Here is a 144,179-nt window from a genome sequence, read left to right as displayed (position 1 = left end):
CCAGCTGGACAGTGTACACACCCAAACTGCCAGAATGGACGGTACCACAGGTCGTAGGCACCTTAATCTTAGTGGCTGGAGAGAGCCTGCACCACCCAGAGCTTCAGGATCTGATGTCTCCTCCACTACCAGCGCCGCCCGCAGACTGAATAAGCAGATATCATAGGAGCAGATCCCAGAGAAGATGGGACACAGCATTTGTAGAAGCCCTAATATGTCAAAATGTCAGAAAAAACAAGCAGTAGAAATACCCATAAAGTGACTCCTTTTTGGACAGCATAACCCTCAGTGAATTAATCTATAGAAATAGTCACAATTTTGACTCCACAGCCAATTTCCAGTAATTAGCGCACAGTCGATGTTGGAGAGTAAAAATTGAAAATATACCATTTATTACCCAACACAGTGCCCAGATTGTGCTCCAGGAGACACACATCGTAAATTAAGAGTGTTCTTCTTTCTATAGTATTGCCAAATACATGGATGCCAAATGTGGTTTGGGCGCACTGCAAGACTCAGCAGCGAGGGGGAAATTTGACTTTGGGAGAGCGGATATTGCTGAATTGGTTTAAGGAAGCCATGTTGCTTTTCAAGAACCTTTGAGCCACTAATAGTGTGGTAACCTCTGTTTTTCCAATGACTGATGATGGATCTGAGTGGGGACTTGTTTTTTGTAAGATGAGTAGAACTTTTTATTGATATTTTTGTCTATATAACATTGATTGGTTTCTTTTTATTCCATATTTGGAAGGCAGAATGAACAAACAGTTGAACACTACGCTCCACTAGTTCATACTATGAGGCTTTCTATTAGCCTGTGAACTGTCATTTTCTTGGTGAATAATTCAAATTCTTTACATAACTTGCAATTTTTAATGACAGTTTAAGTAAAAATGTTCAAAAATATTAAGTTTGAGGATATTTAATTGAAAAATAATAATTGGTTTTATTCTTAGCAGATGACTGTACCAGAAGATCAGAGGGACAGCTGACATCTTCAATTTTTAAATCAGATGATCTTGACATCACACAAGATACAATTGAAGTGATTGCTATTACTCCAGATATACCATCATCCATTCACAGCAAAGATCTGTCATCTGATCCCTTGAAACAGGTCCCAACTTCTGATTCATTACCGACTACTAAGGAAAATCAAAGTCACAAAAGAGGCAATAAAAACCAAACTACTCCTAAAGCAAAGAAGTCATTTTCATGTTCAGAATATGGAAATAGCTTTCCCCTTGAAAAGTCTTTTCTTAAGCATCAAACAATTCACACAGCGGAGAACAGATTTTCTTGTTCCAAGTGTTGGAAATGTTTTAACCAGAAATCAGATTTTGTTATACACCAGAGAACTCACACAGGGGAGAAGCCTTTTTCATGTTCAGAATGTGGGAAATGTTTTGCAGTGAAAAAAAATGTTGTTACCCACCAGAGAACTCACACAGGAGAGAAGCCTTTCACCTGTTCAGAATGTGGGAAACGTTTTGCATACAAATCACATTTTGTTACTCACCAGAGAACTCACACAGGGGAGAAACATTTTTCATGTTCAGAATGTGGGAAATGTTTTACCCGGAAAGCTCATTTTGATCACCACCAGAGAACTCACACAGGGGAGAAGCCTTTTTCCTGTTCAGAATGTGGAAAATGTTTTAACTGGAAAAGGAATCTTGTTATACACCACAGAAATCACACAGGGGAGAAGCCTTTTTGTTGTTCAGAATGTGGAAGTTTTTTTTAACTGGAAGCAGGATCTTGAAAGACACCAGAAAACCCACACAGGGGAGAAGCCTTTTTCATGTTCAGAATGTGGAAAATGTTTTAACTGGAAAAGGAATCTTGTTATACACCACAGAAATCACACAGGGGAGAAGCCTTTTTGTTGTTCAGAATGTGGAAGTTTTTTTTAACTGGAAGCAGGATCTTGAAAGACACCAGAGAACTCACACAGGGGAGAAGCCTTTTTCCTGTTCAGAATGTGGAAAATGTTTTAACTGGAAAAGGAATCTTGTTATACACCACAGAACTCACACAGGGGAGAAGCCTTTTTGTTGTTCAGAATGTGGAAAAATTTTTAACTGGAAGCAGGATCTTGATATACACCAGAAAACCCACACAAGGGAGAAGCCTTTTTCCTTTTCAGAATGTGGAAAATGTTTTAACTGGAAAAGGAATCTTATTATACACCACAGAACTCACACAGGGGAGAAGCCTTTTTCAAGTTCAGAATGTAGCAAATGTTTTTCCCTGAAAGCACATCTTGATCGCCATCAGCGAACCCACACAGGGGAGAAGCCTTTTTCCTGTTCAGAATGTGGAAAATGTTTTAACTGGAAAAGGAATCTTGTTATACACCACAGAACTCACACAGGGGAGAAGCCTTTTTGTTGTTCAGAATGTGGAAAAATTTTTAACTGGAAGCAGGATCTTGATATACACCAGAAAACCCACACAAGGGAGAAGCCTTTTTCCTTTTCAGAATGTGGAAAATGTTTTAACTGGAAAAGGAATCTTATTATACACCACAGAACTCACACAGGGGAGAAGCCTTTTTCAAGTTCAGAATGTAGCAAATGTTTTTCCCTGAAAGCACATCTTGATCGCCATCAGCGAACCCACACAGGGGAGAAGCGTTTTTCATGTTCTTAATGTGGCAAATATTTTAAATGGAAATGGTATTTTCTTAACCCCTTTCTGACATCTGACGTACTATCCCATCCATGTGACCCGGGACCGTATGACCGTGGACGGGATAGTATGTCATCGCAATCAGCTGCGCTCACGGGGGGAGCGCAGCTGATCTCGGCCGGGTGTCGGCTGATTACCACAGCTGACACCCGGCACTATGTGCCAGGAGCGGTCATGGACTGCCCCCGGCACATTAACCCCTGGCACACTGCGATTAAACATGATCACAGTGTACCGGGGCATAGGGAAGAATTGCGCAGGGAAGGGGCTCCTTGCGTGCTTCCCTGAGCCCCTCGGAACAACGCGATGTGCTCGCGTTGTTCCGAGGGCCTCCTTCCTGCAGGCCCATGGATCCAGTATGGCTGCGGGGTCTTCTCGGTCTGCAGGAAGACGGCTGAGAAAGCCTCCTGCAGTGCCTGTCAGTTCGCTGATCCGACACAGTGCCCTGCAAGGTGTCAGATCAGCGATCTGACACTATACAGTGATGTCCCACACTGGGACAACATAATAAAGTAAAAAAAAAAGTAAAAATTTTTTTTAAAAATCCTAAATAAGTAAAAGAAAGAAAAAATATTGCCTAATAAATTCATTTTTTTGTAAATAAAAAAAAGCAATAAAAGTACACATATTTAGTATCGTTGCATCCGGCCCTATAAAATTGTCCCACTAGATAACTCCTTTAGCGAACCCCTTAAAAGCAAAGCTTTATCATTATACTGTCAAATACAAAGTGCAATAAAATGTGATAAAAAAGACAGATATAAATAACCATGGTACCGCTGAAAACGTCATCTTGTCCTGCGAAAAATGAGCTGCCACACAGCGTCATCAGCAAAAAAAGCAAAAAAATAAAAAAGTTATAGCTTGCAGAATAAAGCGATGCAAAAATAATTATTTTTTATATAAAATTGTTTTTATTGTATTAAAGCACCAAAACATAAAAAAATACATAAATGAGGTAACGCGGTAATCATACTGACCCGAAGAATAAAACCGCTTTATCAATTTTGCCCCACGCGGAATGGAGTAAACGCCCCGCAAAGGAAATTCATGAAATGCTGTTTTTGGTTAATTCTGCATACAAAAATCGGAATAAAAAGCGATCAAAAAAGTCACGTGCCCGAAAATGATACCAATAAAAATGTCAACTCGTCCCACAAAAAATAAGACCTCACATGGCTCAGGGGGGTCAAAATATGGAAAAATTATAGCTCTGAAAATGTGGTGATTCAAAAACTATTTTTACAATAAAAAGCGTCTTTTAGCGTGTGACAGCTGCCAAACATAAAAACCCGCTATAAATAGTAAATTAAACCCCCCGTTATCACCCCCTTAGTTAGGGAAAAATAGTAACATAAAAAAATGTATTTTTTTTCCTTTTTCCCATTAGGGTTGTGGCTAGTGTTAGGGTTGAGATTAGGGTTAGGGGTGTGTTGGGGTTAGGGTTCGAGTTATAATTGGGGGTTTCCACTGTTTGTGCACATCAGGGGTTCTCCAAACGCAACATGACGTCTGATCTCAATTCCAGCCAATTCTGCGTTGAAAGAGTCAAACAGTGCTCTTTCCCTTCCAAGCTCTGCCATGCGCCCAAACAGTAGTTTTCTCCCACATATGGGGAATCAGCCGACTCAGCACAAATTGCCAAACAACTTTTGGGGTCCAATTTCTCCTGTTACCCTTGGGAAAATAAAAAATTGGGGACAAAAATATCATTTTTGCGGAAAAAATTTATTTTTTTATTTTCATGCTCGGGCGTTATAAGCTTCTGTGAAGCACTTGGGGATTCAAAGTGTTCACCACACATCTAGATAAGTTCCTTGGGGGTCTAGTTTCCATAATGGGGTCACTTTTGAAGGGTTTCCACTGTTTAGACACATCAGGGGCTCTCAGGTGCCCAATCTCAATTCCAACCAATTTTGCGTTGAAAGAGTCAAATGACGCTCCTTCCCTTCCGAGCTCTGCCGTGTGCCCAAACAGTGGTTTACCCCATATATGGGGTATCAGCATACTCAGGACAAATTGCACAATAACTTTTGCAGTCCAATTTCTCCTCTTACCCTTGGTAAAATAAAAAAATTGGACCTGAAATAATTTTCTTGTCTAAAAAAGTTAAATGTTCATTTTTTTCTAAACATTCAGATAATTCCTGTGAAGCACCTGAAGGGTTAATAAAGTTCTTGAATGTGGTTTTCAGCACCGTCAGGTGTTCAGTTTTTAGAATGGTGTCACTTTTGGGTGTTTTCTGTCATATAGACCCCTCAAAATGACTTCAAATGTGATGTGGTCCCTAAAAAAAAAAAGATGTTTTAATGAGAAATCGCTGGTCAACTTTTAACTTATAACTTCCTAACAAAAAAAAAAAATTTAGGTTCCAAAATTGTGCTGATGTAAAGTAAACATATGGGAAATGTTATGTTTTTTGTGTGCCGTATCTCTGTGATTTAAGGGCAGAAAAATTCAAAGTTGCAAAATTTTCAAAACACAAGTTATATGAATGAAATTTTACCACTAACATGAAGTACGTCACGAGGAAACAATGTCAGAATCACCGGGATCCATGGAAGCGTTCCAGAGTTATTACCTCATAAAGGGACAGTGGTCAGAATTGTAAAAATGTGCCCGTCATTAACATGCAAACCACCCTTGGGGGTAAAGGGGTTGTCATTATGTTGGGCCTTGTTAAAATAAAAAAATCATATTCTCCTTCCATGCCAGTGCTGTTCCAGCGGTATCAGCACTCGCGTTCCTGGGACTCGTATGAGATTGGGCACAGGGCCCGTGTGATATAGCAGTCAGCTTCACTGTCCCGCCCTCAGACATATTGAACATCGACAGGAAGACAGGGTTGTGACTTCTCTTTGACTTCCTCTTATTGTTCAATATGTTAGCGCTATATAAAAATAAAGATTATTATTGTTCGATTTGTCTGAAGATGAGAACAGTGAAGCCAGCGCTAATTAGACGCAGGGACTACATGACAATGCAAGTGCTGACACCGCTGGAACCGCGGCAGCATGGGAGGCATGTAGAAGTGGTTTTTTTAACAGGACCAAACATGAGGAATGAGAAGTCAAAATCCCACACAGAGGAGTAGACATTATCATATCTCGAGTGTGAAAAATGAATTACTGGAAAATAGTATTTTGTTTAACATCAAAAATAACTCCGAGAACCTATATACGTTATTGACAAATTGTACAAAAACATACAACAGATCGACGTATAATTGAAGGAGAAAGGGAAATTACTTTAGAACTTACCATATTTCTTGGACTATAAGACACACTTTTTTAAATAGATCATTTTAAGAATATTACACAATAAAGTTTTTACAAAGAGACAGTAGAACAAAGATTTTCAATATTACATGGTATCATTATATGTTATTGTTATACATAAAATGCAATAAAGTTGTCATCTTCCAAGGATTCGTTTTTTTTCATTCAGACTAATACAATCCCCCGCCCCTATAACACTCCAGAGAAATCTGTATTCATATTATTATTATTATTATCATGATGTGTATACAATAGAATATCTGCCAATCAGTTATCATAATTCGTTTTCATGTGTCCTGGCCCTACTTGTATCATTTATCCTAGACTGATGATACTACAAGTGTTCCTGAAGCCTGAAATTGCCATCTGTTATCTCTCTGGATTTCTCCGGATGGTAGGCCTGGACAGACAATCCGGATCCCCAGATGTTGTCAAATTTCCAACCAAATATTGTTTTGCTTATTTATTATCTGTCGGTGGTTGAGCATCTAGCCAATGTTGTGCAATAAGTTTGCGAGCTTGATACAATATTCGTGAAATAGATATCTCAATTGGGGATTCAAAACTTCCGTAATCAGCCTCACATCTGCTTCCTATTAATGTAGCAGTCAGGGGATGGTCTCCCATGTGAGAGTGTAAGAGTTGCTGATAGATGTTTAAAATTAAGCCGGTCATGTATTTTGCCGCCACTATTGAGTCCAGTAAATATTTTTTTCCGTATATCCGGTGCCGCAGTGCTAAGCTGAGTTAGATATGCATGCCTAAGTTGTAGGTATCGAAAGAAGAGGCCATGAGGCAATCCAAACTCTTGTAGTAGTTTGTTAAAGCTTTTAAGCATTCCATTTTCTACTAACCGATCTAAAGTCTGAATTCCCCTTGATTCCCAACCTCCGAAACCAGTCAACTTGTCAACTCCACCAGTCACTGATTTTGCCATAATGGGGTAACATGAGAGTATTCCCTTATCCCCAACAGTCTCTTCCCCTGTCTCACACCTTGTACATAACTGCTAAGGTCGGTCTTTATATCTGTGTACTTAGTGCCCACCTACAGCACATATATGAGTGACACCCATTTTTGTTCTTGAAGGACATGACTACCATTCTTGCCCATATTCTTTTTTTTTCCCCACCCATGAAAATGTTCCATCTGTAAAGCTATAAAATAGATCCATGGATCTGGAATCTCCATACCTCCCCCAGTTTTGTTCCTTTCAAGTGATGCCAGTTTTATCCTTGCATTTCGCTTGCACCATATTGGTTCTCTGAACAATGACAGCACCTTTTGCAATATGGGAGGAGAGATTCAACATGGAGAATTGGGAAGCAAATACAACAATTGTGGCCTCAAAATCACTTTAATGAGATTCCCCCCGACCTATTACAGACAGGCAATTTACACCTCACATTTATTTTGGATCTAAGTCTCTCAAGTAAGAGGTTAATTTTTAATGCTGTATAGTCTGTAAAGTTAGACCCGACCACCACACCGAGACATTTAATCTGTTCCACCACTTGTGTCCGAGCTGGTGCAATTGTTACCATATGTGGGAGAGGGTCAGTCTTACTATAGATGACTTATCCCAATTGATGTTTATTCCTGAAATCAGACGAAACTCTTTTATATGTCATTATTGGGCCAACAGATGACTCTATATCGCCCACATACAGCCGCGTCCTCGGCAAACAGACTCACCTTGTCTATGATGTTATTACACATAAAACCAATGAAGTCCTTGGAATCTCTCAGATTACATGTCAGAGGCTCATTGCTAATGCAAATAGGGGAGATGAGAGCAGGCGCCCCTGTCGTGTACCCCTGCCCAACTCACATGGCCCCGACAATCAGCCATTTACTCTCAATCTAGCGGACGCTGACCCATAGAGAACATTGATCCAATTTATAAACTTATGGCCAAATCCCATTTTGCCCATTACTTTCCATAAATAATTCCACTTGACGCGCTCAGAAGCTTTCATAGCATCAGGGAAGTTATTAGTCCATTTCCAGTCTCATTATTACTCATCTGTATAGTAAGATATCACCGTGTAATGCTGATGCCGTAGATCTGTTTGGCATAAATCCTGTTTGTCATCATGGATCACTTCCACTATCATTTTATTTAAGTAGTAGTTTGGCTAATATTGTATTATCTGCAGGGAGTCTGGAGATTCAGGGTTTTCTCCCGGACAATAATTGCTTCATTCATAGATGTGGGCAATATTCCTACTGATGCGGCTCCTCAAAACCCCCAATAATTCTGATAACAACATCCCCCCCATATTCTCATTAGAAGTGTACTCAAAAGCTTTGCAGAGTCAAAAGGAGGAAATCTGCACCGATGCCCAAAATTTTAGCTTGGATCCGGAGCAGGATGAAGTAGGGTCCAAACAGCATCCTGACCCTCATCATCTGACGTTAACCCCGGGGAGAGGTGATCCTGATGAGGTTTACGTGGACTATACTGCGCTGTCAGGGCAAAAAGAGGAGGGTGACTCCAATGGCAAGGAATGAGATAACACAGAGGATGATGATGATGAGGTGTTACATCCCAGTTGGCATGAACATAGGGGCACACAGCTGAGTAGGTCATCTGAGGATGAAGACGACGAGGTTATGTTGCTCTGCACGTTGCAGACACATAGTGAGTGTTACAGATCTGCAACACAGGACTAGGGTAGAAGGGGGAAAACTGACCCTGCACTATGACTAGGCAGAAACCTGGAGTGGACAACCCATTCCTTGCGAATAGACCCACCAATGATCCTAGGTTAATCTCAAAGACCTATAGATAGGGGGAGTTGGGTCCCTGAAATATCTAAGGACTGGGTACAAAAACAGGTCACATCCTAATAGAAAACACAGAGAAGGCTGCAGAATCCAACAGGATACAGAAATAAAGACTAGCAGAACCCGAGGTCCCAGCACCTCATAAATTACACACACAGTAGGCAAAGTAAAGCACCAAGCCAGAACTCAAGTGGATTAACACTTGTCCAGCAAGGACTGGGAGGCAGGTGCTGGTTAATAAAGAGTGATACAAAAACCTGACCCAAGACAAACCCAGCACCAGAGAAAAAGACCAGCAGCCAGAACACCACAAGAAAATGGTGGATAGTCACAAACTAACCAGATTCTAACAGTACCTCCCCTTTAACGAGGATCCCCCGGATCATCTAGGCCGGGCCTTATTTGGAAATCTCCTGTGAAAAGCCCTAATTAACCTTGAGGCTGAGATGCCCACAGCTTTCACCCAGGAATTGTCCTCGGGACTAAAAGCCTTCCAGGACACAAGATACTGTAACCCTCCTCTGTGCCACCTGGAATCAAGAATGTGTGAAATCTCAAACTCGCAGTATTCATCAATTGGAGGAGCAGACGGCACCGCCACCTTATCAGGTGTGTCAACTTTCTTCAGCAAAGATACATGAAAAACTGAATTAATTTTCCAGGACAAAGGAATGTCCAATCTCTCCGCTGCCGAGTTGACAATCTGAATCACTTTGAAGGGTCCTACAAACTTAGGCCCCAACTTTTTAGAAGGGATCTTCAAGTTCCTAGAGGACAACCAAACCATGTCCCCAACAATAAACCTCGCCTCCCTTCTTCTCTTTTCAAAATATTTCCTAGACCTCCTATTAGCCTGTTTCAAATTATGGCGTACACTGTTCCAAACCCTTTCCAAATTTCCAGAAAAACTCTCCTCCTCAGGCACCGCTGCCCCAATCCTAGAAAAAGGACTGAAATATGGATGCTTCCCAGTACAACAAAAAAAAACACCCAGCCGAAGAAGACGTATGATTATTGAGAGCAAACTCAGCTAATGGTAGATATTCCGAACATATCTCCTGATTGTCTGCTATAAAACATCTCAAAAACTGCTCAACGTCCTGGTTCTTCCTCTCGGTCTGTCCATTGGACTCCGGATGGTAACCCAACAAAAATGACAAATGAACCTTAAGTCTGTCACAAAAGGCACGCCAAAATCAAGCCACAAACTGAGGTTGCCTATCGGAGACATTGTCCGTGGGAACACAATGGAGGTCTGACAATCTCTTTCACAAATGCCCCGGCAAGTGTCTTAGCACAGGGTAATTTATTGAATGGGACCAGATGACACATCTTACTAAACCAATCACTACAATTCAGATGACAGAAAAACCCTTGGAGACCGGTAGGTCGGTGATAAAATCCATTAAAAGATGCATCCATGGAGAACTAGGAACCTCTAACGGGCAAAGCAACCCTGCCGCCGGAGCATGAGAAGCCTTAGGCCTAGCGCACATGGTACAGTGACACACCCACTTGACAATTTCTCTTAGCCACCCCGGCCACCAGAAACTCCGACCGATTGACTTTCTAGTCTCGGCAATCCCTAGATGACCCGCCAAACGAGACTCATGACATTCCGTAAACAAAGCTCTCCTCAGGGCTTTAGGCACAAATAATTTCCCATACTGAGTGTTAGTTGGTGCAGCATCCTGGGCTTTAAGAATGCTATTTTCCAACTCAGAACCTAATGCTGCCACCACCACCCCTCTCTGCAGAATAGATTCCTCCTTTTCAGTATTAACCGCTGGGGAGAAACTTTGAGACAAGGCATCAGCTTTAACATTCTTTGTCCCAGGGATACGTCACAGAGAAATGGAACCGGGCAAAAAAAAATGCCCACCTAGCTTGACGAGCATTCAAATGTTTAGCAGCATCCAGATCAGATTCTTATGATTAGTAAAGACTTGTATAGAATGTCTAGTGCCCTCCAAAAAATGTCCAAACACAAGCTTAATAGCCAGCAATTCTCAATTCCCAACATCGCAGTTGAGCTCCGCCTCTGAAAATTAGAATCATAGAATCGTAGAGTTGGAAGGGACCTCCTGGGCCATTTTGTCCAACACCCTGCTCAAAGCAGGATTTGCTAAATCATCCCAGACAGATGTCTGTCCAGCCTCTTAGAAAAGAACGCACAGGGATACAACCCATCCTCTCCTTCCTGTGACAGAACAGCCCCCACTCCTACTGATGAGGCATCCACCTCTACCAGAAAGGGCTTAGTCTCATCTGTCTGGATCGAAACAGGAGCAGAGCTAAACCTCTCCTTGAAATTCTCAAAATCTTTAACAGCCTCAGGGGACCATTGGACAGTACTGGAACCCTTCTTAGTAAGATCAGTAATGAGTTTTGCGATAAGAGAAAAATTCTTTATGAATTTTCTATAATAATTAGTAAACCCCAAGAATCTCTGAATTGACTTCAAGCATTCAGGTCTAGGCCACTCCAATACCGCCTGAACCTTCACCAGGTCTATCTCTAACCCATCACTGAAAACAAAGTACACCAAAAAACTAATTTTCTGTGCTGCAAACTCACATTTCTCCAGCTTAGCAAACAGTGTGTTTTCTCTCAGAATCTGCAGAAACTCGCAGACTCTCTGCCAATGCGACTCCAGATCAGGAGAGTAGATCAAAATATCATCCAAATAAACAATAACACTCCTACCGATCAACGGCCTCAGAGTCGTTAATTAAATTTTGAAAGAAAGCTGGAGCACTTGTAAGGCCGAAATTCATTACTAGACACTCAAAATGACCTTCCAGGGTATTAAAGGCTGTCTTCCATTCATCGCCTTCTTTTACCCACAGCAAATTATATGCCCCACAGAGATCGATCTTAGAGAACCACTTGGCTCCAACTAATTGTTTAAACAAATCCAGAATTAGCAGCAAGGGGTAAGGATTGCGTACAGTGATCTTATTAATCTCCCTGAAATCCAGAGACGGCCTAAGACCCCCATCCTTTTTTTTTTTTTACAAAAAAGAATCCCACGGCCACAGGGGACTTAGAGGGTCTTATATGACCTGCAGCAAGACTAGTCTGCAGGTATTCCTTTAAGGCCTCCATCTCGGGAATCGTCAGATTAAAAAACGACTCTTAGGGAGAGTAGCACCTGGGTCGAACTCAATAGCGCAATCATAATCTCTATGGGGTGGTAGAGCTTGTGACTCCACTTCTGAAAATACTTTCCAGTATTCCTGAATGGCTTCAGGTAGCTCACTTTTCTATAGTTACCTTCCACGACAGTATACGGAGGTTGCCTCTTTTCCCTGATGGAGGACAGGAAACACAGAGAGGTTAAAAGGCCCTCCCACCTCCCACTTGCCAGTGTCTTTCCTGTTTCCCATGGAGCAGAGAGAGGTCCGTACACTGTGGTGGCCCGCGACTGCAGTAGCGTGGACACAGGCTTGTTACCTGTATAATAAATGCTGGGCAGCTGGTGGTCGCGTTCCGCCTCCTCCTTTAGGCTGCTCCCGTCGTCCCTTCTGGGTGACCTCGGGACCCCTCTGGCCTTCCCACGTCCTCAAGAAGTCAAAGCAGGCCAAGGATCCCGGACATTCTCGTCCTCCACAGGCGATGTCCTGGAAGTGACATCAATGGAACTCACGAGTCACTTCTTGTATCGGCTTCCAGATGGAGAGCACTAACTTCCAGCTAATGGCCGTGCCCAACAGCGCATGGTGCCCGCTACTGATGCTGCTACACGGACCCAGGAGGGGGAGGGGGAAACCAAAACGTTGGGGGCAGGTGCTGGCTCTATTGAGCATAAAAAGCATGCTGAAGTCGCACATGAGGTAAGACTGGAATCCCTCAACATTGATAGCACTTCATGCCCTGCGTCTGCAGAGCCCAGCGCTGCCCCTCCCACAGTGAGTGTATGCAGGGAGAGGGTCCGGAGGGTGGTTATAACTAGGGGGCCCCTTTTTCTCCTGACGTATCTCTCCCTCTTGTTTTAGGGAGACAAGCCGGAAATAGTAAAAAGTGCCCAATTTGTAACATAAAATTGCCCTCATTATGGGATAAAAAACTCTGCCAGTCTTGCACCGACAAAGTGGTTAGAGCAGAGCAGCCATCCCTTTTAGAGAAAATTTGCTCGCTGGTCAGACAAGAGGTGCAGTCTTCCCTAGCAGCTTTTACTCCACCACCACCATCACCCCACTATCCAGGGAAGAAAAGAAAGATACAGGTCGAGGACTCTGATTCCAAGTCTGACCTGTCTCATACATTGTCCTCTGGTAGATGGGAGGAACCTGTATCGCCCAGGGCCTCTGAAATCCAAAAATACCTCTTCTCCTCTGACTATATTGAGGAGCTGGTATCTGCAATACGCAGCACCATGGGGTTAGAAGAGGAATCAGAGCCGCAGTCCATTCAGGATCAAATGTTTGGTGGGCTAAAAATGGAAAAACGTCTAGGGTTCCCGGTGCATGCCAACATACTGGACATGATTTCGCAGGAGAGGGAACTGCCAGGAAAGAGCCTCAGGACCCCTTCAGAGATGAAACAAAGATTCCCCCTGGAAGGTGATTCTGTGAAATGGGACATTCCCAAATTTAACGTTCAGGTGGCAAGAGTCGCGAAAAGAACAGTGCTCCCATTTGAGGATTCTTCTCAATTGAAGGACCCTATGGACAGAAAAATAGAGAGTCTCCTAAAGAAATCTTGGGAGACATCTACGTCCACTTTAAAAGATAACATCGCCTCCACCTGTGTAGCTAGAGCTTTGTTCCCTTGGCTTGAGTATTTAGAAACCCATTTATTCCAGGGTACCTCCAGGGGTGAGTTATTAGACTCTCTACCCATCCTTCATAAAGCTACTGGGTTCTTAGCGGATGCCTCCATGGAATCTATTAGAGTTGCCGCTAGGTCTCTGGTGCAATCCAACTCCGCTAGGAGAGCGCTCTGGCTCAAAATGCGGAGTGGTGACATCACCTCCAAGGCCAGATTATGTTCCATACCCTTTAAGGGGGAGTATGTCTTCGGACCGGCCCTAGATGAGATCTTAGAAAAGGCCACCGACAAGAGAAAAGCCTTCCCGGAACAAAAGCCTTTTAAAAAACTGCTTTTTCATGTCCCACAGTCTCAAACCTCCCAAGCGAGAGGTAAAGGCAAGACAGGGACATGGAGCTATGCAAAAGGTAGAGGAAAGAATATTCTCGTTCCACAGCAGCAGCAGGCCCAACCGGAGAAACAATGACTCCCACCCGGTGGGGGGGAGACTCTCAAGATATGCACATCAGTGTGAAAACATCACCAGTTCCCATTGGGTCCTCAATGTCATCAAGGAGGGCCTATTGATAGAGTTCATCTCCTCCCCTCCACAGGGTCTAAAAGTCACTTCCCTTCCGACTCCAAAAGATCAGACAATGCTGCGGTTAGGTCTCAGAGACCTTGTGGGATCAAATGTGATCTCCCCAGTTCTGGAATCGGAGTGGGGTCGGGGCCATTATTCTCGGTTATTTCTGGTAACCAAACCATCAGGCGAGGCCCATATTATAAATTTGAAGGGACTGAACGGCACATAAAATATCGCAAGTTCAAGATGGAATCCGTAAGATCAGCCATCCCTCTGATCAGGCCACAATTCCTTGTGTCGACCATCTACTTAAAGGATGCCTATTTTCATATCCCAATCCTCCCGAGACACAGAAAATACCTCAGGTTTGCGGTACAGGGGAGTCATCAGGTGGAGCACTATCAGTTCAACATCCTTCCGTTTGGCATCTCCTCAGGGCCAAGAGTTTTCTCCAAGGTAATGGCAGAAGCAGTGTCATTCATCCGGAGTCAGGGCGCCTGCATAGTGCCTTACCTGGAAGACCTACTGAGAGTAGCTTCCACCGAGACAATCATGAAAGCCCTGGTGTCAAAGACTCTAGATACATTAAGATCTCTGGGATGGATCCCGAATTTGAAAAAGTCTCAGCTGTGGCCCTCCAAGACCAGAAAATTTCTGGGAGTACTTTTGGACTCTGCAAAGCAAATGTCCTTCCTTCCAGACAACCGCCGTCTTACCCTAGTATCAAAGGTCAGGAGGTTCAGGGACATGAGGTCCCCTACACTCCGGGAAGGCATGTCAATCTTGGGCTTTATGACAGCGTCTATACAATCGGTAGCCTGGGCTCAAGCCCACTCCAGAATCCTTCAGACTCACATCTTAGAGAACTGGAACAGTCATCCCAGTACTCTGAACAAGAAAGTGCACACGCCGGGTCGAGTAAGAGCCTCCTTGGCATGGTGGATGAACTCCAGAAACCTCCGCAGAGGCGTAAGTTGGACCCAGGTCCCGCTGACTACAGTCACGTCGGATGCCAGCAGGAGGGGCTGGGGAGCCATGATAAATCATATTCTGCTCCAGGGTCTCTGGGACCAGACAAGTGGAAAATTGTCCAATTTCAGGGAACTGAAGGCTGTTGAAGAAGCCCTTCTGGTGACCGGTCACCAGATTGCTGGACAGCACATCTGAATATATTCAGACATGACCACAGTTGCTCACATCAAGCACCAGGGCATTACAAAGTTCAGCAACCTAAAAAAGATTTCCGCTCGAATATTCTGTTGGGCCGAAAAACACCTACTGTCCCTGACAGTGGTCCATCTAAAGGGCACTTCCAACATACAGGCAGACAATCTAAATCGCCAGGACATCCACCCGGGGGAATGGAGTCTAAACAACCGAAGCATCAAAATACTGGTAGACAGGTGGGGCCTACCGGAAATCGATCTTTATGCTTCTCACCAAAACACACAGGTTGAAGCCTTCTTCTCCTTAAACCCCAGGGACAATCCAGAGGAGTGGATGCTCTAGCCCAGAGTTGGGATTTCCACCTGTCCTATGCCTTCCCACCAATTCCAATTCTGGCGAAAGTTTTGAGGAAGATCCGAGAACACCGGACCCCAACTATCTTGGTAGCCCCATTTTGGACAAAAAGAATTGGTTCAACTTGATCACTGAAATGCAAGTAGATGGCCCGGTTCTCTTACCAGTAGAAGACGACCAGCTCTCACAGGGACCCATTCTTCACTCAAATCCCCAGAAGTGGAATCTAGCGGCGTGGTTACTGAGGCCCAAGTACTGAAAGCCAAAGGGTTATCAGACCCAGTAATTGCTACCCTGCAAAAATCCAGGAAGCCAGTAACCAACACTATCTATAATAAAATTTGGAAAAAAATTTAATCCTTCTGTCTATCCTACTTACCGGATCCGCTTAGTCCGAATTTGTCACAAATTCTGGATTTTTTACAAAAAGGTTTAGAGATCGGCCTTAGGCCTAGCACCCTGAAGGTCCAGGTCTCAGCTCTGTTTTTGACCAGGATCTAGCAGGTCATTGTTGGATCAAGAGGTTCATGACTTCGGCCATCAGAGTGAACCCTAAGAAACAGTTGATAGTCCCTCCGTGGGATCTGAAATTGGTAATCCAGGGGCTCACAGGTTCACCCATTGAACTTTTGTCTTCCTGTTCTCCTCAAATCCCGGCATACAAAGCAGTCTTCTTGATAGCCATAACCACAGCTAGGAGAGTAGGAGAATTACAAGCCCTATCAATAAAAGGAACCTTATTTGCTTGTTAGAGATGACTCAATAGTCCTTCACCTCGATCCTTCCTTCCAAAAGTAGTCTCTGAATTCCACCGCTACCAAAAAATCGTCCTACCATTATTTTGCCAAAATGCAGCAAACTCTAAGGAGGAAAAATTCCATATTCTTAATGTCCGACTCATTGTCCTGCATTACTTGGAGCAAACCTGTCCTTGCAGAGTTTATCAGAACCTGTTTGTCCATCCCTCAGGTCAAAACAAGGGGTAAAAGGTGGTAAAGAGCACTATCGCCAATTGGATAAAAAAAGGTATCCCCTTAGTGGGGGTAAAGGCCCATTTAACCAGGTCCACATCAGTCTCCTGAGCAGAAAAAGAAGGTGCATCTGCAGGGCAGCAATGTGATCCTCACTGCATACTTTCTCAAAACATTACGAGGACTGGACATATCATCCAGTAGGGATTTAACCTTCGGCTGTTAAGTTCTCCAGGCCGTTGTCCCTCTCTAGTGCCAAATTAGTTGGTATTCCTCCGTATACTGTCGTGGAAGGTGACTAGAGAAAATAGAATTAGACTTACCGGTAATTCGGTTTCTAGGAACCTTCCACGACGGCACTAATTTCCCCCCTATACTCCTAGATAAAATCTGGGAATCGGAAGGTAAACTGGTGCTATGGTCTCAGTTATAAGTCACTGGCAAGTGGGAGGTGGGAGGGCTTTTTAACCTCTCTGTGTTTCGGGTCCCCCATCAGGGCAAAGAGGCAACCTACGTATACCGTCGTGGAAGGTTCCTAGAAACCAAATTACCGGTAAGTCTAATTTTATTTTCACAACCGCAGCAATGGGTACATCACAACATTTCCCATAAGACCCCAGGATCTTATCATACTTGATGACAAGTCCAGTAGAGGATTGTGCATTTTTTACTAGGGTAACCCCAGGACAACTGGAAAAGGAAATTTATCAAGTACATGCAAATCTAAAGATTCCTGGTGTTCCATATTCACAGTGAGTGCAAACCCGGTGACCTTTTGAGAAAAGCACCCATGCTGTAGAGGAGTGTTATCAATCACCACAACAGGAAAAGGGCATGATAAAGGTATAGAATCAATATTATACTTGTCTAGAAATTGTTGATCAATCAAATTAAGTGCAGAACCACAGTCCACCATCACTTGAAAATCAATAGAATGACCACGACAGGTAGAACTACCAGAAAAAGTAACTCCTGTGGACCGTAAAAATGCAATACGAACAGGAGAGTTACTGTGAGTGAACTTTTTTTCTCTTTTCCTTGCTTATGTGTCCTTCACATTGCTTAATAAAATGGTCAGCCTTACCACAATAAAGGCATAGCCCCTCAGAGAAACTTCTCTCCCTTTCCTGGGAACGAGAGGACATCGCCCCAATCTGCATCGTTTCCCCACAGTCAACGGGGCTCTCCTGAGAGACTGGATCCAGCAAAATTGAAACCTTCTCCTCATTCTGTCTGTCTCTCAATCTTCTATCCACCCGGATAGCTAACTGCATAGCAGCTTCCAGCATAGCAGGTACAGGATATGCAATGAATAAATCTTTAACCCTGTAATTCAAACCTGCTAAAAACTGACTCTTGAGTGCTGGATCATTCCAGCTGACTTCTGCAGACCATCGTCTGAACTGGGTACAATATCTCTCAGCGTCGCTAGAACCCTGTTTCAGCCGTCTGAGTTCTGCCTCAGCTGTAGTGACCCGATCAGGATCGTCATATAATACCCCCATAGCAGAAAAACGCTTCTACTGACATCAAACAAGGGTCATCCGGACCCAATGAAAATGGCCAAACTTGCGGCTCACCTCGCAGTAACGACATAATAATCCCCACACGCTGTAATTCAGCCCCTGAAGACCTGGGTCTAATCCGAAAATAAAGTAAACATGCATTTTTAAACAAAAAAAATTCCTGCCGTTTAACAGATTCAGGCAAACCCACCTTAGGTTCTTCAGAGCGGATTCCAGGGCAATTACTCACGAGCTGTTGTAAGCTGGCAACTTCCAACGTTAACTCTTGCAGGCGTCGAGCAAGATCTTGAACGCTGTTCATATTGCAGAAATCCAGGAGGGTTTTTTTTCCTTTTTTATACTCTTTTGGGCTGGACAAACTGTTACAGATCTTCAACACAGGACTAGGGTAGAAGGGGGAAAACTGACCCTGCACTATGAATAGACTGAAACCTTACGATGGAGTGGGTGACTCATTCTTTGCGAATAGACCCACCGATGAGCCTAGGTTAATCTCAAGCAAAGACCTATAGATAGGGGAAGGGGGTCCCTGAACGATCTAAGGACTGGGTACAAAAACGGGTCACCTGCTAATAGAAAACACAGAGAAGGCTGCAGAAACCAACTGAATACAGAAACTAAGACTAGCAGAACCAGAGGTCCCAGCACTGCACATATTACACACACAGAAGGAAAAGCAAAGCACCAAGCCAGAACTCAAGCGGATTAACAGCAAGGACTGGGAGGCAGGTGCTGGTTAATAAAGAGTGATACAAACACCTGACCTAAGACAGACACAGCACCAGAGGAAAAAGACCAGCAGCCAGAACACCAAAAGAAAATGGAGGATAGTCACAAACTAAACAGATTCTAACAGTGAGGCAGCCACAATGAGCGATGCATCACCCACAACTGTGCTTCTGACCAGCAGCATCCATGGGTCTGCAGTTCGCAGGGGTGGCAAAGGTTGCCTAGCCTGGGCCTTTTTTGACACTGCAATTTATAAGCCAACTCACACAATCTGCCAACCGGTCAGTTCATCCTCTGATGGCATGATGCTGCATGCAATCAGCGTACCTTACATTTAGCCTTGGGTAAGCTGACAGTGCGCTGGTCATGCGCTGGTATGATTTAGCTGGCGCTGCGCTCAGCACACAGAAATGCAGCACAGCGCATTTGTGTGTGCTGGGAGCAGCACCAAAAGGGCACAGTGCCAGCAAACTCATACCAGCGCACGACCAGCGCACGGTCAGCGTATCCAACGCTAAACATAGGGTACGCTGATCGTATGCAGCGTCATGTGATCAGAGGAGGAACAGACCGCAGGGGGTGAGGCTGGGGGCAGGGCTTAACGGCGGCCGAGCTCTGCACCCTGTAACGCTAGTGTGAAACTAGCCTAAGCTATAGACTGGACCAAGGTGAGTCATTGGACGTGGTAGATCTTGATTTTTCCAAAGTGTTTGATACTGTGCCACACGAGAGGTTGGCACACAAAATGAGAATGCTGGGACTGGGGGAAAATGTGTGTAAATGGGTAAGTAACTGGCTGAGTGATAGAAAGCAGAGGGTGGTTATAAATGGTATATTCTCTAACTGGGTCGCTGTGACCAATGGGGTACCGCAGAGATTCGTGTTGGGACCTACTCTCTTCAACATACGGTCTGTGGAAACACACTGACATGTGCAGAGACCCATTCACTTGAATAGACAAAAGGCGCTATGTCCCTCCCAAGTCTCTCTGCATGGCTAAGTAGCACTGTACAGTCACATAAGGGGTATTGCCACATTCAGTAGAAATTGTGGGACAAGTTTTATTTCCAATTTTACCCACTTTTTGTGAGAAAATGTAAAATCTTTGACTAAAACAAAATTTTGGTGGTAAAAATGTAGATATTTTGTCCTCACTAGCCAATGGTATAAATTTCTGTGACACACCCGTCGTGTCAGTATGATCACTGCACCCTAGATGAATTCAATGAGATGTAGTTCGTAAAATGGGGTCACTTATGGGGTTCTGCTGTTTGGCACCTCGTGGCCCGTCCCAGTGGGTCATTGCACCTGCAAACCATAACAGTAAAATCTGGCACTCCTTCCCTTCTGATCTCTCCCATGCGCCCAAACAGTGGTTTACCCCCACATATGGGGTATCAGCGTACTCAGAACAAATTGTGAGATTCTCCTGCAACCCTTGGAAAAATAAAAAATTGGGATAAAAAATATCATATTTGTGGAAAAAATACTGTGGGGTGCTCACACACATCTAGATAAGTCCCTAAGGGGGTCTAGTTTCCAAAATGGTGTCACTTGTGAGGGCTTTCCACTGTTCAGGCACATCAAGGGCTCTCCAAACGCGACATGGCATCCGATCTTAATTCCAGCAAATTTTGCATTGAAAAAGTAAAACCGCGCTCCTTCCCTTCCGAGCTCTGCCATGCGCCAAAACAGTGATTTACCTGCACATATCAGGTATAAGCGTACTCAGAACAAATTGCGCAACAACTTTTGGGGTCCAATTTCTGTTACCCATGGGAAAAGTTAAATGTTCATTTTTTTGTTTTGCAAAAATTCCTGTGAAGCACCTGAAGGATTAATAAACATCTAGAATGTGGTTTTGAGCACCTTGAGGGGTGCAGTTTTTAGAATGGTGTCACTTTTGGGTATTTTTCTTTTTATCACATAGACCCCTTAAAGTGACTTCAAACGTGATGTGGTCACTAAAAAAAATGATGTTGAAAAATGAGAAATCTCTTTTTAATTTTTAAACCTTATAACTTCCTAACAAAAAAAAATTTTGGCTCCAAAATTGTGCTGATGTAAAGTAGACATGTGGGAAATGTTAATTATTAAGTATTTTGTGTGACATATCTCTGTGATTTAAGGGCATAAAAATTCAAAGTTGGCAAATTCCGATATTTTCAACATTTTTCAACATTTCCTTTTTTTTTCACAATAAACACAAGTCATATCAAAGAAATGTTACCACTATAATGAAGTACAATATATCATGAAAAAAACAATCTCACAAGAATCGCTGGGATCCATGGAAGCGTTCCAGAGTTGGCCAGTCATTATCGTGCAAACCACCCTCGGTTTAAAGGGTTTAAAACAGGTCTGGATGCACATGATGAGAGCATTATACTGCCTCTGTACAAATCCCTGGTAACACCACACATAGAAGTACTGTATACCGTTTTGGGCACCGGTGCCCAAGAAGAATATAATGGAGCTAGAGCGAGTACAAAGGAGGGCAACAAAATTAATAAAGGGGATGGGGGAACTACAATACCCAGAGAGATTAGCAAAATTAGGATTATTTAGTCTAGAAAAAAGACGATTGAGGGGCGATCTAATAACCATGTTGTAACGGGGTCTACCAAGCTGGGGTACCTCTTTCAGTACCACCCCGTGTTTTCGGAGGTATGCTCTGCGTTGGCTGGAGTCTGAATGAATGACGCTGGCTGGAATTCCTTGGTTAGATGGGCGCATATAAAAGATCACTGCTTCTCCACGTATTTCCAGTCTAACAAACGTTTTACTCACAGGACACAGAATATATCACACAGATACAGAGGGCAGGCCAATAGAAAAGCGGCAGGCCGGACATACATTACAAAAGCCGCAGGTGGCCGGAGCCTGCCGATGTTTACTGTGGGAATTACAAAGGTGGGGGGAGGGCGGACAAAAGGAGAATATCGTGTCCCCTCTGCCCAGGGGCGCAGCCTGTGGGCTGATGCATTAGGGACATGCATCTCACATGGAACCTATTATACATACATATAACTGCACAACATATTCTGGGTGCTGAGTGGTTCTGTAACATGTAACACGGCTCCCCTTTTCAGCAACGCGGTCGGCATACACAGTCTGATCCTCAACGGATCAATTTGGAGATGACCGAAGTTTATGGGGTTGGTACAAGTTCCGTTTGTCGACTTAGGCCGGTTTCACATTAGCGCATTTTCAGCGCGCGCACGGCCGGGGGTAGCTCCGCCCCCGATCCGGCTCTCTGCCCGGCATGCCCGCCCCTTGCTTGTAGCGCCGCCTACTAGCGGACAGCGGCGCCTGCGATCGGCGCACCCTATCTTTAGCATAGGGTGCGCAGATCGTGCGCAGGCCGTGCGCTAGTTGCGCTTTGACCTGTGCTGCGCACTTTTGACGGTGCGCCGTGCGCGCCAAAATCCGAAAAGTTTGATTTTGGCGCGCACGGCGCACCGTCAAAAGTGCGCAGCGCAGGTCAAAGCGCAACTAGCGCACGGCCTGCGCACGATCTGCGCACCCTATGCTAAAGATAGGGTGCGCCGATCGCAGGCGCCGCTGTCCGCTAGTAGGCGGCGCTACAAGCAAGGGGCGGGCACGCCAGGCAGAGAGCCGGCTCGGGGGCGGAGCTACCCCCGGCCGTGCGCGCGCTGAAAATGCACTAATGTGAAACCAGCCTTAGTCCATCGGCGTTACCGTTTTGTTTGCCGGGTCTGTGGTGGATGGTGAAGTCCAGAGGTTGTAGGGCTAAACTCCACCGCAGCAATCTGGCGTTGTCTCCGGAGACCCGATTAAGCCAGACTAGGGGATTATGGTCTGTTAGGAGGGAAAACTGTCGTCCATACAAATATGGTTGCAACTTCTTGAGTGCCCATACTACCGCCACGCACTCCTTCTCGATGGCCACATAGCTTACTTTCCGACTCAGGTAAGCTACCGGGTGTTCTTGGCCGTCTGGCCCGACTTGGCTCAGTACTGCCCCCAATCCAAACATAGAAGCGTCTGTGTGAACAAGGAAACGTTTAGTTGGATCGGGTGCAGCAAATACAGGGGTATTGGTGAGGGCGTCCTTTAGTTGGCGGAAGGCTTCCTCACACTCTGAGGTTCAGATTACCTGGCGGGGTTGGTTCTTATGGGTCAGATCAGTGAGGGGCTTGGCTACGCTGCTGTAATTGGGAACGAAATTCCTGTAATAACCCGCTGTCCCTAGAAATGCCATGACCTGGGTTTTAGTGTGTGGGATGGGCCATTTGGCTATGGCCTCAATCTTGGCTGGTTCTGGTCACTGTTTCCCACTTTCCACCCAATGCCCTAAATACTGAACCTCTGCTTTGCCCACGTGACACTTGTTTGGGTTCAGGTTGATTCCGGCCTGGTGGATACTGTCCAATACTGTCTGTAGGTGATTTAGATGCTCTTCCCATGTCGCACAGTAGATGGCGATGTCGTCCAGGTAGGCACAAGCATAGTCCTGGAGACCATCCAGAAGCCGGTCAGCCAGCCTTTGGAAGGTCGCCGGGGCATTCTTCATCCCGAATGGCATAACTCGAAACTGGAATAAGCCGAACGGGGTGACAAATGCCGACTTGGGAATAGCGTCAGGACTAAGGGGAATCTGCCAGTAGCCTTTGCATAGATCGATAGTGGTCAAATACTTTGCCCCCACCAGCCGGTCTAACAACTCATCCACATGCGGCATGGGGTATGCATCCGTGACTGTTTTCTCATTGAGCTTACGATAGTCTACACAAAACCGTGTAGTCCCATCCTTCTTGGGCACTAACACTACGGGGGATGCCCAGGGACTGACTCTTCAATGACCCTAAACGCAACATCTCTTGTATCTCTTGTCGCATCCCCTCTCGTACAGACTCAGGGAAGCGGAAGGGGTTTTGTCGCAGGGGGGTCTGATCCTGGGTCTCAACCTTGTGTTGTGCCAGGCGAGTGTACCCTGGTCTCCCCGAAAACATCCTCTGTCGCTGCCTCAACAACTCCTCCGCCTTCTGTCTCTCACGGGGGCCTAGGTCTTCACCCAAGTGTACCTGGTCCCATGTTTTAGACTGAGTCCTTTCCCCTAAGACATCCGGCAAGGGAAGTCTGGCTAAATCCTCGGCTTCAGGTGCACAGATGGCCACTACCTCTTTAGGGCGCTCCCGGTAGGGCTTCAGCATATTCACGTGGAACATGCGGATAACCCTGGGGTCGTCACCATCGGCAACATTATAGGTTGCGTCAGCTATTTTCCCCACTACCTGGTAGGGCCCCTGCCATGCAGCTTGAAACTTATTCTGCTTAGTGGGCTCTAACACCAGGACCTTCTGTCCTATTTCCAAAGTGCGCTCTCTGGCCCTCCAATCGTACCATACGCTCTGGCGCCGCTGGGTCGCCTGCATGTTCTCACGTACAGCCTGGGTCAGCTCCTGTAGGCGGTCCCGGAATTCCAGCACATAGGGTACAATAGGCACCCCTTCTATGAGGCCCTCCCCTTCCCAGAGTTCTAGCACTAAGTCTAGGGGTCCCCTTACCCGTCTCCCATAAACCAGCTCGAACGGGGAGAACCCCGTGGATTCTTGGGGCACCTCCCGATAGGCAAACAGGTATGGCAAGAATTTCTCCCAGTCCTTGTAGGTCCTGGTAAAAGTCCCAATGAGCTGTTTTAATGTCCCGTTAAAGCGTTCACACAACCCATTGGTTTGCGGGTGGTACGGGGCGCTTCTAATGGACTTTATGCCGCACAGCTTCCACAGTTGGTTGGTCACCTCTGCTGTAAACTGGGCACCCTGGTCCGAGATAATCTCCCGGGGAAATCCAACCCGTGAGAAAATCTGGAGCAGGGCGGCCGCCACCGTCTCTGCCAGTATGTTATGTAACGCAACCGCCTCTGGATACCGTGTGGCATAATCTACCACTGTCAATATATACCTTTTCTCTGACGGACTGGGTTTGGCTAACAGCCCTATCAGATCGACCGCTACTCGGCTAAATGGTTCCTCCACAATGGGGAGGGGGCGTAATTTGGCCTTGCATCGATCCCCCCTCTTGCCAATGCGCTCGCAACTGTCACAGGTCTGGCAGTACTGACGAACATCATAGGTTACCCCCGGCCAAAAGAAGTTTTGTGTCAGACGATGCCTGGTGCGACTGACGCCGAAGTGCCCGGCCAAGGGTAGAGGAGTCCCTGCTTCCATACAAGCTGTTCCCCTTCCAGTACCCCTCTCCCCTCCTGTGCCTTCCCACGATATCCCTCTAATGAAGGATCCTCAAGTAACTCCCTCTTAAATTCATCTGGGGTGGCCCAAGAAATGTGTCTGGCTATGGGAATACGTGTAGGGCTGGGATATCTTACCTGGGCCTCCTCTGAGTGTGATTCCGCCTCCGCAGCTCGAGCTTGTCTCCGGGTGGTCACAGGATAGGTCTCAGCCAGAGGGGCCACCGAGAATGCAGACAACATGGGCCCCAAGTCATTTCCCAGCAAGACGTCTGCAGGCAAATCCTCCATCAAGCCGACCTCAACAAGGCCATCCCCAACTCCCCAGTTCAGGTGAATCCTGGCAGTGGGCAGTCGATGTATAGCTCCCCCTGCTACACGGACTGCCACTGTCCGGTCCGTCTTCTCTTGGTCCCGGATGAGATGAGGCTTCACAAGGGTCAAAGTTGCTCTGGAATCTCTTAGTCCCTGCATACGTTTCCCATTAACCCACACGACCTGTCGATGCTGTTGTCGATTATCTGCCCATGCTGCCTGCACGGGGTCTACTTCATGCAGCACTAGCTCCATCTCTTCCACCCCTTGGTTAGTCGTAGCCCCCAATGCCGGGTCAGCTTCGCCTTGGTAGCAGTGTACAGCAGCCCGGCTGAAGGTAGCTGTTCCCGCCTTTGGCCACTGGGTATGCTGAGTCTGGTTGGGACATTGTCTTTGCAGGTGGCCCAGCTGACGGCAAGTGTGGCAGGCCGGGTTTCTAGCTGGTCCCTCTACAATCTTCGGTGGTTTGGGGCCCTCCAGGTCCATGGGCGGGCCCCTAGTGACCATCTTTGATCCGGACAACTGTGGCCTCCTGGCATCATGATGTTCATCGGCCAGACGAGCGGCTTCCTCAAGAGTCGTTGGCCGCCTGTCCCGAAGTCATTCCTGTGTCTCGGGGGTTAGTCCATTAAAGAATCGTTCTAACAAGAAGAGCTGGAGGACGTCCTCCTTAGTGGTTGCTTGGCTCCCTTGTACCTACTGTAGCAGTGACCGCCATAATTTACAGGCCCATTCAGCGTGGGTATCGGTTACGCGTTTTATAAGACCGCGGAACTTTTGGCGGTATGCCTCTGGTGTCAGCGCATACCGGACCAAGATCACTTCTTTGATCCACTCATAGTCCATACAGTCCTCATCAGGTACCGTGCGATAGGCGTCCGCTGCCCGGCCTGTCAGCTTGCTGGCCAGAATCTGAACCCGTTCCTCCGGCTTCACTTGATGAAGGGCACACTGCCGCTCAAAGTCCTGCAGAAAGCCATTAATGTCTTCCTCTACCTCCCCCAACTGTTGGAAGGCATTATACTGGATCTTTTTGTGGCTTACTGTTGAAGGTACCTAGTCGATGGCCAGAGCTCCCCCTGCTCGCTGACTCTCCTCTCTCCGCTCTGCCACCTCCATCTTGGCCAGCTCCACTTTGGTCCGCTCTGCCATCTCCATCTTGGCTAGCTCTATCCTGGTCCGCTTGGCCATCTTTTCCTTCAGATCAGTACGCACATCAGCCATCACCTATCGTATGACCTCTACTGCAGGGTTCGGGCCATAGAACGCCAGTCTGCTCTTTACCTCCCTCTGGAATTCGGTCTCCTCCACGTTCACATTGGGGGGCGCTGCACTGTTGTGTTCCATGATGGCTGCTATCAAATCCGCTTTTGTTTTGTTGCTGGCGACCAACCCTTGGGCTTCCACCAGATCTTTTAATGTAGTCCTCTTTAACGTCTGGTAGTTGTTTTCCATTCTTTCCTCCTGTAGAAGGGGTATCATATCCTGCTGTCTACCACCAGTGTAACGGGGTCCACCAAGCTGGGGTACCTCTTTCAGTACCACCCCGTGTTTTTGGAGGTCCGCTCTGTGTTGGCTGGAGTCTGAATGAATGACGCTGGCTGGAATTCCTTGGTTACATGGGCGCATATAAAAGATCACTGCTTCTCCACGTATTTCCAGTCTAACAAACGTTTTACTCACAGGACACAGAATATATCACACAGATACAGAGGGCAGGCCAATAGAAAAGCGGCAGGCTAAACATACATTACAAAAGCCACAGGTTGCTGGAGCCTGCCGATGTTTACTGTGGGAATTACAAAGGTGGAGGGAGGGCGGACAAAAGGAGAATGTCGTGTCCCCTCTGCCCAGGGGTGCAGCCTATGGGCTGATGCATTAGGGACATGCATCTCACATGGAACCTATTATACATACATATAACTGCACAACATATTCTGGGTGCCGAGTGGTTCTGTAACACATAACACATGTATAAGTATATAAGGGGACAATTCAAATATCTCTCCGAGGATCTGTTTATACCAAAGAAGGTGACGGTCACAAGAGGGCATTCTCTGCGTATGGAGGAGAGAAGGTTTTTCCACCAACATAGAAAAGCATTCTTTACTGTTAGGGCAGTGAGAATCTGGAATTCCCTGCCTGAGGAGGTGGTAAAGCCGAACTCAGTCGAGGGGTTCAAGAGAGGCCTGGATGTCTTCCTGGAGCATAACAATATTGTATCTTACAGTTATTAGGTTTCTTTAGAAGGACGTAGATCTGGGGATTTATTATGATGGAATATAGGCTGAACTGAATGGACACATGGCTTTTTTTAACTATGTTAACATGTTTTGCTGTGGGAATTCCACTGCGCAAAAATGCAGACCAGCAGATATCAACTATCAGCCATCGAATCTGCTGCTTCTTCCTCCTCTCTGTTACCGTGCCAACTATTGAGACGCAGGTCTTCAACCGCAAAATCTCGGATTCTTTACCCACTCCAGTCACGCTGACCGACAAGCCTGCTTTTTTTGACCGATCAGAGAGAATGATCACACCACAACTTTCTCAATCCACAGTAACATCTCCACCTGCAACTCTCTCACGGTCCAGCAGTTTGTCCGGTTCATCGTACTCTGACATTTCTCAGCACTGCAGCCAGCCCATGGTTCCGCAGTTGTGGTCACGTAAAAGATTGCTTTGTCATGCATAGGAGGAAACAAAGAGGTTGAACTCCACCATCTCCAATTTGTTGGCCATGGAAATGCTGCCTTTCTGCCTGATACAGACAGTTTCTGAAAGCTGATAGCCGTTGCAGTCCCCCAGTACCAATTACCCAGTTGCCATTACTTTTCTAAGAAAGCTGTGCCTGTGCTACACCAGCATGTATATCAAAGAAAAAAGCCAAGAAGACATACAGCATAGAAAAATTATCAATTTTATTGCATAGGATACACAAAAACACCACAATATTAAAAACATTTAAAAGAACAACGGTTATTATGACATAACCTGTAAACCTGGGAGCAGTGACAAGTCCTACATAACATCACAGTTATACATATGTAATGTGTGCAGCAAGTCCACATAGTAAATATTATGTGTACAATAGACTCAGCCCTGAAACACAATCTAGATGTATGCTACCACTAGGCACAATAATTTCAATGTGTCCACAATTGTGTCCTAAGAGCCTAAATATACAGGTCCATATGGACGGAGCAAAGATGTAAAAGACACAAATTGTGTATAATAGATTCAGCCCAATACAGCTCAAACTATTGCTAAATGCATCACTTGCATAAAGGATGAACAAAGTGCATAGTGGGATTATAATACAACACATACAAAGTATTGTGGCATCAAATATTAGCCTGGCATAATAGCCTGTGGTAAAAACCACTATATTAATAGAGTACAATAGAGAAGCAGGCGACATAGGGTTAAGGAAAGCTAAAGCACTTGTTGATTGAGTCATGCAAAAAACTCCCTGCCCCCCTTGGTATACTTTACCACCCAGAATCACAGGCTGCTGAGATAATGACGGACATGCTCACTAAATGCAGATGGCCATTAAGACACAGATAAGTGCAGGAGGACCCGGCAGAGCTCCCATAACCCCGACGCGTGTCCTCACAGGTGTGACTTCATCAGGGGCAGAGTGAAGTGCTGGCTATTGTGAATCCACTGGGTTTAAATACACACAGAAAATGACATTAAATCCAAACAGCTGCGGGAACTCACCGCATAGAGGACGCTCCAGGTGCTGGCGGCTACTCCCTGAAGCAGAGGCCACAAGGGCGCCTGAGCTGGACCGGTGTCATGGAAGCCACACACGCTGTATAGCGATAGTACGGGGCAGAGGAAGGAGTGATTTTCATTACTGCGCCTGCGCAGTAGCATTGGAAGGTCCTGTCTCACTCCTTTAGAAGGTAATCATGTGACCTATTCTGGCAGGTCCTACAGCTAAAGTATAGCCCTACTTAACTCATTATAGCCAGAAAGAGAAGCCACAGCACTTTGATAGCGGCAGTCTCATGTAACCCAATATGAAACAATTAGATTATTATTCGTTATAGCACTGCTTTAATAACCAACGACAACCTAGTAGGGAAAAAAAATAAAAAAAATATATATTAGATTACTGATAGTTATAAATAGTGGCAATCTAGTGTGCATCGACATACAGCAATTGATTTACTGGTAATTACAGCGCAGATAAATCTATCCAATATTATCATATAACAGTGACCAAGGAGTGGACAGGCTACAATTTACAACAGCCTAGTGGAATTATTCACCAGCTGAAGCAAAAGTTCATATAGGTATAAATGGTTACGTTTACCACCTGAAGATGCCACGTGTCCTAAAGGGCATATCAGGGAGGCGGACTGTCACTCATTCACCAAAATCAGAGACTCATGTCAAGAATGGGTTTTCTGAGAAACCACCACATTTGTGCAGTATTAATGTGAACTGGAGCAGTTGGTTTTAGTTCCAAAAAAGATGTTTATTTAGCACAAGTGAATAAGTATCATAGTCAATGACTATCAATTTAAAACTGTTTATAGAAGTGAAAGAATTTCAATCCACATTAAAACCAATAGAGGCATATGCCCATAGGCCAATAGCTCCATCTATTATGACCCCGTCAAAGTAGGTCAAATAGGTAAATTGAGATGCCTGCGGTCCAATAGCCGGCATAGAGGACGCTCCAGGTGCTGGCGTCTACTCCCTGAAGCAGAGGCCACAAGGGCGCCTGAGCTGGACCGGTGTCACGGAAGCCACACACGCTGTATAGCGATAGTACGGAGCAGAGGAAGGAGTGATTTTCATTACTGCGCCTGTGCAGTAGCATTGGAAGGTCCTGTCTCACTCCTTTAGAAGGTGATCATACGACCTATTCTGGCAGGTCCTACAGCTGCAATCTAGCGCTGCTTACACCATTATAGCCATAAAAAGAAGCCACAGCGCTTTGATAGTAGTAATCTCATACTGTATATCCCAATATGGAACAATTACATTATTTATTAGTTATAGCACTGCTTTCACAACCAACAATAACCTAATAAGTATAAAGAAAATAGATTACTGATAGTTATAAATGGCGGAGAGTATACACTCACTGGCCACTTTATTAGGTACACCATGCTAGTAAGGGGTTGGACCCCCTTTTGCCTTCAGAACTGCCTCAATTCTTCGTGGCAGAGATTCAACAAGGTGCTGGAAGCATTCCTCAGAGATTTTGGACCATATTGACATGATGGCATCACACAGTTGGCGCAGATTTGTCGGCTGCACATCCCTGATGCGAATCTCCCGTTCCACCACATCCCAAAGATGCTCTATTGGATTGAGATCTGGTGACTGAGGAGGCCATTTGAGTACAGTGAACTCATTGTCATGTTCAAGAAACCAATCTGAGATGATTCGAGCTTTATGACATGGCGCATTATCCTGCTGAAAGTAGCCATCAGATGTTGGGTACATTGTGGTCATAAAGGGATGGACATGGTCAGCAACAATACTCAGGTAGGCTGTGGCGTTGCAACGATGCTCAATTGGTACCAAGGGGCCCAAAGAGTGCCCAGAAAAAATTCCCCACACCATGACACCACCACCACCAGCCTGAACCGTTGATACAAGGCAGGATGGATCCATGCTTTCATGTTGTTTACGCCAAATTCTGACCCTACCATCCGAATGTCGCAGCAGAAATCGAGACTCATCAGACCAGGCAACGTTTTTCCAATCTTCTACTGTCCAATTTCGATGAGCTTGTGCAAATTGTAGCCTCAGTTTCCTGTTCTTAGCTGAGAGGAGTGGTACCCAGTGTGGTCTTCTGCTGCTGTAGCCCATCTGCCTCAAAGTTCGACGCACTGTGCGTTCAGAGATGCTCTTCTGCCTACCTTGGTTGTAACGGGTGGCAATTTGAGTCACTGTTGCCTTTCTATCAGCTCGAACCAGTCTGCCCATTCTCCTCTGACCTCTGGCATCAACAAGGCATTTCCGGCCACAGAACTGCCGCTCACTGGATTTTTTTTCTTTTTCGGACCATTCTCTGTAAACCCTAGAGATGGTTGTGCGTGAAAATCCCAGTAGATCAGCAGTTTCTGAAATACTCAGACCAGCCCTTCTGGCACCAACAATCATGCCACGTTCAAAGGCACTCAAATCACCTTTCTTCCCCATACTGATGCTCGGTTTGAACTGCAGGAGATTGTCTTGACCATGTCTACATGCCTAAATGCACTGAGTTGCCGCCATGTGATTGGCTGATTAGAAATTAAGTCTTAACACACAGTTGGACAGGTGTACCTAATAAAGTGGCCAGTGAGTGTACATCAACATACAACAATTGATTCGCTGGTACTTAAAGCGCAGATAGGTCTATCCAATATTATCATATAACAATAACCAAGGAGTGGACAAGCTCAAGTTTATAACAGCCTAGTGGATTTATTCACCAAGAATCATATCGGTAGAGCTGGTTACCACATGAAGATACAGCGCTGAAAAGAATTTGTCCAAAAGGGGCATATCAGGGAGGCGGAATGTCGCTCATTCACCAAAATCAAAGACCTATGTGAAGAATGGGATTTCTGAGAAACCACCACATTTGTGCAGTATTGATGTGAACTGAAACAGTTGTTTATGGTACCAAAAAGGATGTTATTTAGTACATATGAATAAATACCCTAGTCAATGATTATCAATTCAAAACTGTTTATAGAAATGAAGTAATTTTAATCCACATTAAAACCAATAAAGGCATATGCCCATAGGCCAATAACTCCATCTATTATGACCCAACCAAGGTTGGTCAAACAGGTAAATTGAGGTGTCTGCGGTCCAGTAACCCTAGGAAAAAAGAGAATACATTTAGATTGGCATTCATGATGGAATTTAGAGCTACAGATGCCACATTGAGTTATCAAGATAAATACATCCAGAGAAGGCATGGGAACACCAGCTAATAAGTCCATCTCTTGTAACCAAGTATCATTGGTCAAATAGGTAAATGACAGTGACCAAATATACATCCAGAAAGTAGGCTGTAATTATGTTCATGCACATAGTGAAATTTGACGCATATGGATGCTACAACAAAGAAGATTCATCCAAAGAATGATGCATTCCCTGGTCACCAAAGGACCCGCTGCACCCATTTCAACAAGTAATTTCCACGTTTACGACATGTCAACAAAATGTAAGACGTTTATTAACAGTGCACAACTAGAAACTGGTAATATATTCGGATATCCAACAGGAGACCCACCACAAAGTTGGTGTGCTCTTCATTCACACCTAGTTTGTTATAGACATGTGTTCACCAAATCCATGAAGGAATAATATTAGTCTATGAGTCCTGTACAGGAATCCAAACAAAAAAGATTGCAGTTTAAATTTTTTTTTATTTTTTATTACTTAGAGTGCAAGACATCATCATACTAACGCACAAAGGTGGTTTTAGGGCGTGTAGATGTACCATTGGGGCATCATAAGGAGAGAGTAATTTAAGGTGGAATAATTGCTATTCATTAAAGGCATATAGTCATCACATCCAAGGGTAGGGTCTAACAGTCTATAAATTCCATTAAAAAGACCTGATAACAGATATCCATTAAGACATAATGGAGAAAGCAATCCTAGTAGGCTGTCATTATAAATATCAAATAGCCTCAAAGGGGGAGGTAACTATCCACTTGTAGAAATGCATTGTATATAAACTGCATATGTAAGGTTCTTCAATCTTAAGATACTTATGGATAGTAAGAGGATACCATCTTCTGACCATCCCAACAGGAAGATACAAATGTATTAGAATGACCTATCAACCAATATCAAAATAAAGATAGTGGCTTGATGCCTTCACGCGTTATTCAAAAATGATAAATCTATAGCCCAGCCCAAATGGTCTAGACCACATAGAGTTTGGTTATATTCCACATCTTCAACCGGTGGAAGAGTTGTATCGCGAAAGAGCATTTATTATGGAATTGGAAGTGAGAGAAGACGTATCAAATCAAACCACCAATATTCGATATGTAAGATGCCCAAAAGAGCCATATTTGATGCCAACAATACAGGGAAAAATAGGTGCAAGAAAGGTAAACCAACTATCATCCAGAGAGCCTAACCTATATTTGATGCCAGCAATACCAAAATGCAAAAAAGGATTCGGGGACGATATAAATAGATCTAAAAATAAAGTCATCTTATGCCTTTCTGATGGTAATAATAGGAAACAAAAGAGAAAGCTAGGAATTTAAGATGGAACACAAGTCCAGATGGTCGTACTGACTCAAATAATCATAATTGCTTGTAGAAGCCGGAGAATAATAATTCCTCATTAATTCCCAGCGGGGCAAGGCTATGTAGATCAAAAATCCATTTAGATTCGCATCTTAGGAGTTTGGGGATAATATTTCCCCCTCTGATGTTGGTGTGGACTATTCAAGGCCCATAACTTTTATTCCCTTTGTGCTGCTCCCATGTGAATCCAAGAAGTGGGCTGCAACAGACGAGATTGCTTTATTTTTTTCACGATCCCTTCTGGCGGTGGAGATGTTAGATAGGTGTTGCTGGACACGTCTTCTTAACTCCTGGGTTGTTTGGCCCACATATGGTTTTGGACAGCCAAAGATCAAAAGGTATACCAGATTTCTGTACCTACAATTAAAAAAGAGTTTAGGTCTAATTGGAGCATCTACCGTGGGGATGGAATAGCCGTCTTGTGAGATCATATACTGGCAAACATTGCACCCCCCACATGCATAAGTACAATATACTCTCGTACCCCTCCCAATATGGGTTTTGGTCTCTGATAGTGGCTATGGCACCGCTGATCTTTTAAGTTTTGTGCACGTCTAGCCACCATTCTCGGGGTTGGTGAGATATAATTTGAGAGTCTAGGCTCACTTAGCAGAATGTTCCAGTTGTTGAAAAGAATTTTGTGGACATCAGTCCACTGATTGTTGTATGTCGTGATTATAGCAAGATCCCTCCTAGTGTCACGTACCCGTTTCTGTAGTAGAGCTGATCTCTCCACACTACTGGCATGTTGATAGGCTTTCGATACTACTTTTTTTGGGTAGTTCCTATTTGTAAAACGGAAGGAGAGATCCTTAGCATGATGACGAAAGTCTTCCAGAGAACTACAGTTCCTACGGAGTCTCAGAAACTGACCTTTTGGAATTCCATCTCTAAGATGTCTTGGGTGAAAACTGTCATAATGTAGAAGACTGTTGGTCGCAGTTGCCTTACGATAGAGTCAAGACTTGATCTTCTTCCCTTGGACAGTGAGCTTGATGTCGAGGAAGTCTATTGAGGTCTCTGAGAACGTAGAAGTCAATTTAATGTTGAGAGAATTGCTGTTTAAATCCCCAACAAACTGTTTACACTCATCCAAAGTACCAGTCCAGATTAAAAGGACGTCATCGATATAACGTCTCCAAGAAAAAACCTTCTCGGAGAAAAATGGATGCTTAAAGACTACTAACTCCTCCCACCAGCCCAAAAATAGGTTTGCATAAGAGGGTGCACATCTTGCCCCCATAGCTGTACCTGAGATCAGTCTATAGAACTTTCTATTGAAGATAAAATAATTTTTGTCTAAGACAAAATATAACAATTCTAAGAGAAATTTGTTATGCTTACCCTCAGCCATAGGTTGTTTTTCGAGAAAAAAGGAAACAGCTTCTATTCCATGGTCATGTGCGATGTTTGTATATAAAGACTCCACATCTAGACCAACCAAAATGGTATTCTCCGGAATAGTAAGCTCCTCCAAATAAAACATAAGATGTGCCGAGTCCCTAATGAAAGAATTCAAGGAAGAGGCCAATGGTTGGAGAAAATGATTAATGTATATGCAGGGCCGCTCCATCAAGCCCCCAATACCTGACACTATTGGCCTACCTGGAGGATTCGTAGGCGACTTGTGCACCTTGGGTAGAATGTAGAATGTAGGAGTCACCGGATGGAGAGTGGTCAAAAACTTTGTTTGTATGTGTTGTATTATAATCCCACTATGCACTTTGTTCATCCTTTATGCGAGTGATGCATTTAACAATAGTTTGAGCTGTATTGGGCTGAATCTATTATACACAATTTGTGCCTTTTACATCTTTGCTCCGTCCATATGGACCTGTATATTTAGGCTCTTAGGACACAATTGTGGACACATTGAAATTATTGTGCCTAGTGGTAGCATACATCTAGATTGTTTTTCAGGGCTGAGTCTATTGTACACATAATATTTACTATGTGGACTTGCTGCACACATTACATATGTATAACTGTGTGATGTTATGTAGGACTTGTCACTGCTCCCAGGTTTACAGGTTATGTCATAATAACCGTTGTTCCTTTTAAATGTTTTTAATATTGTGGTGTTTTTGTGTATCCTATGCAATAAAACTGATAATTTTTCTATGGTGATCCCTGCTTTTGCTGTATGTCTTCTTGGCTTTTTTCTTTGATATACATGTAGTTTGGACATACTGTGGTCGGATGCCTATTAACTAGTTCTATTTATTTGATGGTGCCCTCTGCATTTTTTGTAAAATGTGCTACACCAGCATGTCGCAGACATCACCTGTTCCTTGACAAAATCGCTGTCTGCCAGAATGCAATTCACCACAGACACTTGGACGAGTAAGCATGGCCAAGGGCGTTACATCTCGCTGACTGGGCACTGGGTGACTCTGCTGGGTGTGGGGACAGGTGCTGCTCCACAAGTCTTGGATCCCCAAGGCTTGCAGGACAAACCTCTACATTTAACACTTCCTCCACTGCTGCCTCCTCTATCGCCTCTCGGGCCTCCACCTGTGCCCTCAACCTCTGCCTTAACGAGACACGCGTTCCAAGTGTGAAGCAGACCCCCACCACCTCTGTACTGCACAGCCAGGGCTCTCTGCAATCAGGCAGTCATAAAATTGATATGTCTTGGAGATCGCAGTCATACAGCTGAAGAGTTGCAGACAGTTCTCCAGGCTCAGTTTGATCAATGGCTGTCTCTGCTGACTCTACATGCAGGGAAGGCAATAATGGTGCAAACCTGGTGGTGGCCCTATGGCAAGGCAAGCCCACACACGTGCCTTGCATGGCTCATGTCCTCAGCCTGGTGGTACAGCATTTTCTCAGCCACTATCCTAGCCTGGTGATCTGCTCCAGAGAGCACGTAAGTTGTGTGCTCATTTCCACGATTGGCACCCCTCTCCTCATCGACTTACATTGACACATGGTGGAATTCCACTCTGTACATGTTACAGTGACTGTGTCAGCAGCAACAAGCCCTGATGCAGTATGTCTTGTCGTATAGCCTGGGCTAACGCAGTATGGATATGGTACATGTCACATTTACAGAGTGCGCAAAAGATTAAAGACCTCTGCACCCTTCTGCACAGTTTCAAAATGGCTACTGAGATGGTTATCACTGATGCCGCCATCATCAGCATCACTATTCTGGTCATCTATATGCTGGAGAAGACTTTGAATAGCCAGCGGGAAGAGATGGTGGTCCCAGAAGAAGAGGAGGAAGCAGAGGAGGACGCAGAAGGGATAATATTGTCTCAAAGTTCAAGACTGTCGCCACACAGGTGGGTGCCAAGGGAGGGTGGATTACTGTGATCGAGGGGGGTGGTGATAGACAAGCTGTTATCGAAGGAGCAAGATCCGAGCAACAAATGGAGGAGGAAGAAGTGATGGGTGAGCAACTGTCAGATGAAGAGGATAATACCCCACGCTCTGTTGTTCGTGGTTGGCGGATGGGACAGAGGAAACGAGCCTCATTGTTACCCAGCCACCAACACAGCATGGGCTTGAACCTCATGGTAGAGCCCTACATACGAGTGCCTTCTTGCTGCACTATCTACAACATGATCCCTGTATAGTCATGATTAGGAATAATGCTGACTGCTGGGTTGCCACTTTATTAGAGCCACTTTATAAAACTAAATTTTGCAGATGATCCCCGCCCTAGAAAGGGAACAGCGAATGCTGGAGTATTGAAACACGCTTTTACACAACCTTAAGAGAGCTTTTCCCCAAGACACCAGTGAAGCACACCGTTCACATCGCAGCTGTAGACTTCCAACCTCTGGACAGTCAATTCTTCAACGCCAATACATTAGCAGCAGCAGCAGTGGTGGAAGTAGAAGAAGCAATTTCTGTAAGTCCTTTGACACTTTTTTAGGCCAACGCATGACGTGGGTTACTTGCTTATGTATTTTGGCCAAAATATTAACTAATACCTCTCATATTTTCTATATGTGTTTTTTGCACTTTATTTTTCAGGGTGCAGTTGGGCCCATTCAGTCTTGTAAACTGTGGTGTCTGTTCACATGGGATGCATTTGGATGGCACTAGGCAGCCCGCCTGATCTAATAGTATGGGTGTAACTAATAGGCTGTTGGCCTGGATGCTGTGCATTACCATTGTGTGAGCAGCGCCGCATACAAGTCTTCATTGTGCATTAATATACCAAGTAACCGCCCCTCCATACATTGGTAGGTTGTGAGCGTTGTCTCATCGGTATTCTTGTACCTGTGTTGCCGCCCATATTAACTATATGGGCTCACTCACCCTGATAGTGCATTTGTTTGGAGGTCTGGGCAGGTCGGCATCTCTGCTTTTTGCTTTGTTTTTGAACATTTGACATTTGCCTGAATTTTTATATCTACACGTGATTTACACAAATTATATTTTCTTGTCTTAACTCTTTACTATTTAACACTAGAAGCTGTGTATTTTTGTAATTATTTGTATGTATACATGATTGATTACCACTTCTGTCTCTGTAAAAACAATCCCCTTTAACCCCTTTCTGACATCGGGTGTAAATGTACGCTGATGTCGGACTCCCTCCTTTTGATGTGGGCCCCGGCGCTGAGCCCACATCTTTTCTCGCACATGATGGGCCAGAAACCCCGCACTTCAGTGACCCTGTCACATGATCGCGGGTCACTGATGGGTTGGCATGACAACCAGAGGTCTCCAGCAGACCCGTATGGCTGTCACTGCCGGATCCTATGAGCGCTGCCCAGTGGTTGGCGCTCATAGCAAGTGAGCAACTCTGCTACATGCAGGTGATCTGATCATTGCTTGTATGTAGCAGAGCTAATCGGGTTATAGCAGCTTCTAGCCTCCTATTGAGACTATTGAAGCATGCCTGTGGAGACATGGGGTGGTCAACGGGTGCCGCGGTCCGCTGGCTGAAACCACATGGATCAGTCATCGTCCCATTGAATGCTCTCCCTTTAACATGGGCATAACGCTACTCAGACAACACACAGTGAGGGTAAAACAGTGTGGCAATGCTTTATTGTACCACAAAACAGGCAGATAACACATAGAACAGTCCCAGCAAAACACCCAACAGAGTGCACATTACAGAGTCTCACCCTTCCGCTGATTCGCTCCCAGGGTCACTACCCCACCTGTGGCACGCACAGAGAGGAGGTAACGACAAGCGTAGGAAGATGACAATCCATTCAGTCCATACAAGGTAAAAGGCCAGTTGATCCGAGGATCACAACCTGGCTTATCCAATCGTATCCATGGTTCAGTGATGGTGAATGGAGCAGATCTGTATTCTTCCAACCAAGGCTGAAAACCCCTAGGTTGTTTCCTGTAGAATGATAGATCCGTGTCCCTCGTGATGTAAAAACTATATGAAGTATATAGTTTGAGGTCTGGGATCTGCCTATATGTGGCTAGCTTTCTGTTTCGGATAACATGATACATGATTTTAATTTTTTTTGTCTAGTCTTGCTTGAATATAGATCAATATTAAATAGTCACCTGATGACGTCTTTCGTGAGGACGATGAAACCCATAGAAATAAGAGGCTTGGAGAGTGAGTGTGTATACATCACCTCACCCTATATACTGAAATGTGAGGTACATGTTTTTTTCTATTAGTCACCTACTGATTAATATTCAGGGGGTGAATTATGGATATAGTTTTACATTTGGAATTAATAAAGTTTACTGTTATCCTTTTGTCAGCAAACATGAGGAATGACAAGAGACAACCCATTTAAGAAAATTCAAGTTTGGTTAAAAATATTCCAACATTATGGACATAAAAAAGGCTTCTCCCCTATGTGATGTCTCTGATGTTTATTAACAGCTGATTTCCAAGTAAAATATTTCCCACATTAAGAAAATAAAAAAGGCTTCTCCCCTGTGTGACTGCTCTGATGTCTAACAAGAAGCGCTTTCTGGTTAAAATATTTCCCACATTCTAAACAGGAAAAAGGCTTCTCCCCTGTGTGAGTTCTCTGGTGTGGTGGCTCAGTAGTTAGCTCTGCAGCCTTGTAGTGCTGTAGTCCTGGGTTCAACTCCCACCAAGGACAACATCTGCAAGGAGTTTGTATGTTCTCCCCGTGTTTGTGTGGGTTTCCTCCCACATTTCAAAGATATACTGATAGGGAATTTACATTGTTATCCCATTGGGGACAGTGATGATAATGTGTGCAAACTGTAAAGAGCTGTGGAATATGTTAGCACTATATAAAAAGAAAGATTATTATTATTAGCAAGATTCCATTTCTGGTTAAAATATTTCCCACATTGTGAACAGGAAAAATGGCTTCTCTGATGTGACCAAGATTTATTTTCCATTTAACATGAAAGAAGTTTCTCCCCTTGTGTGAGTTCTCTGGTGCCTAACACAATCTGATTTAGTGCAAAAACATTTCCCACATTCTGAACATGAAAAAGGCTTCTCCCCTGTGTGAGTTCTATGGTGATTAACCAAATCGGATTTCTGGTTAAAACATTTCCCACATTCTGAACAGGAAAAAGGCTTCTCCCCTGTGTGAGTTCTATGGTGATTAACCAAATCTGATTTTTGGTAAAAACATTTCCCACATTCTGAACAAGAAAAAGGCTTCTCCCCTGTGTGAGTTCTATGGTGATTAACCAATTGTGATTTCCAGTTAAAATATTTCCCACATTCTGAACAGGAAAAAGGCTTCTCCCCTGTGTGAGTTCTATGGTGATTAACCAATTGTAATTTCCAGTTAAAACATTTCCCACATTCTGAACAGGAAAAAGGCTTCTCCCCTGTGTGAGTTCTATGATGACTAACCAAATCTGATTTCTGGTTAAAACATTTCCCACATTCTGAACAGGAAAAAGGCTTCTCCCCAGTGTGAGTTCTATGGTGAGTAACAAAATTTGATTTATGTGTAAAACATTTCCCACATTCTGAACAGGAAAAAGGCTTCTCCCCTGTGTGAGTTCTATGGTGAGTAACAAAATTTGATTTATGGATAAAACATTTCCCACATTCTGAACAAGAAAAAGGCTTCTCCCCTGTGTGAGTTCTATGGTGGTTAACCAAATCTGATTTCAGTGTAAAACATTTCCCACATTCTGAACAGGAAAAAGGCTTCTCCCCTGTGTGAGTTCTATGGTGGTTAACCAAATCTGATTTCTGGATAAAACATTTCCCACATTCTGAACAAGAAAAAGGCTTCTCCCCTGTGTGAGTTCTTTGGTGTGTAACAAAACGTGATTTCCATGTAAAACATTTCCCACATTCTGAACATGAGAATGACTTCTTTGCCTTAGGAGCAGTTTGTTTTTTAATGCCTCTTTTGTGACATTGATTTCCCTTATTAGTCAGAAATGAATCAGAAGATGGGACCTGTTTAATAGGATCAGATGACAAATCTCTGCTGTGAATGGATGATGATATATCTGGAGTAATGACATTCACTTCAGTTTTATCTTGTAGGATCTCAAGATCATCAGATTTCAAAATTAAAGATGTCAGCTGTCCCTCTGATCTCCTGGTACAGTCATCTGCTAAGATAAAAACAATTATTTATTAATAAAATATCCTTGAGTTTTATATTTTTGAACGTTTCTACTTAAACTGTCCATAAAAATGGCAAGCTATGTAAAAAACTTTAATTATTTACCAAGTCAATGACAGTTCACAGTCTAATAGAAAACCTTGTTGGATGAGCCAGTAGTGTGTGGTGTTCAACTGTTTGTTCATTCGGCCTCCCAAATATCAAATATAAAGAAACCAATCAATGTTATGTAGGTGAAAATAATACCAATTCTCATCTCACAAAAACAAGTCCCCACTCAGGTCCATCATCTGTCAATGGAAAAACAGAGGTTCCCACACTATTAGTGGCTCAAAGGCTGCTGAAAAGCAACAAGGTTTCCATAAACCAATCCAGCAAAATCCGCTCTCCTTTCAGAGTCTTGCAGTGTGCGCAAACAACATTTAGGATCCCTGTATTTAGCAATATTATACTGAGAAGAACCCACTTAATTTTTGGTGTGTGTCTCCTGGAGCACAATCTGGGCACTATGTGCTGGGTTATAAAATGGCAAATGTGTAATTTTCACTCTCCAACATCCACTACGTGTTAATTTCTGGAAAGTTGCTGTGGAGTCAAAACATTCACTTCTCCTACACACGTGGTCTAAATTGTTGGTACCCGTTGTTTAATGAAACCCACAATGGTCACAGAAATAACTTGAATCTGACAAAAGTAATAATAAATTAAAAAATCTAAGAAAATTAACAGATGAAAGTCAGACATTGCTTTTTAACCATGCTTCCACAGAATTTTAAAATAATAAAACTCATAAAATAGGCCTGGACAGAACTGATGGTACCCTTAACTAACATATTTTGAAGCACAACCTTTTGAGGCAATTACTGCAATCAAATGATTTCTGTAATTGTGTATGAGACTTCTGCATCTCTCGACAGGTATTTTGGCCCATTCCTCAAGAGCAAACTACTCCAGTTGCTCTTTCCAAAGATGTTCTTTAGGATTTAGGTCAGGGCTCATAGAAGGCCACTTCAGAATAGTCCAATATTTTCCTTTTAGCCATTCTTGCATGTTTTTAGCTGTGTATTGTGTGTCATTATCCTGTTGCAAGACCCATGACCTGCGACTGATACCAAGCTTTCTGACATTGGGCAGTACATTTCTGTTTAGAATCCCTTGATAGTCTAGAGATTTCATTGTACCCTGCACAGATTTTAGACACCCTGTGCCAGATGCAGCAAAACAGCCCCAGAACATAACAGAGTCTCCTCCATAGTTCACAGTAGGAACAGTGTTCGTTTTGTGATATGCTTCATTTTTCCATCTGAGAACTTAGAGCTGATGTGCCTTGCCAGAAAGTTCCATTTTTGTCTCATCTGTCCATAGGAAATTCTCCCAGAAGCTTTGTAGCTTGTCAACATGTAGTTTGACAAATTCCAGTCTGTTTTTTTATGATTTTTTTTCAACAATGGTGTCCTCCTTGGTTGTCTCCCATGAAGTCCACTTTGGCTCATACAACGACGGATGGTGTGATCTGACACTGATGTTCCTTGAGCTTGAAGTTCACATTTAATCTATTTAGATGTTTTTCTGGGCTCTTTTGTTACCATTCGTATTATCCATCTCTTGGATATGTCATCAGTTTTCCTCCTGCAGCCATGTCCAGGGAGGTTGGCTACAGTCACATGGAGCTTACATTTCTGAATAATATGTGCAATTTTAGTCACAAGAACATGAAGCTGCTTGGAGATGGTCTTATAACTTTTACCTGTAACATGTTTGTCTATAATTTTCTTTCTAATCTCCTGAGACAACTCTTTCCTTCGGTTCCTCTGGTCCATATTGAGTGTGATACACCCCATGTCACCAAACAGCACAGTGAGTATCTGTAGCCTCCTCTATACAGGCCACTCACTGATTCCAGGATTGTTGACACCTGTGATGCTAATTAGTGAACACACCACGATTTACACAATCTGTGGAAGCATGGCTGAAAAGCAATGTCTGACTTTCATTTGTTCATTTTCATAGATTTTTTATTTATTATTACTTTTGTCAGATTTAAGTTATTTCTGTGACCATTGTGGGTTTTTCTGTCATTAAACGAGGGGTACCAACAATTTTGACCCCGTGTGTATAGATTATAACCCTCAGTGAATTAATTAATAACATGGAATCACTTTATGGGGATTTCTACTATTCTGGTTTTCTGTCATTTAGTTATATTAGGGCTTCTGCATATGGTGCGTCCAATCTCATCTGGGATCTGTTCCTGCTGTCCAGCTGGAGTAATCTGCTCCCTACTTCAGCCAATTGGAAAGTACCACACCCTACTAAAGCGCAAAGCACATGGCCGGAATCTGCCAGATACAGCGCTGTTCTCCTCTGGTTCAGTCCTCTGTGCTCAGCTTGTGGCTTGTGTATTTGTTTCCTGCTGTGACCGTGGCCCGTTTACTGACTACTCTTGTGTCTTCTGATTCTGTCCTTCTGGTTCTGACCCAGCTACCTGATTATTCTTCTTGCCATCTAACACCACAGAATAGCAGGTAACACCATGGTCCAAGCCTAGGGGTCCCTGTGTAAGTCCAGATTCCATGTAAGGGTGTTAAAGGGCGATGAGCAAGGCAATCCTTGGGATATGGAAAGCAGAGAAGATAGTGCCAAGCATGTTCATGGTGGACATCTTTTGAGCTGCCAGGTGACTATGAACAGTGCTCCCAATACATTGTGTCTGCAAACTATTCCAGCTAGATCTGCATTCATATAGCTAAATGGCGCTCCTTCCCTTCTGAACACTGCCATGTGCCCAGACAGTAGTGTACAACCGTATGTAGGGTATAGTGCGAAGCTGGAAAATAATTTGTAAGATCCATTTGTTTTCTATTATCCTTTGTGAATAATTTACCACCACATAAAGTGACACACGTCAGATATTAATAATGGGGCCTGATTAAGAACACAAAACTGGCTGCGGGAAGAGGTTAAATCAGAGGATTTTGGAGACTACTGTAATCACACACTGTGACTATAGACAATAACATCTACTGAAATGATCAAACTCCACAGTCTCCATCAGTAATAAATGAGCAGCTAGTGGTGAAACCTCTCTGGGGTAATTAGAGTATGGGGCTCGGTGACCTCACAATTTAAACTATCGTAAGCTCCAATATTTTCTGTCAGATGAGTTTCATGAAGAAATATTACACATTTATAGAGAACTGTGTATAATAGTGCAGAGCTGAGATGTCTTAAAGGGAACCTGTCAGCAGGATTGTGCTCAGTAACCTACAGACACTGTCAGGTCAGCGCCGTTATACTGATTACAATGATACCTGGTGAAGAAATCCGTCTTGTCGTTGTTGTTTAATCTGTATTTGTAGTTTTCAGTTAATGAGATTCTCGTGCTCTGGGGCGGGGCTGTGGGTGGCGCTGCAGGCAGGGCTGGGGCGGGGCTTTATGAGGTGCTCTGATTCCATATTCATCTGTATTGGCTTATGACAGGTCGCTGACCCCTCACTGACCTGCCCCCATTATTACATAATGCATATAATAGTGTTGATATTATTGGTGATAATGCCTATAATATTGTGGCTATTGTGAGACTTAGAAAATAATTACATAGAGCAAAATGACACCAGCGGCCCCTGTCCAGTAGCCTCTATCTCTTACTTATAGATGCTACTGCGCAAGCGCCGCCATCACCGGTGATATTTTGCTGGATGTAATTTTATATAGGCATTATCACCAATAATATCAGCACTATTATATGCATTATGTAATAATGGGGGCAGGTCAGCGAGGGGCCAGCGACCTGTCATAGGCCAATACAGATGAATATGGAATCAGCTAAACTCATAAAGCCCCGCCCACAGCCCCACCCACAGCCCCGCCCCAGAGCACGAGAATCTCATTAACTAAAAACTACAAATACAGATTACACAACAGTAAACCAGAGTTGCCCTCATTTATGGTGGACCATTGGAGCTACTATGGATCCTGAGCAGAAGATTAGAGAAAATAATATTGCTCCCCATTTCAGGAGAGATTGTGCAGTAATCTGAATTCCTTAGGACCAAAAACAATGTAATGTATGACGTGGAGTGAATCCATGACACCAGGACTGGAGCCAACACAGGCGGGAATAAATGTATATTACAGCCCTCAGCCACGCACAGCTTAGAGATCTATCAGGGCACAGGCGGAATGTTTGTCCTGGAGATTATCACAATCCTCCCTGAAGTTAGTTGGTTTTAATACAAATGGAAAAGTCAGGATAAAGGGAAACTCTGCTGTTATTGGACAGAAATTCACACTTGGCCTCACTGCACATTTACTGGTGTCGATCATAAAAGGGAAGTTTGGCCAGAAAGACTGGACCTGGTCTTGTAGGGACCATGAGACATTCAGCAGCACAGAAGGGAGAGAAGATTCATCCGATAAGATCTCAGGGATCTAGGAAGCCAACAGCATCATTACCCTCCACTTTCTCTTACAGGCCCAGCATAAGATTTTTCTTCAAGTGATTTTCTATCTTGTCAGCACATTCTACGTACGCTGTCATTTGGCTTTATAGTTACAGATCTGGGCAGGTAACGGTCAGCGTCTCCTAATGTGAAGGAGAGAATGGCGAATTCCTGTCTCTTTGTCTTGAGAATAAACTTCAGTTGTGTGCAAGCCTTTCCTGAGGAAAGAGAAGACATCTAAGGCCGGGATCATACTACTGTGTGTGATGTGAGAAACTCGCACGAGTCTCTCGCATCAATACCCGCCGACACTCAGGACCGGAGATGCGGTTGCATGTGTTTCTATGTATTTCTATGCAGCTGCAGCTCCGGTCCTGAGTAGTGGCGGCAGCGCCGGATGTTGATTACGAGAGATTCGTGCAAGTTTCTTGCATCACACACGTAGTGCGATTCCGGCCTAACTGTGTTCAGTGTGACTCTTTAAGCGTGCACTCGGCCTATATTGGGTCAGGTACAAGCAATCATATAGATCTCGCTTTAAGGGATCACCCTCACACTAATACCAGGGGGTAGGTGGATCCTCTAGATTGTAAGTTCTATAGAAAAGGGCTTTCAATGCCCAAAGTCAATTCAACAGTTTTGGGTGGAGGAGAATGTTGTGGTCTAGAGGCAAAATGGTGATCATGGTAATACGGCCGGACTACACCACCGATAAAGCAGCCACAGCCGGTGACTGAGAGGAATCTGTGACTTGTCTGCATTCAGTGGTTATTACTCACCTGGGTAGTCATATGTGGGAATCTCCTCTTTACACCACTCATCATCCCTCACATATGTCTCTGTAGTATTAATATGGGTCAGATCTTCACCCTGAAACAAATATTATAAGAGTCACCGACAGATGGAGACGTCCCATCTATGATCAGCTCTAATCCTGCCATCTCCACCGTTCTCATTGCACAAGTATAAAACATATAATAATGGTGGATAAAACAAGACTGAGCACAAGACCTTCACAGCCGTCTACACATCATAGGGGAGATCTCCTGACTAGTGTTGAGCATTCCGATACCGCAAGTATCGGGTATCGGCCGATACTTGCTGTATCGGAATTCCGATACCGACTTCCGATATTTTTTCAATATCGGAATTCGGCATCGGAATCGGAAGTTCAGTTGATTGACGGCCTGACGTCATCATGATGCGCGGTGTGTGCGCATCATGATGCGCCGTCATTTCGGGCCTTCCGGGGGTCTCTGCCGGCCTGCCGGGAAGCTGTGCCGGCCTGCCAGGGGGCTGTGTGGACTGCCCGGGGTCTCTGCCAGCCTGCCGGGGGGCTGTGCCGGCCTGCCGGTGGTCTGTACACCCTGTGGGGGTCTGTACCGGCCTGCCGGGGGGCTGTGCCGGCCTGCCGGGGGGCTGTGCTGATGTCCGGGGGTCTGTGCAAGCATCGTCCGATGGGACTACAAGTCCCATCGGGCGATGCCTGCTACCATGACAGTGATTGACACATTAGCCAATGATGGGACAGTAGTAGTCCCATCATCCGGCTAATGTGTTAAATGTTAAAAAAAAAAAAAAAAATTACTACATACATACTACATGCATGCTACATACATACTACATGCTACATACATACTACATATATACTACATACATACTACTTACATGCTACATACATACTACATGCATGCTACATACATACTACATGCTACATACATACTACATATATACTACATACATACTACATACATGCTACATACATACTACATGCATGCTACATACATACTACATACATACTACATGCATGCTACATACATACTACATATATACTACATGCATGCTACATACATACTACATGCTACATACATACTACATATATACTACATGCATGCTACATACATACTACATGCATGCTACATACATACTACATGCATGCTACATACATACTACATACATACTACATGCTACATACATACCACATATATACTACATACATACAATACATTCATACAATACATACATAGACATACAGTACATATAACATAGAGTAACATACTTACCAATACTTGTCACATTGTTCCCCGAAGCCATTGTCTTTCCGGAATAAATATTAACATAACAAACCACAAAAATACTCACCCACGATCCGAAGCAGTCCACGAGTGTGTCCCACGACGATCTTGGGTAGAGAACGGCAGCATCAGATGATGCTGCCGTTCTCTACGGGCTGCAGGAATCCAATGACGGAAGGTAGGTATCCTTCCGCACTGTATTCCTCCGCCACTTAAAAAAAAAAAAAGTCCCTAGTCTCACTTTATGCCATTGCTGCGTGGGAATTTCCCACACAGCAATGGCATAAAGTGAGACTAGGGACTTTTTTTTTTTTTAAGTGGCGGAGGAATACAGTGCGGAAGGATACCTACCTTCCGTCATTGGATTCCTGCAGCCCGTAGAGAACGGCAGCATCATCTGATGCTGCCGTTCTCTACCCAAGATCGTCGTGGGACACACTCGTGGACTGCTTCGGATCGTGGGTGAGTATTTTTGTGGTTTGTTATGTTAATATTTATTCCGGAAAGACAATGGCTTCGGGGAACAATGTGACAAGTATTGGTAAGTATGTTACTCTATGTTATATGTACTGTATGTCTATGTATGTATTGTATGAATGTATTGTATGTATGTAGTATATATGTGGTATGTATGTAGCATGTAGTATGTATGTAGTATGTATGTAGCATGCATGTAGCATGCAGTATGTATGTAGCATGCATGTAGTATGTATGTAGTATGTATGTAGCATGTAGTATGTATGTAGCATGCATGTAGTATATATGTAGTATGTATGTAGCATGTAGTATGTATGTAGCATGCATGTAGTATATATGTAGTATGTATGTAGCATGTAATATGTATGTAGCATGTAGTATGTATGTAGCATGCATGTAGTATGTATGTAGCATGCATGTAGTATGTATGTAGCATGCATGTAGTATGTATATGGTATGTATGTAGCATGTAGTATGTATGTAGCATGCATGTAGTATATATGTGTTATGTATGTGGTATGTATGTAGCATGCATGTAGCATGCATGTAGTATGTATGTAGTATGTATGTAGTATATATGTAGTATGTATGTAGCATGTAGTATGTATGTAGTATGTATGTAGCATGCATGTAGCATGCAGTATGTATGTAGCATGCATGTAGTATATATGTAGTATGTATGTAGCATGTAGTATGTAGCATGCATGTAGTATATATGTAGTATGTAGCATGTAGTATGTATGTAGCATGCATGTAGTATGTATGTAGTATATATGTGGTATGTATGTAGCATGCAGTATGTATGTAGCATGCATGTAGTATATATGTAGTATGTATGTTGCATGTAGTATGAATGTAGCATGTATGTAGTATGTAGTATGAATGTAGCATGTATGTAGTATGCATGTTGTATGTATGTAGCATGTAATTTTTTTTTTTTTTTTTTTTTTACATTTAACACATTAGCCGGATGATGGGACTACTACTGTCCCATCATTGGCTAATGTGTCAATCACTGTCATGGTAGCAGGCATCGCCCGATGGGACTTGTAGTCCCATCGGACGATGCCTGCACAGACCCCCGGAGCCTGCACAGACCACCGGCAGGCCGGCTCAGCCCCCCGGCAGGCCGGCACAGCCCCCCGGCAGGCCGGCACAGCCCCCCGGCAGGCCTGCACAGCCCCCCGGAGCCTGCACAGCCCCCCGGCAGGCCGGCACAGCCCCCCGGCAGGCCGGCACAGCCCCCCGGAGCCTGCACAGACCACCGGCAGGCCGGCACAGCCCCCCGGAGCCTGCACAGACCCCCTGGCAGGCCGGCACAGCCCCCCGAAAGGCCCGTACAGACCCCAGAGAGGCTGTACAAGGGCAGGAAAGGGTTTTTCTTATTCCGATACCGGAAGTCCCATAGACTTGAATGGGACTTCCGGTATCGGAATCGGCGATACCGATACTTTTTTTAAAGATCGGCCGATACCATCCGATACGATACTTTGAAGTATCGGACGGTATCGCTCAACTCTACTCCTGACACCTTCTCTCCATCTACCTGATGATCCTGAGGAGCACTGGGATCTTCTTGGTTACAGTCCTGTGGAAGAAGAGGACGGGGACATCTCTCTGGTGTTGTCCTCTTACTGGATAGATCTGGAGGAAACACACACAGGGACTGAATTCATTCTCTACATACAGATAATTATAGGCCGTGAGTATTTAGTCCTATTACCTGGTGATGTGAGGGGCTGGGGAACCTCCATTATGACGTTCTTGTACAGATCTTTGTGTCCTTCTAAATACTCCCACTCCTCCATGGAGAAATATACAGCGACATCCTGACACCTTATAGGAACCTGACACATACAATGATACCGTCATCCCCCCGATCCCTTCATAGTGTTACTGTATAATGTCCCAGTGTGGAGCCCCTGAGGCTTCAGTCACCACAGAGGTACTGCACCTTCTCCTAAGGTGTAGTGCCCCACCATCCAGGTAGGGTGGGAATCCTGCCCACACTCCACACCTGCATTACACACACAGGATAGTTCAGTGGGGCCACCTAACAGCTACAGACTGGGGGTTAGTAGAGCACCCCTCGTGGTACCCTGCTTCGTAACACGAGATGTGCTGGGAGGCGGGTGGAGTTAGTATAAAAGAGAGGGAAAGTGTAGGATTTGAGTTCAGTCAGTAGTCAGTCTGACGGGAGGTCAGTCTGGGGTGAGTCCCAGAGAAGAAGGAGTCAGACGAGGGTCTGAGGAAGAGAGCAGGCTGACAGCAGGTCAGCCTGAGAGGGGCTCAAGGTGGAGGAAGACAGTCAGTCAGGAGAGGCTGAGGACTGGTCTTAGGCCTCTTTCACACTTCAGTTTTTTGCATCAGTCAAAATCCGCCAAAAGGACGGATGGCGGATCCGTTTTAGTACTGATGACAACGGATGCCACCTGTCCGTTTTTTTGACGGATCCGACAAATGAAGAATTTTAAAGGAATCGCAGGAGAGAGAGAGAGAGAGAGAGAGAAGAATTTTTTTTTTTTTGTCCGGCACCCAGAAAGAGTTTCGGGTTAAATCAGTGTCTGGAGGATCCGCCACAGAAAAAAACGTTGCAAGCTCCGTTTTGAAATCTTTGAGAATGGTGACGGACAGCAACTTTTGGCGGATCCGCAAAAAAAACGGATGCAACGGACGGCAATCCGTCACAATCCACCAATAATGTAAGTCAATGGGGAAAAAAACGGATCCTCAAAAGAAAATTGCGGATCCGTTTTTTTCAAAACCTGGCGGATTGTGACTGATTGTAAAAAACTGAAGTGTGAAAGAGGCCTTAGTGGAACGAGCTCCTCAGGGAAGGAAGAGAAGGAGAAAGAGATGTAGACTGAAGACTACAGATTCCATGGGAGAGATAGAACAGATCGGAACGAAGGCGAACAGAAGGATGGTGGGAAGCTGGTTGAGAAAGAGAGAGAACCCTTCCAGTCCAGAAAGCGCAAAGGCCGGGGCCCGGTCCCCGAGGTTGATTGGAATCTTTATGTCCGACAACAGACACCGGAGGAGTAGTGAGCCGCTAACGCCTTACTCCCACCATAGACTTGGGACACAACATCAACCGATTTACGAGCCAGGACTCTGAGAGGAGTCCCCGATAGAGGCTACAGCTGTCTGTCATACAAGTAAAGACTAGGAACACCTAGAGAGAGGCATTCCAGGGTAACTAAGTACTGGAGTGCTTCGCACCTAAAGGCGCATTGGAGGAGTCGTTCAGTAAGGGAGAATCCTATGCTGCCTGGAGATGGGCTGGAGCCCTGACCTGGAGAACACAGTACGGAGGCAGGCAGTTGTGTGAACTGCAAACAGTGAGTAAAGCTTTGGAACCGCACACCCTGGTGTCCTCCAGTTATTCCCGCACCGTTACATCTGGGTACCAGCATCCATACCATACTGTGCCTATCCTCATCCATTGCACCTACACTGCCCTGGGACTACAGCTCCACCTGTGGGGAGCTACACCATCTTTGCTGCACCACTCCATCAGTCCCAGCGGATCTGTATGCAGCGTTGGCCCAACACCATACTTGCCAAACACCACGGGTGGCGTCACGAACTACTCATACACGATTCTACCATTAACATCACCGCCACTGACATTGGGCGCCCAGGGCCACGGACCGGGTCGCAGCTGCTGTGACACATGCCCGCCTGACACCGGCCCGGTACCGAGTACCCCGCTGCCCTGGGTGTGACACGAGGGTGACCCAATTTTGGCATCACGAACAGGATGACGAGACCCGATGCCATCGGGTTCTGTGTGCCTTGGATTTACAATTTTCGAAAATCCGCAAAAGACCAAATTTAATAGACTGTAAAATGGACATTAGAAATGGCCGCTGGCGCGGAGAAGAAGGGCGTGAAAAGGGAGGTCCTAAGAAAAGACCGCGAAGAGTATTGGGCCGTCCCTGCCTGAATTACTATGTGACCGATGCATGGCCCACCCCCCGAGGGGTTCGTCTACTGGCTTGGTATGGAGGCGCAGGAAGAAGACACCGCCCTCGGAAGGAGGGACAGAGAAAGCCAGTGGAGAGCAGAAGGGCGGAGCAAGTAGAACGCCAGAACGCCATCTTGGAGAGTGAGGGAAGGAGGCCTGCGGAGTGCGGGGAAGAGCAAACCCCCCGGTGCCATGGCTGAAGGCTCCAACCCGAACTCTGGCATGGACCGACAACAACTAGAAGCTGAGATAGCTGAAGAGATAGTCACTCTGACCACCCGGCTGAGGCAGGAGGCCTTAGGGAGACTGAGCCGGCGGCGCGCCCAGGAGGGGCCTACACCTGCAGTACCCGCGACACCGGTACCCGCCGCTGCTGCACCGGATCTTTTCCTGGCAGACCCCACGGAGCTTGGAGCTGCTGCCATGCTACCAGCAGCGTACTCTGTCCCTTCTCTGCCGCTGATACCGGAGTTGTATACAGCCGAGGGAGCCGAAGCAGAGGAAGAGAAGCTCCGGCCCGGACCTCGCACGGCTGCGCAGGTCCCGCCAGCTACCCCCGCGGACCCGGAGCTGCTGCAGGCCCCACCGCTGGCCCCGGTGTTTCACCAGGCAGCCCCCGTTGCCACCACGCCTACACCGGAGCAGGGGTCGCACCACCAGGAATTCCCAGGTGTATATTCCAGCCTTCCTAATGGGTTGATGAGAAGGAGGACCATGCTGGTGGGAGTACGGCTAGAGCCGGCGCGCCCGATCTGACATCTACAGGTCAGAGGGGGATCTGGATCGTTTTGGGACGGTGATTTCGGGAGGCTACAGCTGTCTGTCATACAAGTAAAGACTAGGAACACCTAGAGAGAGGCATTCCAGGGTAACTAAGTACTGGAGTGCTTCGCACCTAAAGGCGCATTGGAGGAGTCGTTCAGTAAGGTACATATTGGCGGAGTGTGGAAGGGAGAATCTTATCCTGCCTGGAGGTTGGCTGGAGCCCTGACCTGGAGAACACAGTACGGAGGCAGGCAGTTGTGTGAACTGCAAACAGTGAGTAAAGCTTTGGAACCGCACACCCTGGTGTCCTCCAGTTATTCCCACACCATTACATCTGGGTACCAGCATCCATACCATTCTGCGCCTCTCCTCATCCATTGCACCTACACTGCCCTGGGACTACAACTCCACCTGTGGGGAGCAACACCATCTTTGCTGCACCACTCCATCAGTCCCAGCGGATCTGTATGCAGCGTTGGCCCAACACCATACTTGCCAAACACCACGGGTGGCGTCACGAACTACTTTTATAAACTATTCTACCATTAACATCTCCGCCACTGACATTGGGCGCCTAGGGCCATGGACCGGGTCGCAGCTGCTGTGACACATCCCCGCCTGACACAGGCCCGGTACCGAGTACCCCGCTGCCCTGGGTGTGACGCGCGGGGGCGCCCCACCAGCATTCCAAGCAGTGTCACCTCTCCAGTCAGCAGCTCAATCATCTTGTAGATAAGTTCTAGGATCTTCTGGTCATTGATGTCTTCACGTATCAGGAGATGAGGTGCAGGCCCCATGATTTGACTCAGGGATTCTCCCCATCCCTCAGACACAGGGTCCTGACAGCGATCACTAGAGGTCTTCTTCACCACTGTGTAATCCTGGTTATGGAGAGACACATTAATAAATCTCACTACAGACATTTCCAGAGTCCTCACCTCTCCAGTTCTGTCCATCTATTATTACCATAGATAAGAATGATGTAATGTGACGTCATCAGAATCTCTCACCTCTCCAGTGAGACGGAAGAGGATCTCTAGGGTGAGGTGTAATATCCTCTCCGCCATCTTGTCTCTTTCCATATCCATCCTTGATGGGTAAATCAGGAAAATTCTCTTTTGTAGAAGATCTTCACTGAGAGGATCCGATATTGTAGAGACCTGAATGAGAAGAAGATGATCCGATGTAACATCATAAGAATCCTGTGTAATAATACAATTACTGGAGATAATAAGGGAAACATATGAGGAGATTTATTATCTTACAGGGTTTAGTTTTCTTCCCTGACATCTACTAATAAAACCTATATATTTAGGCCATAGACAACAAGCAGTTTCCTCCTCGGAGTCGGCAGCTGAACACGTTCCTCATAGACTCATCTTCCATAACGCTAATTCTCGTCTCATTACCGACACTGGAATCGGCATTAGCAATACTGCAGGAGATATTCATTACACGCGACATGAGAAATAACTTCTTCATACCGCTCCACATACTAGACCTCTGCCCTTCCCTATTAACCTCCCTCTCCAACATCACTGAAGGAGAGCTTACTCATCTCCATTCCAAATCACACCTCACCACCTGTGCACTTGACCCCATCCCTTCCCACCTGCTTCCCAACCTCACTAACATGATCATTCCAGCCCTAACCCATCTCTTCAACCTATCCCTAACTTCTGGTACCTTCCCTTCTGCCTTCAAACATGCCACCATAACACCTATCCTCAAAAAATCAAACCTTGACCCAACTGCTCTGCCCAGCTATCGCCCCATATCACTGCTCCCGTTTGCTTCCAAACTCCTTGAACAGCATGTCCATGCTCAACTTTCCTCCCACCTCTCATCTAACTCCCTCCTTGACATCCTGCAATCTGGCTTCCGCCCCCACCACTCCACTGAAACTGCCCTGACCAAAATTACTAATGACTTACTCAAAGCCAAAGCTAACAGACAGTCCTCCATCCTCCTCCTTCTTGACCTGTCCTCTGCCTTTGACACAGTTGACCACTGCCTACTGCTACAGATTCTTTCTTCCCTTGGCATAAAAGACCTTGCCCTGTCCTGGATTTCCTCATACCTTTCTGACCGCACATTCAGCGTTTCCCACTCCCACACTACCTCCTCATCCCGCCCCCTCTCTGTTGGAGTCCCCCAAGGCTCTGTCCTGGGGCCCCTACTTTTTTCCATCTATACTCTTGGCCTAGGACAACTCATAAAGTCCCATGGCTTCCAGTACCACCTGTATGCAGATGACACTCAGATCTACCTCTCTGGCCCAGATGTCACCTCTCTGCTGTCCAGAATCCCGGAGTGTCTATCAGCCATATCCTCCTTTTTCACCTCTCGCTTTCTAAAACTCAACGTAGACAAAACTGAACTCATTATCTTTCCTCCATCTCGCGTATCTTCCCTACCCGATCTATCTATTATGGTAAATGGCATCATGCTCTCTCCCGCACCTGAAATCCGCTGCCTTGGAGTAACTCTCGACTCTGCCCTGTCCTTCAAACCACACGTCCAATCTCTTGCCACCTCCTGTCGCCTCAAGCTCAAAAATATTTCCAGAATCCGTCCCTTCCTCAGTCTTCAATCTACTAAAACTCTTGTACATGCCCTCATCATCTCCCGCCTTGACTACTGTAACACTCTCCTCTGTGGCCTCCCCGCTAACTCTCTTGCACCACTCCAGTCTGTCCTCAATTCTGCTGCCCGACTAATCCACCTCTCTCCTCGCTACTCCCCTGCCTCTCCCCTCTGCAAATCCCTCCATTGGCTCACAATTCCCCAACGAATCCAGTTCAAGCTACTAACACTGACCTACAAAGCCATCCACAACCTTTCCCCTCCCTATATCTCTGAACTAATCTCCCAATATCTTCCCTCACGTATTCTTCAATCCTCCCAAGACCTCCTACTCTTCTCCACACTTATTCGTTCCTCACACAACCTCCTCCAAGATTTCTCCCGAATATCCCCTATCCTCTGGAATGCCATGCCTCAACACGTCCGATTATCCACCACCCTCGGATCCTTCAAACGGAACCTGAAAACCCATCTTTTCAGGAAAGCTTACAGACTGCAATAACCATTCTGCCGCCTCACCACCACCTGAGCTGCCGCCTCATCACCACCAGAGCTGCTGCACCCCCGACCTTCTGTCTCTTCCCCACTATCCCGTAGAATGTAAGTCCGCAAAGACAGGGTCCTCTCCCCTCTGTACCAGTCTGTCATTGTAAATTTGTTTACTGTTAATGATATCTATAACTTTGTATGCAACCCCCCTTGTCATGTACAGCACCATGGAATTAATGGCGCTATATAAATAAATAATAATAATAATAATAATAATAATGATGAGGACGACATCTTCATCTTCTACTGCGGCTCTAGAGACAGATTTGGCCAGAGTCGGTCACTGCCTCCATCCCCACCGGCCGTCTATATGAAGGTTTCCCGTCTTCCCCGCACTGGAATCTTCTATCACGTTAGATCTCAGCTCTGAGTCACACACAGAAGTTTGAGGCTTTTAGAAAAGATTTTTAGTTTCCACAAACACAACAGACAGAAATGATCTGATCCCAAAGTCTCCATGTACAGTGATTTATGGGGATTATTTCTGGCCTTAGGCTTTCCTATATTACAAGAAAAACTCCAGAAAAAGCCGATATTAAAATGTTTCTAAAGAAAATTGGCTCCAACAATTCTTGTAAGAAGAAAAATATATGCAAAAAGCAGAAGACACATTTATTTATTTTTAACATGTTAAATATTTATGAAAAACTAGCTGAAGAGCCCGGCGCTGTCAGGGCATAGTAACTAACTGTGGTTAGTTATAGCAAATTATAATTATCCTCCATCCCATAGTCCCGTGCCCATATACCCATCATACATATCCTCCATCCCATAGTCCCATGCCCATATACCCATCATACATCCTTCATCTCATAGTCAACCATTATGTCATCATAGTGAGCGGCGGCAGGGCTAGCAACCTATGATGACATCAGCGTCGCCATGGCAACCATTATGACATCATAATGAGGGGTGGGGCTTGACACACACACACTTCTTCCCCATTATGTAGATAGGGCCAAATTGTTTGGTGAATTGGAACACGCGGGGTTAAAATTTTACCTCACAACATAGCTTAGGACACTCTTGGGGTCCAGACGTGTGACTGTGCCAAATTTTGTGACTGTAGCTGCGACAGTGCGGATGCCAATCCCGGACATACACACCCACATTCAGCTTTATATATTAGATAAATTAATCTTTTTGTGCCCCAGAACATAGATGTACACTGCAGGGACGGCACAGAGGAGGCTGCAACAAAAACCCTGACAGTTTAACCCCTTGCTGCTGTGAAAAGCAAACATGACATCTAAGAAGGTGTGACAGAGTTTGGCTGAATGCCCCCCACCTCCAAGTACTCGATAGTATGGGGCGGCCTAGTTACTATGATACTTACATGCCTAATACTGGGGTCTGGGCTGCAATGTATGAAGGTCTATTAGGCCGGGCCAGAGGCAGCGTCCAATAAGTTACCTTATAACGTCCCCATACACATTAGAATAAAGTTCCATGAAAGCACTGATTTCGGGGGGTTTGGCCGACCATATAATGTATTTGGGGGCCTCCCGACAGATGATGTCAGGGTAGAGAAGGATCTGACATCCTGAATTTCAGAGGATAATCTGTTTGTTCTTCCTGTAGATAATCCTCCTCTAGAGGAGAATGGAGGCGACTCTCTCATACAGACCACAGGAAAGCTGCAATATTTGTGTGTATGGGGGAGTCGGGAGAGACATGTGACAGAGTCTGGAGACGCCATGGAGAGCGATCTACTGCCTGCAGCATCCTTCAGCATGACCGGTTTGGCAGTGGTCAGTTATGGTGTGGGGTGGCATTTCTTTGGAGGCCGCACGATGTTGGGCTGTGAGCACAACCCCCATGGAGACAAAATTGTGCCTTTACCTGGAGATAAATTCCCAGTGGGGGGCAATTTCCAAAATGCAATAACTTAAGTGGGGAATTCAGCTCTTTTCGCACTTAAGGGATCTGTATATGGAGTCTACAAACCACAGTGGGAAAAATAAGTATTTGTTACGCTGCCAATTTTGGGGCTAAAGTCACATTTTTGTGAGAAAAAAAGTAAAATTGTCATTTTTTCCTTCCACATTGCTTAAATTCCTGTCACACTATTCGAATTTAGATATTGTCCTGGTCAGAAAGGAGAATACAGGGAGCAAAAGGATTAATAGGACTCACAGGAGGAACCAGCCAAGAAAGCAGAAGATCCAGGAGTGTCCGCCACTAGTGATGTGTCGTTCGGGAATGATGAGAGCCGGCAATCTATGAGAAAAGAGGTAGACACGAAAGGAGGGTGGTAACAGTTGCCCTGATTGTATGAACCAGCCATAGTGTTAAGTGTGTAACAGTACAGACACAGAGGGCTAATGGATGCATAAAGCATGTGGGAACATGATGCAGGGAACCTGGTTAAGGTAAAACTTTTGGCTGTGCCACACAGGGATAGATTAGGTTAATGTGTTGAGGCGATAGGCTAGTATAAATAAATGCGTTTTCAGGGCACGCTTAAAATTGTGGGGATTGGGGACTAATCGTATTGACCTGGGAAGTGCATTCCAAAGAATTGGTGCAGCACATGTATAGCCTTGGAGACGGGCGTGGGAGGTTCTGATTATTGAGGATGCTAACCTCAGGTCATCAGCAGAACGGATGGTGCCGGTAGGATGGTATACTGAAACAAGGGAGGAGATGTAGGGTGGAGCTGAGCAATGAAGAGATTTGTGGGTGAGGGTAATAAGTTTGTACTGGATTCTGGAGTGGATGGGTAGCCAGTGTAATGACTGGCACAAGGTAGAGGCATCGGTGTAACGATTGGCGAGGAATATGATCCTGGCAGCAGCATTCAAGACAGATTGGAGGGGGGAGAGTTTGGTAAGAGGGAGACCGATTAGAAGAGAGTTACAATAGTTGAGACGAGAATGAATAAGAGAAACAGTAAGAATTTTTGCAGAGTCAAAAGTAAGAAAAGGTCGAATTCTAAAAATGTTTTTGAGGTGCAGATAACAAGAGCGAGACAGTGATCGAATGTGGGGGGCAAAGGAAAGCTCGGTGTCAAGTATGACCCCAAGACAGCGAGCATGTTGCTGGGGAGGAATAGTGGAACCGCACACGGAAATGGCAATGTCGGGTATAGGTACATTAGTAGAGGGAGGAAACACAAGGAGTTCAGTCTTTGACAGGTTCAGTTTCAGATATAGTGAGGACATGATGTTAGACACAGTGTTTACACAATCGCCGGTGTTTTCTAGAAAGGCTGGCGTGATGTCAGGAGAGGAAGCATATAACTGGGTGTCATCAGCATAGAGATGGTACTGGAAACCAAATCTACTGATTGTTTGACCAATAGGGGCAGTGTACAAAGAGAAGAGGAGGGGGCCTAGGACTGATCCTTGAGGAACTCCAACAGTAAGGGGAACATGAGAGGAGGAGGAGCCAGCAAAAGATACCGTAAAGGAGCGGTCAGAGGGATAGGAGGAGAACCAGAAGAGAACGGTGTCCTTGAGGCCAATGGAATGGAGCATAGTGAGGAGGAGCTGATGATCCACAGTGTCGAATGCTGCAGAGAGATCCAAGAGAATTAGCATGGAGTAATGACCATTTGATTTCGCTGACAGTAGATCATTAGAGACTTTAGTGAGGGCAGTTTCAGTAGAGTGTAAAGATTAAAGATTAAGTAGAGTGTAAAGAGCGGAAACCGGATTGGAGAGGGTCGAGAAGAGAGTTATCAAAGAGATAGCAGATAAGACGGGAGTGGACCAGGCGTTCCAGGAGTTTAGAGATGAAGGGAAGATTAGAGACAGGTCTATAGTTAGCGGCACAGTTTTGTTCGAGGGATGGTTTTTTAAGTAGTGGATGTATGACGGCATGCTTAAATGAGGAGGGAAAGATACCAGAAGAGAGAGAGAGGTTAAATATTTTAGTTAGGTGAGGGGTGACAGCAGGGGAAAGGGACTGGAGGAGATGTGATGGAAATGGGTCACTGGTGCAAGTGGTTGGGCGAGAAGATGCAAGGAGCCTGCTTACTTCTTCTTCTGTGACTAGTTCAAAATCAGAGAGTGCACTAGATGCAGTGGGGGAGGGAGGACAGTGCATGGTATGAGGTGATTGGGAGATAATTTCCTGTCGGATCTGGTTAATTTTTTCTTTGAAGTAATTGGCCAGATCGTCAGCTCGAAGCTCCGTGGTTGGGGCCTGTACTCTTGGGTTGAGTAGAGAATGAAAAGTGTCAAAGAGATGTTTAGGGTTATTGGACAGTGAGGTGATGAGGGTGTTGAAATAGGTTTGTTTTGAGAGGTGAAGGGCAGTGTTGTATGTTCGAAGCATAAACTTATAATGGATGAAATCTTCGGGTAGGTTGGATTTTCTCCACAGACGTTCGGCGCACCTGGAACACCACTACCATTACCAGCTCCCTGTACAGTCTGATGAAAGGGCTAAAAAGCCTTCACTAGACCCCTATACAGCTGTATAATGAGGCCAGGCTTTATAGTGAAGGGACAGGAGTGAGGGCCTGTGCCCAGAAGCTACAGTCTGAGGAAAGGGCTAAAAAGCCTTCAATAGACCCCTGTACAGCTGTATAATGAGGCCCAGGCTTTATAGTGAAGGGACAGGAGTGAGGGTCTGTGCCCAGGAGCTACAGTCTGAGGAAAGGGCTAAAAAGCCTTCACTAGACCCCTGTACAGCTGTGTAATGAGGCCCAGGCTTTATAGTGAAGGGACAGGAGTGAGAGCCTGTTCCCAGGAGCTACAGTCTGAGGAAAGGGCTAAAAAGCCTTCACTAGACCCCTGTGCAGCTGTATAATGAGGCCCAGGCTTTATAGTGAAGGGACAGGAGTGAGGGCCTGTTCCCAGGAGCTACAGTCTGAGGAAAGGGCTAAAAAGCCTTCACTAGACCCTTGTACAGCTGTATAATGAGGCCCAGGCTTTATAGTGAAGGGACAGGAGTGAGGGCCTGTGCCCAGGAGCTACAGTCTGAGGAAAGGGCTAAAAAGCCTTCACTAGACCCCTGTACAGCTGTATAGTGAGGCCCAGGCTTTATAGTGAAGGGACAGGAGTGAGGGCCTGTTCCCAGGAGCTACAGTCTGAGGAAAGGGCTAAAAACCCTTCACTAGACCCCTGTACAGCTGTATAGTGAGGCCCAGGCTTTATAGTGAAGGGACAGGAGTGAGGGCCTGTTCCCAGGAGCTACAGACTGAGGAAAGGGCTAAAAAGCCTTCACTAGACCCCTGTACAGCTGTATAATGAGGCCCAGGCTGTATAGTGAAGGGACAGGAGTGAGGGCCTGTGCCCAGGAGCTACAGTCTGAGGAAAGGGCTAAGAAGCCTTCACTAGACCCCTGTACAGCTGTATAATGAGGCCCGGGCTTTATAGTGAAGGGACAGGAGTGAGGGCCTGTTCCCAGGAGCTACAGTCTGAGGAAAGGGCTAAAAAGCCTTCACTAGACCCCTGTACAGCTGTATAGTGAGGCCCAGACTTTATAGTGAAGGGACAGGAAGGAGAAAAGTGGGGAAAGGAGCCAGAAGAGCCGGACTGCCCATCACTAACCTGCAGAGCCGCACTCCACATATATGGCTGCTCTGTGCACAGGACCTGTGATGAGGTCACAGTAGGGGAGGAGTCAGGGGTCACATGATCTCCGGAGTGAAGAGGCTCCATGGAGGCTTCTCCTCAGTCAGTGACATTCCCGCCATTATTTGCCCCTCACTACTGGCACAATTACCCCGCGCCGCCTTTTCTACACAGTGTTATGTGTGGAATGTAACGTGTGATTTCTCTGGAGGGAAATAGACCCCACACAGGAGGGAATTCTCACCAGTTACCGGCCGTCTACTATATGGCGGCATATGATTGTGGTATTGACTCCACACCAGGAGTTAAAATGCCCAAATCTCGGTTATTTCCCCCCTTCCAGAGTCCGGCTGAGGCCGGGGTCACACTTGGGAGAAACTCGCCCGAGTCTCGCACCTCAGGGCCCTTGTGGATTGGCCTCTGTAGGGGAAACGACACCGGCTGTCAGGGACAGGGGGCCCCAACATAAATCCAATATTCGCTGTAAGAAAACCCAACCTGATGCCGCCATTCGGGGTAACCAATGCTCCGGCAGTCTGTGACAATGTCAGTAATTATATTTTTCTCACTGATTGGTAGATTTGTGGTAATTTTCCTGGATGATATAGTGAGTTACTCCCGTCCTCTGGAGGAGCATGCTGAGCCTGTCAGACAGGGTCTCCAGGTTCTATGTGACAACTATTTATTTGGTAACCTGGAGAAATGACAATTTGTGGTCCAGCAGGTCCAGTTCTCAGGACATTTGTCTTCTGCATTGGGGTCTCAGATGGACCCCGTTACGGTCCCAGCAGTCCCTTCATTGGTTTTAACCAAGTAACCTGAAAGTGTTACAGAGATTTCTTGTAGTCGAGAAACTGGGGAACAAACAAGCGAAAAATAGGGTCTTACCTGATAACCAGATGTAATGAGAGTAGGGGAGTGTTACACTCACCTGATGGAGCGGCGCCTTTACACCATGCTCAATGCATAAATCAGCTGCTGCCGGACCCGGGGCCAAAGACCGAGCAGAAGAGCTGATCCGGGTATAATGTGTCTGTACCTGCGCTGCTGATTGAGACGATCGGAGATGGAGATTTTCCTTAAAAACGTTTATTCCAATAGGTTTTCAAAGTCAACGCGTTTCACAGTCACGCAGGACGTCTTCCTCAGGACAAAACCTGGGAGCGGATAAACATGTCAAGCCTGGAACGTTTTATATGCAGTCTTTATAATATTAATAATAATAATCTTTTTATTTATATAGCGCCAACATATTACGCAGCGCTTTACAGTTTGCACACATTATCATCGCTGTCCCCGATGGGGCTCACAATCTAAATTCCCTATCAGTATGTCTCTGGAATGAAAAAAAACACCAACAAAGCACAAAATGTCAAAGTTCATGAGAAAGTCCGTCACACAAAGATAAATTATAGTTCATGAGAAAACAGAACACACTTACATACAATAATTATATTATAAAGCGCCTATGAATGAAGTGAGGTCACCTAAAAGAATGAATAAAGATATACTGTATCTTTCGGACTATAAGACGCACCGGACCATAAGACGCACCCCAAAGTTTCAGGAGGAAAATAGGGCAAAAGTTAATGTGTCAAATGGGGGTCTGTCCCACAGTCTGAATTCAGTAAACCCGGGGGGGGGGATCGGCAGCGCTGGTGGAGCCGGGTCACAGGAGGTGTTCGGGGATCCGGCGATGATCTGACTTATCCCAGGCTGGTGCAGCAGGAGCCTCTGTAACATCTGAAATCTCACTGAGCCCATTTGGAGTAAGGGGGTTTAGTTTATAAATCCAGAAGATTTCTTTCCGATGTAGTTGTCCAATGCGATTCTGATCCTGTGGGGGAATCTCCTCTGTGGGGAATATTCTCAGTTGTGTGGAATCTTTCTTGTGTTTGATGGTGCAGTGACGTGAAAGCCCATGTTGGAGAAAACCCTATGGAGTATTGGAGCGGTGTGAGTTCAGCCTTTTGTGGAGGGGTTGGGTCGTCCTTCCCACATATAATTTCTGGTATGAGCATATAATCACGTATGTAACATAACTGGTGGGGCATGACATGGGATTTTGGTCGGGAAAATTTCACCAGTAGAAATAAGGGTGAGATCAGAGAGACCATGGCAGATCGAGTCACAACAGAGGCAAGTTTTCAGATTGCATGTAATGAGTTTATTCGGGAGACAGGCGACTTTTAGCAAATCTTCCTTCTTCTCTTTTATGTTTCTTGGTGCTAGGACATTTTTCAATGATGGAGGTCTTCAAAATGTCAAAAAGGGATTGCTGGGTAATGTTTTTCCCACTCCAGCTGTCTGACATGCTCATGATGCTCCTGCAGAGGACGTGAGTAACTCAATATATCATCCAGGTAAACTACCGCAAATCTACCCATCGGGGAGAAAAAAAATGAAATATTTAAAGACTGCCGGAGCATTGTTTAATCTGAATGGCATCACCAAATTTTCAATATGCCCCTCCGGTGTATTGAATGCGGCCTTCCATTCATCACCATTGTGTATACGTATAAGAGTAATCATAAGGAATTGAAAGAATTGTCACCCAGATCCTTCTTACAATTTTATTCCATGGTGAAACGTGACATCAAACCATATTAGAGTGCGGCGTGCAGGTAGCAGGGAGCTATACAGAGGATAGAGCCTGACGACTACGGCCGTTTCGCACTTGCTTAGCGCTTCTACCGGTCCATGCTTGTCAGGGGGTTACACCACTTCTTTTTAACAAGGGTTAGGGAATGGTTAACTGAGAAGTGCAAAACATTTACAGTGAGTACAGTGAGATGATTAATATAAAAAATTAAAAGAAATATAACATATATCACAGCCACACAGACATATTCAATGTATCACTGAGGCCAAGAGGAACTTGTGCATCGCAATCCACAATCCATGCTGCTTCTCTTGTTAGTAGTAATCTATTCTGGTCACCGCCTTGTACAGGATAATCAGCGGGCTCAATTCCTGGAGATCTCAGCACATTGGGGTCCGCATTATGGACCTCTCTTATATCATTAATGTCACAGATCCTTTTAGTTATTCTGTCCAAATTGTGAATAAATCTCATATTAACCTTATTCTCCTCATTCAGATATTTAATGAAATCATTAACCCCTTTCTGTCCCAGCCCTCACCAGAAACACATCATCCACGTACCGGTGGTCCGCACGGAGGTGTCAGGTGGGGGTTTTACACTATAAATATATTTATCTTCAAAGTCTGGCAAGAACAAATTAGTGAAACTTCAGCATCTGGCGCCCCCATCGCTGTCCCCGTCATCTGGGTGGACCAGCTGCCCCCAAAAGAGAAGGCCTTATGGGACAATATAACATTCAGGCTTTCCAGGATGAATCCAATATACTCATCTGTTTCAGCAGTTTTTCCATAGATTTTTTATTGCTTCCAGTCCTGTGATTTGTGGAATTCGTGCGTACAAGCTCCCGACGTCGATCAAAGCCAATTTATGACCCTCCTGCCAATCTATGACAAAATTACGTATTTATGGATGGCACAATTCCACAAAAAATGCTGTAATGAGCGATCACAATTGTACTAATAAAAACGTTATCTCGTCCTGCAGAAAATAATCCATCATACAGCTCCACCGGAGGAAAATAACAATGTTACGGGGCTCGGGAAATGGAGAAACTGCTCCAAAAATGTTTCTTTCCAAACCTCAGATTTTTTTTCTCCACTAAAAGAATAATAAAACCTGGACATGTTCGGTGTCGCCGTAATCATAGTGATGAGGAGAATCATATTACATGGTCAATTATACCACAAAATGTACAAAAATAATTCACAATAAACAATGTCAGAATTGTTTTTTCACAATTTCACCGCACTTGGAATTTTTCCCTCGTTTTTGAGTACAATATGTGGTAAAATTAAGGGAGTCATTGAAAAGTACAACTCACCCCTCAAACATCAAGCCCTCATATGTCTATGTGGACAGAGAGATAAAGAGTTATGGCTCTGGGAAGAAGGGAAGGAAAAAACGGAAACAAAAAAACGAAAATGGGCCGCAGCATGAAGGGGTTAATTGCGTCTTTCTGCCACTTACAGGGAAAGTTAGAAATTAGTTGTGTCAGGTCAGCGTTATGTTCATGGCTTCTGATTTAGAGGAGTTGACTATAAAACACATACCTGTGATTCCAGCTTACTCCGTGTCTCTGGCACCGATAGGGTCCTGGTTACCAATAGGGGGCGACTGGGAAAAGATCTGGTCACAATTAGAGACTAAATGGATCCGGCCATTAAATCCCTGACATCCCAATGGTGTAGATGAAGTTCTCCGCTTCTCCCCTTTCCTATAGGGGGTTTGGTGGAATTCGTTCTCTACACTCTTTATTACATAGAACAGTTTTCTCTGATCTCAATGTGTCTTATTTGTTTCTTATTTCCCCATAATACACCGGTCACAAGATCGCCGATCTGCACTTTACTCTCCGATGGTGACGATCCTCTAGACATCCGGACAGTCAGGAGCATTGGACCCCATCTGTGTCTCCCCACTATTCTAACAATGGACGCTCTCTCCGCCATCATTTCCTCCTCTATACGGTTATTACGGGGAATGACGCTGTGATGACTTCTCTTCTGGGAGAGACACAGATCACAGGTGACTAATATTGCAGTGTGAAGAGAAACTTATATTTCCGGTATTTTTCTGCCCTTACATTGTGGGTTATGAGGTGTTTGGGGCTTGTTTTTTGTTCCGCCCTTTTCCTTTGTTGTTATCTTTCCAGTTGGTAATTGGGATTCTAATATAAGCCCATATATCCCGGGAAGTGTCAGGTGCTGGGATCTCATTATATTATTAATAACAATTTCATTCCCGGTTATTCCCGTCATTTATTGCTCATTACATTCTCTCTATATAATAACAGATTCCTCTTTGTTACACGTCCTAATACTGATCATTTATATCTCTATACTGTAGAGGAAACATTTCTAGGAGTGTATACACTTCACCACAAACACTTCCCATAGATTTTATTATCATCACTGTTATTAAGCTGCTTTTCTCTTTATATCTTTACCATATCACTGTTTATTCTCTTTTCTTACCCGTTGCACAGTTGCTCTCTCACTGGTCACTTGGTGGGGTCACATTTGGCTCTTTTCACCTGCATAGTTTTGTTTCCGGACCCCCCTCACTATCACTTTACCTGATTGATCGCTACCAGATGGCTCTATGCAGCATTATTCATCTTGGTCTTACCAACAGGTTTTCATCCTGAACCTCCTGCTTCACTGGGGAAGATGTGACCGGGGAACAGCCCCAATTCCTTTAGGAACACCCCCACTTTACCCCAGAGTTACTCCCCTTGCCTGGATTAGTGCAGGACCTTGGTGTGTTGGAAACACTTATCCGTACCCTCTGAGGAAGCTGATGTGGCGAAACGCCCGTAAGAGGGAATAGTGGTGAATCTGCCATCTTTCTCTGTACACTCCCGGCATGTCGCCTGTAGGATCTGTAATCTCCATCTCTTGTTAGGATGGTTCCTCCTTTACACTATATGGGCTGTGCTGTATTCCTGGGATATCCCATATAGCACTGGCTGCACTTTATATCTCCTATCTGTACTCCAGGGATGTAATGCGCTGTCAGCTCTTTATTCTCTCACTATTTATACCCTTTGCTCTGTGTCCTCTCATTATATAAGCTATTCATCTATAAGTGCACAGGATCTATTCCCCTTATACACTGATATCCAGTGATAGATCTACAATCCGGTTCCATATATCTATGTATGGATTTATCTTACACTCAGTAAATACGGTGCACTTATCTCATCCCCACCTTGATAGTGACGCTCTCTTAGGATACATGTTACTCTATGATGGCACTTTTGCACATGGCCACTAGATGGCGCTACATTTGACATTTGCCTGAATTTTTATATCTACACATGATTTACACAAATTATATTTTCTTGTGGTAACTCTATACTATTTACCATTAGAAGCTGTGTATTTCTGTAATTATTTGTATGCATACATGATTAATTACTTCTGTCTCTGTAAAAACAATCCCCTTTAACCCTTTCTGACATTGGGTGTAAATGTACGCCGATGTCGGACTCCCTCCCTTTGATGTGGGCTCCGGCGCTGAGCCCACATTTTTTTCCGGCACATGATGGGCCGGAAATTCCACCCATCGGTGACCCTGTCACGTGATCGCGGGTCACCATTGGGTTGGCATGACAGCTAGAGGTCTCCAAGAGACCTCTATGGTTTTGCCATTGCTCGATCCTATGAGCGCTGACGATATGGTCGGCGCTCATAGCAAGTGAGCATCTCTGCTACACACAGGAGATCTGGTCATCGCCTCTATGTAGCAGAGCCAATAGGGATATAGCAGCTTCTAGTTTCCCATGGACATTATTGAAGCATACCTGTGGAGACATGGGGGAGTAGCGGGTGCTCCGGTCCGCTAGCCGAAACCACATGGACCAAAGATCGTCCTGCCAAACTCCCGCTGTCATTTTAACGTGGTCAAAATGCTACTCAGACAACACAGGGTGAGGGTAAAACAGTGTGGGCAATGCTTTATTGTACCACAAAACAGGCAGATAACACATAGAACAGTCCCAGCACAGTACTGAAGATGGGGCACATTACAGAGTCTCACCCTCCACTGACCCGCCGGGATAATAGCAGCTGAGACTACAGATCTTCCAGGGTCGTTGCCCCACCTGTGACACACACACAGAGAGGAGGTAATGATAAGTGTAGGAGGATGACAGTCCAATGAGTCCATACAAGGTACAATGCCAATTGATCTGAGGATCACAATCTGGCTTCTCCAAATGTATCCATAGTTCAATGATGGTCAATGGAGCAGATCTGTATTCTTCTAACCGAGGCTGAAAACCCCTAGGTTGTTTCCTATAGAATGATAGATCCGTGTCCCTCATAATGTAGCCATGATGTAAAATGGCTGCTGTCCTGTCTCTGGTCCTATTGAGATGTATGGATGTCTTGGCAGAATCTCTCTGGCTGTTTCTCTCTCTCAGTCTCTTTATACAGAGGCCTGTAACCTATTTTTAGACTTAACAAGTGTCCCTCATTCAGTATTTACATAAAGGGTAAGAATGGAGATGAGATTATTATAGCATTATTTGATTATTTAAACTATTTGCATAGTTTTTCCCTCTCTGCTTTAGAAGCCAACAAACTGGCTCCATAAATCAATGCATAATTAGCATATCAGTAAACATCACTAGTGATCAAGGATAAGCGCACAATAAAAGTCAATATTACCGGCTTACAGAAACAAAAGTCTGTTTTCTTGACCAACCAGAAATCAGCACTTAAATTTGAAAGCCAACATACAGGTAACATTCTATTATTCTTCGTCTGCTAAAAAATAGTCGTCTGGTTAATTAATATACAATGCTGTATGTCTTAGGCTGGTTTCACATTAGCATTGAAACAACGCTGCGCACTGTGTCAGTAAGCCCCGCCCCGATCCGGCTCCCTGCCCGCCCCATCCGGGATCACCGCCTACTATCGCATTTGCACGCATGCGATCGGCGCACCCTATCTTTAGCATAGGGTGCGCAGATCATGCGCTGCCAGTGTGAAAGTAGCGTGCTGCGCACTTTTGACGGTGCGCCGTGCGCGCCGAAATGCAACATGTTTTTCCCTCTTTGCTTTATAAGTCAACAAACTGGTTCCATAACACAATGTATAATTAGCATATCAGCAAACATCACTAGTGATCAAGGATAAGCGCACAATAAAAGTCAATATTACCGGCTTACACAAACAAAAGTCTGTTTTCTTGACCAACTAGAAATCAACACTTAAATTTAAAGCCAACATACAGATAACATTTTATTCTTCATTTGCTAAAAATAGTCATCTGGTTAATTAAGATACAATGCTGTAAGTCTTCACAATGCCAAAAGTAAAAAAATAAGTGTTTTTTAAAATATATAAAAAATATATAAAAGTTCAAATCACCCCCCTTTCACCCCATTCAAAACAAAACAATACAAAGAAAAAACATACACATATTTGGTATCGCCACATTCAGAATCGCTTGATCTGTCAATATAAAAAAAGAATTAACCCGATCGCTAAACGGCATAAGGAGAAAAATCCAAAACGCCAGAATTACGTCTTTATGATCGCCGCAACATTGCATTAAAATGCAATAACGGGCGATCAAAAGATCGTATCTGCACCAAAATGGTATCATTAAAAATGTCAGCTCGGCACAAAAAAATAAGCCTTCACCCAACCTGAGATCATGAAAAATGGAGATGCGACGGGTATCGGAAAATGGAGCAATTCTTTTATACTTTACCTAATAAAGAGGAGTTATTTTTACTGATAAATGTTTGTTTTGGGTCATTTATTTTCTGTTGGTATTTGGTTTATCCTATAAAACTCCCATATAATATTCTCACCTTGAATTTATCCTATAAAACTCCCATATAATATTCTCACCTTGAATTTATCCTATAAAACTCCCATATAATATTCTCACCTTGAATTTATCCTATAAAACTCCCATATAATATTCCATTCTTGAATTTATCCTATAAAACTCCCATATAATATTCTCACCTTGAATTTATCCTATAAAACTCCCATATAATATTCTCACCTTGAATTTATCCTATAAAACTCCAATATAATATTCTCACCTTGAATTTATCCTATAAAACTCCCATATAATATTCCATCCTTGAATTTATCCTATAAAACTCCCATATAATATTCTCACCTTGAATTTATCCTATAAAACTCCCATATAATATTCTCACCTTGAATTTATCCTATAAAACTCCCATATAATATTCTCACCTTGAATTTATCCTATAAAACTCCCATATAATATTCCATTCTTGAATTTATCCTATAAAACTCCCATATAATATTCTCACCTTGAATTTATCCTATAAAACTCCCATATAATATTCTCACCTTGAATTTATCCTATAAAACTCCAATATAATATTCTCACCTTGAATTTATCCTATAAAACTCCCATATAATATTCTCACCTTGAATTTATCCTATAAAACTCCCATATAATATTCTCACCTTGAATTTATCCTATAAAACTCCCATATAATATTCCATCCTTGAATTTATCCTATAAAACTCCCATATAATATTCTCATCTTGAATTTATCTTATAAATCTCCCATATAATATTCTCACCTTGAATTTATCCTATAAAACTCCCATATAATATTCTCACCTTGAATTTATCCTATAAAACTCCCATATAATATTCTCACCTTGAATTTATCCTTTAAAACTCCCATATAATATTCTCACCTTGAATTTATCCTATAAAACTCCCATATAATATTCTCACCTTGAATTTATCCTATAAAACTCCCATATAATATTCTCACCTTGAATTTATCCTATAAAACTCCCATATAATATTCCATTCTTGAACGCACGCCGCGTGCATCATGTTTTTGTACAATTTGTGAATAATATATATAGGTTCTCCTCGTCTGAGTTATTTTTGAAGGTCAACAAAATGCGATTTTCCTGTAATTCATTTCTCGCACTCTCGGTATAATAATGACTTTTCCCTGTGTGGGATTTTTGATAAAAAGGTTGACAACTAGTTGGACAACCCCTTCTCATTCCTCATGTTTGGTCCTGCTAAAATAAAAGCACTTACACAAACCTCCCATGCTGGCCCCGTCTCAGTGGTGTCAGCACTTGTGTTCTTGGGGCTCTTTTGAGGTTGTTACGTCATGTGAGCCCTGTGCCCAATCAGCGCTGACGTCACTGTCCCCACCTTCAGACAAATCAAGCATCATGAGGCCGTCAGAGAGCAGCCGCAGCCCTGGCTTCCTGTTGATAATAATAATAATAATTTTTATTTATATAGCGCCAACATATTCCGCAGCACTTTACAATTAAGCGGGGACATGTACAGACAATAAATTCAATACAAGTTAAGACAATTCAAACAGTGACATTAGGAGTGAGGTCCCTGCTCGCAAGCTTACAATCTACAAGGAAATGGGGGGACACAGTAGGTGAGAAATGCTTGTTATTTCAGGTCTGGCAATTATAATAAATAGGGATTTTCATATAAAGCTGCATGATCCAGTCATCAGCCCGTGTGCTTAAGTGCAATAGACAAGTATCAAGTGCAGTTATCGTGTGCATGGAGGGTGTGGAGACAGATGAATAGTAGGGTGCAGATTCAGAATATTTGGAAGGAGGGAACAGGGCAAAGTTAGTTTACTGAGTAGTTGATGTGGCAGGCTTGTTTGAAGAGATGGGTTTTCAAAGCGCACTTGAATAGGTCGGGGCTAGGTATCAGTCTGATCATCTAGGGAAGTGCATTCCAGAGAGCTGGAGCAGCACGAGAGAAGTCTTGGAGACGGAGGTGCGAGGTTCGGATTACGGGGGATGTTAGTCTTAGGTCATTTGTAGAACGGAGGGCACGTGTAGGGCGATAGACAGAGATGAGAGAGGAGATATAAGGCGGTGCAGAACAGTGGAGAGCTTTGTGGGTGAGAGAGATGAGTTTATACTGGACCCTGTAGCGAATAGGTAGCCAGTGTAATGACTGACACAAGATGGAGGCATCGGTGAAGCGGTTGGACAGAAATATGACCCTGGCTGCTGCATTCAAGATGGATTGGAGAGGAGAAAGTTTGGTAAGAGGGAGACCAATCAGAAGAGAGTTGCAGTAGTTCAGACGAGAATGAATAAGAGCGACAGTAAGAGTCTTAGCAGTTTCAAAGGTGAGAAAAGGTCGGATTCTGGAGATGTTTTTAAGATGCAGGTGACAAGAGCGACTGAGTGATTGGATATAGGGAGTAAAGGAAAGTTCAGTGTCAAATATGACCCCAAGACAGCGGGCATGCTGCTTGGGAGTTATGGTTGAACCCTCCAGGGTTTTTTCGATGTTAGGTAGAGTGAGGTTAGTAGAGGGGAGAAACACAAGAAGTTCAGTTTTGGAGAGATTTAGTTTCAGATAGAGGGAGGACATGATGTTAGAGACAGCAGACAATCCTGGGTATTTTGAATTAGGGTAGGGGTGATGTCAGGGGAAGAAGTGTATAATTGGGTGTCATCAGCATAGAGATGATACTGGAACCCAAATCTGTTGATTGTTTGTCCAATAGGGGCAGTGTATAGAGAGAAGAGGAGGGGGCCTAGGACTGAGCACAGTGAAGTTGCCGGTGATTGGGTGCAGGGCTCGTGTGATGTGAGAACCTCACATAGGCCCCGGGACAGTGAGTCTCGACACCAATGAAGTGGAGCCGGCACGCCAGCAGAGTGTGAGTGTTTTTATTTTAATGAGGCCAAATGTGAGGAATGAGTTCACTGAGAAAGAAAAAAGATATATATGTACTGTATTTTTTGGACTATAAGACGCACCTAGGTTTAGAAGAGGAAATTAGAAAAAAAAATTGAAGCAAAAAATACGGTTAATTCTTCACTTAATATCCCCTATCCTGGTATGCATGTGTTAGGAGTCAGATTTCTGCTCTGGCTATGCAAAGATCTAGACCCTTACATCCTGCAGTCTCCTGCTATCCGTCCACTGCAGGAGAGATTGCAGAGGAGATTGCTTTTTAGCAACTTTCTCCAGAGGCTAAGTCCTTCATGCCATACTCTGAGCATGCTCCTGGGACAACCTCCCATTGGAGCTCAGGAGTCAGGTGCTCAGGTCCTGCTCCTGATTCCATTGGTCCAGCTCAGGGTTATGGAGGTTTCCGGAAGGTCCCGTACGCTATAAAAAGTGCGCATGGCTGTTCCGCCATGCGCTAGTATTTCATACTTGCTGCTGTGTGTATGGTGATGGATGCTTGGACTGGTGACTGACTCATTAAGAAACCCCTTCCCTCTGATAATACATATGTGTGATTGGGAATCAGCCAGTAGCAGCACTTGCGCCAGCGCGCATATGCTCCATCTGTTACAGCAGCTTAGCGTCCTGCATCGCGCCAGCGTTTTTTGCAGTGCCTCGCCAGTGGCTCAGTTCTTGCCGCGCTGCAGTTGCAGCTTATTTCTGCGTCCGCGGTTGCGACTCCAGCACACTGGCTACCACGGTAGGTTTCGGACGTAGTGACGTTTCTAACTACTCCGGTTTTTACCTACCGCCTGTGTGCCGCTGAGTCCCTGTGTTACTAACAGGCTCAGCGTTCCTTCTCTAGTATTTTCTGTAGCAGCTCTGTGCACTTAAAAGGGACTGCTTGATTGCACCTGGGTGATATAGAACCCCGTGCACATTACCGCCACAGTGCTCTGTGTCTTCTAGCTGCGGTTTTTCTATCTGCCGCACGGTGGACCCCGAGTGGCGAAGGCACTTTATTTATATTTTTTATTTAGTGTCTTCCGCCACTCATAACAGCATGGCTCCCTCATCCCCATCCTGATAAACAAGGCCTTCTCATCCCTATCCTGGTATGCATGGATCCCTCATCCTAATCCTGGCAGGAATGATCGCACTCATCCCTATACTAGTATGCAGGGCCCCCATCTTGTCATAGTATGCAGGGTCCCCATCTCATCCCAATATGCAGGGCACCATCTCTATTCTGGTATTATTGGCCCCCATCCCGGTCCTGGTATGCATGGCCCAATCCTTATAATTGGCCCCCTGGCGCTCCTACACTGCATCCTGCTCCGGTGTCAGCAACTGCTTTATGATTGTAAGAGACACAACAAGAAAACACAAAATAACAAATTTGCAAAAATACTCTGCAGTAAAAAACATGACAGTAATCAGCAAGTGCTGTATAACAAATACAGGGTATTTAGTCGATACATTTTTTGCAAAAAATATATACCAAGCTGCTTCACCACGTCACGGTAACCCTTCACAAAGCAGTCCCTATCTAATGTATTTAAAACCTGAACATGTGAACAGTGTCTAAATGAACAGGATACAGACAGGCGCTTCCTAGTATATGGGCTTGTGGTGCAGGACAGCTCATTTAGACACTGTTCACAAGTTCAGGTTTTAAATACATTAGATAGGGACTGCTTCGTGAAGGGTTACTGTGACGTGGTGAAGCAGCTTGGTAGATATTTTTTGCAAAAAACGTATCGCCTAAATACCATGTATTTGTTATACAGTACAGCACTTGCTGATTACTGTCATGTTTTTTACTGCAGAGTATTTTTGCAAATTTGTTATTTTGTGTTTTCTTGTTGTGTCTCAGCCATTGGGTGGTGTGAGCATTGTCTTACCGACTTGTTCACACTTGTGCATGTTACATATGTTTTTAATCTGCTTTATGATTGTAAGTAGCACATGGCAGGGATGTCATGCGTTGCTCACAAGCAGAGCACAGCTGCCGGAGTACTCACAGGGACTGTTCATCGGATAGCATGGTAAAAATTCATTCCTCTTCAGTAGCGCGCAGTGTCAGCCACCGGCTTCCTGCTGCTGCTGGCAGTCACATGTGCCGCTACTTAAGAGAAATGAATATTCATTGGATTCATTCATTCATCAGGAGACTATTTAATATTGAAGTATATTCAAGTGGGACTAGACGAAGAAAACCCTAAAATCATGTATCATGTTAACCGAAACAGTCAGAAAACTAGCCACATATTGGCCGACCCCAGACTTTAAACTATATAGTTTGTACGTTTATAAGCCACTCCAGTGTCAGGAATAGATAGTATGTGAAAATACCATATATACGGCTCAGGGAACACTTACCTTTCAGAGATAATTTCCATATTCATACTAAATAATGGCACAGATCTCCCAGACATTATGATTGCACATATCCCTTATCTTTATAACGATATTGCACTCATTCCCTGACAGACCGCAGCATGGCCATCTATATACAGTATATAGTTGCCTTAAATTGTCCATCATCCACTTCTGTCTGGGTGTCCCCGAATCCCACGATCCACCGCGCTGCACCGGAAGTACACCGACCTCCATTTTGGAACACCCAAGAGATGCCACTTGGATCCAGGATGCAGCTGCGATCCCGAATGACGCTGCAATCTCAACCGCCGCTGGGATCCAGGCCGCCACGATCCCGACCGCCGCTCGGATCCAGGCTGCCGCTGAGATCCCGACCACCGCTGAGATCCCAGCTGCCGCTCGGATCCCGAACGCCGCTGCGATCCCGGCTGCAGCTAGGATCCCAGCTGCCACTCAGATCCAGGACACCGCTGTGATCCCGGACGCTGTTGCGATCCCGACCACCACTGGGATCCCAGCTGCCACTCGGATCCAGGCCACCGCTGCAATCCCAACCGCCGCTGGGACCCCAGCTGCCACTCGGATCCAGGCCACCGCTGCGATCCCAACCGCCCTGGGATCCCAGCTGCCGCTGCAATCCCGAACCCCGCTGCTATCCTAACCACCACTGGGATCCAGGCCGCTGCTTGGATCCCAGCTGCCGCTGCAAACACGAGGCTGTGAAAGGGGTGTAACGAGGAGGTATAATGAGAGGGGTGTAATGAAGGGGGAATAATGAGGGGGTGTAATGAGGGGGGAGTAATGAGAGGAATGCCACCGCCGGACCCCACCAGGACCCACCACCTGACTACACGCACCGGATTCCACCGCTGCCTGTCCACCAACCTCCGTGCAGTCACAGCTGGCAGGAAAGACCACGGTTTGAGGCCTATGCTGGAGATTGGGTGCGGCCACCCTCTGGTGGCGCCGCACACTATCTCCAGCACAGGCTGCAAAACACCATCTTTCCTGCCAGCTGTGCGAGGGATGTAACGAGAGGGTGTAATGAGGGGGAGTAATGAGAGGGATGCCGCCACTGGACCCCCGCCAGTACCCACCGCCTGACTACATGCGTGGGATCCTGCCGCTGCCTGCCCACCCACCTCTGTACAGTCACAGCTAGCAGGAAAGACTGCAGCTTGAGGCCTGTGCTGGAGATTGGGTGCGGCCACTCTCCTAGGGATGGGATACTTATTCTTGTTAAATTCTGTGTGCTACCAGTTGATTATCTTTGGCCATTGCGAGGGCCCTGTATTTTAACAGGCTTATTATTTCCCTTTTGTATATATATCTCCCTTTTGTGTGTCTTTCTGGGCCCATATGGTACCACCTATATGCTCTTTATAACTACTGAGCAACCTGCCATTCTAATTTTAAAAAATCTGGGCAATCCAAGCCTTCAATGTTAGCCATTGTGGGGGACCTGTATTTTACAGGCTAATTACTCTCCTCTTCAAGCTTTTTTTTGTGTTCCTCTGGGCCCATTTGAAAGTATTTACTGTGTATGCACTTCATAGCTATTGAGCAACTATTTGATGTTGCTATATGTATGATATATATATATGCTCTCTCTCAATACAGGAATTATTCTTGGTTATTTATAACATTCAGTCTATATGTGCAATACCATTGATGTTGGCTTGTGTGCATTCATTTTGTGCCATTGGGAGATTATTATGTCTGGAAAATCATTGCTTTTATTAAAAGGCATGATTCATTATAGGTCCTTGTGACGAACCGACGAGCCGCTGCCACCAAAACGTGGCTGACAGCGGACCCTGTGTCACCAGTACATCACGATCCCACCACTGACACGGGTGTATCAGCGGACGGAGGGATGCGACACACTGCTGGCACACGGCTATCACAGGCACAGTGAGGGCTTATCTTAGAAAGGAAGAACAAAGACGAAAGAATCTAATTAATAAAAATATTGGAGAAAGAGAAACCAATCACAAGCTAAAATGTTTCTATACTAATGCACAAAGCATGGGCAACAAACAAGGAGAATTGGAACTACTAACACAGGAAAAGAAATATGATGTCATTGGAATCACTGAAACTTGGTGGGACAATACACATGATTGGAATACAAGACTAGAAGGATACAACTTATTTGCAAGAAACAGACTTGATAAAAGAGGAGGAGGTGTCGCATTGTATGTTAGAAACGCGTATATCTGCACAGAGATTGAAGCTTCAGAGACTGGGAGTTCTGTGGAAACTGTTTGGGTAAGAATACAAGGACAGAACAATGGAAAGGACACCATTGTAGGCATTTACTACAGGCTGCCTGTGCAAGCTGAAGATATGGATGAACTCTTTATGCATCAAATGGCCAAGTTCTCCAAAAAATATGACATAGTTGTCATGGGAGATTTCAACTATCCAGACATTTGTTGGGAATCTCTCTCAGGCAAAACTAACAGGTCAAGGAAATTCTTATCCTCTCTTGCTGACAACTTTATCTTCCAAAAGGTAGGGGAGAAAACAAGGGGAACTGCTACCTTGGATCTAATCCTTATAAACAGGGAGGAAATGGTTGAGGAGGTAAAAGTGGCTGGGACCCTAGGAGGTAGCGACCATGCTATTTTAGAATTTTGGATAACTAGAGGAGGAAGACCTGTGAAGACTCAGACGTCAAGGTTAGATTTCAGAAAGGCAGATTTTAAGGGATTCAGAAAGAGAATTGGAAGGATCCCATGGCTGGATATCCTTAAAGACAAAAATGTCCAGGAAGGATGGGAAATCTTGAAAAATGAAATTCTCAAAGCACAATTGTTAACAATTCCGAAAAGAGGGAAGAATAGGAAGCATTTAAGGAAGCCAGGGTGGATGAACACAGAACTTAAGCACATGCTAGAAAGGAAGAAAAAAATGTTTATAAAATGGAAAGAGGGAGGCATATCTAAAGAAGAATATAATGCTGTCTGCAGAACCTGCAGGGCACAAATCAGATTAACTAAAGCTGACAATGAATTGAGGCTTGCAAGAGATGTCAAAAGCAATAATAAAAGGATTTTGGGGATATGTCAAGAGTAAAAGAAAAGTCAAAGATGCTATAGGATTTTTACAGGATGAAAATGATGAAATGGTAAGACAGGATGTTGAGAAGGCCGAACTTTTAAATTCCTATTTTGCATCTGTTTTCTCTCAGAAAGGAAATGTAACATCAACTATTCTTCACTGTCCTATTAAGGGAATAGAAGAATCCAGGATATCTATAAACAGAAAGATAGTGAGGAAACACTTAGCTAACCTAAATGAATTTAAGTCTCCAGGTCCAGATGAATTACACCCCAGAGTACTGAAGGAGATAGCAGAAGAAATTTTTGAACCCCTCTCCATAATCTTTGAAAATTCTTGGAGAACAGGAGAATTCCCAGAAGACTGGAGAAGAGCAAATGTTGTTCCTATCTTCAAAAAGGGGAAGAAGGTGGACCCAGGCAACTATAGGCAGGTGAGTCTGACTTCTATACCAGGAAAGATCTTTGAACAAATTATTAAACAACATGTATGTCAGTACCTGGATAAGAATGAAGTGATTAAACAGAGTCAGCATGGGTTTGTAACTAATAAGTCATGTCAGACTAACTTAATTTCCTTCTATGACGGTATCACTGATTGGGTGGATCAAGGAAATGCTGTAGCTATAGTATATCTTGACTTCAGCAAAGCATTTGACAAAGTATCTCATACAATCCTTATTGAAAAAATGACTAAGTATGGAATGGACAAGGCAACTGTTAGATGGATTCATAACTGGCTTAGTGATCGGACCCAAAGAGTGGTTGTAAATGGCTGCACATCCAGTTGGAAGAATGTCTCAAGTGGGGTACCACAGGGCTCTGTCCTGGGCCCTGTATTGTTCAACATCTTTATCAACTATTTAGATGAAGGAATTGAGGGTAAACTGATTAAATTTGCTGATGACACAAAGCTAGGAGGGATAGCTAATACTAGAGAAGAGAGAGAGAGGATTCAAAAAGATATAAATAAACTGGAGAAGTGGGCAGCAACTAACAGAATGGTTTTTAACAGGGAAAAATGCAAAGTACTACATCTGGGCAATAAAAATAAAAAAGCATATACAGAATGGGAGGAATAGGCCTAAGCAACAGCACATGTGAAAAAGACTTGGGTATACTAATAGATCACAGACTGAATATGAGTCAACAGTGTGATGCAGCAGCAAAAAAGGCAAATGCAATTCTAGGATATATTAACAGAAGCATACAGTCTAGATCATGTGAAGTCATTATTTCCCTCTACTCCTCTTTGGTCAGACCTCATCTGGAATATTGTGTCCAGTTTTGGGCATCACATTTTAAAAAAGACATCAACTTACTGGAGCAAGTTCAGAAAAGAGCAACCAGAATGGTGACCGGTCTGCAAACCCTGTCTTATGAGGAAAGGTTGCAGGATTTGGGATTGTTTAGTTTGCAAAAGAGAAGACTGAGAGGAGACTTAATAGCTGTCTACAAATATTTCAAGGGCTGTCACATTGTAGAAGGATCAACTTTATTCTCATTTGCACAAGGAAAGACTAGAAGCAATGGGATGAAACTGAATGGGAGGAGACACAGATTAGATATTAGAAAAAACTTTTTGACAGAGTGATCAATGAGTGGAACAAGCTGCCACGAGAAGTGGTGAGTTCTCCTTCAATGGAAGTCTTCAAACAGAGGCTGGGCAGACATCTGACTGGGATGATTTAGCGAATTCTGCTTTGAGTAGGGGGTTGGACCATATGGCCCAGGAGGTCCCTTCCAACTCTACGATTCTATGATTCTATGATTCTAGTTATCCCACCGCTCTGGTGCCATGTGACAAAAATATCCAGCAAGCTATTCTCGCTCTAACAATTTACCGCAGGGGGGGTATTTTGGATGCCTCACCACTGCTAACAATCTTCTGCGAACTGCGGGGATTTATGTATATCCCACTTTCTCAGTTCCACTTTGGAACTCGCAGCTCTCCGGCGCCCCCTTACCCTCATGTTAGTCAGGGAACTGCACCTAGGATAATTAGTCGCCAGACGGGCTGCTTGTTGTGAACGGCAGTTAGGCTACTGCAGTGAGGGAATTATCAATGCTGTGGCCGCAGCCCCTCATTCAGCAATATAAGACCCTTCTGTACTGCCAGCTAGCTGCAACAACCGTGCACAATGTGCTGCCACCAGCTCCTGGTTTCCTCGCTTAAGTTATAGACTCAAGGGAGGGGTTCGAAGCTAACCCACACAGTAGCGTAATTATCTAAACAAGGCGTAAAGTTTGTTTTCTTAGAGCATGGAGACAGAACTAATAGATTTTTAATCATTTATTCCCAAAATGAGGGCAGTGGTTATACAGATAAAAGATGTTATAAAATTGAGACACTAAATGTAGTTACAAATATAAAGCAAAAAATGGATGAACATAGAAAATACACTCACAGTTGTTCATGACTCTTTAGGCAAAACCATGTGGCTGAGGTTGGGGGATGGGCCGCTTAACCAAACGTCGCCACTCATCGGCACGTCTCTCTGGCACCAGGATTTGAGCTGAGCTGACTGGAAAATGGTAGGGAGTATCTTATAGATTAGGGTCTGTGACCTCACGAAATGGGCGGTTCGCTGAGGTCCAACCTCCCTCTCTCCAAGTTATGATTTGGCTACAAAACTTATGATAATCATATCTTAATGGGGGAAGCTCGTATGAACTCACTGGTGGTATCATGTTTCCCAGCGTAATGAGCCCATCGAGAAAACATCAAGAATGCACGAAATAGGACACTCCATTTGGGCACACTCCATATCTCAATTTCTGGAAGGATTAGGCTCATGAAAATTAGGGGATCAGAAAGCTGGCTTCGTGCCCTTAGCAGAAATGTGGGTTTCGTGTTTCTACCATAGAAGCGCCGCGTTCTATGACCAAATGATTAGATCTCCATTATTTCCTATGAGGGTAGCTGAGCACATGTTTTCAGAACAAAGACACTATTTCCACTCAGCTTAATTAACATTCCTAGCTCACAAGAAATAGACGGTTTCAGGTTTCCAGCAGCACAGGTCTGATAAGACTGAAGGGGGGTTGCGGGGGCTGCTGCAAACGCTGGCAGTCTACATTGTCATCCGAAGAGTAGCACTGGGAGATTTCTAGAAACATATCTTACAGAAAAAAACATCATACTTTACAGACATTGTATATCACAGTCCTTTTTGTATTTTAAATGTTTTTAATAGGAATTGTGTTTTTTCTTTTTTGGTGTTTGTACTATTATTGTCTAATACAGTGTCATTTTTCTTTGCATATAATTGAGGTGCTCCTTTTCATATGGGCATGATCTTTTTCTTGCCTTCTTATATCACTCTCTGGTGGCGCCGCACACCATCTCCAGCACAGGCCAAAAAAGTCTTTCCAGCCTGCTGTGAGAGGGGTGTAACAAGAGGGTGTAATGAGTGGGGAGTAATGAGGGATGCCACCGCTGGACCCCTCCAGGACCCACCACCTGACTACACGTGCCGGATCCCGCCGCTGCCTGCCCACCAACCTCCGTGCAGTTACAGCCGGCAGGAAAGACCGTGGCTTGAGGCGTGTGGTGGAGATTGGGTGCGGCCACCCTCTGGTGGCGCCACACACCATCTCCAGCACAGGCAGCAAAATGCCGTCTTTCCTGCCAGTTGTGACTGCACCGAAGTGGGTGGGCCGCCACCCCCAGCGCCACAAAGCTGCCCCTATCGTGATGTTACTGCCCTCCTGATGCGATAGCATCGGGCACACATCTAGTATTAGTCTCCTGATGACGCCTTCGGTGAGGACAATGAAGCCCGTAGAAATGAAGGGCTTGGAGAGTGAGTGTGTATATGTCACCTCACCCTATATACTGACCTGTGGGGTATATGTTTTTTCTATTAGTCACTTTCCGACTAACCTTCAGTGGTTGAATTATGGGTATAGTTTTACATTTGGAATGAATAAAGTTTAGTTTTATCCTTTTGTCAGCAAACACGAGGAATGACAAGAGACAACCCATTTAAGAAGATTCAATTTTGGTTAAAACTATTCCAACACTATGAACATAAAAAAGGCTTCTCCTCTATGTGACGTCTCTGATGTTTATTACCAGTTGATTTCCAAGTAAAATATTTCCCACATTAAGAAAATGAAAACATCTTCTCCTCTGTGTGAGGTCTCTGATGTCTATCAAGAAGTGTTTTCCGATTAAAATATTTCCCACATTCTGAACAGGAAAAAGGCTTCTCCCCTGTGCGAGTTTTTGGATGGCGATCAAGATTTATTTTCCCATTTAAAACATTTCCCACATTCTGAACATCAAAAAGGCTTCTCTCCTGAGTGAGTTCTTTGGTGTTTCGCAAGAGTCCATTTCTTGGTAAAACATTTCTCACATTCTGAACATGAATATGGCTTCTCTCCTGTGTGAGTTCTCTGGTGAGTAACAAGCACTGATTTATTTGTAAAACATTTCCCACATTCTGAACATGAAAAAGGCTTCTCTCCTGTGTGAGCTCTCTGGTGGTTAACAAAGTGTGATTTACGTGCAAAACATTTCCCACATTCTGAACATGAAAAAGGCTTCTCTCCTGTGTGGATTATCTGGTGCTTAACACAATTGGATTTATTGTTAAAACATTTCCCACATTCTGAACAGGAAAAAGGCTTCTCCCCTGTGTGAGTTCTCTGGTGGTTAACAAAGTGTGGTTTAAGTGCAAAACATTTTCCACATTCTGAACATGAAAAAGGCTTCTCCCCTGAGTGAGTTCTATGGTGAGTAACAAGCAGTGATTTACGTGCAAAACATTTCCCACATTCTGAACAGGAAAATGGCTTCTCTCCTGTGTGAGTTATTTGGTGTGCAACAAGATTCCCTTTCAGGTTAAAACATTTCCCACATTCTGAACATGAAAAAGGCTTCTCCCCTGTGTGAGCTCTCTGGTGGATAACAAATTGTGATTTAAGTGCAAAACATTCTCCACATTCTGAACATGAAAAAAGCTTCTCCCCTGTGTGAGTTCTATGGTGAATAACAAGCAGTGATTTACGTGCAAAACATTTCCAACATTCTAAACAGGAAAAAGGCTTCTCTCCTGTGTGACTTCTCTGGTGATCAACCAAATATGATTTTTGGTTAAAACATTTCCCACATTCTGAACATGAAAAAGACTTCTCTCCTGTGTGAGTTATTTGGTGTGTAACAAGATTCCCTTTCTGATTAAAACATTTCCCACATTCTGAACAGGAGAAAGGCTTCTCCCCTGTGTGTGTTCTATGGTGCTTAACAAGATTCTGTTTCAGGTTAAAACATTTCCCACATTCTGAACATGAAAATGACTTCTTTGCTTTAGGAGCAGTTTGTTTTTTAATGCCTCTTTTGTGACTTTGATTTTCCTTAGTAGTCAGTAATGCATCAGAAGTTGGGACCTGTTTCATAGGATCAGATGACAGTTCTTTGCTGTGAATGGATGATGGTATATCTGGAGTAATGGCATTCACTTCAGTTGTATCTTGTAGGATCTCAAGATTATCAGATTTAAAAGCTGAAGATGTCAACTGTCCCTCTGATCTCCTGGTACAGTCATCTGTGAAGATAAAAAACAGTTTTTTTAATAAAATATCCTTGAGTTTTATATTTTTGAATGTTTCTAGTTAAACTGTCCATAAAAATGGCAAGCTATGTAAAAAATTTTAATTATTTACCAAGACAATGACAGTTCACAGTCTAATAGAAAACCTTGTTGGATGAGCCAGTAGTGTGTGGTGTTCAACTGTTTGTTCATTCTGCCTCCCAAATATCGAATAAAAAGAAACCAATCAATGTTATGTAGGCGAAAATAAAACCAATTCTCATCTTACAAAAAACAAGTCCCCACTCAGGTCCATCATCTGTCAATGGAAAAACAGAGGTTCCCACACTATTAGTGGCTCAAAGGCTGTTGAAAAGCAACAAGGTTTCCATAAACCAATCCAGCAAAATCCGCTCTCACTTCGGAGTCTTGCAGTGTGCGCAAACAACATTTAGGATCCCTGTATTTAGCAACATTATAGTGAGAAGAATCCACTTAATTTGCGGTGTGTGTCTCCTGGAGCACAATCTGGGCACTATGTGCTGGGTAATAAAATGGCAAATGTGTAATTTTTACTCTCCAAAATCCACTGTGTGTTAATTTCTGGAAAGAAGCTGTGGAGTCAAAATATTCACTCCTCCTACACACGTGGGTCAAAAGTGTTGTTACCCTTCATTTAATGACAGAAAAACCCACAATGGTCACAGAAATAACTTGAATCTGACAAAAGTAAAAATAAATCAAAAATCTATGAAAATGAGCAAATGAAAGTCAAACATTGCTTTTCAACCATGCTTCCACAGAATTTTAAAAAAATAAAACTCATGAAATAGGCCTGGACAGAAATTATGGTACCCTTAACTTAACCTGTTGTGAATTGTCTTGATCGGACTTCTGAGTCGGGGCTCCCTCTGGTGGTTACTGGGGTAGTGGAGCTGGCCAGTTTGATGGAAGTTTGCCACCTGACGACGATGATTGGGAACTTTGGATTACTGCCTGGGAGCATATAAGTGAGCAGGCTTTCCTTAGTGGTTGCTGGTGATCATTTTTCCTTGTGCATTTTGAGTTCTTCTGTCTCCTGTCTGATCTGCATGGTTCAGTTAAGCGATTCTTTTGATATTCCTTTGCATCTGATTTGGTTGCTTTCTACTTTCTGCTTTGTTGCGAGGGTTCAGTGTGCTCCCTTCTGGGGGCAGCGCTGGGCCTAGCGCCATATGTTACAGCTTGTGTCAGTTAGTTCAGTCCCCTGTTATATTAGTATCTTTTGCTTTGCTTCCAGTTCACACCAGAGTGCTGATCTAGCGGGGGAGAGGTCGTGTGGCCTTAGTGTTTTTGTATATCAGATGTATTGGATTTTTTAGGGTTTTTGTGTGATTGCAGACAGTATCTTTTCTGTCCTGTCCTATCTACACAGTTTGGGCCTCATCATTTGCTCAGTCTATTTTCTGCCTGCGTTTGTATCTATTCCTTTGGGGATCTACTTCGGGGCAGTTTAGATTTCACCTTTCTGGCTTTAGGTTTAATTAGCTCTTCGGCTGTACCGAGGCTTCTAGGGCATTGTAGGAACACTCCATGGCTACTGCTAGTTGTTTTGTTATGATCAGGGGTCTGCAATCCGCTAAGTTACCAACCTCTCTGGTTTCCTGGTGGCTTAGCCTATTCCTGCCATCCTCCTCGGTGACCCATTCAGAACAGAATCACCAGCCAAAACTGTAGACTCTAAGGGGAACTCAAAAGAAGGAAAGAATTGTAAAAAAAAAAAAAAAAAGTGTCAGAATTTTGTAATATATTTTTTCCTCTTTTACTCTGGGGATCGGTCAAAATTTTTGAATTTTAAGAATAACTGTAAACTACTTCTTGCTTTGAAACCTAACTCATTGGGGAGCTCGGTGCAGCAGGTTAAAATTGTCATCTCCCTGCTGCGTGGCAATCCCCAGGATTGGGCTTCTTCTCTGACACCTAGAGATCCTATTCTGGCTAATGTGGATGCATTTTTTCAAGCCCTGGGGTTGTTGTATGATGAACCTAATGCTATTGATCAGGCTGAGAAAACCTTATTGGCATTGATCCAGGGTCAGGATGCTGCGGAGTAATATTGCCAGAAATTCCGAAAGTGGGCGGTCCTTACTAAATGGAACGATGATGCCCTAGCAGCTCTCTTTCGGAAAGGTCTGGCAGAAACCGTAAAGGATGTTATGGTGGGATTTCCTGTCCCCTCTGGTCTTAACAACTCCATGTCATTAGCCTTTCAAATTGATCAACGTTTACGTGAACGTAAAAGTGCACGAGAGGCAGTGCTGCCTTTTGAACAAACTTCTGAACCCATGCAATGTGATAGGGTTTTGTCTATGGCGCAAAGTCAAGAGTTTAGAAGGCATAAGTTATACTTCTTTTGTGGAGACGCCTCTCATGTTTTTTCTGTCTGCCCTAAACGAGAAATACATTTTTCCCACTCATTTGCCGTGGGCAGTGTACAGCCTAAGTTCCTGTTGGTGGTTATCGTGATCTGCTCCTTGCCTACATTTTCTGCTAAGGCTTTTATGGATTCAGGAGCAGCTTTGAATCTGATGGATCTTGACTTTGCCAAACATTGTGGTTTCCCCATGGTGCCCCTACGGACCCCTATTCCCTTGAGGGGTATTGATGCTACCCCTTTGGCGGAGAATAAACCCCAGTTTTGGACCCAGGTGATAATGCGGGTCACCCCGGACCATCAAGAGAATTGTAAATTTTTGGTGTTGCACAATTTACATGATATTATTGTGCTGGGTTTTCCTTGGTTGCAAACCCATAATCCTGTTTTGGATTGGAAATCTGTGTCTGTGGCGAGTTGGGGTTGTCAATGTGTTCTTAGTGACACTTCTGTTTTCTCCACCTCTCCCCAGTCTCAAGATGTTTCTGACTATTTGGCTGATATTTCTGATGTATTTAGTGAGAGTAAGTCTGGATCCTTGCCTCCTCATAGGAGTTATGACTGCACAATTGAGTTACTGCCCGATTGTAAATTTCCCAAGGGTCGGCTTTTCAACTTATTGGTACCTGAACATGATGCTATGCGATCTTATATCAAGGAATCATTGGAGAATTGTCATATCAGACCATCCTCTTCACCTTTAGGTGCTGGGTTTTTTTTGTGGCCAAAAAAGATGGCTCATTAAGGCCATGTATTGACTATCGTTCCGTTAACAAAATCACTGTTAAATATCAGTACCCGTTACCCTTGATTTCTGATTTATTTTCCAGAGTTAAAAGTGCCTGTTGGTTTACCAAACTTGACCTCAGAGTGGCGTATAATCTTATTCGCATCAAGCACAGGGATGAATGGAAGACGGCATTTAATACTCCGGAGGGACATTTTGAGTACCTGGCGATGCCTTTTGGGCTCACTAATGCCCCTTCCGTCTTCCAATCTTTTATGAACGATATTTTCCAGGATCTTGTGGATAAGTTTTTGATCATTTATCTGGATGATATTTTGAATTTTTCCAGTGATTGGGATTCTCATGTGGAACATGTCCGGACTGTGTTCCGGATTTTGAATGGAAATACTCTGTATGTTAAGGGATCGAAATGTCTTTTTGGTGTACAGAGGATTTCATTTTGTCCCCGTCTACTATTGAAATAGACCCGGCCAAGGTCCAGGCCATTTATGATTGGGTTCAGCCCACTTCTCTGAAGGCTCATCAGAAGTTTTTGGGTTTTGCTAATTTCAACCTTAAATTTATAAGAAATTTTTCTGGTATTGTTAAATCTCTGACGGATTTGACCAAAAAGGGCGCTGATGTGGTGAATTGGTCTCCAGAGGCAGTCTCGGCATTTCAGGAGCTTAAGCAGAGATTCACTTCTGCTCCGGTTCTACAGCAACCTGATGTTTCACTCCCATTTCAGGTGCAGATAGACGCTTCTGAGATTGTTGCAGGAGCCGTTTTGTCTCAAAGAGATCTGGTAACCTCTAAGATGAATCCCTGTGCCTTCTTTTCTCGAAAATTTTCTCCATCTGAACGTAACTATGACGTGGGGAATCGGGAATTGTTGGCCATGAAGTGGGCATTTGAAGAGTGGATACATTGGTTGGAGGGAGCTAGACATCAAGTTGTGGTCCTCACCGATCACAAGAATTTGATTTATCTTGAAACAGCCAAGCGCTTGAATCCTAGACAGGCTAGGTGGGCCTTGTTTTTCACACGTTTTGATTTTGTGGTCTCCTTTCTTCCGGGCACTAAGAATGTTAAGGCGGACGCCCTTTCTAGGAGTTTCTTTGCGGATTCTCTTGATGTGACCGAGCCTACTACCATTCTAAATGAGTGTGTAGTTTTTTCCACCATCTCTCACGATTTGAGATGTGCCCTGGAGGAATATCAGGAGGATAATTGATAATTATCAATTCTGTCCATATACTCTTCCCAGACGCCAGCTTCTTAACACAGTCACAGGCTATCCAGACTCTCTACTTTGTCCTCTTTGGCTAGCATTTAAATCTGTTTCAGTAAACAAGATTGTTCTGATGAAGGTCCTATAGTGGACCAAAAACGTCTAACCTTTTCTGTTTGGATGCACGAAATAAAAAGTATCTGAATATTTCACACATTGAGTGCCAAGATTTTTGTCGTTTTGGTATAAAAAGTTAGTCGTTTATTTGTTTCAGGCTGACACATATAATTCTTTTGTGTCATACAAAAGAGCCGGAAATGCAGATACTTGCCTTAAATATCAGGAAAAGGTCACTGAAAATCTTATTTTGAAAATTTTGTCCCCGCCAATCCTTTAGAATCTGAAGATGTCAGAAGACTCACTGAGCGACATTTTATTGCACTCATCCTAATAACTGAATCAAGAAAGAACCCCCAGAGAAGATGTCGTGTATGAGAGAGGAATGAGGCATGATATCCGCTATTATTACCCACAATGCCCATCACTGCCAGCCTCATGCCTCCATGACTGCTTTACAATCTTCCACACAGAACCACGTTTTTGAACTGTTTTGACATTCAAGCATTTGACACATTTGAGTAGAGCTGACTTAATTTCCGGGGGAAGGTGGGGGGAGGTCTCCAGAGACACAAGCTGGGCATAACATATTGGGCACTACAATGATATTTTGCTCTAAAACTTTCACTACGTGTTTACGGATATCATCCATGTAGTGAAAATGGTCACTATATTCATTGATGAATTCCTAGAGGGGTGTCATTATGAAAATGGGGTCACTTCAGGGGGATTCTGTTGCTCTGGCACTTAGCGGCTCTCCAAAGTGCCATAACAGCAGAATCCCCCCTGAAGTAACCTAATTTTGGAAATGACACCCCTCTGGGAATTGGAAATGACCCCCTCTGCGAATTGACCTATGGGTGTAGTGACCATTTACCTATCTACCTATTTTCCAATGTAAAATCTTGTGTTAAAACAACATCTTAGTGGTAAAAATGTAATTATTTTGTCTTCACTGCCCAATGGTATAATTGTCTATGGAACAGCTGTGGTGTCAGTATGCTCACTGCGCCACCAGAAGAATTCATTCAGGGAAGTATTTGGTAAAATGCAGTCACCTTTGGGGGCTTATGCTGTTCTGGCACCTCAGGGGCTATGACAATGTGACATGTCACCTACAAACAATTCCAGCAAAATCCACTCTCCAATATGGCACTCCTTCCCTTCCAAGCTCTGCCATGCGCCCAAACAGTGGTATTCTCCCACATATGGGGTATCGGCGTGCTCAGGAGAAATTGCACAATAAATTGTATGGAGAAATTTCTCCTTTTACCCTTATGAAAATACAAAATATGGAGCTAAAAAGATTTGTGAAAAATTTTATTTTTTTATTTCCACGGCTCTACGTTATAAACTTCTGTGAAGCACCTGTGGGTTCAAGGTGCTCAATACAAATCTGGATAAGTTCCCTAAGGGGTCTAGTTTCTAAAATGGGGTCCCTTGTTGGGGGTTTCCACTGTATAGGCACATCAGGGGCTCTTGAAACATGACATGGCAACAGCTAATTATTTCACCATATTTTACATTAAAAAAATCAAATGGCGCGCCTTTCCTTCCGAGCCCTTCCGTGCGCCCAAACAGTAGATTTCCCCCACATATGGGGTATTGGAATGCTCAGGAGAAATTGCAAAACAAAATTTATAGTCAATTTTCTCATGTTACCCTTGCGAAAGTGAAAAAAAATTAGGTCTAAAGGAAAATTTTTGTGAAAGAAAAGTAAATGTTTATTTTTTCTTTCCACATTCCACTCATTCTTGTGAAGTACCTGAAGGGTTAATAAACTTCTTGAATGTGGTTTTGAGTCCCTTTAGGGGTGCAGTTTTTAGAATGGTGTCACTTTTGGGTATTTTCGGTCCTATTGACCCCCCAAACTCACTTCAAATGTGAGGTGGTCCCTAAAAAAATGGTTTTGTAAATTTTGTTGTAAAAATATTCTCAGAATTAGAGATGAGCGACTTTTCCCTTTTTAGGGTCGAGTCGGGTTTCATGAAACCTGACTTTCTCAATAGTCGGTTCGACCAAAATCGGCCGACTTTCATGAAAAGTCGGTGAAACAAGTTGTGAAACACGAAACCCAATGCAAGTCAATGGAAAAGAAAAGTCGGCAGGACTGTAAACACACCTGGCATAAGAAGAAGAAGATGATGAAGAAGAAGAAGATGAAGAAGATGATGAAGATGGAGAAGATGAAGAAGATGATGAAGAAGATGGAGAAGATGAAGAAGATGATAATGGAGAAGATGAATAAGAAGATGAAAAAGCCTTCTCCTTCTTCTTCATCTTCTCCATCATCTTCTCCTTCTTCATCTTCTTCATCTTCTCCATCATCTTCTTCTCCTTCTTCATCTTCTTCTTCATCATCTTCTCCATCTTCTTCATCATCTTCTTCATCTTCTTCTTCTTCTTCTCCTTCTTCTTCTCCTTCTTTTCCATCTTCTTCAACATCTTCGCCATCTTCTTCATCATCTTCTCCATCTTCTTCCTCATCTTCTCCATCTTCTTCTTCATCTTCTCCATCTTCTTCATCATCTTCTTCTCCATCTTCTCCATCTTCTTCATCATCTTCTTCTCCATCTTCTCCATCTTCTTCATCTTCTTCATCATCTTCTTCATCTTCTTCTCCATCTTCTTCATCATCTTCTTCTCCATCTTCTTCATCTTCTTCTCCATCTTCTCCATCTCCTTCATTATCTTCTTCTCCATCTTCTTCATCTTCTTCATCATCTTCTCCATCTTCATCATCTTCATCATCTTCTTCATCTTCTTCTCCATCTTCTTCATGATCTTCTTCTTCTCCATCTTCCTCATCTTCTTCTCCATCTTCTCCATCTCCTTCATCATCTTCTTCATCTTCTTCTCCATCTTCTTCATCTTCTTCTCCATCTTCTTCATCTTCTTCATCATCTTCATCTTCTTCTCCATCTTCTTCATCTTCTTCTCCATCTTCTTCATCTTCTTCATCATCTTCTCCATCTTCTTCATCATCTTCTCCATCTTCTTCATCATCTTCTTCTCCATCTTCTTCATCATCTTCTCCATCTTCTTCATCATCTTCTTCTTTTTCATCGTCTCCATCATCTTCTACTACTTCTACTTCATCTTCTTCTTCCTCTCCTCCTTCTTCTTCTCCTTCTTCAGTTCAGCGAAACTCGACTTTGGCTCTAGGGTCGCCGACCACATGGCCGACCTGACCCCAAGGTCGGGTTTCGTTTCATGAAACCCGACTTAGCCAAAAGTCGGCGACTTCTGAATTTTTTCAACCCGTTTCGTTCAACTCTACTCAGAATCTCTAGGATTCGTTGAAGCATTTTAGAGTTATAACCTTATAAAGTGACACTGGTCAGAATTGAAAAAATTGGCCCGTCACAAAGGCAAAAACAGGCTCTGGCGCAAAAGGGTTAATATTTTGTTGCACAACCTTTTGAGGCAATCACTGCAATCAAATGATTCCTGTAGCTGTCAATTAGACTTCTGCACCTCTCACCAGGTATTTTGGCTACTCCTCAAGAGCAAACTGCTCCAGTTGTCTCATGTTTGAAGGTTCAAGATGGCATGTTTCAGCTCTTTTCAAAGATGCTCCTCAGTAGGATTTAGGTCAGGGCTCAGAGAAGGCCACCTCAGAGTAGTCCAATGTTTTCCTCTTAGCCATTCTTGGGTATTTTTAGCTGTGTATTTTGGATCATTATCCTGTTGCAAGACCTATGACCTGCGACTGAGACCAAGCTTTCTGACACTGGCAGCACATTTCTCTCTAGAATCCCTTGATAGTCTTGAGATTTCATTGTACCCTGCACAGATTCTAGACACCATGTGCCAGATGCAGCAAAGCAGCCCGAGAACATAACAGAGCCTCCTCCATGTTTCACAGTAGGAACAGTGTTCTTTTCGTGATATGCTTCATTTTTCCATCTGTGAAAATAGAGCTGATGTGCCATGCCAAAAAGTTCCATTTTTGTCTCATCTGTCCATAGGACATTCTCCCAGAAGCTTTGTGGCTTGTCAACATGTAGTTTGACAAATTCCAGTCTGGCTTTTTTATTTTTTTTCAACAATGGTGTCCTCCTCGGTCGCCTCCCATGAAGTCCACTTTGGCTCATACAACAGATGGTGGGATCTGACACTGATGTTCCTTGAGCTTGAAGTTCACCTTTAATCTGTTTAGAAGTTTTTCTGGGCTCTTTTGTTACCATTCGTATTATCCGTCTCTTTGATTTCCCATGAATTTTCCTCCTGCGGCCGCATCCAGGGAGATTGGCTACAGTCCCATGGATCTTAATTTTCTGAATATGTGCAACTGTAGTCACAGGAACATCAAGCTGCGTGGAGATGGTCTTATAACTTATACCTGTAACATGTTTGTCTATAATTTTTTTCTAATCTCCTGAGACAACTCTTTCCTTCGCTTCCTCTGGTCCATGTTGAGTGTGAAACACACCATGTCACCACACAGCACAGTGAGTATCTGTAGCCTCTATACAGGCTCACTCACTGATTCCAGGATTGTAGACACCTGTGATGACAATTACTGGACACACCTCGATTTATCATGTCCCTTTTGTAACATTATTTTCAGGGGCGCCACCATTTCTGTCCAGGCCTATTTTATGAGTTTCATTTTTTTTAAATTCTGTGGAAGCATGGCTGAAAAGCAATGTCTGACTTTCATTTGTTCATTTTCATAAATGTTTTATTTATTACTTTTGTCAGATTCAAGTTATTTCTGTGATTAAACGAGGGGTACCAACAATTTTGACCACATATGTATAGATTATAGCCCTCAGTGAATTAATTTAGAAAATGGAATCACTTTATGGGGAATTCGACTATTCTGGTTTTCTGTCACTTAGTTATATTAGGGCTTCTGCATATGGTGTGTCCAATCTCATCTGGGATCTGTTCCTGCTGTCCAGCTGGAGTAATCTGCTCCCTACTTCAGCCAATTGGAAAGTACCGCACCCTACTAAAGCGCAAAGCACATGGCCGGAATCTGCCAGATACAGCGCTGTTCTCCTCTGGTTCAGTCCTCTGTGCTCAGCTTAAACACAAACAGAAAGCACAGAATGACAAATGTGCAGAAATACCTTGCAGTAAGACATATGACAGTAGTCAGCAAGTGCTGATAAAAAGATGACAACAAATACAGGGTATTTAGTCGATACGTTTTTTTGCAAAAAAATGTATACCAAGCTGCTCTACCTCGTCAAGGTAACCCTTATTGAATCAGTCCCTATCTAATGTATTTAAAACCTGACTACTGTCATATGTCTTACTGCAAGGTATTTCTGCACATTTGTCATTCTGTGCTTTCTGTTTGTGTTTCAGTCAGTGAGTGCTGTGAACATTGTCCGACCGACTTGTTCACATTTGTGCATGTCACATGTGTTTTTAATCTCTGTGCTCAGCTTGCGGCTTGTGTATTTGTTTCCTGCAGTGACTGTGGCCCGTTTACTGACTACTCTTATGTCTTCTGATTCTGTATTCTGTCCTTCTGGTTCTGACCCAGCTACCTGACTATTCTTCTTGCCATCTAACACCACAGAATAGCAGGTAACACCATGGTCCAAGCCTAGGGGTCCCTGTGTAAGTCCAGATTCCATGTGAGGATGTTAAAGGGCGATGAGCAAGGTAATCCTTGGGATATGGAAAGCAGAGAAGATAGAGCCAAGCATGTTCATGGTGGACATCTTTTGAGCTGCCAGGTGACCATGAACAGTGCTCCCAATACATTGTGTCTGCAAACTATTCCAGCTAGACCTGCATTCAAATAGCTAAATGGCGCTCCTTCCCTTCTGAACACTGCCATGTGCCCAGACAGTAGAGTACAACCGTATATAGAGTATAGTGCGAAGCTGGAGAATAATTTGTAAGATCCATTTGTTTCCTATTATCCTTTGTGAAGAATTTATCACCACATAAAGTGACACACGTCAGATATTAATAATGGGGCCTGATTAGGAACACAAAACTGGCTGCAGGAAGAGGTTAAATCAGAGGATTTTGGACACTACTGTAATCAAACACTGTGACTATAGACAATAACATCTACTGAAATGATCAAACTCCACAGTCTCCATCAGTAATAAATGAGCAGCTAGTGGTGAAACCTCTCTGGGTAATTAGAGTACGGGGCTCGGTGACGTCACAATCTAAACTATCGTAAGGTCCAATATTTTCTGTCAGATGAGTTTCATGAAGAAATATTACACATTTATAGAGAACTGTGTATAATAGTGCAGAGCTGAGATGTCTTAAAGGGAACCTGTCAGCAGGATTGTGCTCAGTAACCTACAGACACTGTCAGGTCGGTGCAGTAATACTTTTTATAATGATACCTTGGTAGAAGAAATCCGGCTTGTGGCTGTTGTTTAACCCCTTTCTGACATTTGACGTACTATACCGTCCATGTGACCTTGGTCCGTATACCCATCAACAGTATAGTACATCATCGCGATCAGCGGCGCTCTCGGGGGGAGCGCCGCTGATCATCACAGCTGACACCCGGCACATTAACCCCTGGCACACTGTGATCAAACATGATCGCAGTGTACCAGGGGCATATGGAAAGATTGCACAGGTAGGGGGCTCCCTATGTGGTTCCCTGAGACCCTCGGAGTAGCGCAATGTGCTCGCGCTGCTCCGAGAATCGCCTCCATGCAGGCCCCAGGATCCAATATGGCCGCGGGGGCCTTCAGGGTCCTGCAGGGAGGCGGCTTTCTCAGTGCCTGCTGACAGCAGGCGCTTAGAAAGCCTGTGCAGTGCCTGTCAGATCGCTGATCTGACATAGTGCTCTGCAAAGTGAACAAAGCAAAAACAATGCTTTATCAACATACCACCAATCAAAAAGTGCAAAAACACGCGATCAAAAAGACAGAAATAACCATGGTACCGCTGAAAACATCATCTTGTCCCACAAAAAACGAGCCGCCACACAGCGTCATCAGCAAAAAAATAAAAAAGTTATAGCTCGCAGAATAAAGCAATGAAAAAATAATTATTTTTTATATAAAATTGTTTTCATTGCATGAAAGCTGCAAAACATAAAAAAAGACATAAATGAGGTATCGATGTAACCGTACTGACCCGAAGAATAAAACCTCTATCAATTTTACCGCACGCAGAACGGTAAATTCATGAAACGCTGGTTTTTGTTCATTCTGCGTCCCAAAAATCGGAATAAAAGGAGATCAAAAAATGTCACGTGCCTGAAAATGGTACCAAGAAAAACGTCAACTCGTCCCGCAAAAAACATAAGTCCTCACATGACTCAGTGGGTCAAATAATGTAAAAATTATAGCTCTCAATATGTGGTGATGCAAAAACTATTTTCACAATAAAAAGCGTCTTTTAGCGTGTGACTGCTGCCAAACATAAAAACCGCCATAAATAGTAAATCAAACCCCCTGTTATCACCCCCTTACTTAGGGAAAAATAATAAAATTAAAAAAAAATGTATTTTTATTTCTATATTCCCATTAGGGTTAGGGCTGAGATTAGGGTTAGGGGTGTGTTGGGGTTAGGGTTAGAGTTAGAATTGGGGGTTTCCACTGTTTGGGCACATCAGGTGCTCTCCAAATGCAACATGGCATCTGATCTCAATTCAGCCAATTCAAGCTCTGCCATGTGCCCAAACAGTAGTTTACCCCCACATATGGGGTATCAACCTACTCAGTACAAATTGCACAACAATTTTTGGGTTCCAATTTCTCCTGTTACCCTTGGGAAAATAAAAAATTGGGGGCAAAAATATCATTTTTGTGAAAAAAAATTTGATTTTTTTATTTTTATGGTTCTATGTTATAAACTTCTGTGAAGCACTTTGGGGTTCAAAGTGCCCACCACACATCTAGGTAAGTTCCTTGGGGGGTCTAGTTTCCAAAATGGGGTCACTTGTGGGGGGTTTGCACAGTTTAGGCACATCAGGGGCTCTCAAAACGCAGACCATTCCATCAAAGTCTGCATTCCAAAACGTCACTACTTTCCTTCCGAGCCCCGATGTGTGCCCATACAGTAGTTTTCTCCCACATATCGGGTATCATCATACTCAGGACAAATTGGACCCCAAAAGTTGTTGTACAATTTGTCCTGTTACCCTTAGGAAAATAAAAAAATTGGGGACTAATATATCAGGTTTGTGGAAAAAATATGATTTCTTTATTTTCACGCCCGGGTGTTATAAACTTCTGTGAAGCCCTTGGGGGTTCAAAGTGCTCTCCACACATCTAGATAAGTTCCTTGTGAGGTATAGTTCCAAAATGGGGTCACTTGAGGGGGGTTTCTACTGTTCAGGCATATCAGGGGCTCTCCAAATGTGATATGGTGCCCAATGTCAATTCCAGCTAATTCTCCCTTCCGAGCTCTGACATGTGCCCAATACCCCCACATATGGGGTATCGGTGTACTCAGGACAAATTGCACAGTAACTTTTAGGGTCCTGTTACCCTTGAGAAAATAAAAAATGGGGGTGAAAAGATCAATTTTGTGGAAAAAATATGATTTTTACTTGTAAGACTGTACGTTATAAACTTCTGTGAAGCCCTTGGGGGTTCAAGGTTCTCACCAAACATCTAGATAAGTTCCTTGGGGGCTGTCTAATTTCCAAAATGGGGTCACTTGTGGGGGGTTTGCACTGTTTAGGCACATCAGGGGTTCTCCAATTGTGACATGGCGTCTGATCTCAATTCCAGACAATTTTGCATTGAAAAAGTAAAACGGCGCTATTTTTTTTTTTAAACATTTAAAAAATTCCTGTGAAGCACCTGAAGGGTTAGTAAACTTCTTGAATGTGGTTTTGAGCACCTTGGGGGTTGCAGTTTTTAGAATGGTGTCACTTTTGGGTATTTTCTATCATATGACTAGAGTTGAGCGATACCGTCCGATACTTCAAAGTATCGGATCGGAATGGATCGGACGATCTTAAAAAAAAGTATCGGTATCTCCGATTCCGATACCGGAAGTCCCATTCAAGTCTATGGGACTTCCGGTATAGGAATAAGAAAAACCCTATTATTGCCTTGTACAGCCTCTCTGGGGTCTGTACGGGACTTTCGGGGGGCTGTGCCGGCCTGCCAGGGGGTCTGTGCAGGCTCCGGTGGTCTGTGCCGGCCTGCCAGGGGGCTGTGACGGCCTGCCGGTGGTCTGTGCAGGCTCCGGTGGGCTGTGCCGGCCTGCCGGGGGGCTGTGCCGGCCTGCCGGTGGTCTGTGCAGGCTCCGGGGGGCTGTGCCGGCCTGCCGGGGGGCTATGCCGGCCTGCCGGTGGTCTGTGCAGGCTTCGGGGGTCTGTGCAGGCATCGTCCGATGGGACTACAAGTCCCATCGGGCGATGCCTGCTACCATGACAGTGATTGACACATTAGCCAATGATGGGACAGTAGTAGTCCCATCATCCGGCTAATGTGTTGAATGTAAAAAAAAAAAAAAAAAAAAAAAAAAAAAATTACATGCTACATACATGCTACATACATACAACATGCATACTACATATATACTACATGTAACATACATACTACATATATACTACATGCAACATGCATACTACATGCATGCTACATACATGCTACATACTACATACATGCTACATTCATACTACATGCATGCAACATACATACTACATATATACTACATGCATGCAACATACATACTACATATATAATACATGCATGCAACATACATACAACATATATACTACATGCATGCAACATGCATACTACATATATACTACATGTAACATACATACTACATATATACTACATGCATACTACATACATGCTACATACTACATGCATGATACATACATACTACATGCATGCTACATACATACTACATGCATGCTACATGCATGCTACATACATACTACATGCATGCTACATATATACTACATGCTACATACATACTACATACATACTACATATATACTACATGCATGCTACATACATACTACATGCTACATACATACTACATACATACTACATGCATGCTACATACATACTACATGCTACATATATACTACATACATACTGCATGCATGCTACATACATACTACATGCATGCTACATACATACTACATGCTACATACATACTACATACATACTACATGCATGCTACATACAATACATTCATACAATACATACATAGACATACAGTACATATAACATAGAGTAACATACTTACCAATACTTGTCACATTGTTCCCCGAAGCCATTGTCTTTTACGGAATAAATATTAACATAACAAACCACAAAAATACTCACCCATGATCCGAAGCAGTCCACGAGTGTGTCCCACGACGATCTTGGGTAGAGAACTGCAGCATCAGCTGATGCTGCCGCTCTCTACGGGCTGCAGGAATCCAATGACGGAAGGTAGGTATCCTTCCGCACTTGGATTCCTGCAGCCCGTAGAGAGCGGCAGCATCAGCTGATGCTGCAGTTCTCTACCCAAGATCGTCGTGGGACACAGTCGTGGACTGCTTCGGATCATGGGTGAGTATTTTTGTGGTTTGTTATGTTAATATTTATTCCGTAAAAGACAATGGCTTCGGGGAACAATGTGACAAGTATTGGTAAGTATGTTACTCTATGTTATATGTACTGTATGTCTATGTATGTATTGTATGAATGTATTGTATGTAGCATGCATGTAGTATGTATGTAGTATGTATGTAGTATGTATGTAGCATGTAGTATGTATGTAGCATGCATGTAGTATGTATGTAGCATGCATGTAGTATGTATGTAGTATATATGTAGCATGTAGTATGTATGTAGCATGCATGTAGTATGTATGTAGTATGTATGTAGCATGTAGTATGTATGTAGCATGCATGTAGTATATATGTAGCATGTAGTATGTATGTAGCATGCATGTAGTATGTATGTAGCATGCATGTAGTATGTATGTAGTATATATGTAGCATGTAGTATGTATGTAGCATGCATGTAGTATGTATGTAGTATGTATGTAGCATGTAGTATGTATGTAGCATGCATGTAGTATATATGTAGCATGTAGTATGTATGTAGCATGCATGTAGTATGTATGTAGCATGCATGTAGTATGTATGTAGTATATATGTAGCATGTAGTATGTATGTAGCATGCATGTAGTATATATGTAGTATGTATGTTGCATGCATGTAGTATATATGTAGTATGTATGTAGCATGCATGTAGTATATATGTAGTATGAATGTAGCATGTATGTAGTATGTAGCATGTATGTAGCATGCATGTAGTATGCATGTTGCATGTAGTATATATGTAGTATGTATGTTACATGTAGTATATATGTAGTATGCATGTTGCATGTATGTAGCATGTATGTAGCATGTAATTTTTTTTTTACATTCAACACATTAGCCGGATGATGGGACTACTACTGTCCCATCATTGGCTAATGTGTCAATCACTGTCATGGTAGCAGGCATCGCCAGATGGGACTTGTAGTCCCATCGGACGATGCTTGCACAGACCCCCGGACATCAGCACAGCCCCCCGGCAGGCCGGTACAGACACCCACAGGGTGCACAGACCACCGGCAGGCCGGCACAGCCCCCCCGGCAGGCCGGTACATACCCCGGGCAGTCCACACAGCCCCCCGGCAGGCCGGCAGAGACCCCCGGAAGGCCCGAAATGACGGCGCATCATGATGCGCACACACCGCGCATCATGATGACGTCATTTCGGCTGTCAATCAACTTTGAACTTCCGATTCCGATGCCGACTTCCGATATTGAAAAAATATCGGAAGTCGGTATCGGAATTCCGATACAGCAAGTATCGGCCGATACCCGATACCCGATACTTGCGGTATCGGAATGCTCAACACTACATATGACCCATCAAAGTGACTTCAAATGTGATGTGATCCATAAAAATAAAATGGTGTTGTAAAAATGAGAAATCGCTGGTCAACTTTTATCCCTTATAACTTCCTAACAAAAAAAATGTTGGTTCCAAAATTGTGCTGATGTAAAGTAAACATGTGGGAAATGTTACTTATTAAGTTTTTTGTGTGCCATATCTCTGTGATTTAAGGACATAAAAATTCAAATTGGGAAAATTGCAAAATTTTCAACATTTTTGCCAAATTTCCATTTTTTTCACAAATAAACGCGTTATATGAATGAAATTTTACCACTATTATGAAGTACAATATGTCACGAGAAAAATAATGTCAGAATCACCAGGATCCATGGAAGCGCTCCAGAGTCATGATCTCATAAATGGACAGTGGTCAGAATTGTAAAAATTGGCCCGGTCATTAATGTGCAAACCACCCTTGGGGGTAAAGGGGTTAATCTGTATTTGTAGTTTTCAGTTAATGAGATTCTCGTGCTCTGGGGCGGGGCTGTTGGCGGGGCTGTGGGTGGGGCTTTATGTGGTGCACTGATTTCATATTCATCTGTATTGGCTTATGACAGGTCGCTGATCCCTCACTGACCTGCCCCCCATTTTTACATAATGCATATACCATATATACTCGAGTATAAGCTGACCCGAGTACAAGCCGAGGCCCCTAATTTTGCCATGGAAAACTGGGTATGCTTATTGACTCGAGTATAAGCCGGGTATACATTGTCCCCTCATCCCTGTCCTGCTCTGTGTGGTTCTCCCCCCTCCCAGTATGTATGGCTAAGCTCCCCTTTCCCATTCTTCTATGAATGGCTCAGCTCCCTGTCCTCCCCCATGCTCCCTCGTCCTCCTCAGTCATACTCACCCTCCTGTGCAATCGCTGAACGTCCCCTGCATCCTACATTGTCTCAGGGCTGGCAGCTTCTTCCTGTGTTGAGAGGTCACGTGGCACCGCTAATAAAGGTCATGAATATGGACGCCATGCCTGTGGGAGTGGAGTTGCATCCATAATCATGACCTTAATGAGCGGTACCATGTGACCACTCAACACAGGAAGAAGCTGTCAGCCCTGGCACAACGGAGGATGCAGGGGACGTTCAGCGATTGCACAGGAGGGCGAGTATAATTTCCCAGCCACTGGCTCCTGCCGCCGCTTCCCCTCCCCCGCTGGTTTCTGTGCAATGACTAATGCGTAAACTGAGGGGGCATTTTCAGCACAAAAAAAATGTGCTGAAAATCTTGGCTTGTACACGAGTATATACTGTAATAGTGTTGATATTATTGGTGATAATGCCTATAATATTGTGGCTATTGTGAGGCTTAGAAAAAAATTACATCCAGCAAAATGTCACCGGTGATGGCGGCGCCTGCGCAGTAGCATCTATAAGTAAGAGACAGAGGCTACTGGACAGGGGCCGCTGGTGTCATTTTACTGGATGTAATTTTTTTCTGAGCCTCACAATAGCCACAATATTATAGGCATTATCACCAATAACATCAATGCTATTATATGCATTATGTAATAATGGGGGCAGGTCAGTGAGGGGTCAGCGACCTGTCATAACCCAATACAGAGGAATATGTAATCAGAGCACCACATAAAGCCCCGCCCACAGCCCACTCACAGCTCCGCCCCAGAGCACGAGAATCTCATTAACTGAAAACTACAAGATTGACCCCTTAGGGACCAAGCCATTTTGTAGGTTAATCACCAGGCCTTAATCTTGAAAATCGGACAACTGTTTATAACTCTGGAACGCTTCAACGGATCCTGCTGATTCGGACATTGCTTTTTCGTGACATATTGTACTTCATGTTAGTGGTAAAATTTGTTCGATATGACTTGCGTTTATTTATGAAAATAACAGATTTGTCAAAAGTTTTGAAAATTTTGCAATTTCCAAGCTCTTAATTTTCATGCCCTTAAATCACAGAGATATTTCACACAAAATAGTTAATAATTAACATTTCCCACATGTCTACTTTACATTACCACAATTTTGGAAACATTTTTTTGGTTAGGAAGTTATAAGGGTTAAAAGTTGACCAGCGATTTCTCATTTTTACAACAAAATATACAAAACCATTTTTTTAGGGACCACCTCACATATGAAGTGAGTTTGGGGGGTCAATATGACAGAAAATACCCAAAAGGGACACCATTGTAAAAACTGCACCCCTCAAGGGGCTCAAAACCACATTCAAGAAGGTTATTAACCCTTCAGGTGCTTCACAAGAATTGAGGCAATGAGGAGGAGAAAATGAACATTTAACTTTTTTTCCCAAAGATTTTACTTCGGACACAATTTTTTTTTATTTTGTCAAGGGCGTCAGGAGAATATGAACCACAATATTTGTTGTGTAATTTCTCCTGAGTACACTGATACCCCATGTGTGGAGGAAGACCAATATTTAGGTGCTCAGAAGGGAAGGAGCATCATTTGAGTTCCTGAACCCCAATCACCCCTGTATCTGTCTGCTATCACTGGTATGTGTTCTGGCTGCAATACCATCATCACCCATCTTTCCTGAACCACCAATCACCCTGTATCTGTCTGCTATCACTGGTATGTGTCCCGGCTGCAATACCATCATCACCCATCTTTCCTGAACCCCCAATCACCCCTGTATCTGTCTGCTATCACAGGTATGTGTTCTGGCTGCAATACCATCATCACCCATCTTTCCTGAACCCCCAATCACCCCTGTATCTGTCTGCTATCACTGGTATGTGTCCCGGCTGCAATACCATCATCACCCATCTTTCCTAAACCCCCAATCACCCCTGTATCTGTCTGCTATCAATGCTTTATTTGTCCTTTTAGATCTGACCATTTGCATTTGTGTTTTTTTTTCTGAGTTCTAATTAATCGTCTCCTGTGTCTGTCCAGTCTCCCTTCTCCTCCTCCTCCCTCCTTTTGATCACACCTGGCTTGTTTGATGTGCAATAGACTTATTATAAATTCAGACTCGGAGGTCTGTCTGACCTCGGTCTGGCTGTCATTCCAAGGATGTCTTCTAAGGATAACATCTGAAATGAGCCTGAAGCAACCAGAAGGTACGACTAACCACTGCGTTTAAATTCACTAAATTTCTTTTACCTTCTAAATTACTCTCACCATGCTGACATATGCTCTAACAGTTAATCTCTTCTTCCCTCTTGCCTCCCCACCTGACCTCCTCTGCTGACCTGCTCCTCAACCTCAGAGTACTCTGTTGTGAATGCATTTTCTGGTTCACCTCTGGCTTCTGGTGAGGGTGATGGAGCTGGCTGTGCTGACAGAGGAGTAGTGAGTTCTCTATCTGGACTCCCTCTGTTGGTGAAATGAGGTAATGAAGTTGATCTAATGGCAGAGACCTGCCACTTGAGGAGGAGGACTGCGATTGGACATCGGGAGTCTTCGATTGGATTTAAGGCAGCCGACTCCCTATTTTCTTGCTGGTGATTTCTCCTGCCTGTGGCTTCTGGTTTCCAGTTCTGTTCAAGCCTTCTCAAAGCTAAGTTTGCTCTGCTATTGTTCATATGAGTTTTGGTCTGGTTACTTAGTTTTTTGTGTTCAGCCAGCCCCGGCTGGGGCTGTGCTGAATTCCCATTTTTGTCTCTGATTATTTCAGTTTGTTTTTGTCCCTGATCAGTTGATCTCTTTTGCTCTGTCTTCAGAATATACCTGAGTGCTGATACAGGGCTTTTTTCTTATCAGACGTGTTGGACATCTTTTTGGCAGGGTTTTTTCGGATTGCAGACAGCAGCTTTCCTTTCCTATGCTTTCTAGTTAGTGTGGGCCCCACCGTTTGCTCAGCCTATCTTTCTATCTGTGTTTGTGTTTTCATCTTGTTTCACCGACAATACATGTTGGGGGCTGTCTATTGCTTTGGGGTCTGCTCTGGGACAGTTTAGATTTTCCCTTTTCTTTCTTTAGGCTTATTTAGTTCTCTGGCCGTGACGAGGCGTCTAGGACCACCGTAGGCACGCTCCACGGCTACTACTAGTTGTTGTGGATAAGATCAGGGGTCTGCAATCCGCTAGTCACCAACCTCTCCGGTTTTCTGGGCTTAGCTTGCTTTTTTTTTTTCCTCCTCGGTGACTCATTCATAACAGAATAACCAGCCATACCGCATATTCTAGGGTACTCAAAAGCAGGAAATAATTGTAAAAAAAAAAGTGTCAGAATTTTTTTTTATATGTATATTTTTTCCTCTTTTTCTCTGAGGCCGTAGGAGGATTCTTTTTTTCTTAATGGAGATTAAGCAATTGTCTGATCGTGTGGAGCAGCTCACTGCTGAAGTGTGGGGAATTTCCGCTCATCTCGCTCATTCACATGCTGTTGAACCAAAGATCCCTACTCCTGATGTGTTTTTTGGGGATCGGTCTAAATTTTTGTTTGAATTTTAAGAATAATTGTAAATTATTTCTTGCTTTGAAGCGTAATTCTTTGGGGAGCTCTGCGCAGCAGGTTAAAATTGTCATATCCTTGCTGCACGGCGATCCCCAGGATTGGGCCTTTTCTCTGACACCTGAAAATCCTATTCTGACTAATGTGGATGCATTTTTTCAAGCCTTGGGGTTGTTATATGATGAACTTAATGCTATTGATCAAGCTGAGAAAGCCCTATTGGCATTGAACCAGGGTCAGGATCCTGCAGTTATACTGTCAAAAATTCCGAAAGTGGGCAGTCCTTACCACATGGAATGATGGTGCCTTGGCAGCTCTCTTTCGGAAGGGTTTGTCAGAAACCATAAAAGATACTATGGTGGGATTTCCTGTTCCCTCTGCTCTTGACGATTCTATGTCATTAGCCATTCAAGTTGATCGGCGTTTATGTGAACGCAAAACTACACGAGAGGTGTTGCCACCTTTTGGACAAATGTCTGAACCTATGCAATGTGATAGAGTTTTGTCTAGGGCGCAACGTCAGGAGTTTAGAAGGCGTAATAAGCTGTGTTTTTTCTGTGGAGATGCCTCTCATAGTATTTCTGTCTGCCCTAAACAAGAGAAACGTTTTGCACACACATTTGCTGTGGGCGGTGTACAACCTAAGTTTCTTTTGGCAATTACTCTGATCTGCTCCTTATCCACATTTTCCGCTAAGGCTTTTGTGGATTCAGGAGCGTCTCTGAACCTGATGGACTTGGATTTTGCTAAACATTGTGGTTTTCCTATGACACCTCTGTGGACGCCTATTCCTTTGAGGGGTATTGATGCTACTCCTTTGGCGAAGAATAAACCTCAGTTTTGGACCCAGGTGATAATGTGGGTCGCCCCAGACTACCAAGAAAATTGCAGATTTTTGGTGTTGCATAATTTGCATGATACCATTGTTCTGGGTTTTCCCTGGTTGCAAATTCATAATCCAGTTTTGGATTGGAAATCTGTGTCTGTGGTGAGTTGGGGTTGTCGGTGTGCTCTTGGCGACACTCCTGTTTTCTTCACCTCTCCCCAGTCACATGATGTTCCTAACTATTTGGCTGATTTTTATGATGTATTTAGTGAGAGTAAGTCTGCGTCTTTGCCTCCTCATAGGAGTTATGACTGTGCAATTGAGGCCTGGGTGTAAATTTCCCAAGGGTCGACTTTTCAATTTATCTGTACCCGAACACGAGGCTATGCGATCTTATATTAAGGAGTCGTTGGAGAAGGGTCATATTAGACCATCCTCTTCACCCTTAGGTGCTGTTTTTTTTTGTGGCCAAGAAAGATGGTTCATTAAGGCCTTGTATTGATTATCGTTCCCTCAACAAAATTACAGTTAAATATCAGTATCCAATTAATAAAAATGGGTAATTTGCGCTAGCAGGATACCGTTCGAACGTTGCAAGGAAATGTCTACAGTGGAGCTGATTCACAGAACATATATAACATTACCTTCGTTCGGATGAAATAGAAACTAATAGAAAACTCCTTCCTCAAGCAGGATCCCGGTGCAGAGATGACGCTGCAAACAGTAGTGATGCTGACGGTGGTGAGCTTGAGAACGTTAAAGTTCAGTTGGTGAATGCAGGTATTGGACGCTACTCCGGCCGGTAGCAAGCGTCCTTCTAATCGCGTGACCGCCGCCGACACCCGGCGAGTATAACGGCGCGAATAGGGTCCAAAAGCCGGCAAGGTAGTAGAACGTGCAGGACCTTGCGTGACGTCACGGTCACGTGGAACACCACGTGACTGGCTAGTGAGCACAAAAAAGACCAAAAAGCTGTCTTACGCGTTTCGGAATCACCGGATTCCTTCTTCAGAGATGGTCTATGGTGATCAATTAAGTGCTTATATACCCGCGATCTCCAAACTCCATGTTCATTGATTAAAGGCAAACAATTCAATCTCGCTGTTTAGGCCATTAGGAACAAGTGTATTCATTTCAAAAATCAGTCTACTTTCTTCTCTTGACATTTGTTGAATAAAGTTCCCCTTTCGCCAGCTTTTTTTAACCACTCTAATGCCCGTAACTTTAACATTTTTAATAGAGCCTCCATGCTGATTAGCAAAATGGTGTGAGAGTGGGTGACCCATAAATTTGTTACCAATATTGCGCAGATGTTCTGCTAATCGGACATGCAATGGACGTTTTGTGCGTCCTATATACAGTTTCCCACAGGGGCACGTAATACCATATATAACCCCTGTGGTGTCACAGGTTATAAAATCCTTAATTTTTACCTCCGCAAATTTATTAGTAATTACTCCTTGTTTTTCAGAGGTCAGTTTTTTACAGGGGCCACACTTTCTACACGGAAAAAAGCCCCCTGGTAATTTCTCCGGATTTGATGTAATACTACTTAAGGGTTTGGAAATGGAGGGGGCTATAAGATTGCCCAAATTTTGCGCCTTCCTGAAAATAAACCTAGGATATGTTGGTAAAGATTCCCCTATAACCTTATCATTTCTCAGGATATTCCAATGTCTCCTGACAATTTTTTTAAAAATAATACTATTAGAGTTGTATTGTGAAATTATAGGGGTATCTTCCATAAAAACATTGCCATTTTTTCTCATTCGTTGTTCCAATAGTTGATCCCTTGGAATTTTTTCCACTAGTTTTTTTGTTTTTACTAAAGATGTTGGATCATAACCCTTATTGGAGAACTTCTTCATCATTACCTCTGCCTCTCTATCAAAATCCTCCCTTTTCGAACAGTTGCGATAAGCTCTAATTAATTGACTTTTTGGGACATTTAGTAGCCAGCTAGGTAAATGGCAACTGTCAAGTGAAATAAAGTTATTAGAATCTGGAGGTTCACTTCTGCTCCGGTTTTATGGCAACCTGATGTCTCACTTCCTTTTCAGGTGGAGGTAGATGCTTCAGAGATTGGTGCAGGAGCTGTTTTGTCCCCAAAAGATCCGGTGACGTCTAAAATGAATCCCTGTGCCTTCTTTTCCCGAAAGTTCTCCCCATCTGAACGCAACTATGATGTGGGGAATCAGGAATTGTTAGCCATTAAATCGGCATTTGAGAAGTGGAGACATTGGTTGGAGGGAGCTATACATCAAGTTTTGGTCCTCAATGACCACAAGAATTTGATTTACCTTGAGTCGGCCAAGCGCTTGAATCCTAGACAGGCTAGGTGGGCCTTGTTTTTTACGCGTTTTGATTTTGTGGTCTCCTTTCTTCCAGACACTAAGAATGCTAAGGCAGATGCCCTTTCTAGGAGTTTCTTTGCTGATTCTCCTATTGTGACCAAGCCTACTACCATCCTAGGTGAAGGGGTAGTTCTTTCTGCCATCTCGCCCGATTTGAGACGTGCTCTGGAAGAATTTCAGGAGGACAAACCTGAGCGTTGTCCTATGGGAAAGTTGTATGTTCCTGACCAGTGGAGGAAGAGAGTGATGTCTGAAGTTCATTGCTCCGCATTGGCTGGTCATCCAGGTATTTTTGGTACCAGAGATTTGGTGAGTCGGTCTTTTTGGTGGCCCGCTTTATTTCGTGATGTAAGGAATTTTGTGCAGTCCTGTGGGACTTGTTCCCGGTCTAAACCCTGTTCTCGCTCTAGTGGGTTGTTGATGCCCTTGCCGGTGCCCAAGAGGCCATGGACCCATATTTCAATGGATTTTATTTCTGATCTTCCTGTCTCTCAGAGAATGACTGCTATCTGGGTGATTTGTGATAGATTCTTTAAGATGGTCCATCTTGTACCACTCCCAAAGTTGCCATCTTCCTCAGAGTTGGTACCCTTGTTTTTACAACAGGTGGTTCGGTTGCATGGGATTCCTGAGAACATTGTATCGGACAGAGGAGTTCAGTTTGTTTCCAGATTCTGGAAAGCTTTTTGCTCCAACCTGGAAATTCAGTTGTCCTTCTCCTCTGCGTTTCACCCTCAGACTAATGGGCAGACAGAGAGTACAAACCAGACTTTGGAGTCCTATTTGAGATGTTTTATATCTGCTGATCAGGATGATTGGGTCTCATTTTTGCCCTTGGCCGAATTCGCTTTAAATAATAGAGCTAGTTCTGCCACCTTGATGTCGCCCTTTTTCTGTAACTTTGGGTTTCATCCTCGATTTTCTTCAGGGCAAGTGGAATCTTCAGCCTGCCCAGGTGTTGACACTGTTGTAGAGAGAATGCAGCAGATTTGGGACCAAGTGGTGGATAAGTTGTCTCTCTCCCAGGAAAAGGCCCAGCGGTTTTCCAACCGGCATAGGACCATTGGTCCCCGGTTTAAAGTGGGTGATATGGTTTGGTTATCATCAAAGAATATCTCTATGATGGTGGCTTCTCCAAAGTTCAAGCCAAGATTTATTGGACCTTACAAGATTTTGGAGATTCTTAATTCGGTTTCTTTTCGATTGGCTCTTCCTGTTACGTTTAAGATCCATAACGTGTTTCATAAGTCGCTGTTGAAGAGGTTTGTTGAGCCAGTAGTTCCTATTGCGGCACCTCCTGACCCTGTATTGGTTAAAGGTAATGTGGAATATGAGGCAGAGAAAATACTGGATTCTCATCTGGCTAGACGGAGACTCCAGTATTTGGTCAAGTGGAAGGGTTATGGCCAGGAGGACAATTCTTGGGTCTCTGCCTCTGATATTCATGCCGAAAGATTGGTTCGTGCTTTTCATCGGGCCCATCCTGATTGGCCTGGTGGCGTGGATGAGGGTTCGGTGACCCCTCCTCAAGGGGGGGTACTGTTGTGAATGCATTTTCTGGTTCACCTCTGGCTTCTGGTGAGGGTGATGGAGCTGGCTATGCTGACAGAAGAGTAGTGAATTCTCTATCTGGACTCCCTCTGTTGGTGAAAGGAGGTAATGAAGTTGATCTAAATGGCAGAGACCTGCCACTTGAGGAGGAGGACTGCGATTGGACATCGGGAGTCTTCGATTGGATTTAAGGCAGCCGACTTACTGTTTTCTTGCTGGTGATTTCTCCTGCCTGTGGCTTCTGGTTTCCAGTTCTGTTCCTGACTTCTCAAAGCTAAGTTTGCTCTGCTATTGTTCATATGAGTTTTGGTCTCGTTACTGGGGCTGGGGCTGTGCTGAATTCCCATTTTTGTCTCTGATTATTTCAGTTTGTTTTTGTCCCTGATCAGTTGATCTCTTTTGCTCTGTCTTCAGAATATACCTGAGTGCTGATATAGGGATTTGAAGTCTAGCGGCTTCAGGGCTTTTTTCTTATCAGACGTGTTGGACATCTTTTTGGCAGGGTTTTTTCGGATTGCAGACAGCAGCTTTCCTTTCCTATTCTTTCTAGTTAGTGTGGGCCCCACCGTTTGCTCAGCCTATCTTTCTATCTGTGTTTGTGTTTTCATCTTGTTTCACCGACAATACATGTTGGGGGTTGTCTATTGCTTTTGGGTCTGCTTTGGGGCTGTTTAGATTTTCCCTTTTCTTTTTTTTAGGCTTATTTATTTCTCCAGCCGTGTCGAGGCATCTAGGACGACCGTAGGCACGCTCCACGGCTACTGCTAGTTGTTGTGGATAAGATCAGGGTTCTGAAATCCGCTAGTTACCAACCTCTCTGGTTTTCTGGGCTTAGCTTGCTTTTTGTTTTTCCTCCTTGGTGACTCATTCATAACAGTACTCCTAATAAAATGCAAAACAAGCCACCCACTCTCCTCCCACATGCTCTCCCTCTCTCTGCATTTCCTCACTGCTGGTGACACATCTCCCAACCCTGGACCCCCACAGCTCATACCTCCCATTACTACACCCTTCTATCGTTCCCAAACCAACACAAACACCAGAAATCTTTCCCACCTCAAATCTGTGCCACTGACAACCACCACCTGGCTCCAACTCTCTGGATCACTCTGGAATGCTCACTCCGTCTGCAATAAACTCCATGTGATCCACGAACTCTTTACCTCTTGTAACTTTTCCTTCCTTGGCCTCACCAAAACATGGCTGACATCCTCCGACACTGCCTCCACTGCTGCGCTATGTTACGGCGGCCTCCACTTCACCCACACTACTCGCCCTGGCAACAGACATGGCGGAGAAGTGGGCCTTCTCCTTTCTTCCAACGGCACCTTCAACCCAATCCCACCTTTTACCCCCCCTTATCCTCCCCTCTTTTGAAGTCCATTCCGTCCGCATCTATTCTCCCTCCAACCTCCAAGTGGCCGTCATATACCGACCTCCGAGCCCGACCACTGCCTTCATTTACCAATTCTCTACCTGGCTCCTTCACTTTCTCTCTGCTGACATTCCCACCATCATCATGGGTGACTTCAACATCCCCATTGACACCCACCAGTTGGCAGCCTCCAAACTCCTGTCCCTTACTTCGTCCTTTGGAATTACTCAGTGGTCCTCCTCAGCCACCCACGCAGAAGGACATACACTAGACCAGATCTTCACCCGCCTCTGCTCTGTTTCTAACTTCTCCACCTCCCCTCTATCTGACCACCATCTACGCATTTCTCATCCCTGTCCTCCTCACCTGTCACCCATGTCCAGCAGCATGGCGCACCCCCGCAGAAATCTCGCACATCTAGACACTTGCACACTCTCTGACTCTATTCTACCACTGTCCTCCATAACTTCACTCCATGACACAGACACAGCCACTAGTTTCTACAATGCCACTCTGCATCAGCCATCAACTCAGTCGCCCCTGTCATGCATAGCAAAGTGCGACAAATCAATAGACAACCCTGGCACAATAACACCACTAAAAAGCTTCGGCAAGCATCCAGAATTGCAGAACGGCGCTGGAAGAAAACACATTCGCAAGACGACTTCACTGCACTCAAACAAGCAACACTCCCATTCAAATCTGCCTTCACCTCTGCTAAACAGGCCTACTTTACATCCCTTGTATCTTCCTTACCCCACAACCCCAAACAGTTGTTCAATACTTTTAACTCCCTCCTCCACCCACCACTGCCCCCTCCGACTTCCGTTATCTCTGCCGAGGACTTTGCCGCACACTTCAAAAACAGGATAGACCAAACACGGCAAGTCTTTATTGCTCAACCACCACAACCCATTTGTATACCAGACCAATGCCCAAACCCCATAACCTCCTTATCTAACATCACTGAAGGGGAGCTTGCTCATCTTCTCTCCAAATCACACCTCACCACTTGTGCACTTGACCCTATCCCATCCCACTTCCTCCCCAACATCACCACCACCCTTATACCATCCCTAACCCACCTCTTTAACCTATCACTAACTTCTGGTACCTTCCCTTCTGCTTTCAAACATGCCACAATCACACCTATCCTTAAAAAGCCAACCCTCGATCCAACAGCCACGTCCAGCTTTCGCCCAATATCGCTGTTCCCATTCGCTTCTAAACTACTGGAGCAGCATGTCCCCCTGAACTTTCCTCCCACCTCTCATCTAACTTGCTCTTTGAAAATCTACAATCTGGCTTCTGCCCCCATCATTCCACTGAGACAGCCCTGACCAAAATTACCAACGACCTACTTACAGCCAAAGCTAACGGACAATACTCTATACTCCTGCTTCTAGACCTATCCTCTGCTTTCGACACAGTTGACCACTGCCTCCTACTACAGATCCTCTCCTCCTTTGGCATCAAAGACCTCGCCCTATCCTGGATCTCCTCATACCTTTCCAACCGCACATTCAGCATCTCCCACCCTCTCTCTGTTGGAGTCCCCCAAGGCTCTGTTCTAGGACCCCTACTCTTCTCAATCTACACACTTGGCCTGGGGCAACTCCTAAAGTCCCATGGATTCCAGTACCACCTTTATGCCGATGATACTCAGGTCTACCTCTCTGGCCCAGACATCACCTCTCTGCTCTCCAGAATCCCAGAGTGTCTATCAGCCATATCCTCCTTCTCCTCTCGCTTCCTCAAACTCAATGTGGACAAATCTGAACTGATCATCTTTCCCCCATCTCACAGATCTTCCTTACCCGACCTTTCTATAACAATTGACAACATCACGCTTTCCCCCGTATCGGAGGTCCACTGCCTGGGAGTAACCCTTGACTCTGCCCTGTCCTTCAAACCACACATCCAAGCTCTCTCCACCTCCTGTCGCCTCCAGCTCAAAAATATTTCCAGAATCTGTCCCTTCCTCAACCCTCATTCTACTAAAATGCTTGTACATGCCCTCATCTTCTCCCACCTCGACTATTGCAACATCCTTTTCTGTGGCCTCCCTGCTAACATCCTTGCACCTCTCCAGTCCATCCTCAACTCTGCCGCCTGATTAATTCATCTCTCTCCTTGCTACTCCTCCGCTTCTCCCCTCTGCAAATCTCTTCACTGGCTCCCATTCCCTCAGTGTATCCAATTTAAATTACTAATACTGACCTACAAGGCCATCTACAACCTGTCTCCTCCATACATCTCTGAACTAATCTCCCGATACCTTCCCTCACGTAAACTCCGGTCCTCCCAAGACCTCTTTCTCTCCTCCACACTTATTGGCTCCTCACCCAACCGCCTCCAAGACTTCTCCCGAATAGCCCCCATCCTCTGGAATTCCCTGCCCCAACACGTCCGGCTATCAACCACACTCGGATCCTTCAGATGGAACCCGAAAACCCACCTCTTCAGGAAAGCCTACAGCCTACAATGATCCCCGCTGCCTCCTCACCACTACTGGAGCTACCGCCTCACCATCACTGGAGCTGCTGCAACCCCCCAACCTCCTGTCTCCTTCCCCACCATCCTGTATTATGTAAGCCCGAAAGGGCAGGGTCCTCTCTCCCCTCTTTATCAGTCTGTGATTGTTAGTTTGTTTACTGTAAGTGATATCTGTAATTTGTATGTAACCCCTTGTCATGTACAGCACCATGGAACCAATGGTGCTTTATAAATAAATATTAATAATAATAATAATTTGAGATTTTGAATGTCAAATTGACTGGAATCGAGATTGGACGCCATGTCGCATTTAGAGAGCCCCTGATGTACCTAAACAGTGGAAACCCCCCATAAGTGACCCCATTTTGGAAACTAGAAGCCCCAAGAAACTTATTTAAATGTGTGTTGAGCACTTTGAACCCCCAAGGGCTTCACAGAAGGTTATAACGTAGAGCCGTAAAATTAAAAAAATATATTTTTTCCACAAAAATGATCTTTTTGCCCCCAATTTTTATTTTCCCAAGGGTAACCGGACAAATAAAAGTTATTGTGCAATTTGTCCTGAGTACGCTGACACCCCATATGTGGGGATAAATCACTGTTTCGGTGCATGGCAGAGCTTGGAAGGGAAGTAGCACCATTTGACTTTTTCAACGCAAAATTGAGTGGAATTGAGATCGGACACCATGTCACGTTTGGAGAGCCCCTGATGTGCCTAAACAGTGGAAACCCCCCACAAGTGACCCCATTTTGGAAACTAGACCCTGTCACGTTTGGAGAGCCCCTGATGTGCCTAAACAGTGGAAACCCCCCACAAGTGACCCCATTTTGGAAACTAGACCCTACAAGGAACTTATCTAGTTGTGTGGTGAGCACTTTGAACCCCTAAGGGCTTCACAGAAGTTTATAACGTAGAGCTGTAAAATCAAAAATCATATTTTTTTTCCACAAAAATGAACTTTTTGCCCCCAAATTTTTATTTTCACAAGGGTAACAGGAGAAATAGGACCTCAAAAGTTGTTGTGCAATTTGTCCTGAGTACGCTAATACCCCATATGTGGGGGTAAATCACTGTGATCACCTTACTGCGATTTTTGGGAGGTAGAATGCACACATCCACAAACGGTGTAGAATTGTTGTTATTTTTTACGCCGTTCCTTGTGCGGTAATAGTGATTCGGCGACTTTATTCCTCAGGCCGGTGCAATTACAGCGATACCAGATTTATATCCTTTTTTCGTGTTTAGCTTCTGTCACACACTAAAAGATGCTTTTTTTTAAAGAATTTTTTGTAAGAATTTTTTGCATCGCCGTATTTTGAGAGCTATGATTTTTCCATATTTCGGCCGACAGAGTTAAGTGAGGTTTTTTGATTTTTGCGGGGCGAGCTGACGTTTTTATTGGTACCATTTTCGGGCACATAACATTTTTTGATCGCTTTCTATTCTGCTTTTTGTGGGGGCACAATCAACAAAAACTAGCAATTCAGGAATTGTTTTTTTTTCTCAGTTCCGTGTGTGGTAAAATTAGTATGGCAGCTTTATGCTACGATTACAGCGATACCTCACTTATATCATTTTTTATGTTTTGGCGTTTTTTTACACAATAAAAACTTTCATAGAAAAAATAATTATTTTTGCATCATTTTATTCTGACAGCTGTAACTTTTATATTTTTCCGCTGGCAGAGCTGTATGGCAGCTCATTTTTTGCGGGACAAGATGGCGCATTCAGTGATATTTTTATTACCATTCGCTTTTTTGATCGCGTTTTATTCCAATTTTTCCAAGCAATGTGATGAAATCGCTTGGAAAAAGTATAATTTGCAAGTTTTTTGTGGGTTTTTTGACACTTTTATACATGGGATTTTTACGGACGTGGCGATACCAAACGTGTGTACTTTTTTGTTTATTTTTTACATAAAAATGTGTATTAGGGGATTTTTTTTTAATTATTTTTATTATTTTTTTAATTTATTTTTTTTTTACACGCAGTGACAGTTTAAACGCAGGACGGACACAGTCTGCCATGGTGCCGGAACTGACATCCTGCCATGACGGACTGTGTCCATCCTTGGACGTTAAGGGGTTAAACAGTAAACCAGAGTAGCCCTCATTTATGGTGGACCATTGGAGCTACTATGAATCCTGAGCAGAAGATTAGAGATAATAATATTGCTCCCCATTTCAGGAGAGATTGTGCAGTAATCTGAATTCCTTAGGATCGAAAACAATGTAATGTATGACGTGGAGTGACTCCATGACACCAGGGCTGGAGCCAACACATCTCCTGCAGGCGGGAATAAATGTATATTACAGCCATCGGCCACGCACAGCTTAGAGATCTATCAGGGCACAGGTGGAATGTTTGTCCTGGAGATTATCACAATCCTCCTTGAAGTTAGTTGGTTTTAATACAAATGGAAAAGTCAGGATAAAGGGAAACTCTGCTGTTATTGGACAGAAATTCACACTTGGCCTCACTGCACATTTACTGTTGTCGCTCATAAAAGGGAAGTTTGGCCAGAAAGACTGGACCTGGTCTTGTAGGGACCATGAGACATTCAGCAGCACAGAAGGGAGAGAAGATTCATCCAATAGGATCTCAGGGATCTAGGAAGCCAACAGCATCATTACTCTCTGCTTTCTCTTACAGGCCCAGCATAAGATTGTTCTTCAAGGGATTTTCTATCTTGTCAGCACATTCTACGTACGCTGTCATTTGGCTTTATAGTTACAGATCTGGGCAGGTAACGGTCAGCGTCTCCTAATGTGAAGGAGAGAATGGCTAATGAAATCAATTATTAACCCCTTCCTGACCCATGACGCCTACGTAGGCGTCATGGTATAAATCGAGTTCCTGCGGGTCAGGTAACCGAGGTCACCGAAATGACACCCAACCCACAGGTATTGGTGGACCTGTAGTTAACCCTAGGGGGGTGGCTTTGTCCCCCCTCGTGGTTACGATCGCTCTGATTGGCTGTTGAAAGTGAAACAGCCAATCAGAGCGATTGTAATATTTCACCAATGAAACTTGGTGAAATATTACAATCCAACAATGGCTGATGCTGCAATAGCATCAGCCATTGGCTAGAGCTAGGTGACCTCTGTGTCACCCCCAAGATCCACGTGACGCTATCCCTCCAATCAGATGTGGGGCGGGTGTCAGGTATGGCTGCCCTCGCTCTTCAGCCTCATCCTGTCCGTGGAAGGTGAAGAGCAAGGTGCTGCCTGCTGCCCTGACACCTGACAGGTCTCTGCATGCTGCTGCTGTCGCCGGTCACCGTGCCTGCTGCCACTGCCGCCGATCTTCCCTCTGGTACTGTGCTCCGCTCCCCTCTGTTGCCTGGTTACACCCCCGCCCCTGTGATCACCCCCCCCCTGCCGAGGTGATCGCCCCCCCCGCCCAGGTGATCGCACCCCCCTGCCCAGTAATTACCCCCCTGCTGCTGCCGCCACGATCTCCCCTCTGTGCTGTCCTCCACTCCCCTCTGCTGCCCAATTCCACTCCATCCGGCCCTGTGTTCACCCCCCTGCAACAGAATTCGTCCCCCTGCCCCTGTGATCACCCCTCAGCCCTGTAATCACCCCCTGCCCCAGTAATCAGCCCCTGCTGCTGCCGCCGCTGATCTCTCCTCTGTGCTGTCCTCCGCTCCCCTCTGCTGCCTGATTCTACCCCCCGGCCCTGTGATTGCCCCCCTGCCCCAGTGATCACGCCCTGCTGCTGCCGCCGCAGATCTCTCTTCTGCTGCCTGATTCCACCCCCCCTGGCCCTGTGATCGCCCCCCTGCCCCGGTCATCGCCCCCGGTGATCACCACCCTGCTGCTACTACCTCCTGACCCACCGCGCCTGACAGCCCCCTCCTGCCCCCCCGCGCCTGACAGCCCCCTCCTGTAGTAGAAAGTTTCAAGCACTCGCACATACACAAGTACACTAAAAGTTTATCTTTTTTTACACATACACACCACACACACAATGTCCCACTCGTCACAGTCATCCCAGTCTCAAAGGGTGTACTCAGCTGAGGAGGCATATGCCTTCACTGCCTCCGAAGCGGATAGTGAGGGGGAGGACCCCACTTTTCTCTATTCCTCCCACTCTTCCTCCTCCAGCGACACAGACTTACCACCACAAGATGTCGCAGGATGAGAAATCGTCTGGAGCCCAGGGAGGAAGAGACGGAGGCCGGGGGAGAAGACCCACAGCCAAATGTGAGTAACCCCTAACCTAGCGCTAGTCACGCCCAACCTAGCACTAGTGCCCCCTCCTGGACCCCTGTCCCTGAGAATTTTGCTCCACGGATTCCTGATTTCGTTCCCCAATCAGGAATCCAGTTTGAGACTGCCAACTTCAGGGAAATAGACATTTTCAAAGTCTATTTCTCGGAGTCCATTGTCAGTCTTATGGTGGAGCAAACAAACTTGTACGCCCAGCAATTTTTGGCTGAAAACCCTAAATGCTCTACTTGGAGTCCCATTGACTCTGCAGAAATTATGAAATATTGGGGACTAGTCCTTTACATGGGGATTGTGAAGAAACCAGAAATTCGTCAATACTGGAGTACTGTAATTTTATATCAAACTCCAGTATTTGGCATGGTTATGAGTCGCAGACGTTTTGAGGCGATTCATAAGTTTCTCCATTTTAGGGACAACACTGACAGCCTTCCCCGCAATGACCCCAATTTTGATAGACTGTTCAAAATTCGGCCAGTCATCGAACACTTCAGCAACAAGTTTTCTGAAGTGTACATTCCTCAAAGGGAAATTTGTGTGGATGAATCCCTCATCCACTTCAAAGGGAGACTTCAGTTCTGTCAGTATCTGCCCAGCAAAAGGGCGAGGTACGGGATAATACTCTATAAGCTGTGTGAGAGTACCTCACGGTACACGCTCAGCTTTAGAGTTTACCATGGGAAGGACACCAGCCCCCAGAATGTCCACCTGCTCTGGGGGTGAGTGGGAAAATAGTGTGGGATTTCGTCCACCCTCTGCTTGATAAAGGTTACCACCTGTACGTTGATAACTTTTATATAAGCATCCCACTCTTTCGCTCCCTTTCTGCTAGAGCTACTGTCGCTTGCGGTATCATGCGCAGAAAACAGAGGGGTCTCCCTTTGCCACTAATTGAGCAGCCTCTCCCAAAGGGTGAGAGCCAAGCTCAATGTAGCGGCAACATGGTTGTGGTCAAGCTCAAAGACAAAAGAGACATCTTTCTCTTGACATTCCATGGTCCCGGTGTAGTAGGGGCCCAGATTGGGGGGTGGTCCACTGCTTACCGCGGCCAGACAATGCAAAGACGAGACGGAGGCAGATTTCAATTGTAACAGGTCCGAGTTTATTGGCCATCCTCCTGACGACCGTAGCCATACACCACAGCACCTTTACAGTGTGGCGCCCCTGAGGCTCAGTCGCCACAGAGGTACTGCCCCTTCTCCTGAGGTGCGGTGCCCCACCATCCAGGTAAGGTGGGAACTCCTTGCCAAACTCCACCACCTGCACCCCACACACAGGATAGTTCAGCAGGGCCACATTGCGGCTCAGTGCTTAGAGAGTAGCAGAGCACCTCTGGTGGTTCCTTGCTTCGAAACACGAGATGTGCTTGGAGGTGGGTGGAGTTAGATATAAAAGAAGGGGAAAGATAGGATTTAGAGTTCAGAGAGTTTCAGGAGGGGAGACAAGGAAGACAGTCAGTCAGGAGAGTCTGAGGACTGGTCTGAGGAGAAGGAGTGCTGCAGCTGCCTCAGTGATCTGAGCCAGCTGGCACGGGAAAGAAGGAGAGAGAAAGAGAGAGAGACATAGAACTGTAACCTGCACTTCCATAAGTAAGAGAAAGACAAGTACGGAACGAAGGAGAAGAGAACAGAGAGGAGTTGTGGGTTGGAAGAGGAACCCTGCCTATAAGTTCTCAGCGCAAGGCTGGGGCCCGGTCCCCGAGGCTGTGTGGACACTTATGGTTCTGCAGCAGACACCGGTGGAGTAGTTGGCTGTAAATGCACTACTCCCATCTAAGACTTGGGACACAACAGCAAACTGCTAGAGAGCCGGGATCCAGGAGGTCCCCGAGCAGGCTACAGCTGTCTGTCATACAAGTGAGGTTCTAGGAACATCTGTAGGAGGCATTCCAGGGTAACTAAGTACTGGAGTGCTTCACCATTACAAGCGCATTGGAGGAGTCGTTCAGAGAGGCACATGTTGGCGGAGTGTTGGCAGGGAGAGTCCTATCTTGCCTGGAGGTTGGCTGGGCCTCTACCCCGGAGGACACAGTACTGAGGAAGGCACCTGTGTGCACTACGAACTGTGAGTAAAGCTTTGAAACTGCAAGCCCTGGTGTCCTCCATTCATTCTTGCATCAGTACCGCTACATCTGAGTACCGACATCCACACTGCTCGTGCCTCTCCTCTAACATCGCATCTACACTGCCCTGGGACTACAGCTCCACCTGTGGGGAGCTACACCATCTTTGCTGCACCATGCCATCAGTCCCAGCGGATCTGCACGCAGCGTTGGCTTAACATCACACTTGCCAAACACCACAGGTGGCGTCACAAACTATTTCATTAACCACTACCACCATTTTATTTGGGCGCCCAGGGCCACGGACCGGGTCGCCGCCACCGCAGCACATCCCCCTGACACCGGCCTGCTACCGAGTACCCCACGGCCCTGGGAGGGCGACCCAGCAGCTCTCCATATCCAGGCCCGGGTACCTTCACCTTTCCTTCAGTCGTAGTGACGTTCCTCGCTGATCTTTTGCTGGGGCTGTCCTAGACCAATCTACCACCAGCGCTTCACCTGCCTGAGGTCGTCGTCCAATTGGTGCCCCGGGGCCTCGTCTGTCCTGCGGTCCGTTGTGTCAGGGCCACCCCCCTGACTGTCTCTTCCTGTTAGTCCCCTGGCCGAGCTCTCCACCGTTGTCAGTCTTCTGTCCTGAGTCTTCTCCTCCTGAGCTCCTCCCGGGACTAGTCTAGCCTGGAACCCTGTCCTGTCCTATTTATCCCCTCTCTCACTGGGAATTTCCCTCCTGGGTTCCTATCTCCCCGCCCCCCATGACTAAGCGGTTTCCTAAGCCCTAAGCTGATGTCAAGTCCTGAACTACACTCCCCCTGCCATCTTGTGGTCAAAAATAGGTATTGCACTCCCTTTTGTATCTTTCCCAGCTGTCTCCCTTCTGTCATTACTACCATCCCTTCTACCTCCAGCCAAGTCCGTCCATCAGGTCACCTTCCCCACACTGGCACCACGGCCACCAACGTTCGAGGTACCCCAGACCAGGTCCACAGGCCCACAAACCGGACTGTGCCCTGGGGTACAACAAACACATGGGGGAGTTGATCTTTGTGATCAAGTCCTCCAACCCTATAGTGCTATGCGGAAGGCGAAAGTGTGGTATAAAAAACTGACTGTGAAAACTGGCTGTGCACATCATACAAATGGCACAGTATAACGCATGCGTGCTATCACGATGTGCAGGCCAGACCAACAACACTTTCCTTCAGTTCCAGGAGGCGGTGATAAAGGCCCTGATTTTTGGAGAGGAGGACAGAGCATGCCCCAACCCCCCTGGAACTCAAGTTTCCCATATGGTACCAGGACAACATGCTATAAAAGGGGGAAACATGTCCTGACAAACCTGGACTGTGTATGAATGAATGCTTCAGAATTCATCACATGTCCGTGTACTAAACACATCCTGACACTCCCCTACAGAACTCACCCACACCAGGCTGACATACACAACACCACACACCCCAACCTGACATACACTACACCACACACAGACCTGACATACAAAACACCACACACACCAACCTGACGTACACTACACCACACCACACACCAACCTAACATACACTACGTCAGGTTGGTGTGTGTGGTGTAGTGTATGTCAGGATAGTGTCTGTGGCGTAGTGTACGTCAGATTGGTGTATGGTGTGGTATAGTATACGTCAGGTTCGTGTGTGTGTTGTAGTGTACGTCAGGTTGTTGTGTGTGTGTGTGTGTGTGTGTGGTGTATACTGCACCACACACACACACCAACCTGACGTACACTACAGCACACCACACACCAACCTGACATACACTACAACACACCATACACCAATCTGACGTACACTACACCACACCACACACCAACCTGACATACACTACACCACACACCAACCTGACGTAGTGTATGTTAGGCTGGTGTGTGGTGTGGTGTAGTGTACGTCAGGTTGATGTGTGTGGTGTAGTAAATACCACACACCAACATGACGTATACTACACTACACACACCAATCTGACATACACTACATACTTTCCATACGCGACATGGTGTCCGCTAACGATTGGAGCTAATTTTCCCTTCAAAAAGTCAAATGGCGCTCCTTCCCTTCCGTGCGCCCAAACAGTGGTTTATGACCACATATGAGGTATCGGTGTACTCAGGAGAAATTGCCCAACAAATTTTAGGATCCATTTTATCCTGTTACCCATGTAAAAATGAATAAATTGAGGTTAAAACAACATTTTTGTTGGAAAAATTAAAATGTCTATTTTTTTCCTTCCACATTGCTTTAGGTCCTGTGAAGCAACTGAAGGGTTAATAATCTTCTTAAATGTAGTTTTGAGCACCTTGAGGGGTGCAGTTTTTGGAATGGTGTAACTTTTGGGTGTTTTCTGTCATATTGAACCCTCAAAATGACTTCAAATGTGAGGTGGTCGCTAAAAAAATGGTTTTGTAAATTTTTTTGTAAAAATGAGAAACCGCTGGTCAACTTTTAACCCTTATAACTTCCTAACAAAAAAATTTTTTTTTCCCAAAATTGTGCTGATGTAAAGTAGACATGTGGGAAATGTTTATTTATTAAACTATTTTGTGTCACATAACTCTCTGGTTTAATAGAATAAAAATTCAAAATTTGAAAATTGTGAAATTTCCAATTTTTTCACAAATAAACGCAAAAACTATTGACCTAAATTTACCACTAACATGAAGCCCAATATGTGACGAAAAAACAATCTCAGAATCGCTAGGATCTGTTGAAGCGTTCCTGAGTTATAACCTCATAAAGGGACACTGGCCAGAACGGCTAAAAATGGCCAGGTCATTAAGGTCAAAATAGGCTGGGACATGAAGGGGTTAAACCTTATATAAGTCAGTTCAGATATGGTGTACCAAGATGGCGTCTGTGTCTTCAGACAACACCTTGGAAGGAATCCTTGGAATGCAGAAGCTGAGATACTGGATACCATATATGGAAGTGAAGCTGAAATGGACCTATCATAGACTGACACTGGCTACTCAGGAGATTGTGTGACACCCATTTCCTGTCTCTTTGTCTTGAGAATAAACTTCAGTTGTGTGCAAGCCTTTGCTGAGAAAGGAGTAGACATCTAACTCTGTGTTCAGTGTGACTCTAAGCGCTCACTTGGCCTATATTGGGTCAGGTGCAAGCAATCATATAGATCTCGCTTTAAGGGATCACCCTCACACTAATCCCAGGAGGTAGGTGGATCCTCCAGGTCGTAAGTTCTATAGAAAAGGGCTTTCAATGCCCAAAGTCATTTGAACAGTTTTGGGTGGAGGAGAATGTTGTGGTCTAGAGGCAAAATGGTGATCATGGTAATACGGCCGGACTACACCACCGATAAAGCAGCCACAGCCGGTGACTGAGAGGAATCTGTGACTTCTCTGCATTCAGTGGTTACTACTCACCTGGGTAGTCATATGTGGGAATCTCCTCTTTACACCACTCAATACCCCTCACATATGTCTCTGTAGTATTAATATGGGTCAGATCTTCACCCTGAAACAAATATTGTAAAAGTCACCGACAGATGGAGAAGTCCCATCTATGATCAGCTCTAATCCTGCCATCTCCACCGCTCTCATTACACAAGTATAAAACATATAATACTGGTGGATAAAACAAGACTGAGCACAAGACCTTCACAGCCGTCTACACATCATAGGGGAGATCTCCTGACACCTTCTCTCCATCTACCTGATGATCCTGAGGAGCACTGGGATCTTCTTGTTTACAGTCCTGTGGAAGAAGAGGACGGGGATATCTCTCTGGTGTTGTCCTCTTACTGGATAGATCTGGAGGAAACACATACAGGGACTGAATTCATTCTCTACATACAGATAATTATAGGCTGTGTGTATTTAGTCCTGTCTATTACCTGGAGATGTGAGGGGCTGGGGAACCTCCATTATGACGTTCTTGTACAGGTCTCTGTGTCCTTCTAAATACTCCCACTCCTCCATGGAGAAATAGACAGCGACATCCTGACACCTTATAGGAACCTGACACATACAATGATACCGTCATCCCCCGATCCCTTCATAGTGTTACTGTATAATGTCCCAGCATTCCCAGCAGTGTCACCTCTCCAGTCAGCAGCTCAATCATCTTGTAGATGAGTTCTAGGATCTTCTGGTCATTGATGTCCTCATGGATCAGGGGGTGAGGTGGAGGCCCCGTGATTGGGCTCAGGGGTCTTCCCCATCCCTCAGACACAGGGTCCTGACAGCGATCACTGGAGGTCTTCTTCACCACTGTGTAATCCTGGTTATGGAGAGACACATTAATAAATCTCACTACAGACATTTCCAGAGTCCTCACCTCTCCAGTTCTGTCCATCTGTTATTCCCATAGATAAGAATGATGTAATGTGACGTCATCAGAATCTCTCACCTCTCCAGTGAGACGGAAGAGGATCTCTAGGGTGAGGTGTAACATCCTCTCCGCCATCTTGTCTCTGTCCATATCCATCCTTGATGGGTAAATCAGGAAAATTCTCTTCTGTAGAAGATCTTCACTGAGAGGATCCAATATTGTAGAGACCTGAATGAAAAGAAGAAGATCCGATGTAACATCATAAGAATCCTGTGTAATAATACAATGACAGCATGCAATTTGCAGAGTCGGGAGATATGACTCTGCCAAACAGATATATATACATACACACACATATATACAGAATATATCTATATTTATATAATTTCACCATCAAAGAAAGTAAGGACTGCAGCACTCACTGATCCATATTGAAAGTCCGTAGTTTATTTGTAGCAAAAGTTTAAAACTTCATGGCCGGGAGGCGGAAGAAAGGAGTGAGTAAACTCTAACGACGGCCTAACAGCGCTTCCACGGGTCAGCTATATATAACATATATATATCTATTTATATAATCGTCTAACTCTGTCTGTCTGTAACGGAAATCCCGCGTCGCTGATTGGTCGTGGCCGGCAGGCCGCGACCAATCAGCGACAGGCGCAGTGCGCAGGCGCAGTCCGGAATTTGAAGGACACACGCCACCGCTACCGTCGGGAGATCAGCGGCGCTAGGAGTCGGGAGACTCCTCCGGACCTTGGGTACCATAAACCTGTAAAAATAGAATTAAAATAAAAAATAGTGATATACTCACCCTCCGACGGCCCCCGGAGCTCTCCCGCCTCTAACCACGCAGCCGGCATCTTCCGTTCCCAGTAATGATTTGCGTGAAAGACCGCTGATGACGTCGCAATCTCGCAAGCATCGCGCTCTCGAGAGTGACGTCATCTCCGGTAATTCGCGCTAAGCATAACTGGGAACGGAAGATGCCGGGAGCGTGGAGAGGAAAGAAAGAGTCCGGGGACCGTCGGAAGGTGAGAATAACCTTTTTTTAATTTTTTTTAGTCTTTTTTACATGCTATCTTTTACTAATGATGCTGCATAGGCATCATCAATAGTAAAAATCCACACTTGCGGACAAAAAAGAATATTACTCCTTCTTATCCAAAATGAAGCGAACCACAATTATATTAAAAACATGTAACTTTATTAAACAAAACAGAGATAATTGTCTGCTGTTTTTTTCCCCTTTTGGGGTAGGTTATCAGGAAACAATGAATATGTAGCCAATTTTAAATGTCTTTATTTTGTTTAATAAAGTTACATGTTTGTAATATAATTGTGGTTCGCTTCATTTTGGATAAGAAGGAGTAATATTCTTTTTTGCCCGCAAGTGTGGATTCATGTGTTGAAGTGCCTATTTAAATACTTGCAAAAAATTGTGGTTTCAATCAATAGTAAAAAGTTGATCACAATTGTCAAAAACACTATGCTTCACAAGTGTGACCAACCTGTCAATCACATTCCAAGCGATGCTTCAAATCGTTTGGTATGCGCTTGAATTCCGCGCGTGAATAACGAGTGAAAAATGTTTTCTGCGGCAAAACGCATACGAATTTGGCCATATTCAAGAATACCCGATGCGTTATAATTGGGCCACCATCTAGTGTACATATACAGTGGGGAAAAAAAGTATTTAGTCAGTCAGCAATAGTGCAAGTTCCACCACTTAAAAAGATGAGAGGCGTCTGTAATTTACATCATAGGTAGACCTCAACTATGGGAGACAAACTGAGAAAAAAAAATCCAGAAAATCACATTGTCTGTTTTTTTTTTCATTTTATTTGCATATTATGGTGGAAAATAAGTATTTGGTCAGAAACAAAATTTCATCTCAATACTTTGTGATATATCCTTTGTTGGCAATGACAGAGGTCAAACGTTTTCTGTAAGTCTTCACAAGGTTGCCACACACTGTTGTTGGTATGTTGGCCCATTCCTCCATGCAGATCTCCTCTAGAGCAGTGAGGTTTTTGGCTTTTCGCTTGGCAACACGGACTTTCAACTCCCTCCAAAGGTTTTCTATAGGGTTGAGATCTGGAGACTGGCTAGGCCACTCCAGGACCTTGAAATGCTTCTTACGAAGCCACTCCTTCGTTGCCCTGGCGGTGTGCTTTGGATCATTGTCATGTTGAAAGACCCAGCCATGTTTCATCTTCAATGCCCTTGCTGATGGAAGGAGGTTTGCACTCAAAATCTCACGATACATGGCCCCATTCATTCTTTCATGTACCCAGATCAGTCGTCCTGGCCCCTTTGCAGAGAAACAGCCCCAAAGCATGATGTTTCCACCACCATGCTTTACAGTAGGTATGGTGCTTGATGGATGCAACTCAGTATTCTTTTTCCTCCAAACACGACAAGTTGTGTTTCTACCAAACAGTTCCAGTTTGGTTTCATCAGACCATAGGACATTCTCCCAAAACTCCTCTGGATCATCCAAATGCTCTCTAGCAAACTTCAGACGGGCCCAGACATGTACAGGCTTAAGCAGTGGGACACATCTGGCACTGCAGGATCTGAGTCCATGGTGGCGTAGTGTGTTACTTATGGTAGGCCTTGTTACATTGGTCCCAGCTCTCTGCAGTTCATTCACTAGGTCCCCCCGCGTGGTTCTGGGATTTTTGCTCACCGTTCTTGTGATCATTCTGACCCCACGGGGTGGGATTTTGCGTGGAGCACCAGATCGAGGGAGATTATCAGTGGTCTTGTATGTCTTCCATTTTCTAGTTATTGCTCCCACAGTTGATTTCTTCACTCCAAGCTGGTTGGCTATTGCAGATTCAGTCTTCCCAGCCTGGTGCAGGGCTACAATTTTGTTTCTGGTGTCCTTTGACAGCTCTTTGGTCTTCACCATAGTGGAGTTTGGAGTCAGACTCTTTGAGGGTATGCACAGGTGTCTTTTTATACTGATAACAAGTTTAAACAGGTGCCACTACTACAGGTAATGAGTGGAGGAAAGAGGAGACTCTTAAAGAAGAAGTTACAGGTCTGTGAGAGCCAGAAATCTTGATTGCTTGTTTCTGACCAAATACTTATTTTCCACCATAATATGCAAATAAAATGAAAATAAACAGACAATGTGATTTTCTGGATTTTTTTTTCTCAGTTTGTCTCCCATAGTTGAGGTCTACCTATGATGTAAATTACAGACGCCTCTCATCTTTTTAGGTGGTGGAACTTGCACTATTGCTGACTGACTAAATACTTTTTTTCCCCACTGTATATAATCGTCTAATTCTGTCTGTAACGGAAATCCCGCGTCGCTGATTGGTCGCGCCCGGGGACAACACTGAAGGTGGAGGAAAATGGCGCCCGCAGCAGTCCTCCACAGGAACTTCACCAACGATGTGCCCTGCCTTAACTTGAGCAGAGGAGGGCGAAAAAACCCCGGTCAGCAAGGGGCAAGCCTAAGGCAGGACGCAGATGCTGTTCAGAAGGAAATCTCCACACCGCCCGAACACCGGGTAGCGGTGATGTCACCACAAAGGAGGAAGATGGCGCGTGCAGCAGGCAGAGAGGGAACCTTTACCAGCGGTGTGCCCAGGGAAAACAAGGTCAGATGAGGGTCCAGCTCCCCAGGTCTGCAAGGGGCAATCCCAAAGTCGATTCCAGAAGCCTTTCCAAAGCAATTTTCTACACCGCCCGAACATTCATTGCATTATTCTTAAATCTTCATAAATAAACTACATACATATTCTAGAATACCCGATGCGTTAGAATCGGGCCACCATCTAGTGTCATTTAGACACTGTTCATATGTTCAGGTTTTAAATACATTAGATAGGGACTGCTTCAATAAGGGTTACCTTGACGAGGTGGAGCAGCTTGGGATACATTTTTTTGCAAAAAAAGTATTGACTAAATACCCTGTATTTGTTGTCATCTTTTTATCAGCACTTGCTGACTACTGTTATATGTCTTACTGCAAGGTATTTCTGCACATTTGTCATTCTGTGCTTTCTGTTTGTGTTTCACCATCTAGTATAGGATAATTATATATACACACACATTATAGCAGAGTCATATCTCTCGACTCCGCAGATGGCATGCTGTTGTTGTAGGCCCAGACCAGATGGTATGGAGATGAATGAGGGAGACCAAAGTTAAAAAATAGACTTTCCTTCACTTAATAAGAACTTGATGAGAAGTATATACATCAGATGGCAGGCACAACACTTTTGCTGATTTAATAGCAGAATATAGCCGAACATGCACAGCACAAAAGCCGGAGTTTCCCAAGCTGTATGGCAGTGTGGTAAACACTGGTGTAGTGCTTCTGATTGGCGGTAAAATCATCCCCGCCGGTCACAGAGCCGTGGTTCCCACACTGTCAGAACACAGCATGACCACCCAGCTGTGATTGGAGGTAAAAAGTTTATCTCTGGTCACTGGTGTCAGCTCTAATACTGCCATCTCCACCGCTCTCATTACACAAGTATAAAACATATAATACTGGTGGATAAAACAAGACTGAGCACAAGACCTTCACAGCCATCTACACATCATAGGGGAGATCTCCTGACACCTTCTCTCCATCTACCTGATGATCCTGAGGAGCACTGGGATCTTCTTGTTTACAGTCCTGTGGAAGAAGAGGACGGGGACATCTCTCTGGTGTTGTCCTCTTACTGGATAGATCTGGAGGAAACACACACAGGGACTGAATTCATTCTCTACATACAGATAATTATAGGCCGTGTGTATTTAGTCCTGTCTATTACCTGGTGATGTGAGGGGCTGGGGAACCTCCATTATGACGTTCTTGTACAGATCTCTGTGTCCTTCTAAATACTCCCACTCCTCCATGGAGAAATAGACAGCGACATCCTGACACCTTATAGGAACCTGACACATACAATGATACCGTCATCCCCCGATCCCTTCATAGTGTTACTGTATGATGTCGGTCTGTCATTCCAAGGATGTCATTCTAAGGATATCATCTGAAATATGCCTGAAAATGACTCCCTGCTATAGATGCTTCATTATTATTATTGCTATGCTTCACTATTACTATCACTCTGACAATCGATCTGCTTCATCCACAGGTATGTGTTCTGGCTGCAATACCATCATCACCCATCTTTCCTGACCCCCAATCACCCCTGTATCTGTCTGCTATCAATGGTATGTATCCCGGCTGCAATACCATCATCACCCATCTTTCCTGAACCCCAATCACCCCTGTATCTGTCTGCTATCACTGGTATGTGTTCAGGCTGCAATACCATCATCACCCAGCTTTCCTGAACCCCAATCACCCCTGTATCTGTCTGCTATCACTGGTATATATTATGGCTGCAATACTATCTCCCTTTGCATTTCCTCTTGTGACTTTAATTAATCGTCTCCTGTGTCTGCATCCAGTCTCCCTGCTGCTCCTCCCTTTCTGATCACACCTGGGCCCTTTCATGTGCTGTTAAGTTAGTATAAATTCAGACTAAGAGATCTGTCTGACCACGGTCCGTCATTGCAAGGATGTCTTCTAAGGATAACATCTGAAATGAGCCTGAAGTGACAAGAAGGTACGACTAACCGCTGCATTTACATGTACTAAATTTCTTTTGCCTTCTAAATTACTCTCACCATGCTGACATACGCTCTAACAGTTTTGGCTCCACTACTCCTCCCTCGCCTTCGCTATCCGCAAACCCCAGTGCCCGCTAACCAAATAATAATCTCTCCTTCCCTTTTGCCTCCCCACCTGACCTCCACTGCTGACCTGCTCCTCCACCTCAGAGCTCTCCTAATAAAATACAAAACAAGCCACCCACCCTCCTTCTCCCACACGCTCTCCCTCTCTCTGCTTCTCCTCACTGCTGGCGACATATCTCTCAACCCTGGACCCACACAGCCCATACCTCCCATTGTTGCCCCCTTCTATCATTCCCAAACCAACACAAACACCAGAAATCTTTCCCACCTCAAATCCATGCCCTTGACACCCACCACCCTGCTCCCACTCTTTGGCTCACTCTGGCGTGCCAGCTCCGTCTGCAATAAACTCCATGTGATTCATGACCTCTTTACCTCTCGTAATTTTTCCTTCCTTGGCCTCATCGAAACATGGCTGACACCCTCCGACACTGCCTCCCCTGCTGTGCTAGGTTACGGCGGCCTCCACTTCACCTACACTCCTCGCCCTGGCAACAGACATGGCGGAGGAGTGGGCCTTCTCCTTTCTTCCAATTGCACCTTCAACCCAATCCAACCTCTACCCTCCCTTATCCTCCCCTCTTTTGAAGTCCACTCTGTCCGCATCTACTCTCCCTCCAACCTCCAAGTGGCCGTCCTATACCGACCTCCAGGTCCGACCACTGCCTTCATTGACCAATTCTCCACCTGGTTCCTTCACTTTCTCTCTGCTGACATTCCCACCATGATCATGGGTGATTTGAACATCCCCATTGACACCCACCATTCAGCAGCCTCCAAACTCCTGTCCCTTACATCATCTTTTGGACTTACTCTGTGGTCCTCCTCAGCCACCCAGACAGACGGACATACATTAGACATGGTTTTCACCCGCCTCTGCTGTCTTTCTAACTTCACCACCTCCCCTCTATCTGACCACCATCTACGCACTTTCTCATCCCTGTCCTCCTCACCTGTCACCCATGTCCAGCAGCATGCGCACCCCCGCAGAAACCTCACACATCTAGACACTCGCACACTCTCTGACTCTATTCTACCACTGTCCTCCATATCTTCACTCCACGACACAGACACTGCCACTAGTTTCTACAATGCCACTTGCCACTCTTGCATCAGCCATCGACTCGGTCGCCCCTGTCATGCATAGCAGAGTGCGGCGACGAATCAATAGACAACCCTGGCACAATAACACCACTAAAAAGCTTCGGTAAGCATTCAGAATTGCAGAACGGCGCTGGAAGAAAACGCATTCGCAAGACGACTTCACTGCACTCAAACAAGCAACACTTGCATTCAAATCTGCCCTCACCTCTGCTAAACAGGCCTACTTTACATCCCTTGTATCTTCCTTATCCCACAACCCCAAACAGTTGTTCAGTACTTTTAACTCTCTCCTCCACCCACCACTTCCCCCTCCAACCTCTCTCATCTCTGCCGAGGACTTTGCGCACACTTCAAAAACAAGATGGCCCAAACACGGCATGTCTTTATTGCTCAACCACCACAACCCCTTTACACACCAGACCAAAGCCCAAACCCCATAACCTCCCTATGTAACATCACTGAAGGGGAGCTTGCTCATCTCTCCAAATCACACCTCACCACTTGTGCACTTGATCCTATGCCATCCCACCTCCTCCACAACCTCGCCACCACTCTTATTCCATCCCTAAACCACCTCTTCAACCTATCATTTACTTCTGGTACCTTCCCTTCTGCTTTCAAACATGCCACAATCACGCCTATCCTTAAAAAGCCAACCCTAGACCTAACAGCCACGTCCAGCTATCGCCCAATATCGCTGCTCCCATTCGCTTCTAAACTCCTGGAGCAGCACACCCACGCTGAACTTTCCTTCCACCTCTCATCTAACTTGCTCTTTGACAATCTACAATCTGGTTTCCGCCCCCATCATTCCACTGAGACAGCCCTGACCAAAATTACCAATGACCTACTTACAGCCAAATCTACGGGACAACACTCTATACTCCTCCTAACACAATTGACCACTGCCTCCTATTAAACATCCTCTCTCCTCCTTCGGCATCAAAGATCTCGCCCTATCCTGGATTTCCTCATACCTTTCCAACCGCACATTCAGCGTCTCCCACTCCCACACTACCTCCTCATCCCACCCTCTCTCTGTTGGAGTCCCCCAAGGCTCTGTTCTAGGACCCCTACTCTTCTCAATCTATACACTTGGCCAGGGGCAACTCATAAAGTCCCACGGATTCCAGTACCACCTTTATGCCGATGATACTCAGATCTACCTCTCTGGCCCAGACGTCACTTCTCTGCTCTCCAGAATCCCAGAGTGTCTATCAGCCATATCCTCCTTCTTCACCTCTCGCTTACTCAAACTCAATGTAGACAAATCTGAACTCATCATCTTTCCCCCATCTCACAGATCTTCCTTACCCGACCTTTCTATAACAATTGACATCATGCTTTCCCCCCTACCGAAGGTCCGCTGCCTGGGAGTAACCCTTGACTCTGCCGTGTCCTTTAAACCGCACATTCAAGCTCTCTCCACCTCCTGCCGCCTCCAGCTCAACAATATTTCCAGAATCCGTCCCTTCCTCAACCCTCATTCTACTAAAATGCTTGTACATGCCCTCATCTTCTCCCACCTCGACTATTGCAACATCCTTTTCTGTGGCCTCCCTGCTAACATCCTTGCACCTCTCCAGTCCATCCTCAACTCTGCCGCCTGATTAATTCATCTCTCTCCTCACTACTCCTCCGCTTCTCCCCTCTGCAAATCTCTTCACTGGCTCCCATTCCCTCAGTGTATCCAATTTAAATTACTAATACTGACCTACAAGGCCATCTATAACCTGTCTCCCCCATGTGTCTCTGAACTAATCTCCCCATACCTTCCCTCATGTAATTTCTGGTCCTCCCAAGACCTCCTTCTCTCCTCCACACTTATTCGCTCCTCACCCAACCGCCTCCAAGACTTCTCCCGAAGTGCCCCTATTCTCTGGAATTCTTTGCCCCAACACGTCCGGCTATCAACCACACTCGGATCCTTCAGACGGAACCTGAAAACCCACCTCTTCAAAAAAGCCTACAGCCTGCAATGACTCCATTACCTCCTCACCACTACCGGAGATATCACCTCAACCAACACCGGAACTGCTGCAACCCCCCCAACCTACTGTCTCCTTCCCCACCATCCTGTAGCATGTAAGCCCGAAAGGGCAGGGTCCTTTCTACCCTCTGTATCAGTCTGTCATTGTTAGTTTGTTTACTGTCAATGATATCTGTAACTCTATGTAACCCCTTCTCATGTACAGCACCATGGAACCAATGGTGCTTTATAAATAAATAGTAATAATGTCCCAGCAGTCCCAGCAGTGTCACCTCTCCAGTTAGCAGCTCAATCATCTTGTAGATGAGTTCTAGGATCTTCTGGTCATTGATGTCCTCATGGATCAGGGGGTGAGGTGGAGGCCCCGTGATTGGGCTCAGGGGTCTTCCCCATCCCTCAGACACAGGGTCCTGACAGCGATCACTAGAGGTCTTCTTCACCACTGTGTAATCCTGGTTATGGAGAGAAACATTAATAAATCTAACTACAGACATTCCCAGAGTCCTCACCTCTCCAGTTCTGTCCATCTGTTATTCCCATAGATAAGAATGATGTAATGTGACATCATCAGAATCTCTCACCTCTCCAGTGAGACGGAAGAGGATCTCTAGGGTGAGGTGTAACATCCTCTCCGCCATCTTGTCTCTGTCTATATCCATCCTTGATGGGTAAATCAGGAAAATTCTCTTCTGTGGAAGATCTTCACTGAGAGGATCCGATACTGTAGAGACCTGAATGAGAAGAAGATGATCCGATGTAACATCATAAGAATCCTGTGTAATAATACAATTACTGGAGATAATAAGGGAAACATATGAGGAGATTTATTATCTTACAGGGTTTAGTTTTCTTCCCTGACATCTACTAATAAAACCTATATATTTAGGCCACAGACAACAAGCAGTTTCCTCCTCGGAGTCGGCAGCTGAACACGTTCCTCATAGACTCATCTTCCATAACGCTAATTCTCGTCTCATTACCGACACTGGAATCGGCATTAACAATACTGCAGGAGATATTCATTACACGCGACATGAGAAATAACTCCTTCATGATGAGGACGACATCTTCATCTTCTACTACGGCTCTAGAGACAGATTTGGCCAGAGTCGGTCACTGCCTCCATCCCCACCGGCCGTCTATATGAAGGTTTCCCGTCTTCCCCGCACTGTAATCTTCTATCACGTTAGATCTCAGCTCTGAGTCACACACAGAAGTTTGAGGCTTTTAGAAAGATTTTTTGTTTCCACAAACACAACGGACAGAAATGATCTGATCCCAAAGTCTCCATGTACAGTGATTTATGGGGATTATTTCTGGCCTTAGGCTTTCCTATATTACAAGAAAAACTCCAGAAAAAGCCGATATTAAAATGTTTCTAAAGAAAATTGGCTCCAACAATTCTTGTAAGAAGAAAAAAATAAGAAAAAAGCAGAAGACACATTTTATAATTTTTAACATGTTGAACATTTATTAAAAAGAAATGAATCTTTTTGATCCCCAGAACATAGATGTACACCGCAGGGACGGCACAGATGAGGCTGCAACAAAATCCCTGACAGTTTAACCACTTGCTGCTGTGAAAAGCAAACATGATATCTAAGAAGGTGTGACAGAGTTTGGCTGAATGCCCCCCGCCCCCAAGTACTCGATAGTATGGGGCGGCTTAGTTACTGCGATACTTACATGCCTAATAATGGTGTCTGGGCTGCAATATATGAAGGTCTATTAGGCCGGACCAGAGGCAGCATCCAATAAGTTACCTTATAACGCCCCATACACATTAAAGTTCCATTAAAGCACTGATTTCGGGGGGGGTTTGGCCGACCATATAATGTATTTGGGGGCCTCCCGACAGATGATGTCAGGGCAGAGAAGGATCTGACATCCTGAATTTCAGAGGATAATCCGTTAGAGGAGTCTGGAGGCGACTCTCTCATACAGACCACAGGAAAGCTGGAATATTTGTGTGTATGGGGGAGTCGGGAGAGATCGCCGTCTGCCAAATGACCGTTCAGCCAACTCTGATCTCATGTGTATGGGGCCGTTAGTATTACACTGACAGGCAGTGATGATACACAGCACTACAGTAGTACAGGGCATCACCGGAGCCATCAGAGGCTTGTATGTTGTGTGATCGCACTGATCAGAGGGGTTTAAAAAGGTTTAAAGTGGAAAAAAATTACAGTTTCAGCAACAATAAATATCCATCACTATATGGAAAGCAGAGTCACTGCACAATGTTAGTTACATCACGTCCATAACTACTTTATTATACTCTATTATCCTGTACACAGTGGTGTAGATAGAAATCACAGATCCCACAGCAATAGCTGGAATTGGCCCCTCCAACGCAAAGAAAAAAGAACAATCTATCTCTACCTATATACACTGTTCAAAAAAATAAAGGAAACGCTTAAAAAACAGAATATAACTCCAAGCAGATCAAACTTCTGTGAAATCAAACTGTCCACTTAGGAAGCAACACTGATTGACAATCAATTTCAAATGCTGTTGTGCAAATGGAATAGACGACAGATGGAAATTATGGGCAATTATCAAGACACCCTCAATAAAGGAGTGGTTCTGCAGGTGGGGACCACAGACCACATCTCAGTACCAATGCTTTCTGGCTGATGTTTTGGTCACTTTTGAATGTTGGTTGTGATTTCATACTCATGGTAACATGAGACGGACTCTACAACCCACACAAGTGGCTCAGGTAGTGCAGCTCATCCAGGATGGCACATCAATGCGAGCTGTGGCAAGAAGGTTTACTGTGTCTGTCAGCGTAGTGTCCAGAGGCTGGAGGCGCTACCAGGAGACAGGCCAGTACACCAGGAGATGTGGAGGGAGCCGTATGAAGGCATCAACCCAGCAGCAGGACCGCTACCTCCACCTTTGTGCAAGGAGGAACAGGAGGAGCACTGCCAGAGCCCTGCAAAATGATCTTCAGCAGGCCACAAATGTGCATGTGTCTGCACAAACAGTTAGAAACTGACTCCATGAGGATGGTCTGAGAGCCCGACGTCCACAGATGCGGGTTGTGCTCGCAGCCCAACACCGTACAGGACGCTTGGCATTTGGCACAGAACACCAAGATTGGGAAATTCACCAATGGCGCCCTGTGCTCTTCACAGATAAAAGCAGGTTCACACTGAGCACATGTGACAGACGTGACAGAGTCTGGAGACGCCGTGGAGAGCGATCTGCTGCCTGCAACATCCTTCAGCATGACCGGTTTGGCAGTGGTCAGTAATGGTGCGGGGTGGCATTTCTTTGGAGGCCGCACGATGTTGGGCTGTGAGCACAACCCCCATGGAGACACAATTGTGCCTTTACCTGGAGATAAATTCCCAGTGGGGGCAATTTCCAAAATGCAATAACTTAAGGCTATGTGCACACGTAGTTTTTTGGGTGTGCAGATTTTGTAGAGAAAAGCGCAGGTAAATCCGCAGGACAAAAGTCCTTCGGTTTTACACCTCATAATGGATGAGGTGTAAAACTGCAGCGTTTCTGCACCAAACAAATGACATGCTGCGGATTGTAAACCGCAGCAAAACCGCGCGGAAAAATCCGCAGCATGTGCACAGCATTTTTTAATTTCCATAGGAAATAAAGGTACTGTAGAAAGCAGCAGAATCCGCACCATGTGCACATACCCTAAGTGAGGAATTCAGCTCTTTTCACACTTAAGGGATCTGTATATGGAGTCTACAAACTACAGTGGGGGAATAAGGATTTGTTACGCTGCCAATTTTGGGGCTAAAGTCACATTTTTGTGAGGAAAAAAAGTACAATTGTCATTTTTTCCTTCCACATTGCTGAAATTCCCGTCACACTATCCGAATTCAGATATTGTCCTGTCAGAAAGGAGAATACAGAGAGTGAAAGGGTTAATAGGACTCACAGGAGGAACCGGCCCAGAAAGCAGAAGATCCAGGAGTGTCCCACACATATATGACTGCTCTGTGCACACAGGACCTGTGATGAGGTCACAGGAGGGGAGGAGCCAGGGGTCACATGATCAGGGGCCTCAGTGTGTGCAGGACTCAGTGTGCTGGAGCGCTCCCGATAATCAGCTGCGTGTGTCGCGCTGTGTGATAGTCACAGCACCTGCATGGAGGGCGACACATGCAGCTGATTATCGGGAGCGCTCCAGGGATCCGGGGTCCCGATGCAGCTATTCGGTAAGTGATATTAGCCAATAACAACTTCTCCGACGATATTCGCTCATCTCTAGTAATAACAGCTCAAAGAAATTCACCGAACTTTTCATTAAGTTTAATAGTAAGACCCTATTAAATATTGAGCATCAGCGGGATGAAGCATTGACAGCGGCATGTAAAAGTGTGGGCGCCCCGGGTCAAAATGACCGTTATTGTGAGCAGCAGTAAGATGAAGATGAAAAGATCTCTAAAAGGCCGAACCTCTAAGATGACACATGGCCTTTGTATTAGGGAAAAATAATTATAAACAAATAAATATATATAGAGACTTTTTTACAATTTCTTAATTGCAAAAAGGAAAAAGGGGCGATGCAAAACTTTGGGCACCCTTGGAGATTTGTGTACTGAGATAATTTTGACCAAGATTTCACACCTTAATTAGCTTGTTAGGGTTATGGTGAGATCACATGGTGACCAGGAGCTACAGTCTGAGGAAAGGGCTAAAAAGCCTTCACTAGACCCCTGTACAGCTGTATAATGAGGCCCAGGCTTTATAGTGAAGGAACAGGAGTGAGGGCCTGTGCCCAGGAGCTACAGTCTGAGGAAAGGGCTAAAAAGCCTTCACTAGACCCCTGTACAGCTGTATAATGAGGCCCAGGCTTTATAGTGAAGGGACAGGAGTGAGGGACTGTTCCCAGGAGCTACAGACTGAGGAAAGGGCTAAAAAGCCTTCACTAGACCCCTGTACAGCTGTATAATGAGGCCCAGGCTTTACAGTGAAGGGACAGGAGTGAGGGCCTGTGCCCAGGAGCTACAGTCTGAGGAAAGGGCTAAAAAGCCTTCACTAGACCCCTGTACAGCTGTATAATGAGGCCCAGGCTTTATAGTGAAGGGACAGGAGTGAAGGCCTGTTCCCAGGAGCTACAGTCTGAGGAAAGGGCTAAAAAGCCTTCACTAGACCCCTGTACAGCTGTATAATGAGGCTCAGGCTTTATAGTGAAGTGACAGGAGTGAGGGCCTGTGCCAAGGAGCTACAGACTGAGGAAAGGGCTAAAAAGCCTTCACTAGACCCCTGTACAGCTGTATAATGAGGCCCAGGCTTTATAGTGAAGGGACAGGAGTGAGGGCCTGTTCCCAGGAGCTACAGTCTGAGGAAAGGGCTAAAAAGCCTTCACTAGACCCCTGTACAGCTGTATAATGAGGCCCAGGCTTTATAGTGAAGGGACAGGAGTGAGGGCCTGTTCCCAGGAGCTACAGTCTGAGGAAAGGGCTAAAAAGCCTTCACTAGACCCCTGTACAGCTGTATAATGAGGCCCAGGCTTTATAGTGAAGGGACAGGAGTGAGGGCCTGTTCCCAGGAGCTACAGTCTGAGGAAAGGGCTAAAAAGCCTTCACTAGACCCCTGTACAGCTGTATAATGAGGCCCAGGCTTTATAGTGAAGGGACAGGAGTGAGGGCCTGTGCCCAGGAGCTACAGACTGAGGAAAGAGCTAAAAAGCCTTCACTAGACCCCTGTACAGCTGTATAATGAGGCCCAGGCTTTATAGTGAATGGACAGGAGTGAGGGTCTGTGCCCAGGAGCTACAGTCTGAGGAAAGGGCTAAAAAGCCTTCACTAGACCCCTGTACAGCTGTATAATGAGGCCCAGGCTTTATAGTGAAGGGACAGGAGTGAGGGCCTGTTCCCAGGAGCTACAGACTGAGGAAAGAGCTAAAAAGCCTTCACTAGACCCCTGTACAGCTGTATAATGAGGCCCAGGCTTTATAGTGAAGGGACAGGAGTGAGGGCCTGTTCCCAGGAGCTACAGTCTGAGGAAAGGGCTAAAAAGCCTTCACTAGACCCCTGTACAGCTGTATAATGAGGCCCAGGCTTTATAGTGAAGGGACAGGAGTGAGGGCCTGTTCCCAGGAGCTACAGTCTGAGGAAAGGGCTAAAAAGCCTTCACTAGACCCCTGTACAGCTGTATAATGAGGCCCAGGCTTTATAGTGAAGGGACAGGAGTGAGGGCCTGTTCCCAGGAGCTACAGACTGAGGAAAGAGCTAAAAAGCCTTCACTAGACCCCTGTACAGCTGTATAATGAGGCCCAGGCTTTATAGTGAAGGGACAGGAGTGAGGGCCTGTGCCCAGGAGCTACAGTCTGAGGAAAGGGCAAAAAAGCCTTCACTAGACCCCTGTACAGCTGTATAATGAGGCCCAGGCTTTATAGTGAAGGGACAGGAGGGAGAAAAGTGGGGAAAGGAGCCAGAAGAGCCGGACTGCCCATCACTAACCTGCAGAGCCGCACTCCACATATATGGCTGCTCTGTGCACAGGACCTGTGATGAGGTCACAGGAGGGGAGGAGTCAGGGGTCACATGATCTCCGGAGTGCAGACCTCCATGGAGCCTTCTCCTCAGTCAGTGACATTCCCGCCATTATTCGCCCCTCACTACTGGCACAATTACCCCGCGCCGCCTTCTCTACACAGTGTTATGTGTGGAATGTAACGTGTGGTTTCTCTGGAGGGAAATAGACCCCACACAGGAGGGAATTCTCACCAGTTACCGGCCGTCTACTATATGGCGGCATATGATTGTGCTATCGACTCCACACCAGGAGCTAAAATGCCCAAATCTCTAATGTAACCGCTATAAGAGAAGATATAACAAATTTCCCCTAAACTCACACAGCGGAGGAGGCCTCACTTGGAGCAATGTGACTCGCGCACAGAAAATCTATTCCCGGTTCTGTGATAAGTTATCGGCCGACAGGAAGAAGAAAGGTCTGAATTACAGCCCAGACTGGAGGAGAAACTGCAGGAGTTAGAATTGGCCAATCAGCGCTCTTCACCCCTATACTTATCTACACAAATACAAGATAGGAAATGACAATTAGACGCCATTCTCACCACCAGAACGGAGAGGCGCTAACTTGGAGTAAGGCCGCGTTTTATCACCATGCCAATAAGCCTAATAAGATGCCGCTCGTAAGCTCAGAATGAGAGAGTCACTGCATATAATCTCCTCTATAAAAGACCCTAAGGGTCAGATCTCAGCCCACCCCGATGTCATGTATAGCACTTATAATGAATACCCCCAGAGTTTGTATTCCCCCCACAATCACCACCTCACTACTGGAGTCATTCCTTCACACACTACATCTACCTAACCTGACTGAGTCCGCGGCACAACAACTCCATTTACACATCTCTGAGGAGGAAATAGTTTCATCACTCAAAAAACTAAAAGAGGAAAGGCCCCGGGGCCGGATGGTCTTACAGCAATATATTATAAAAAATGCAGCGATGTGCAGATACCACATATAAAAACCTCTGTAATTCACTACTAAATGGCTCACAGCTGCCCCCTGAGCTCTACGTGGCGCATGTAACCGTAATCCCTAATCCTAAGAAAGATCATCTCACCACAAATTATAGACCTATATCCCTCTTATACATTGACTTCAAAATCTTTACATCCATTGTGACTAACAGGATCAATAAAATCCTCCCTCACCTCATCCATCGGGGTCAGGTTGGTTTTATACCAACGCGACAGGCCCCAGATAATATTAGGAGAGGGTTAAATATTATTCATACAACTAACCTACAACGAAAGCGACTTCTCCTGCTTGCATTAGATATTGAGAGGGCTTTCGATTCGGCGTCCTGGACGTATCTCTTTACGGTTCTATCGGAAGTCGGATTCTCCCCTAAACTTATAAAGTGCCTCCAATTGTTATATGATAGCCCTATCACTTATGTAAAACTCCCGTCACCACATCCCACTCCAATTAATATTCAGAGGGTACCAGGCAGGGCTGTCCTCTATCTCCGGATCTTTTTGCACTTACAATGGAACCCATTGCGGAAGCAATAAGGAGAGATCAGAATATCCTGGGCCCTGAGAATATGGGAGACCAATATAAAGTCAGCCTCTTTGCGGATGATCTCCTGCTAACATTAATAAGTCCCCACACTACACTCCCTCACTTGTTTTCTCTCCTTCACGAATTTGAGAAGATCTCAGGGTTAAAGATTAACATTGATAAATCCGAAGCATTATTTGTAAATTTTCCTAAGACAGAGCAAACTACCGTATATACTCGAGTATAAGTCGATCTGAGTATAAGTCGACCCCCCTAATTTTGCCACAAAAAACTGGGAGAACTTATTGACTCGAGTATAAGTCTAGGGTGGGAAATGCTCCATAGATTATTCCCCCATATGCTGCCCCCATTAGAAGCTCCATATTGTTCCCCCATATACTGCCCCCATAAGCAGCTCCATAGATTGTTCCCCCATATGCTGCCCCCATTAGAAGCTCCATATTGTTCCCCCATGTGCTGCCCCCATTAGAAGCTCCTTAAAATTATTCCCCCATGTGCTGCCGCTGCTGCTGCATGTAAAAATAAAAAAATGACATACAGTCATGGCCAAAAGTATTGACACCCCTGCAATTCTGTCAGATAATATTCAGTTTCTTCCTGAAAATGATTGCAAACACAAATTCTTTGGTATTATCTTCATTTAATTTGTCTTAAATGAAAAAACGCAAAAGAGAATGAAGCAAAAAGCAAAACATTGATCATTTCACACAAAACTCCAAAAATGGGCCGGACAAAAGTATTGGCACCCTCAGCCTAATACTTGGTTGCACAACCTTTAGCCAAAATAACTGCGACCAACCACTTCCGGTAACCATCAATGAGTTTCTTACAATACTGCTGGAATTTTAGACCATTCTTCTTTGGCAAACTGCTCCAGGTCCCTGATATTAGAAGGGTGCCTTCTCCAAACTGCCATTTTTAGATCTCTCCACAGGTGTTCTATGGGATTCAGGTCTGGACTCATTGCTGGCCACCTTAGAAGTCTCCAGTGCTTTCTCTCAAACCATTTTCTAGTGCTTTTTGAAGTGTGTTTTGGGTTATTGTCCTGCTGGAAGACCCATGACCTCTGAGGGAGACCCAGCTTTCTCACACTGGGCCCTAAATTATGCTGCAAAATTTGTTGGTAATCTTCAGACTTCATAATGCCATGCACACTGTCAAGCAGTCCAGTGCCAGAGGCAGCAAAGCAACCCCAAAACATCAGGGAACCTCCGCCATGTTTGACTGTAGGGACCATGTACTTTTCTTTGAATGCCTCTTTTTTCTCCTGTAAACTCTATGTTGATGCTTTTGCCCTAAAGCTCTACTTTTGTCTCATCTGACCAGAGAACATTCTTCCAAAATGTTTTAGGCTTTTTCAGGTAAGTTTTGGCAAACTCCAGCCTGGCTTTTTTATGTCTCGGGGTAAGAAGTGGAGTCTTCCTGGGTCTCCTACCATACAGTCCCTTTTCATTCAGATGCCGACGGATAGTACGGGTCGCACTCTGCGGGATAATGATGAATGTTTATTGACACTGAATTACATGTCACGTCGGAGATGTGAAGGAGAGTGTGTCAAATGGCTGACTACGGCCGTTTCACACTACTCGAGCGCTTCCACGGGTCCTGGAAGCACTCGAGTAGCGTGAAACGGCCGTAGTCAGCCATTTGACACACTCTCCTTCACATCTCCGACGTGACATGTAATTCAGTGTCAATAAACATTCATCATTATCCCGCAGAGTGCGACCTTTTTCTCTTGGAAACTACATTCGTCTTGCTACGAGGTCAAGCACCTGGGAGTCCTGGATGTGAGCTCTCCGCCTGCTGCCAGCCACGGACCTTAGCACGGTAACAGCGGTGCCGTCCGCTTTCTTGCATTGACTTCGACGGATAGTACGGGCTGACACTGTTGTACCCTTGGACTGCAGGGCAGCTTGAACTTATTTGGATGTTAGTGGAGTTTCTTTATCTAACATCCGCACAATCTTGCGTTGAAATCTCTTGTCAATTTTTCTTTTCTGTCCACATCTAGGGAGGTTAGCCACAGTGCCATGGGCTTTAAACTTCTTGATGACACTGCGCACGGTAGACACAGGAACATTCAGGTCTTTGGAGATGGACTTGTAGCCTTGAGATTGCTCATGCTTCCTCACAATTTGGTTTCTCAAGTCCTCAGACAGTTCTTTGGTCTTCTTTCTTTTCTCCATGCTCAATGTGGTACACACAAGGACACAGGACAGAGGTTGAGTCAACTTTAATCCATGTCAACTGGCTGCAAGTGTGATTTAGTTATTGCCAACACCTGTTAGGTGCCACAGGTAAGTTACAGGTGCTGTTAATTACACAAATTAGAGAAGCATCACATGATTTTTCGAACAGTGCCAATACTTTTGTCCACCCTCTTTGTTATGTTTGGTGTGGAATTATATCCAATTTGGCTTTAGGACAATTCTTTTTGTGTTTTTTCATTTAAGAAAAATTAAATGAAGATAATAATACCAAAGAATTTGTGTTTGCAATCATTTTCAGGAAGAAACGGAGTATTATCTGACAGAATTGCAGGGGTGTCAATACTTTTGGCCATGACTGTACTCACCTCTCCGTCGCTGGGTGTCAGATTCTCACCTGTCCTGCGTCCATGGCTGCTCACCGCTATCTGCCACGTCATTGGTCAGTGACGTTCAGACTGCAGGGGGCGCGCACTAACCACGTCACCGCGCCCTCTGCTGTCTGAAGTCACTGACCGATGACAGACACAGACAGCAGCAAGCAGCCATGGACGCAGGACAGGTGAGTATCGCTATACTTACCCGTCCTGACGCTGTGTCTTGAGCCCCCAGCTTCTCCGGGCTCTCTCTTCCTGCTTTCAGCGGTCACGTGGTACTGCTCATTAAAACTCATGAATATGCGCATATTCATGAGTTTTAATGAGCGGCACCACGTGACCGCTGAAGGCAGGAAGAGAGAGCACGGGGAGAAGCTGGGGGCTCAAGACACAGCGTCAGGACGGGTAAGTATGACCTGACACCCCCGCCCCCCATCCCCCTCCGACCACCTTTGTATATGACTCGAATATAAGACGAGAGGGGGACTTTCAGCCCAATTTTTTGGGCTGAAAATCTCGACTTATATTCGAGTATATACGGTAATATAGCCTCCCATTTTGGGTTTATACACAAAGGACATTATCTAACATATCTGGGTATCAACTTAACAGCCAACAGGTCACCTCTGTTTCGGTGGAATTACACTCCACTGATCCAAAACTTCCAGAGGGACCTGGATAGATGGGCTTCCTCAAAGTTATCCTGGCTCGGCAGAACACATGCATTAAAAATGGTGTCACTGCCTCGCTTCTTATATCTATTTAGGTCCCTCCCAATTATGGTACCAGCCAGAACGATCACTCAGTTACACTCTGTGATGTCTAAGTTTCTTTGGCTCGGAAAACAACCCAGAATTGTGCAAAAACGTATGTTCCGTCACAGAAAAGAAGGGGGTTTATCCCTCCCTAATTTTACACTTTATTACAAGTCGGCAC

General features: G+C 44.8%; 3 protein-coding genes and 1 pseudogene across 3 annotated transcripts; 1 reads left to right on the top strand and 3 right to left on the bottom strand.

The window, feature by feature from the left end:
- Positions 1-2,735, top strand: part of LOC141100533 (uncharacterized) — a 6,360-nt pseudogene extending 3,625 nt beyond the window's left edge.
- Positions 2,736-38,667: 35,932 nt separating this feature from the next.
- LOC141100556 (uncharacterized) lies at positions 38,668-123,491 on the bottom strand. The gene is given in 6 exon segments (XM_073589115.1): positions 38,668-40,934; positions 82,468-82,597; positions 82,599-83,887; positions 122,904-122,994; positions 123,193-123,290; positions 123,374-123,491. Coding segments are annotated over 6 exon segments (2,649 nt in total). The 5' UTR covers positions 123,459-123,491; the 3' UTR covers positions 38,668-39,978.
- LOC141100554 (gastrula zinc finger protein XlCGF66.1-like) lies at positions 49,760-58,277 on the bottom strand. Its single transcript, XM_073589114.1, has 4 exons — positions 58,192-58,277; positions 53,931-54,080; positions 53,622-53,801; positions 49,760-50,032 (listed from the first exon to the last, which is right to left on the bottom strand). The coding sequence occupies exons 2-4, from the start codon at positions 54,006-54,008 to the stop codon at positions 49,865-49,867; spliced, it is 426 nt and encodes a 141-aa protein (XP_073445215.1). The 5' UTR covers positions 54,009-54,080; positions 58,192-58,277; the 3' UTR covers positions 49,760-49,864.
- Positions 123,492-123,534: 43 nt separating the features above from the next.
- On the bottom strand, positions 123,535-130,278 carry LOC141100532 (oocyte zinc finger protein XlCOF29-like). Its single transcript, XM_073589094.1, has 3 exons — positions 130,249-130,278; positions 123,889-124,038; positions 123,535-123,759 (listed from the first exon to the last, which is right to left on the bottom strand). Exons 1-3 carry the CDS (start codon positions 130,276-130,278, stop codon positions 123,535-123,537), a joined length of 405 nt encoding a protein of 134 aa, XP_073445195.1.
- Between the last annotated feature and the right edge of the window lie 13,901 nt (positions 130,279-144,179).

This window comes from Dendrobates tinctorius, unplaced genomic scaffold (assembly GCF_039654945.1).
Source record: "Dendrobates tinctorius isolate UK_male_01 unplaced genomic scaffold, ASM3965494v1 ptg000106l, whole genome shotgun sequence".
NCBI classification, from domain to species: domain Eukaryota; kingdom Metazoa; phylum Chordata; class Amphibia; order Anura; family Dendrobatidae; genus Dendrobates; species Dendrobates tinctorius.
Note: the sequence above shows the minus strand (reverse complement) of the source record. Positions and strands in the feature narration are given on the sequence as shown.

What these genes read in the sequence shown, in the direction of transcription:
- LOC141100554 (XM_073589114.1), bottom strand. Translation starts at nt 54,008, where the DNA reads ATGGATATGGAAAGAGACAAGATGGCGGAGAGGATATTACACCTCACC. An exon ending in TCTTCCGTCTCACTGGAGAG is followed by an intron (nt 53,802 to 53,930) that starts GTGAGAGATTCT and finishes CTCCATAACCAG; the next exon opens with GATTACACAGTGGTGAAGAA. An exon ending in TTGAGCTGCTGACTGGAGAG is followed by an intron (nt 50,033 to 53,621) that starts GTGACACTGCTT and finishes TGTATGTGTCAG; the next exon opens with GTTCCTATAAGGTGTCAGGA.
- LOC141100532 (XM_073589094.1), bottom strand. Translation starts at nt 130,278, where the DNA reads ATGGGGATGTTCAAATCACCCATGATCATG. An exon ending in TCAAATCACCCATGATCATG is followed by an intron (nt 124,039 to 130,248) that starts GTGGGAATGTCA and finishes CTTTTCATTCAG; the next exon opens with GTCTCTACAATATTGGATCC. An exon ending in TCTTCCGTCTCACTGGAGAG is followed by an intron (nt 123,760 to 123,888) that starts GTGAGAGATTCT and finishes CTCCATAACCAG; the next exon opens with GATTACACAGTGGTGAAGAA.